The sequence below is a fragment of the Cryptomeria japonica genome, chromosome 11 (assembly GCF_030272615.1).
Source record: "Cryptomeria japonica chromosome 11, Sugi_1.0, whole genome shotgun sequence".
NCBI lineage: Eukaryota > Viridiplantae > Streptophyta > Pinopsida > Cupressales > Cupressaceae > Cryptomeria > Cryptomeria japonica.
This window is the reverse complement of record NC_081415.1, coordinates 327,176,475-327,320,653: the sequence shown is the minus strand read 5'-3', so window position 1 is coordinate 327,320,653 and position 144,179 is coordinate 327,176,475. Positions and strand designations below refer to the sequence as shown.

The 144,179-nt window shown below is 37.3% G+C and overlaps 1 protein-coding gene across 3 annotated transcripts; it reads left to right on the top strand.

The window, feature by feature from the left end:
- The first annotated feature begins 40,262 nt into the window (after positions 1-40,262).
- LOC131065057 (uncharacterized) lies at positions 40,263-113,455 on the top strand. Of its 3 annotated transcripts, none has more exons than XM_057999446.2 (2): positions 40,263-40,686; positions 113,339-113,455. In XM_057999446.2, exons 1-2 carry the CDS (start codon positions 40,377-40,379, stop codon positions 113,392-113,394), a joined length of 366 nt encoding a protein of 121 aa, XP_057855429.1. In that variant the 5' UTR covers positions 40,263-40,376; the 3' UTR covers positions 113,395-113,455. The 3 variants fall into 3 exon arrangements, with proteins under 3 accessions (XP_057855429.1, XP_057855428.1, XP_057855430.1); XM_057999445.2 differs by lacking the exon at positions 113,339-113,455 and adding an exon at positions 81,459-81,531; XM_057999447.2 differs by lacking the exon at positions 113,339-113,455 and adding an exon at positions 112,520-112,851 and having other exon boundaries at positions 40,268-40,686.
- The last annotated feature ends 30,724 nt before the right edge of the window (positions 113,456-144,179 follow it).

The window sequence follows — 144,179 nt, the reverse complement described above, 5'->3', positions numbered from 1 at the left end:
GGCTTTTTTGCTGGATTTTGCTAGTATCTATGCTGGTTTTTTAGCTGTTTGTTCCTTCTTGTTTCTTAATGCTCTTTTTTCTTAAGGATCTTTTGTAAAGGGTTTTGGGGCCCCTTCAAAACCTGCTTTTACCATAATAAAAAACAACCAACCTAATCAATGGTAAATTTACTAATTAATTGGTTTTTATTTATTTTATCTAATTTTATGTTTATCAACAAATAGATTACTTAAAATTTGTCTTAAATAAAATTGCCTTCACAAAATAAATACCCTCTTGAAATTAAATTTAAATATGAAGGAAAGAATTTCCTTTTTATTATAGTGAATACAGAAATTTAAACTAAACAAATTAAGTAAGCAATCTCAACCCTTAGATTACATTTAATCTTAGCCCTTAGATGTAAAGTTCTCCCACAACCCTAAAATCTTTATACTAATACTAAAATTTAGGGCTTTTCTTTCATTTCATTGTTGTGGATCTTGCAGGGAAGAATGGAAGAAGAAGAATGCATGCAGAAGAGTTTTATGAAATCTACCATGCCTCTCTATGAGTTTGCTACCCTTTGCATCAACCAGATTCCTATTTTGTATAAAACCCTCTTAATAGGATAATTTTTCCCAGTCTTGTTTGTTGGTTAATGTACGCAAATTTATGCAGATTTTGAAAACCCTTTTTGCAAGGATTGGATGATTGATTTAGTTGCAGTTTTTTTTTTCAAGTTTAGTTGTTCTTTTTTTTTTAAGATAAAACTTTAAATCGATTTTTTAATTTATTTCATTTTATTATATTTTCATATTAAACTATTTCTTTATGAACAAAATTATTTAATTTACTTACATAATAAAATAGACTATTTCTGGAACAATAGATTCAAAATTACATTCATGGCTATTAAGAGTTTTGACAAATTTAGTTGAGATTAAACTGTTCTGCACAATAGTATAGATCTATAATAGTTACTCATATCAATTCTAAATTTAAGTATTTATATTTAATTTAACTAAATCTAATTTCTCAATTACTTAATAATGAAGGTTTCTCTAACTGTGAAAGTGATTCATAGAAAAATATTTTTCATTGTTATAAGTAAATTAATTTGTCCATTCAAACTTTCATGCAAAAATCAAGCATGCCTGGGTCATAAGCTTCATTCTAAGCAACTAGTTAAAGGTCTTTAGAAGAATCAACAACTTACTCTAGATAAGTTACTGCATCATAATCAAATATTGAGACCGCTCGTGCTGGTGGAGAACTAGATTTAAGGGAAAAAAAGTTTAAACACCAAATTATAAAGATTCTAAAGAGTACATATTTTAAGGTAGTATTTCTAATTATATTTCCTTTTAAAAGAAAAATTGTTAGAGTTGCATAAAAAGAGTAAAACCATATTTAATTTGATTTTTATCTCATAGCTTTTCTCTCCTAGATTTACTTTCCATTTCCAATCAATAATTTATGAGTAATTATTTCTTAGATGAAACTAATTAATTCATTAACTAAGTTTCCTTTCTGAACCCACACATAAATATTAATTACCTATTTTCCCTTGTTTATAACTAATTAAATTATAAGTTTTAGTGAAAGTAATTGACTAAAAAGTCAGTTCAATTAATACAAATTATTTTGCATGTTCAATTTTAAACAATATGTTTTTGTAACTAAAGTCAATTGCAATAATAATATTTACTATGCCAAACTTCAAAATAGGATAACCTAACATTATTTCATTATTCTCATTTAGTATTAAATCTAGAAACTTATAATTTATTAATATTTAATTTAATAATAATGAATTGATATCTTCTCTTTTTATTTGTATTTGGAAAATATAATTTATCATTAAACTATGTTAAATTAGGTATTTCAAGATAGATATGCAGTGGATCTATTTCATATATTTTATCGTTAAATTTATTTAAAATTTTAATTCATAATGAAGATAAATGTTGTTTCCAATGAATTTAATCGAACTTTTACTGTTTCATGTTATGAATAAATTAAAACACCATTAGCTTTCTTTGAAATAAAATGAGATTGAAAACTCCAAATTTAAAATATTATTTGGAACCAATAGAAAATCTTAATAATAAATAAAAACTATATTTATTTCCTTTCTAAAAGACTAAAACAAATTTTTATTTTATTTCCTAAGATATTAAAAATAAAAATAAAAAACTTCATATATTTATTTTTTGAAATACAACTAAATAAATTTTATAGATCAAACTTCCTTAATCGTTTGGAGGAAAATCCACTTATCTGGTAATGCTCTCCTTTGTTGAAGATCTTCAATCCCTTTGATTTCTACTTGGCTTTTCCTCTTGCTCCTTTCTATCCTGCAACCTAGTATAGATCTCCTCCAAAACCCCTAAAAAATCCTATCTCCTACAATAAAATATGTCTACCAAAATCCTACTACTACTAACATGATTTGCAAGAATTCAAAACTACTTATCAAATAAAACAATGAACTCTCTCTTTTCGAAAACCTAGTGTTCAATATATAGAAAAGAGAGTCATTTTCCCACCACCATTTAAATTAATTGGTTTTGAGATTCTTTTCCTAAAATAATCCCATGCAAAAATGATTATTGTCATAGTGGGGGTTACATGCAAAAATTTGAATTTGAGATTCTCTTCTAGAACCTTCTCATTTCCTCCTATAACATGTGCTAAATAACATATTGAGAAAATAAGTAATTTTTAAATTAATTTCATGCAAAATGATTGTTGTCATAGTGGGAGTTACATGCATATTAAATTTGAATTTTGAAATTCTTTCATGCAAGGCATATTTCTTATAGCTTGTCATAGTGGTGGTTATATTTGACCATGCATTTAAAAATCTGAATTTGAATTTTCCTTCATTTTATCAAAATCCTTTGTCATAAAAAAGCCATGAATAGAATTATTCTTGTCATAGAATAATTTTGTAACTCCCATGTCATATATTTGCTAAATATAATATTTATTCCTTAATATTTTGAAATTGAATTTTTATTTCCTAGAATCTTCTTATTTCTCCTACACCATGTGCTCAATTAAAATATTGAGGAAATAAATAATTTTCAAGTAAATTATGACCTCACGTGCGAGTCACCACTTATTACTCCTTTTTTATTTAAAATTTTGACCTTATTTAATTTATCATTTCTAACTCATAGACGTAATATTAAGATTAATAGTAATAATAATATTATTATTAATAATAATATTAATAATAATAATAATAATAATAAGGATAACAAGGATAATAATAGTATTATTAGCAAGTTTTATCGAAGTCTGAAAAGAGGGTTATGACTGACACACACACACACACACACACACACACACACACACACACACACACACACACACACACACACACACACACACATATACATATATATAGATATATAGATATATATACGCATACACACATATATACACATACATATATATATGTATATATATATATATACATACATATATATACATATATATATGAGAAAAGAACAACAAAGAGAAACCAAAAAGGGGGAAAGAGGGAGCTAAACAGAAAATGGAAGAGGTCAAAACCCCCAGGAAAGGGAGGCAAGTAAATATATATATGTATATAAAACACCAAGAAGAAAAGAGTAAAAAGAAAATAAATATATAGATAGACCGACACACACACATATATACATATGTATGTATGTATATACATATACATGTGTGTGTGTGTGTGTGTGTGTGTGTGTGTGTGTGTGTGTGTGTGTGTGTGTGTGTGTGTGTGTGTGCATACATACATACATACATACATACATACATACATACATACATACATATATATGTGTGTGTGTGTGTAACACCAAGAAGAAAAGAGCAAAAAGAAAATAAATATATAAATAGCTTGACAATAGTATGTGAATATATATATATATATATATATAAGAGCATATACATAGAAGGGAGAACGATAACAAAGGAAAGGAAAGGAAAACAATAGTACTTAAGTTTCCTAAAAGTTAGACATACCGGCTCGTAAGACCTGGATAGTTACGACCTCACCCACGACCAACTCCTGCTAGCTATACCCCATTAGCTCCTAGGTTGGCCAGACTATATGCTTTAGTATTTCCTTCCCTATAGATATGGTGAGTAGTGAATGATTTGAAGAATTTGAGTATCTCTAGGGCTCTACTGACCAAGTTATTTAGCCTCCAATTCTGAGTGGAGCTTGATCTTAGAGTGTTAATGATCAAGGCAGAGTCACCCTTGATCTCCAGCTTCCTAATCCCTAGATCTTTACATAATAAAAGGCCTTCTATTAGGGCTTCTACTTCTGCAACATTGTTAGTAACTTCCCTTGCGGATCTTGCCAATATAGCAACCTCCACACCATCTAAAATATGAATGACACATCCTATACCTACCTTCCCTGGATTGCCTCTAGAGGCCCCATCGAAGTTAATTTTATACCAGCCTTTAACTAGGGGGAACCATCTGCACTCTTTCCTCTTGTCTATAGAGACTTGACCTCCTTCACCACTAAAAGGAAGAATAATGAGGCCCACCAATTTCTTCCTAACTTGCTCTTCTCTAAGTGAAAAAGGATCGAAATGTTGAGTCTTGCTCAATTTACTATTTGCCTCTTCTATAATAGATACATGTATCTTGTTCAAGAGATTGACCAATGTGAGTTGTATCAATTTAAAGATCCTTCTATTTCTTTCCTTCCATATTTCCCACAAAATAATGGAAGGGGAAATGATCTAGAGTAGACCATAAAGCTTGTTTCTGAAATGGACAGACCAAGCTTGTAGGAAACTTAGTAACTCATTGGCACAAGCTGCAAACCACTTGGGTTTATTTATCAGCCAAATCCAACACTGGCTAGTAAATTCACAATTTAGAAGCAGATGGTCCAGTGTTTCTTCATCTTTTTTGCAAAGTGGACATCGGTTTGGGCCTTCGTATCCAAAATTCCTAAACCAGTCCATGGTTAGAATCTTATTTTCCATTGCTGCCCACAAAAATAATCCTACCTTGGGCAGACAACCATTGTCCCAGCATAAAATGGTAGGCATATTTGTTCTTGGTAATTGCAAATTATTTCTAAGGTATTTATATCCCTCTCGCACATCATATTCTCCAGATTTAGTTGTATTCTATATAAGGTTGTCATCTCCTCGACTCATAGTTATGCTCCTTTTTTCTGTAAAATCTCCTTAAGCTAATTGATCTCATTGTCTGGAAGATTCCGTCTATTTAAAGGCTTCCACTCCCAACCTAAAGCCGGATTTCTATTGTTAAAAGCAACATAATCCTTCACATACCTACCTATATTGGTTTCCAAGGTCTCTTTCAAGGATCAATTATTGAAAAGGCTTTGGATAGGAGGGCAGCCCCCCCATGAATGACTTCAAAAGAGTGCTTTGCTACCATCCCCTATATTCCAGGACAATTGGTCAGTTATAATGCTTCTACAATTTAAGAGAAAGTTCTAGATTCTGGATCCTTTAGGAGGGTTTGTGATGCAGGAGCACCAAAGTAGTTCAAATCGGTTGGAGCAGTTAGCTGTGAAATTGCTTGGAGATCGTGGCATTTCTTCATGTTTGAGAATTTAGTATTGTGGATTTGGATTTATCACCTTGAGTTCGTTGTCTTTATCATATTTTTGTTTCATGGAATTTGGATTTGATTCCAATGAGATATCGATTCCGGTATTGGCCCAGTGTTGATGTGTTCTTACCGGTTAGTCTTGCAGTGTGTGCAGCGAAGCCAAATTAGGTTGTGGTTGATTTCTTGTGACTTGCAGATCTTTGAGTGATGTTGCTTTGAGTCTTGTCCAATATTCCTGGAGGACCATGTGATGTTTTATGCATTGGAAACTGTTCTTGGTGATTTGGATCGACGTTGTGATGTTCCCAATTTTAATAAAGTGACTAATTAAGTTAATTAATTAAGTGGTCCTAAATTTTAAATAATATCATAAGGACTTATTTAATTAATTAATTTAATTATTAAATAAAGGGCCCAAATTAATAAAATAATTGTCGGCCTGCTTGTAACCCTTCGGGACCCAGAGCCCATTTATAAGGTCGAGTTTGGCATAGTGGTAGGTATGATGGTGAATTTGATGTTTTATTTGTATTTGCAAATTCCACTTGGAGTTTGGCATCGTTGCAGTTTCGGAGGTGCAAGACCCTCCCTATTCTGTAATCATAGTTTCGGTGGTTAACAGCCACCCTAGTCTGTTGTTAGAGATATCATTTCTGATATGTCACTTTGTACTTCATTGTTGGATCTATCTCTAATGTGTGGAATATATTTACAAATATTTGGTTCTTGGCCATTCGATGTTGTTGGTGTATACTTTGTGTTGATAATTCCTTCCTACACCTGCAATAATCTTATTGACGAAGACCCTGTAGAGAGTGAAACCTGTTGAGTGACGTACGGAGTACGGTGCATACTATACGTGGTTAGGAATGGTAACCGTACGGTATTTAGTATGGAGGTTCTTGTATGACTTCCCGTACGAGTGAAGTATTAAGCCCACTCACCATACATTGAGTTCTTACCCACTGTGCGAGGTGAGAGTTGGGGTGTCGTACGACTGGGAGAGTCGTCGGGACATTACGTATGGCTGGGAGAGTCGTCGGTACATTACAGTGGTATCAGAGCTAAAATCCTGCCAGCCTATGGAATGCTTGGGATGACTACAGAAATGGAAGAAAGGGATAATGAAATTGCTGCCAATACAAACACCAAGTGGTATAATAAATATCAAAAGAGGAAGAATCTTCTGACATTTCAAGAATCTCTAGTTTTGACCGGAAAAAAGTATACCTGTGCATGAGGAGGTTATCAGAATCTTTGATAAAAACTCAAGTGAACCTAAGCAGATCAAGGCTACCGATTCCTTTGATAGGTACTATGTAAGGAAAATAAAAGAGGAGTTGGATCTAGAATTAGGAACTCAATCAGAATCAAAGAAAGATGAATACAAGTTCACATGTTCACCCCAGTGTCAGGAGGATATGGACAAGCCAGAGACAACAATTGTCCCTTCAAGTGGAGAACGCTTAAACTTTCATGACAACTGCAAGGATGAAGATGTTTGTATGAATTTTGTCAAGCGAATAGTGGTTGATGAACTTCGTGGAGATGTGAACTCTAGCAATGATCCCTTATAGGAGCAATCTCTACAATTGGTTGAATATGAAGTTTCCCTTTCAGTTGGGTATGAGGGCAATGCTTATATCACAGTGGAGAAGCGCAAGATGTGTTAGATACTAGGTTAGTCCCAAAGACACTGAGAGGGGGGGTGAATCAGTGTCTAACCGGTGGATGAAAGATTTAAACTTGTTTGCAACTTTATAACCCAAATTAATATACTGGTAAGCAAATAATAATGCAATAAAGAGAAACAAGAGAATAAGCATCAATGCACACCATAACACATATATTTTTGGCAAGGAAACCCGGTAAGGGAAAAACCTCGGTGGGATTTGTGGCCCATAATATTTACTCACTGGCCAATATGAATAAATATTACTTAGTACAGTAGGGGCCTACACATGCAAGAAGGCCAACTGCCTAGAGCTCACTGCTCAACACAAAAATGGAGTCTCACTGACTACAATTGGATGGTTAAATCCAATGACAATGTACTACTCAAAATAGAATTTGCAATGCTGGATTCAGTATCGATTTAAGCTCTATCTGATACCTCTGCCATAAACCTTGCTTCGCTCTGCTCTACTTCTTATTCACTCTCAAGATAAATACATCAAAGTGCATATACAATTATTCGCTCTCATATACCGCTTACATACATACCTAAAATTACCTTTCAAAATGACCTACAAGATACCATACATATATGAGTCTTTACAATACATCATGTCGGCTATACAAATATATTTACAATACAAAACAATATTATTTCCACACCAAGTCGGCTTGGACTGTCGGTATAATCTGTTGCCAGTGTAACTAGATGTCAATGTGCATAACCTTTGTTGTGACTGTCGGTGTCGGTAGGTGAAATCTATTGTCGGTATAGCCTGTGAACCATGTTACTAGTTGGTTTCCATCAATGACAACATCAACCATTCTCATCTGAGTGTATAATGCCAACAAGATGATTGGGTATTTGTAGGTGGTGCTTATAGTCATGGTGCGGCGTCAAGCATTTAGCGGATACGGCTACCAGCATCCGTGCATGGTCTGGGACCTCGGAGCTGGTTAGATGGTAGATAGTTGTGGATTGCTTGAGGGCAAGCAATCTTTGGGTCGAGAGGACTGTAAAGTCCCCAATTTTAATAAAGTGACTACTTAGGTTAATTAATTAAGTGGTCCTAAATTTTCAATAATAACATAAGGAATTATCTAATTAATTAATCTAATTATTAAATAAAGGGCCCAAATTAATAAAATAATTGTCGGCCTGCTTGTAACCCTTCGGGAAACTTCCCGAAGCCCATTTATAAGGCCGAGTTTGGCATAGTTGTAGGCATGATGGTGAATTTGATGTTTTCTTTATATTTGTGAATTCCAGTTGGAGTTTGGCATTGTTGCAGTTTCGGAGATGCAAGACTCTCCCTATTTTGTAATCGCAGTTTCAGTGGTTAACAGCCACCCCAGTCTGCTGTTGGAGATATCATTTCTCATATTTCACTTTGTACTTCATTGTGAGATCTATCTCTACCGTGTGGAATATAATTATAATCTGGTTCTTGGACATTCGATGTTGTTGGTGTATACTCTGTGTTGATTATTCATTACCGCACCTGCAATAATCTTATTGACGAAGATCCTACCGAGAGTGAAACCCGTCGAGTGACCGTATGAAGTACGGTGCATACTATATATGGTCGGGAGTGGTAATTGTAAGGTATTCAGTACGAAGGTGCCAGTACGACTTCACCGTACAGGTAAAGTATTGAGCCCACTCACCTTACATTGAGTTCTTAGCCATTGTGCGGGGTGAGATTTGGGGTGTCGTACGACTGGGAGAGTCGTTGGGACATTACGTACAGTTGGGAGAGTCATCGGTACATTACAGACGTGTTATAGTTTACACAGTTCATCATGAATTAGTTGGTCTTTGGCGGACTTGATCGAGTTGTTATTGCTTGCGGATGGTATAAAGGGAAGTTTTGTGAATCATTTTAGAGGACAGGGGCTAGAGAAGGAATAGATCAAGCAAAGATGTAGATTGCGGCGAGATTCTGGTCTGGTAGGACTGAAGCCGGGATGGCTGAGATCCGGATCAGTGCATAATAGGGGAAGTTGTTACCGGATGATGATTTGTTGAGAGGATGATCTGCGGATCATAGATCTAAGTTGTAAGAGTTGTTTTGTAATCCTAGGTTGCGGTCCAACATGTGGCATATGTAATTCATTAAACTATTATAAGAATTGTTCATACTGTTTATCGGTTATGTATTTTGTGGTGTTACCGGTTGCTCTTTCTGCCTTATCTAGTGTTGTGTTACCGGTTACCAGTATATCTTGCATGGTGTTTGTGTTTAGGCTGCAAGGTGGGGATTCCTTCATTGGATCTCCCTACCTTGACTGCATCAAATGGTTTCAGAGCAAGTTTGTGAACCTTTTGTTGGAGAGAGTGTTGATTGTGAACCGGTTGGTTGGAAAGGAAGTTGAGGTAGCTTGTGGACTTGTTCAAATTACTGAACGTGAGGCAGAGAAAGGATTGTAGGTAGACCGTTTAACCTAGAGCTTGAGTTTGAGGCAGTTAGTGGGTGGAGACTTGAACAGATCACCAAACCGAGGCGGGCTGCAAAGTGGACCGGTAGATCGTCGAGGAGAGGCAACCAGAATATGTAGTCAGATCGTCGAATCCCTAAGGCAGTTGTAAGTACCTACTGACCGATCATCGAACCAAATCAAGTGATGGGACTCACTTTTCAATTAACCCCGAGAGTCTGATGCAAGAGCACCAGAGTAGTTCAAACCGGTTGGAGCATTTACCTGTGAAATTGCTTGGAGATCATGGCATTTCTTCATGTTTGAGAATTTAGCATTGTGGATTTGGATTTATCACCTTGAGTTCATTGTCTTTATCATATTCAAGATTCATGGCATTTGGATTTGATTCTGGTGAGATATTGATTCTGGTATTGGCCCGGTGTTGATGTGTTCTTACCAGTTAGTCTTGCAGTGTGTGGAGCGAAGCTGAATTGGGTTGTGGTTGATTTCCCGTGACTTGCGCATCTTTGAGTGATGTTTCATTGAGTCTTGTCTAATATTCCCGAAGGACCGCGTGATGTTTTATGCATTGGAAGTTGTTCTTGGTGGTTTGGGCCGACGTGTTATTGTTTACACGTTTCATCATGAACCGGTTGGTCTTTGGGCGACTTGATCGAGTTGTTATTGCTTGTGGACGGTATAAAGGGAAGTTTTGTGAATCATTTCAGAGGACAGAGGTTGGAGAAGGAAGAGATCGAGCGAAGATGTAGATTATGGTGAGATTCTGGTCCGGTAGGACTGAAGCCGGGATGGCTGAGGTCTGGATCAGTGCAGAATAGGGGAAGTTGTTATCGGATGATGATTTGTTGAGAGGATAATTTGCGGATCATAGATCTAAGTTGTAAGAGTTGTTTTGTAATCCTAAGCTACAGTCTAGCATGTGGCATATGTAATTCATTGAACTATTATAAGAATTATTCATACTGTTTATCATTTATGTATTTTGTGGTGTTACTGGTTGCTCTTATTTGGTGTTGTGTTACTGGTTATTGGTATATCTTGCATGGTGTTTGTTTTTAGGCTGCAAGGCAGGGATGTCCTTAATTGGATCTCCCTACCTTGACTGCATCAGTTTGTCATTCTAAATATACTAATATGGTCATTAGAATTTAAATATTTGTGGTTGAGAACCTAACCCACTTCAAATGTGGTTCCTTATACATTCTCCAAACCACTTTTGCTCCTAATACCATATTTTGTTTATCTTGGTTTCTCAAACCAAGACCGCCTTGAAGGAACACAATGGGCCACTAAGAGGGGGGTGAATAAGTGGTGATCAATAAAAACTTTGACTCCTAAAATATCTAAGCTTCAATAACAATAATCATAAAGCAATGAGAAGAGGTATCAAACACATGAGCACACACGCATAAGAGGCAACCCATAAAACAAGTGCATACGAGGAAAACCCATGGTGGGGAAAAACCTCGGTGAGAAATGTTGTTGGATTCTATTGTTCCAATCCATCCTCATAGGTAAATCACTTAATACAATATTTAGGGCACCAACCCAAGGAGCACTAACCCCTGAAATTTATGGGCACCAACCCTTATAGTTTATGGGCACCAACCCAAAGGAGCAACAACCCTTACAGTTTATGGGCACCAACCCAAAGGAGCACCAACCCCTATAATTTATGAGCACCTACTCAAAGGAGCACCAACCCCTGGCTTTAGGGAACCAACCCAAGGAGCACCAACCCCTAGCTCTGAGCACCCACTCAGAGATTGCAATGAGTATAGATTACAAATACAAGTTATAGATGTTGTTGCAAATGAATTTTTGCAACACCTTACTGATCTTCTATCTTTTTGATCTCTTCTTCTCTGTTCTTTTCTCTTTGTCTTCTCCCTCTCTATTCTTAGATCTTTGCTCTCTTCTTTATGTTTATTTGTGCTCTATTATGGTTGCTTGCCTATGTTGCACTCTATCTCTCACTCACTGGTCTGCACATGCTTCTGCCCCTTGCTCTTTTCTCTACTTTGTTCTGCCCTCTACATTTTTACTCTCTGCAACCACACTCTCACAATTGTCTGTTGTTGTTCACTTCTCTTTAGCTCACACAGTCACACTTAACATGCACTCCTCTTTCCTAGTTGCATATCACTATTCTTCAATGTTCTCAATCCCTTAACATCCACACATCTACCTCTTACTACATGCTCAATTGCATGTTCACACCATTCTCTCACTGTGAGCCAACTACCCCAGTCAAATCACATTCACTACCCTTATCTACTCTTTACCATCGCATTCATCGTCAACACCTGCACAAGGTCGGTCTACTCTTAACTCATCACAAATCAGATAATATTTATTTGCCTCATTATCATGCATCTGATCTACACACATTCCTATGCAGCATACAGATCGTCCATTTAGTCGGTTTGCATTCTCCTAGTTGGCAATTCAAGTTCCAAGACCCGCCAATTTGTATTCTTCACAGACTTTGAACTTGAGACATTGATCTGATGGATTCAACTAGGAAGCCTTGATCTCAGCCATCATTGTGGTGGTTCCACGCACCACATCATCACATACCTCAGCCAGAATATTAGACCACTCTCTGTCAGTTATGTCACTTGTCCTCATAGCTCTGCCAACTCAGTTGCCTCATCTACTCCTATCGAATCACATCAAATTGCCTCTACCTTTGGTCATCTTTGTATCAATAAGATTTCATTCTCTGTCTTGAGTATGATCTCAGACTAGCCGCTCACATTAAATGTGTTTTATCTGTCTTCAGGTCATTTTGTACATAGATTACTAAACTTAGTAATCTCAATCTGCCTAACAAATCTAATCCAACCTTTGTTGATCACCTCGAGCCCATCAACCAACTACTACAAATCTACCATTAATGTCTTTTGCAACCTCTGCATTGATTGGATCGACCAACTACCTTATTCAGCATCCTAGCATATCTGCTTTATCACTTGGGGTACACATGTCTTCACACTTGTCATCCAGGTCACTCGGTCAAGACAGGTCAAATTCCATGTGGACAATTGGACTGCATCGTGGCATGTTCTGCAGACACATTGGGTTGACAATAAGCTATCATGTTGATCCACTCTGTTTCCATGTTGCATGTATTGGGTTGACTCATTCTGATACAATTCCTCAAAGCTCTATCGATATAGCTTTAACTATAGGGTTGACATATCGCATCTACTTCGCCTTCACAACTTATCCCGATGACCTTGTGATGCATTTGGTTTCACTTATCACCATAAGCTATCCCGAAACACAATCTCCATGTTGACACATTTCATCAGCATAAGTTACCCCGAACTAAAAGACTTCAAGCCAAACAACCACTCATCGGGATCACCATAACTATCGACATAGGAAAAACATGATAGAATGACAGAACAAGTCATTCCGATGACATACTGTCAACCTCCCCTTATCATCCTAGGTATCCTGAAACTCAATCTCCACGGTGACAAACTTCATCGGCATAGGTTACCCGAAATGCAAACTCATCGAAACAGCCAACACTATCGGATTAACATTTGGACACTAACCCATCAATAAAAACTTGTTTTGATGACCCAACTTGAACATGCATCAACATAGTTATTTCGAAATGACAACTCCAAATTTCTTCAACATATCGGCATATGTTATTCAGATGATCTTACCAAGGGGTCTTCTCTACATTTTCCTCTATCGGAATAGTTGTCCCGATCTTATATGTGATCATGTTGGTGTCGGTATCAGCATAAGGTATTCCGATAAGAAAATGTTGGGATAGTTTAGTCTATTGGCATAGTGGGAATTTGTCATTCCGCCCTCAGTAGCTATTCCAATATAATCCTCGGTCTCCTGGTCGACAGAGCTATTCCAATACAATGATGTTGGCGTAGTTTGTTCTATCGGTATTACATAATATTGTTACTATGCCTTTGTCAGCTATCCTGATAAGTCAAAACATGATATAAACTGCACACGACTCGACATCGGCCTGACTTACGTTGATAGAAATTTCCTCCACACAACTCGATATCAACCTAGTTATTCCAATCAAACCACCAAAGCAGATATCATCTGCACAACACTTGATCGGCTGAGTTATCTTGATATTGCTTGTGATGCTTTTCTATCAGACCATAATATGATCGGTATAACATAGTGGGGTCTTGTCGATATACATGATTTATTGTTTTCACAACCCCAGCTTCAGTACATCTAACAAGAACTTCATAGACTTCATAGGCATTGTGGGAGTCTGCAACAACAATGTCATCTTCATCAACCTGATCTTTTTGATCTCTGCAAGGCTCTCCAACCTGTGACATCAATCAACCTAATCTCAGCAACTCTTCTACTTAATCTACAGCCTAAAATTTGACCTGCCTGGTTGACATCAATGGCACCCTTCTGCAACGTCATCAGCCTTGCACACACACATGTTGACATCAATGACAACTTCAATGCCAACACGCCTTTTACCTTGGGTTTGCAAATTTTATCCCAAGCTATGAGAGCAAACTTCTTCTACTCATCTGACCCTTGCCAGTAGAAGGATCTAAGTTTCTGAATCAGCTTGTCTCTAACCCTTGTTGTTAATGGGAGACAAGACATCTGATATTGAGGTATAGCAGATAGGACAGGTTTTAACATTATAACTCTCCCCACAACCGACAACCATTTGCCTTTCCATGACTGAATTCTTTTATCTAGTTTGGATAATACATTGTCCCGGAGTTTTATGGATTTGATACCCTTATCCAGGGGAAGACCTAGATATTTACAAGGGAGAGCACCTTTAGTAAATACTAGAATGTTTTGGATTTCTTTTTCTCTAAAATTCTTTGTGTGGAAGAAGAAGATTTTTTATTTGTATTTATTTACTACTTGCTCGGATTCCCTAGAGTACCATTCTAAAATGAGTTTATTTATTTTTGCTTCCTGCTTACAACTACTCCCAAACAACAAAGTATCATCTGCAAACTGTTGGTGGTTATAGAGGGGAGATTGCTAGTAATTTTAATACCTATTATATTTCCCAATTCCTGTGATATAGAAACTGTCCTACCTAAGGCTTCTGCCATAATAATGAAGACAAAGGGAGAGACTGGGTCTCCTTGTCTCAACCCTCTCGAGATCTCAAAGAAGCCTACTGGGGTTCCATTAACTAGAATAGAAAATATTGGGCTAGATATGCATTCAAAAATTAAATTAATCCATTATTTGGCAAACCCAAAAGCCTCAAACCATTTACAAATAAATCTCCAATCCACCATGGCGTACGCATTTTTGATGTCTAGCTTTACTAACATACTGGGATTGGAGTTTTGTTGAATAGAATGTAATGCTTCTTGGGCGATAATTACCCCATCATAGATTGATCTACCTGGAACAAACCTTGTTCGTTCTTCTGCTATGATGGTAGGTAAAAGGCATTTTAATCTATTTGCTAGGGCCTTCATGAATATTTTATATACTGTATTGCACAAAGAAATAGGTCTGAATTCGTCTAAACTTTTTTATTTTTCTTTCTTACAAATAAGTGTAATAAAGGTATTCTTGATTTTTTTCAAAAATCTTCCTGAGTTCCTAGTATTCTCCAAAGCTTCTACCAACTCATCTCCTAAAAAGTGCTAGTAAGCTTGAAAGAAGCATGTCGAGAACCCGTTTGGGTCAGCAACCTTCTCTGGATGGAGTTGATTCAATGCAACTTCAATTTCACCTTTGGAGAATTTACTCATTAAAATTTTATTCTGATCTGCAGTAATAAGCTTGGGGATATTATTAAGAAAGCTTGACTGGGCCACAAGATCTAAGGCTCCATCATTGTTCAAGATTTCTTTTTTAAAATTTGTTGTTGCCTTAGCTATATCTTCTGGATCCTCTAAAATTCTCCCAACTTTAACTTTTAATCTAGTGATTCTATTCATAATGTTCCTAACCTTTGTGCTATTATGAAAGAACTTGGTATTTTTGTCTCCTTCCAATAGCCAGGTTTCTCTTGGCTTTTGTCTCTAGAAAATTTCCTCTTTGGACAAAATGTCCTCATATTTATGTAGCAACTCCTTTTCTCTAAGGTAGTTGTTTTGGTTCATTCCCTCCTTAATTATGAGGTTATTCAGATTCTCCAAATCATCCTATAATTGCTTTTTGTTAGAGAAAATGTTTCCAGATGGCTCCTTATTCCAATGTTACATTTTTCTCTTAATGGTTTTTAGCTTGGTATAGAAACAAAAGAGTTTTGATCCTAACACTTTTTCCTCCCTCCACCACATTTCTACCATCTCTACAAACTTGTCGCTTTTCATCCACATCTTTTCAAATTTAAAGGGGCATCTTTTAGGCCTATATTCCTCTAAGAGGGAAAGTTGGACTGGATAATGATTCAATCCCGAGATAGGAAGGATCATAACTTTAAGGACGTGACGAAAATCTGACAGATTACCTTTGAAGAAAAATTTGTCGAGTTTTTCTGCTATTTGACTAAAGCCAATTCTTCTATTTTTCCACGTAAAAATTCCATTATCCGTATTTATGTCTAATAGATTATATTGATTAGCCCATTCTCTAAAATCAATAAGAGATTGAGGTTCTTTACTTATACCCCCAACTTTCTCTGATAAACTCAAGATTGCATTAAAATCACCTCCTAAGATACAATTCCAGCTAGGATTTAGATTTAATAGAACCCCTATTTCATTCCAAACTTCTCTTTTCTTAGGATTAGGGGTACTATCGTTAAATATTGAATAATAAAAAGGATAACTTGTTGTTTAGACTTCTAACTAAAGAACACATCCAATTTTTATTTTGCTGATGACTTATATAGAAACTAGCCGAGGATTCCATGTTATACCTAGACCACCTGATGCTCCATCTGTTGGAACAGCTTCCCATTTCTAGCACCCAATCCTCTTCCTAAATTCATCTGGTTCATCCTTATTTAGTTTCGTTTCTTGGATCATTAGGATCTCTGCCTTTGTAGAAAAGATGCAACATTTTAGTATACGTTGCTTGTTAGGGGCATTCATGCCCTAACATTCCACATGATTACTATCATGGTGAGGTGAGAAGGAACTTCTGCTTCCCTACATTTAATAAAGATGTTATTTTGGTTTGATCTGTAGCTTCCCCATCTTTATATCTTAATTTCGAAAGGGATTTTATACCTCTTTTCCTAGGATTCTTGACACAATCTGGTCTCGACTTCCCAAGACTATTGAAGCAAAAACCTAACATGCTCACAGAGGCTACTGGATCTAATCCCATTTCATTATCTCTAGTTTTTGGCCCAGGGCTGACTTCCTCTACCTCCTCCTCGATTCCTACCAGGGCTTGGTTGAGTTGTTGAACTCCCAAATCCTCATCTCCTTCATCCTCCTGAAAGGAGAATTTTTGCCCCTACACATCTCCACCATCATCTAGAAGTTCCAACTATTCAATCACATCCACCTTAAAATCATCAACATCTCTTAAAAATTGTTGAAGAGTTTCTTTGCATGAAGAGACCGTATCAACCTCCATTACTCTATCGCTCTTGTTAACGATAATATTATTCCTTGATTTGGGATCGAAGATTGGCTCAGGGGTATAATTGATATCCTTTGATTCAATGATAAAGCCACCACCAGTCTTATTCAATATAATGGAGACTGGTAGATCTAGAATTTCCTTGACCCAACTAGGACTAGCAGGGAGATGTCTAGTTTTCAAAATAATATCAGTTTCATCTATAGCTCCATTGTAAAAGGATGGTTTAAGGGACTAGCTTCCTTTTTTTGACATGATTTTGATAGGCTCTAAAACTTTAACGTAGCACCTAAGTTGATTAGGATTTTAACCTCCTTTACTAGGTTTTTACCTTTGATTCCTACGCAACCTAGGAATGATCCTATCTTACTGGTTATCCTATCAATAATTTCAGGAAAGTGATATTTCATCGGCAACCACCCTAGATTGACCCATTTAGGTATTTTATCGGGTTTATATGTTTTAGGGTTGAAATTCGACATCCAATCGATGTAGTGAAAATTATAGCCTTTAAGAAATCTAATATTACCATGAAGAATATCTCTTTTAATTTCTTTGTTATTGCATACAATAATCATAAAATTGTTATCTAAGTAAGATATACTCACCTGACCTACAAATTTCTTTTCCCACCCTTCTGAAATTTCCTAGTGTCATGGTGTTGACCATTCTAGCAAGAAAACAACCCTCGCTCGGTATAGAAATCCCAATATGATTGCATAAATTCCGTTTTAAATTCCAAAGTACCACCTTTTTGCTTATCATTGATGTTCGGGTGAGACCTACAAGGGGGAGGTCCCTTATTTCTCATAGGAGCAAACCTAACTATTGGTCTTGGTTTAAAAGCCCTCGGCTACTGTCGACTGCCTCCTCTTTGATTAAAATGGTTGAAAACCTGAGCTCTATCAGATACTATCTTATTAAAATTATGCCCTTTTGGGAAAGTAGTATTCGGTTGATGGCCTCTATAGCCCTCTCTTTTCTTGGGATCTGCGGAGATTCTATTATTATTGGCCTATGGAATGTTATTAGCAGAGTAATTCCTTCTATTCCCAACTGGGTTAAAACTAGCTTGAAATGGTTTTGATAGGATTTCCTAGCCTAACGCCTGGCATTCCTACCCATAACCAACTGCCATTCTCCAACTTCATCGCTCGAAGAGGGGAAGGGCTTAGGAAAATGAAATTTAGTAATTCACATTAGGGATAATTTGCAAATTCAAAGCAGATCTTTTTTCTAAAGCAATCATAGATTTTTAAAATATCTCAATTTGGTTTATTATTAGGGTTAGGGTTTCAATCGGTTTATAATTTGGGTTCAATTTGGTTTAATGTTTAATTAGTTTTAGGGTTAAGGTTCAATTTGGTTTAGGGTTATGGTTATGATTTAATTTGGTTTAATATTTACTTAGGTTTAATTTATCAAGATCAATCATAATAAGAATGATTATAAAGATCCATCCAACATAGAGTATACTTCAAAAAGACAAATATTCTAAACCTTAGAGTAGATAAGCTTGATGACGATGGTTTTAATTTTTAGGGTTATAGTTCAGTTTAACATTCAATTAGGTTTAGGTTTATGGTTTAGTTTGTGTTAAGGTTATATAACCTTGTAAGAGTTCAATTTAGGTTTTGGTTTAGTGTTAGAGTTAGTGTTAGTGTTTAATTATGAATAAGCTTACAGTTAGGTTTATGGTTAGAGTTCAATTAGGGTTAGGATTCAATTATGATTAGGGTTGGCATTAGGGTTTAACTTAATTTTATGGTTTCATAAGAGTAAAATTTAGAGTTCAATTTGGGTTAGTTTCATGTTAGGGTTAGAGTTACATTGAGGGTTAGAGATAGGTTCAAGGTTTGGATTAGGGATAGGTTTCATTTTGATTTAAGTTATAGGTTAGGATTAGGGTTAGGGTTCAATTAGGTTATAATTTAGGGTCAAGTTTCTATTTGGTTTAGTGTAAGGCTTACAATTAGGTTTAGGGTTCAATTTATCGAGATAGACCACAATTATAGTGACACTAAAAATCCATTCAACATGGGAGTAGATTTTGGAAAGCCAAATACTCTAAACCTTAGGGTAGATAAGCTTGATGATGATGGATTTATGATTTAGGGTTACACTTCGATCTGATATTCAATTAGATTTATGGTTAGGGTTTAATTTGAGTTAAGGTTTTATAAGTGCAAGAGTGCAATTTAGGTTTGGTTTTAGTGTTAGGGATAAGGTTTAATTTGGTTTAAGTTTAGAGTTAGGGCTAAATTTTGTTTTATGTTGGGGTTAAGATTTAAATTGGTTCAAGACAAGGGTTTTTTCGGTTTAATATTAAGGTTAGAGTTCATTTTAGTTTTATTTTAAATAGACATAAAGATAAATAACAATTATAGTGAGTCTAAAAAATGATCCAATATGAGAGCAGATTTTAAAAGTGTGAATATCCTAAACCTTAGAGTGAATAAGCTTGATGATGATGGTTTAGATTCTATTATTTTAGACATATATAATGAGGACATATTAATTAGAAATGAGATCATTTGATAAGACACTAATTAAGATTGTCATTTAATAAAAAAAAAAAAAAAAGGGTTAGTATAAGGCTCCATTGAAGAATTAGGGTTAAGGTGAAATTTGGTTGAAGGTTAAGGTTAGGGTTTAATTTGGTTTAATGTGTAATTCAATTTAGGGTTAAGGTTTAATTTGTTTTATTGTTAGGGTTCAATTTTGTTTTGTGTTAGGGATAAGGTTTAAAATATTTTAGTATAAGGGTTTTTTTGGGGGTTTAGTAGATTTTGGAAAGACAAATATCCTAAATCGTATATTAAATAGGCTTGATGAATATGGAGCCACAAATGATGACTTTGTTTTAGATTGCATGGTTAAAAGCTCCAAATCTCACAAGAGAAAGAAAGGTTTGGATTTCATATAACAGTTGTGGTCTCTTTAATTGCACACTTCAATAATTTAAATAATTTGACAATTATGATCATTGTAGTGTTATCTTTGGCATATGTCTGGGAATTTACGTTGTTGAAATTAAATTTTTTATACTTATTGCAAGAATTTTATTATTATTTTTATTGTCACAATTTTTTTTTCCCTTTTAAGGCATTGTTTGGTGTAAAACATACACAATATGTTTTTATTGGGATTGTAGAAGTTCTTCAAGGGTGACTATGGAAAAGATGTTTTGACAAGATGTCTCTCAACAATTCAAACTTTCGTTATCTTCTTGATTTTCAAGCCCAAGAAAGCATGTATGGGTGTAATTTTTATTTTTTAACATTATATTCAAGCTAATTTGCATAGTGGGTGGTGCAATCACAATTACGAGGGATCTCAATGAGATCTATCTGGACCGTGCATCAAGAGTAAACACAATGAAAGCGAGACAAGATGATGGAGGCAATGCATAACTGAATGAATTAGATCATGAAAACTGATTGCAAATGGTCGGTAACATCCGAACTTCAAGATTTGGCTCACTGGCCTACTACACACATGCTCAATTACAGAATCAGTCAACTTCGGACCTCTAAATCTTAAGATATATCTTCTATATTCTCTAGACTGAATTTTGATGCTTAATTATATTGATATATATGCTCAAGAGAGATCTATGTTGTCTCAAGAGGAATCAAATGTCGAAGAACAAGATCAAACATACAAAACCACCAGGTCAGCCTCCGCCATTGAAAATCCTCCGGAAAATCCAAAGGAAGAAGTGTGGATCAGAGGGAAGGTCAACCACATTCCAAGTAACATTAGAATCAATGAACTAAAGCTCCTCAAGCTACAAAAAGGATCTGCAAGATTCACCAATAGCTTCGGTGTTCTAAGCCAAAAAACTGTCTTGGAATCCGGAAGCGATAACTTGCCAGAAAATGATCCAAACATCTCGCGGTTCAGGAATAAGGAAGATAATCATGTTTACAAGCAAAATCTAGCTCCGCAAGATTCAGTGAGAAAATGAAGAAAATGCAGAAAGAAATGTTGAAACTGTAAAGCGGAAAACAAACTGAAAAGAAATGTTTTTGGTTGGTGCAAAATTGCCAAGAACAGGGGATGCTCCTACATCAGACATCCAAGGTTGTTGAAAAATTCAGTCCCTCACTTTGTTGGGGTCAGAGGAAAACCAAGCTGGTCCACCTCTGCCTAAGAAATCCAACATGAATCTTCAACTGGTCCGTCCTTCCACTTCACAAGATACTCTCTGTACCGACTGCTCCGAGTACTACGCCCAATCCTATTGTCCAAAATATCTTCAATATGATATGGTTCCTTCCAGGGCAAATGCTTCTCCAAGTCTACAATACATTCTTCACTGAATTCCAATTCATGATACAAATGTAGATCTGCAATGTTGAATATAGGTGAAATACTCAAACTATCTGGTAGCTCCACTTCATATGCATTTCTGGAACTGAATTTCCTCTCAAGATCTTGCAAGGTCCAAACTTCCTCATCTGCAACTTGTTATAGGTTCCAACTGGAAATCTTTCTTTTCTCAGATACACCATCACTTCATTGCCAAATTCAAATTCCTTATGTCTTCTCTTCTCATCCGCTTTCTCCTTATACTTGTTGTTCATATCCTCCAATTATTGTTTAACCTAAATATGTAAGGCTTTCATGTGATCTACAAATTCTTCTGCTTCTGCACTCCTCTTGTCTTCATTGCTGATATCCTTCAATTTTGATATACCTCTAAGGTGTGCTCCGGTAACAATCCCAAAAGGTGTTTTTCTAGTACTTTGGTTCATTGAATTATTGTAGGCAAACTCTGCTTGTGCAAGAATCAAATCCTAACTTCTGGTCTTCTCTCCAACTAAGCATCTCAACAAATTTCCCAAGCTCTGGTTTACTACCTCTGTCTGTCCATCAGTCTATGGGTGAAAAGTAGAACTGAATTTCAAATCTGTCTTCATTTTCTTCCAAAGTGTCCTCCAAAAATAACCAACAAACTCAGTGTCTATGTCTAAAACTATGCTCTTAGGTAATCCATGTAATCTTAATACCTCCTTGAAAAATAGGTCAACTATATGCACTGCATCTAATGTCTTCTTACAAGGTATGAAATGAGCCATCTTCAAGAATCTATCCACCACCACAAATATAGAATCATTCCCTCTTTGTGTCTTAGGCAATCCAAGTATGAAATCCATGCTTAAGTCCTCCCAAGGTCTCTCTGGTACTGTCAAAGGTTTATACAATCCCATATTCTGACTACTACCTTTTTCAACTTGACAAACTCTACAACTCTGCACAAATTTCTTGGCATCTTTGTGAATCTAAGGCCAAAAGTGGTGTTCACTCACCAATGCTACTATTTTGTCAACAAAAACGTGTCCAACTAATCCTCCACTATGCTTCTCCCTCATAGAACTCTTAGATATACATAACTGAACTCCTTTGAATAGCATCCCATCCTGAATGAAATAATCCAACCACTTACTTTTATCTACCATAACCAGTGCTCTACATGCTTTCCAAGGTTCTACAAAATCCGGGTCATCTTCATACAAGGTCTTCAATTCCTCAAATCCTAATACTGTCACTCTCATCCCTGTCAACAAATTCCTCCTTCTACTCAATGTATCAACAACTTTATTTGACTTCCCACTTCTATGCTTCAACACAAAGGTGTAACTCTACAAAAACTCTACCCATCTCACATGTCTCTCATTCAACTTACTCTGATTGTTCAAATACCGTAAGGCTTGATGATCAGTATACAACACAAACTCCTTAGGAAATAGGTAATGTCTCCACTTCTTCAAGGCTTGAACTATAACATTAAATTCTTGATCATACATCAAATATCTCCTTCTTGCATCATTCAACTTTTCATTGAAATAAGCTACTGCTCTCCCTTCTTGACTTAACACGGTTCCAATTGCATTCCCACTTGCATCACAATCCACTTGAAATACTTTGTTGAAATCTAGTAAAGCTAACACAGGCTTCTTAGTGACCTTCTGCTTCAATAATTCAAAACTCTTATTTGCTACGGTTGTCCATTTGAATTATTTCCTATCTCCTCTCATTGTCTTCGTCATAGGGATACAAACTGAACTGAAATTTTTGATAAACTTCTAGTAGAAACTAGCCAATCCATGAAATGATCTTACCCCTCCAATGCTTTTTGGTGTAGGCCATTCAACAATTTCTCTTACCTTCTCAGGGTCCATCTTCAATCCACCCGCAGATATCACAAATCCCAAATAGACCAACTCTTTCTTCATGAAAGTACACTTATTAAGATTTATCAACAACTTCTCTTCTCTCAACCTCTGCAAAACTTGTCTTAAATGCAACAAATGGTCCTCTTTTGTCTTACTGGAAATCAGAATGTCATCCAAATATACAATAACAAACTTACCCAAGAATTTCTTCAATACCTCATTCATCAACCTCATCAAAGTTCTTGGTGCATTAGTAAACCCAAAAGGCATCACCAACAATTCATAAAATCCCTCATTTGTTTTGAATGTTGTCTTCCATTCATCTCCTTCTCTAATTCTGATTTGATGATATCCACTCTTCAAGTCTATCTTTGTGTAGTATTTGGCTTCACTCAAACAATCCATTATGTCATCCATCCTAGGCAAAGGAAATCGATACTTTACTGTGATCTTGTTTATTGCTCTGAAATCTAGACACATCCTCCATTCTCCATTCTTCTTAGGTGCTGACATTGTTGATACTGCACAAGAACTCAAACTTTCATTGATCAAACCTTTCTTTAACAGTTCCTTCACTTGTCTATTCAACTCTTTGTTCTTTGTCAGTATCATCCAGTGTGCAACTTTGTTAGGCAAACTAGCTCCGAGAATCAGGTCTGTGCAATGATTGATACTCCTCACAGGTGGTAATCCATCAAGAACATTATTTGAAATGATGTCTTCATACTCTGTTAGCAATTCTTTTATCTCCTCTAGTTATTCTTCATCATGCTCTGAATTCTCAGTCTTCTTAGGAACTAAGGAAAAACACACATTCTCATGTCTCATTACATCTAGGAATTTCCTTCCATCCACCAAACAGATTCTAGCATTCGTACAAACTTCACTCTTCAGGGGCTCCTCCAAGGGTAACAAAACTTGTTTCATCCCATTCGCTACAATGGTGTATATGTTCTTTCTCCCATCATGTATTGCCTGTCTATCAAACTGCCAAGGTCTATCCAACAAACGGTGACAAATATCCATAGGCATAATATCACACAAAACTTCATCATGATAATTTCCAATTTTCAATTTTACCAAGCATTTCTCACTTACTAACAACTTATGATCATCTTGAATCCAGGCTATCTGATAAGGCTTAGGGTGTTTCAATCTTTCCAACTTCAATTTATTCACCATTTCTTCTGAAACAAGATTATCCAAACTACCACTATCAATAACTACTTTACAACACTTATCAGATACCTTACATCTGGTCTTTAACTAATTTCTCCTCTACAAGTGCTCTTCATCCTCTCTGGCATGACACAAAGCTCTCCTCATCATCAATAGCTCTCCATCTTCCAGTTTGTTAGCTGATCCAGTGTGGCTTTCTTCTACCAATGTCGTTCTTTCAATGTTCTATGTCTTCTTACATTCAAAAGCATGATTTCTTTCTCCTCCACACTTAAAGAAAGTTCCTATAAACACTCTCTTATCTTGTCTTTTTTCATCTTTTCCAAAACCCTCATTCCAGTAACTATCAGGTTCTCTCCTCCGACAATTTTTTTTGTCATCCTTTCGGTATGAACTACCATCTTTGCTTGCTTACTTGTCTTTGTTCTGATCCATACAGGTTCCTCTTCTTTCAGAAAACCTTCCACCTCTACCTCTCTGTCTCTACTCATGTCTTTTGTTCAACTTCTCTTCTGCTTTCAAGGCATATTGGTAAGCTTCTTCAACACTCTGCAACTTGATCAAACTAAGTTCATCCTGTATAGACATCCACAATCCATTCAAATATCTCACAACTTGTTCAACCCCACCATCGACATGTCTAGATTGGATATTCAACTTGTAGAATGCTTCGATGTACTCCTTCACACTTGATTCCTTCTTCTTCAAGTTTTGCAACTTCCGGAATAGATTTACTTGGTAATCAGCAGGCATAAACTTCAATTTCAACTTGGAAACCATTTGCTCCCTTGATTTGATCTTCTCTTTACCTCTTCTTTGTCTATCAACCTACAAATGTTCCCACCAAAGAGATGCTGACCTTTCAACCGGGTACAGGCATATTTCACCTTCCTTTCTTCCGCGGTGTTCTCAAAATCAAAATACTTCTCCATCTCCGAGATCCAATCCATTAATTCATCTAAATCCAACTTACCATCATACTCCAGTGGGGTAAAATGTGGTTTGGTGTTCACCCTACTCAAAACCCTCAAGAACATCTCTTCGTCTGGATCGATTGCCGGTGGGTTTGCTACTTGTTATGTCGGTGCTTCTTCTTCATCTTCACTTATATCTTCAATATGTTGACCTCTTCTCTGGGTTGTTTCAACAACTTTAACCGGGCTGCAATTCCTCTCAACATTTCTATCACAACAAGGTCTGCATTCCCACGTGCTTCACCATTCCTATTTCCTCTTCGCACCATCTTCACGCTAGTCCTCTGTAGTTGTAGGTCGGATTTGTTGGACATTGCTGCTACTAGGATATGTTGTTGTCATTGATTTCAACATATTCCTGCTCTGATGATTGCAGATTAGTTTATTGGGATCATGGTTCAGTGTATGGAGTATAGTATCAGTATATTCTTTTGTATTGGTTTTGGTGATCCAGAAAGCTTAATTGATCATATCATATGATCCGGTTTGTAGTTTTGTTTTTCTAATCAGTGCTTTGTAGAGTTCAGTATTTCCTTTGGTATATTCTGGTGTGATCAGATCTTGAGCTGAGATTTTGGGAGATTGTTTGGGATGGTCTTGTGTATCTTCAATTCAGATGGTTCATGATTTGGTGCTCCACAAGTTATCTTTTCTTCGTGACAGTTGTTGTTGTTTGAGTATTCATGAACTTCGAATGTTGATTGATGAAGATTTGATAAGTGGTGTTGGTGTAGCTATTACTGATGATTCTAACATGCTTGCTGGTGTTTCCTAATTGTGTCCTATTTTTTTTATGATCTGTATTGATCGTTATGCATGTTCTTGGTGATTTTTCTCAACCGGTGATGTTCTTCGTGTTATGTGGTATTCCTAGTGGTGTCGTGTGTTGCGGTTGAACTTGGCATGATTACCGGCGGTGATGAGCGTTTGGATATTTGATTTAGGACCATGTTATATCATGTATATCATTATATTGGTCTAGTGGTCTATCTTTGTATCGTGTGATGTAATTTTGAGTTGAGGGTTTAGTCGACCTTGTTGTCAAGGTTGATGATTTATATAAATAGGTGATATAGTCATGTATTTTAGGCATCAAAGTTGTGTCTTCATTATAAGAGAGTGATGTATGTGAAAACAAAGGATTCATCTTTCGGTGTGGTATATTGAGTAGAGATTGGTGTTGCAGAGAAGACATATGAGCTTAACTGGAATTGTCATCAGGCATTAGAAGATGTTGTTATTGCATTTCATTTGATTCTGGATTTTTGTCCGATCATTTTGTAAGTCAATGTGACTTCCTTGTAAGGTAGTGAACCTTCCCTAAGGGTTGTAGCCTTCCAGTTTATTATATCTTGAGTTGTAAGCTCTAGGCAGTGTGCCTGAATGCTGGTGCATTCCCCATTGTAATATTTTCACATACTACTGTAGAGTATCATCTTATTATGTGTAGGTTCCCGTCGTGGTTTTTCCCTTAATCGAGTTTTCCACATCAAAATCTTGGTGTTGTCTGTTGTGTTGTTTATTTGCTTATCTTTTTTGTTGTTGCAGTTTATCAAATTTGTATTTGTGGTTGAGTTTGTAGATCCAGTAGAAAACTGATTCAACCCCCCCTTTTACTTTCCTCTCATTGTTGTTGCCAACAATTGGTATAAGAGCTAGATCCTCCAGAAGAAGCTTAATCGCTTGAGGAGATCGAGGATGGCAACTGAAGGTGTTATCTTTAAGAAGGAGAGTTTGAGATTTGATGGAAGTAACTATGCTATATGGAAGAACTGGATGGAGGTGCACTTGAGATGTCTTGGAGAAGATTATTGGAAGATTACTAAGAATTCCTATTTTGTTCCTCATAATGGACCAGTTACTCCTGATGAGATCAAGGAAGCTAAAAATAACATTAGAGTGAAGGAAGCATTTTTGAATATCCTGACTGATTCAGAGATGATTAATGTGATGGAACTTCAGACCGCACATGAGATCTGAGGGAAGCTTGATATCTTGTATGAAGGAGATAAACAAGTCAAAGTTGCTAGGTTGCAGAGTTTGAAAGGGAAGTATTAGATGTTGAGGATGGGAGAAGATGAGAACATAAATTCCTTTATGGCTAAGTTGAATGAACTTGTCCTAGGTATCAGATGTGTCGGTGGAACCCTTGAAGAAGATGAAATTGTTGCTAAGGTGAGACATGTTGGTTGGAAAGGTTGTTGCATTTGAACTGAGCGAGTTTGGTGAATCACATGGAAAGTCTGAGACAACATTTAGAGCATCTATATCCAGAAAGCAGAAGTATGATTATGAAGAATGCATAATATCCAAACATGAAAGAGAGAGAAGAGAGATGGAAGAGAAAGAAAGAGAATTGAAAGAGCTTGAAGCATTGATTGTCTGGAGATTGCCTAAGGGAGCTGGTAAGTATGATGAAAAATTGTCTTTGAAATGTTTCTCTTGCAATAAGATAGGACATTTTGCTTCTAGATGCCCGGAGAGAATGTCTAAATATGATAGGCATGATAAATTTGATAAGCATGATAAGAGTGATAGATATGAGAAGCATGAGAAGCATGATAAGCCTTACAAGCCTAACTAGAAGTATAAGCATCATAACAACTATTATTATGATGTTGATGAAGGTGTTACAGATAAAGAATTAGAAGGAGATGAACTTGTGTTTATTGCTATTAAAGAAGATGGACAAGTACCTATTGATTCCACAAGCTGCACTACTAAGGAGAAATCTCTAGTTGCTAAAGTTGAGGAGAAAGATGAATGGGTAATTGACAATGGTTGTTCACATTATATGACCGGTGATAAAATAAAATTTATGAATATGGAAAGATATGATGGTGGAATAGTAAGATTGGAGATGACAAAGCCCATGTGATTCATGATAGAGGTTCTATTTCCTTTGATGGTAAGCATAACACCGATGGTGTCTTGTATGTTGAAGGTTTGAAGCATAATCTTTTAAGTGTTGGACAAATGGTTGACAAAGACTATGATTTGCAATTCAAGAATGGTAAATGCAAGACCTTGAATGCCTCTGGTATAGAGATTGCATCTGGAACTAAGACTGAAGGTAATATCTTTCATTTGAATGCTGGTGAGAAAAATTGCTCGATTGCTCAGATTGATGGAAGTTGGTTGTGGCATAAGAAAACGTGTCATGTTAATTTTGATTCAATGATAAGATCATTTCTACTCAAGTTGTTAGAGATTTGCCTAAAATTGTTAAGCCTACTAATCTGGTATGTAAGGAATGTCAAATGGGAAAGCAAACAATAATTTATTTCAAGAGCAAGTAGTATACATCTGATGGATTGCTATATCTTGGGCATACTGACCTATGTGGACCTACAAGTGTTAGAAGTGTGCAGGGTGACATATATTTTATGTTACTAATTGATTATTATTCTAGAAAGATGTGGGTTGTCTTTTTGAAGGAGAAATCAGAAGCATTAGATAAATTCAAGGTATTTAAAGCAAAGGTTGAGATTGAGACAGGATTGAAGGTGAAATGTCTGAGATTTGACAGAGGAGGACAATTCTATTCCAGTGAGTTTGATTCATTATGTGAGAAGCATGGGATTAGAAGACAATTATCTGCTCCTAGAACTCCACAGTGGAATGGAGTTGTTGAAAGGAAGAACATGGCTATTTTGGATGCTGCAAGGACTATGTTGATTGAAGGGAATGTTCTGAAGGTATATTGGAGAGAAGTTGTTAGCACTGTTGTTTACACATTCAACCAAGTTTATATAAAACGTGATACTGGTAAGACTCCTTATGAGCTATGGTTTGGTCATGTTTCTACTGTGAGATATTTCAGAATTTTTGGTAGCAAGTGTTATAGCAAGAGAGATGAAGATATAGGAAAATTTGATGCAAGAAGTGATGAAGGAATTTTCTTGGGATATTCAACAAAGAGCAAAGCCTACTAGTGTTATAATAAAAGACTGAGAAAGATAGTGGAAAGTGCAAATGTGAAGGTTGATGAGAACTTTGGAAAAAAAATCAGAGCATGTGGATATGATGATGGTCAACATATTGTTCTAACACCTATTTAGACTGAAGAATTGAAGCAGAATGATTCCGTAGAGACTATTAATCTAGATATTCCTGTTGTCGGTGGAGAGGTGCAGGAACCTGAAAATCAGAATAATCAGAAGACCCTGAAGTATGTAAGATTGAATCATTTTGAAAATCAGATTATTGGTGATAAGAATAAAGGTGTGATAATGATGCAGGAGCATCCCTGGTCTCTGAGCAATCTTACATCAACCAAAAATATTTCCTTTCAGTTTAGTTCTTGTTCAGTTCAGTGTGCAGTTTTCTGTGTTCTTACCGATAGACATCGATAGTTGCTTTATTTTCTTTGCAGATCCTATTTTTCGGTTTCCAAGCTAGTTCATGTGCTTAATTCTAGATTTTCAGTCCATTTGGATTCTTTTCCGACTAGTTATCGCTCTCGATTGACTATTTCTAGGTTTTGAGACAGTTCTTGTGCTTATCGGTTAACTTTCCTCCATTACCGGAGCGGTTCTTAGCGTGTGGATCTATTTTGGGTCTTGTTCGATGTTCTTTGGCATGTGGCCAACCTTCCTGCTAAACCACACTTCTTGGGTGTTATTTTTCCTGAAGGGTTTCTTTCATTCTTAGGGCCGACCTAGTTACACGTTTCATTTTCCTACATTGGTAAATGTAATCTTTGTGGCCGACCCGAATATGTTTTAGAGGGTATATATAGGGTATTATGTAATCATTTGTAAAGGCAGAGAAAGTAGAGATCAGAATAAGGATTTAGATTCGCATTTAGTGATCCGGTTGATTCTTAGAGTCCTGGTTGGATTGTATCTGGCTTGAAGCACGCATGTAACCGGTTAACTATCGGATGTTCTATGATGATTGTATGATGATAATCGGTTGGTTGACGGAAGTTCTAATGCAATAATATGACTTGTTTTAATAATCTTGCCATGTTTTCTTATTGCTTTCGTTGTATTACTCTTGTTGCATAAGCCAGTCAATTATGTTTTGAGGGTTTCACCGGTTATGGCTGTATCAAGTGGTATCAGAGCTGGTTATGAACCGGTTAGTGGAAGATTTGTTTGCAAACATTGAGGCATTCCTTTGGGTGGATAGATCATCGATTGGAGGCAGGTTTTGTGTGTATTCAATAGACCACCGAGGGGAGATAATTGAAATTGATAATCAGATTGTCGAGCTGAGGCAGTTCACCAGAGCGAAAGAGGAGATGCCACCTAGAAGGACAAACCCCCAGAGGGTAGAGAAGATGATGGAAGACTTCAAGAATGAAGTGAGGAACGAAATTCAAAATGCTTTGGCTGGTTTGCAGAGAAACCTTGAATCTGAGGATGAGTATGAAGAAGTCGGTGAAGCGCTTGAAGTGGAAGAGGATGAAGGATCAGAAGACGAAAGAGAGGAAAGATTCCTGAGAGCAGTGGCACAAGCGAGTAAAGTTCATAAAGTGGAAGTTTCAAACTTTTCCGGAACGCTGAACCCGGAGGATTTGATTGATTGGATCGAAGAGTTGGAGGATTACTTTGAGTTTAAGGATGTCAAGGACCCACAGAGAGTCCAGTTGGAACAGACTAAGTTGAAAGGGCATGCTTCCTTATGGTGGAAGGAATTGCAGAAATACAGAGTGGAGAATGGTGAAATGAAGATCACCCGGTGGAGATAGACGGTTGCAAGATTGAAGGCCAAGTTCATACCAGGAGACTATGAGTTGGAATTGTTCAAGAAGTTGTAGAACCTAAAACAGAGAAACATGACTGTGAAAAAGTACATTGAGGAATTCTACAAGGTGATGATTAGATCTGGACATAGAGAGATGGATAGAGAAAAGGTGGCGAGGTACATAAATGGACTTGCATTTAAAATTCAAGATGAGATGAGTATGTTGAGGGTTTCCATAGTTGAAGAAGCTTACTAGTATGCTTTGAAGGCTAAGGAAAAGATGAGAAGAAGACAAACACATAACCCTAGAGGGAAGGAGAGATTCAAGGGATAGATGAGTACAGAGAAGTAGAATATTGAGGAAGAATCAAAACCTAAGTGGACTAAGGAACCAGAATAAAAGACATAGAGGAAAGGCACTGGCAGTACCAGTAGAGAATTTACTGGCAAATGTTTCAAGTGTGGAGAAACAGGACATAGATTTTATGAATGTAAGCAGGTAATGAAAAGAAGTTGTGTGGCTAATGAGGAACCAGAAGGTGAAGTTACTAGACCTGACTGTATATCAGAGCAAGGAGAATCCCTTATGTTCAGAAGAGTCATGATGGAGCAGAGCAGTGAGGATACCAGATCTACTCAGAGAAAGTGTCTTTTCCGAATTGTGTGCAAATCAGGTGGTAAGTGTTGTAAGGTTATTGTGGATAGTGGAAGTACTGATAATTTGGTATCTGAAGAGATGGTAGTGAAGCTTGTTTTGAAGAGGCTTGAGCATCCTTGTCCTTACAAGGTAAGTTGGTTACAAGATGATCAAAATATAGAAATAAAGGAACAATGTTTGGTGAATTTCAATACTGGGCCTTTTAGGGATGAGGTTTTGTGTGATGTTGTATCTATGAGTGCTTGTCATGTCTTGTTGGGAAGACCTTGACAGTTTGACAGAGGAGCTATTTATGACTGTAGAAGGAACCTAGTCACTATTGAGAAAGATGGGCAGAAGTTCACATTGACTTCTTTGAAGGAGAAAGAGAAGGAGGTGAAGAATCTGAGTCCTGAGAAAAGTTGCAGTACTAAGAAACTGGTTGTAGAGGTAATGTTAGAAGATGGCATGAGTTTGCAGAAAGATCTGATAAATAAGCCTGATGGAAAGATAGAACCAGATGACAGAGAGTTTATGGTAACAAACCAGATGAAGTCTTGTGGCAGAAACAAATTAGAGTTGCAGAAGAAAGAGAGCAGTAAATAGAGACAATGTGCAAATATGAAGCAAAGGAAGAGAAACAAAGAGAGTCAGGGGTTAGAGAAGTCGGTTGAGGTCCCAGAGGAGCTAAAGAAGAGATTAGCGGATAAGGAAGATGTTTGGATCAGAAATGAGCATGAATCCTTTTAGATGTTCATGAGTTGCCTCTCAAGGAACATCTTTTTTTGCCTAAGGTGTCTAATATAGGAGCATCCCCTGTCTCTGAGCAATCTTGCATCAACAAAAAATATTTCTTCAATTTAGTTCTTGTTTAGTTAAGTGTGCAGTTTTATGTGTTCTTACCGATAGTTGCTTTAGTTTCTTTGCAGATCCTATTTTTAGTTTCCATGTTGGTTCATGTGCTTAATTTGAGATTTTTCAGTCCATTTGGATTCTTTTCCAGCTAGTTATCACTCCCAGTTGATTGTTTCTGGGTTCCGGGACAGTTCTTGTGCTTACCGGTTAACTTTCCTTCATTACCGGAGCGGTTCTTGGCATGCGGATCTATTTTTGGTCTTGTCCAATGTTCTTTGGAGTGTGGCTGACCTTCCTGGTACACCACACTTCTTGGGTGTTATTTTTCCTGAAGGATTTTTTTCATTCTTAGGGCCGACCTAGTTACACGTTTCATTTTCCTGCAATGGTAAATGTAATCTTTGTGGCCGACCCAGATATGTTCCAGAGGGTATATATAGGGTATTATGTAATCATTTGTAAAGGCAGAAAAAGTAGAGATCAAAATAAGGATTTAGATTTTCATTTAGTGACCCAGTTGATTCTTAGAGTCCCGGTTGGATTGTATCTAGCTTAAAGCCTGCATGTAACCGGTTAACTACCGGATGTTCTATGATGATTGTATGATGATAACCGGTTGGTTGACAGAATTTCTAAGGCAATAATATGACCTGTTTATGTGATCTTGCTATATTTTTTTGTTGCTTTCATTGTGTTACTCTTGCTGCATAAGCCGATCAATTCTCTTTTGAGGGTTTCACTGGTTATGGTTGCATCAAATGACTAGAAGAAGGCTAGTTGCTGAAGAGGTATGTTTGATTTCCAAAATTGAACCTAAAGATGTTGCTGAAGCTTGCAAATATGAAAATTGGATTAGAGCTATGGAAAAAGAATTAGATTAGATTGAAAAGAACAACACATGGGAGCTTGTGCCTAGACCTAAATATAAGAATGTGATTGGTACTAAATGGGTATTCAGGAGAAAATTGAATGAAGTTGGTGAAGTTGTCAGAAATAAAGCAAGACTGGTATGCAAAGGATATTCACCGAAAGAAGGAATTGATTATGAGGAGACTTTTTCTCTGGTAGCTAGACTTGAAGTTGTAAGACTGTTGCTTGCATATGCTGCCTATAAAGATTTAAAGGTATATCAAATGGATGTCAAGTCAACTTTTATGAATGGTGATCTTGAGGAAGAAGTCTACATTGAGCAACCTGATGGATTTTCATTATTAGATGATGGAGACATGGTATGCAAACTGAAGAAAGCTCTTTATGGATTCAAACAAGCTCTTAGAGCCTGGTATGCTAGATTGGATAAGTATTTACTGAAATTGAAATTTAATAAAGGTAATGTTGATAGTAATTTGTATTTTGAGATTGAGAATGATAGCATCTTGATTGTTGAAGTCTTTGTTGATGATATTATCTTTGGAGGAGATGATAACTTGAGTGTGAAGTTTGTCGGTGATACACGAAAATAATTTGAGATGACTATGATAGGAGAGACGAAATTTTTCTTAGGATTGCATATTTCACAGATTAGAAAAGGTATTTTTATATCTCAAACTAAGTATGTGAGGGAATTGCTGAAGAAATTTGGGTTAAATGACTCCAAACTAGTTGGAACTCCTATGGTGACTGGCTGCAAATTGTCTAAAAATGATGAATCTCTGAAATCTAATCAGGCTTTGTACAGATCTATGGTCGGTGGACTGTTATATCTTACTTAGACTGGACCGGATATTATGCATGTTGTGTGCATGACTGCTAGATATCAAGTTGATCCGAAAGAGAGTCATGTCACTGCTGTAAAGAGGATATTCAGATACTTGAAAGAGATTGTGGATTATGGTTTGTGGTATCCGAGGAATGATGATTTCATGTTGTGTACTTACACTGATGGTGATTGGGCTGGTAATGTTGATGACCGAAAGAGTACCTCTAGTGGTGCTTTCTTTTTGGGTAAAAAATTGGTTTCTTGGGCAAGAAACAAGATTAAGTATCCTTATCTACTGTTGAAGTTGAGTACATTGTTGCTGCTAGTAATTGCAATCGGGTAGTCTGGATGAAGCAAATGTTGAAGGATATCAAAGTTATCTATGATGAGCCTACTATCATATATTGTGATAATTCTAGTGCTATTAATATGTAAAATAATCTAATGCAACATTCAAAGACTAAACATGTGTGAATCAAGTATCATTTCTTGAGAGAAAAAGTCAGTGAAGAGGAAGTAAAGTTGGAGTATGTATCTACAAAGGAACAAATTGCTAATATTTTCACTAAGCCTTTGCCTGCAGACACATTTGTCTATTTGAGAGACAAGTTAGGGGTATCTACCCCTCCTGATGAGAACTAGATGCATGGAGTTGCATCAATCCAGTGGACTTCACAGTCTTATCCTTTTATCCAGATTGATGAGTTGGTGCTGCTCCTCTGGTGGAGTAGTCTGTTGGGAGAGTTTGGTTTTCTGTTTTGCGATCTTTGGCATTGTTGTCAAAGGGGGAGAGAAGATGTGAAAAACTATTTTATCTACTTGATCTTAGGGGGAGTTTGTTGGAAATATTTTTCTTCTTCTTCTTTGCATTGATTGTTTTTCACATTCATATGTTACCATCAATGCCAAAGGGGGAGATTGTTGGACATTGTTGCTGCTAGGATATGTTGTTGTCATTGATGTCAACATATTCCTGCTCCGGTGATTGTAGATTGCTTTATTGGGATCATGGTTCAGTGTATGGAGTATTTCTAGTATCATTATATTCTTTTGTATTGGTTTTGGTGATCCAGAAAGCTTAATTAATCATATCATATGATTCGGTTTGCAATTTTGTTTTTCTGTTCAGTGCTTTGCAAAGTTCAGTATTTCCTCTGGTATATTCCGGTGTGATCAAATCTTGAGATGAGATTTTGGGAGTTTGTTTGGGATGGTCTTGTGTATTTTCATTTTAGATGGTTTGTGATTTGGTGCTCCACAAGTTATCTTTTCTTCGTGACAGTTGTTGTTGTTTGAGTATTCTTGAGGTTCAGATGTTGATCGATGAAGATTTCATAAGTGGTGTTGGTGCAACTATTAATGATGATTCTAATGTGCTTGCTGGTGTTTCCTAATTGTGTCCTATTTGTTTTAATGATCCACATTGATCGTTGTGCATGTTCTTGGTGATTTTGTTGAACCGATGATGTTCTTCATGTTATGTGGTACTCCTGGTGGTGTAGCGTGTTGCAGTTGATCTTGGCGTGATTACCTGTGGTGATGAGCATTTGGATATTTGATTTAGGACCATGTTATATCATGTATATTGTTATATTGGTCTGGTGGTCAATCTTTGTATCGTGTGATGTAATTTTGTAATTTTGAGTTGAGGGTTTAATCGACCTTGTTGTTAAGGTTGATGATTTGTACAAATAGGTGATATAGTCATGTATTTTAGACATCAAAGTTGTGTTTGCATTATCAGAGAGTGATGTATATGCAAACAAAGGATTCATCTTTCGATGTGGTATATTGAGTAGAGATTGGTGTTGCAGAGCAGACAAATGAGTTTAACCGGAACTGTCATTAGGCATTAGCAAATGCTGTTATTGCAGTTCATTTGATTCCAAATTATTGTCCAGTCATTTTGTAAGTCAGTGTGACTTCCTTGTAAGGTAGTGGACCTTCCCTGAGGGTTGTAGCCTTCCGGGTTATTATATCTTGAGTTGTAAGCTCTAAGCAGTGTGCTTGAATGCTGGTGCATTCCCCATTGTAATATTTTCACATACTACTGTAGAGTATCATCTTATTGTGGGTAAGTTCCCACCGTGGTTTTTCCCTTAACTAGGTTTTCCACGTCAAAATCTTGGTGTTGTGTGTTGTGTTGTTTATCTGCCTATCTTTGTTGTTGCTGCAGTTTATCAAATTTGTATTTGTGGTTGAGTTTGTAGATCCGGTAGAAAATTGATTCACCCCCCCCTCTCCGTTTTCTCTCATTGTTGTTGCTAGCAGGATCCACAATCCGCCAGCCCACAACAAAATTTCAGGACAACACAATCTTCTGAATGCAATCTCGCTCTAATACCACTTGGTGCAGTCACGGTTAGGAGGGACCTCAATGAGATCTATTTGGACCGTGCATCAAGAGTAAACACAATGAAATCAAGACAAGATGATGGAGGCAATGCAAAACTGAATAAATTAGATCATGAAAACTGATTACAAATGACCGGTAACATTCAAACTTCAAGATTTGGCTCATTGGCCTGCTACACACATGCTCAATTACAAAATCAGTCAACTTCAGACCTCTAAATCTTAAAATATATCTTCTATATTCTCTAGAATGAACTATGATGCCTAATTACATTGATATATATGCTCAAGAGAGATTCATGTTGGGCCAAGAGGGATCAAATGTTGAAGAACAAGATCAAACGTGCAAAACCACTAGGTCGGCCTCCGCTAATGAAAATCCTTCGAAAAATCCAAAGGAAGAAGTGCAGATCAGAGGGAAGGTTGGCCACACACTAAGGAAAATTGGAATCAACGAACTGAAGCTCCGCAAGCTATGAAAAAGATCTGTAAGATTCACTAATAGCAAATAGGTCCAAGCGGTTCCGGTGTTCTAAGCCAAAAAACTGTCTTGGAATCTGGAAGCGATAACTTGCCGGAAAATGATCTAAACATCCCGTGGTTTAGGAATAAGGAAAATAATCATGTTTATAAGCAAAATCCAGCTCTGCAAGATTCGGTGAGCAAATGCAAGAAAATGCAGAAATAAATGTTGAAACGACAAAACATAAAACAAATTGAAAAAAAATGTTTTTGGTTGATGCAAGATTGCCAAGAACCGAGGATGCTTCTGCATCAGTGGGTGCAGAGGCATAGAGGGGAGAGTGAGGGAAAAATTGATTTTTACACCCCTATTCAATCATTTTAATGATCATTTCAACTTGAATAATATATATATATATATATATATATATATATATATATATATATATATATATATATATATATATATATATATATATATATATATATATATATATATATAATGAATACTACATATATCATAAATGTCTTGCAAATGCTTTAAAATGATCATCATGCATCTATCCAAAATGGCATAACTGAAGCGCTTGGTTTGCACTTCCATGGTTTTGCATAGTGGTTTACATATCTGACAAAATCCTTATAGTTACACTTGCATGGAGTAGAATTTCTTTTTTCATCAAAAAAAATATAGAGTTTCCATCTTGATTTGTTAAATATTTTTTCCATAATACTCATATAAATCAGACAACCAATATTTGCAACAAATACTATATTTTAAATTAAATGGGTCATATTCTCTTCTTTAATGCATGGTGGGTAACAATTTTTGTTTTAGCTTTAGTGATGTATCATTTGAAATTTTAAACTATAATTATTTTAATTTAAAATAACTTAACTCTACGGGATTTTTTTTGATTGATTTTGATTAGACATGTTGGCATGGATTACTAAGTTTGACATGCACTATCCTTATTAAAAAAATTAAACAGTTTTTACTTAGTTTCTATTCTTTCTTATTTGAGCTTTTTTTTTGGGTTTAGGGACATAATAATGTGAACAAAAACTAGAAATATAGATGATGTATAGACTTGAGATCCATGTGTGAAAGGATGATATTGTAAGTTAGGACAACATAACAATTTTTTTTTCTTTCAATTATTAAACCATAATAAACAAAAAAACAACATGCTTAATTAGAATGATGATAATGACAAGTTCAATAATTCCCTATTAACTGTTTATTTTCCTATTTTAAAAAATTTCTTACACACTTACTTTTTGATAAACCTTATTTTTACTTTATTTATATTTTTCTTAATTGTTTTTAATATTAAATTTGATAATTTATTAATATTAAATATTTTCAAATTTGATATATCTTGACCTATTTTTCTTAGATTTTTTTAAATATAAGTAAACCAGTAAATAAATTACTGATATAATCAATATTATTAAACCTTTTAACTACTATTAAGTATGCTTTTAATTATTCTATAATAACACAGACTAGTATTAAACCTTTTAACTACTTTTAAGTATGAATGAATGAATGAATGCTTTTAATAACATCTACGAGGCCAAATAGTCTGTGGGACCCACGGGTAGCCAACAAAAGAAGAGTATGCAAAGACCAAAGAACAATTTGCTAAACCTCCTTTTCCATTTTCTTCTGCATCTTGGATCTTAAACTATGCAACTTGATCAATAAATATGCGACTCTTGTTATCTTATCTTCTTCAAATAAACTACTCAAGGTGTTTACATTCAGCATGTCAATGTAGTGAATTCGGATACCATTGTCCATGATATAGTGTCATTATGTCTCCACAACCCCTTGGGTGCAATATTTACATTTTCTATCTGTCCACTCCTCTTTAGGTATCATCCATCTCTTGGTTTCACACCTAATTCTTTTGTGTATGGTCACGTGTAGGATTGAAATGTCTGATATAATATTCTTTTTTTCTCCCAAGTTGTCATGTCCACATGTTTTCTCTAAACTTTCCTTGCACATACTTTTTAATTTCCTTTTTGTTATTTGGGCAATCACTTATGCTAGTACTCCATTTATTCAACCAGTTAACGTTTTGCTTCATCCATTTTTTCTTTTTTCTTTCTAGCTTCTCTTCCGCTGCTATTTTTGGCCAACGATGTGTCTCCATGTTTTCTACTCTTTTTAAATAACTTAGTAACTAGACCATAGCTGCAACGTCAATAGAGAAAGCCCCCACTTTCCTAGAACAATCTTGTATGGAATAGATGATTTAATCTTGAGGCTATTTGTTAAGAAGAAGAAGAAAGAATTTTAACGTCCACGAGGCTAAAAATAGCCTATGGGACAATCTGATCAAGCTGAATCAGTTTTTTAAGGTCTGATCTCTGCTTATTCAGGCTAATGATGAGAGCACCCATCTTCACGATATGCTCCTCGCTGGACAGGTTATACCATGTGCTGGCAGTTAGGAAATTGACAAACTTCTCCCGGCTGACTTTAAGTGTTTCACACTCCAAGATAAAATGTTTTTCAGTTTCCACGCTCCCGCTGACGCAAAACGGGCAAACTCTTTCTTCCCAAATCTCTTTTGGCCTTTTCCACCGCCCGGTTTCACACCGAAGTTGGTGAGAGTTGGTTCTAAGCTGTGCGATTAGAATTTTAGCCTTCCATGATATATTAGCCCCTATATAGACTTTTTGAAGATGATCATAATTGAGGTTGAACTCATTAATATAGTATTGTTTCTTCCTTCCTAACCCATACCTCACAACCATATAAGACCACTGGAACCATATAGTGATTAAGTGTTTTTGTAATCTCTTTATTTGCCTCTATTTTACTTTCTGAAGTGTTGCTGTCCCATACCTCACAACCATATAAGACCATTGGAACCACAAAAAGACCAAAAAGAGTATTTTTAGTTTTCCAATCCCACAGCCCAGCTCTTCTACATCTATTTTACAATTAATATAAGACTTTCCATCCTCCTTGCTGAATTTATTGTGCAAATCAAGGCCAAGGAATATTTTTGGAAATGTGTTAATACAGCCAGCTTTTGAACAGAGTGCATTGTCCGGAGCGAAAGAGATGGAGATTTCCCCTTCCCCGCCGAAGAAGACAGAGAGGACAAACTTATTCTTAAGACATGCAATGCGACGGAAGCACAGTTTCGTTCACTTGGTTTTCATGGGAGGCATTTTCCTGCTGAGCATGAAGACCACCGGCCAAAATTATCGAATTAGCGAGCTCCTCGAAGAAAAGGCGGCATTGCAGGAGGAGCAGCTTGCTCTTCTCAACAAGTTTGGAAATCTCAAACAGAAGTTGCTGAATGAGGCCGAGACTCAGGCCCAATCCTCTTTTTCCTCGTCCCTTCACGCTCTTCTTGCTGAATTGCCAGGTACTTTTTGTTTATTTTATACAACCCTTTCTTAACTGCAATTTTAGATGTCTGCAATCCTGGATTCCAATACGAATTCCTAGCTTTCATGCGGATGTATAGCAGTCTAGGATGCATGATAACTCCAAAACATGATACAAAGCCAACTACACAAGTATGGCACAAAAAAACAGAAGTTGGAGAGAAGCTTACGGAACGAAAATGCATCAAATAATTTTTGAGTTTGAGATCGGTTAGATTACTGCATTGGCCTTTGGAGATGCCCACTGAGTTGCCACGGCAGTTCACAATCACTTGTGGGTAGTTATGCAAGATCTTGCCGTCCCGGGGAGCCCTCCAAGTCATAGAAGGAATCGCTTTAGCCCTACAAAGTTAAAAGCCCATAGTCTCAGCTATGCGCACCTGGCAAAAGGGTTTGCCCTATCCGAATGGACGTTCGCCTGAACTCATGCCTAGGAACCTGAACTCGTAGACGTTTTCCTCACAGTTGCTTGAGGGGAACTTAACTGAAAATTCGTATCTTGGAATGTGGAAAGCTGAATTGTGGTCGATTTAGACTTTAAATGAGACTTTAAAACTATCACAACTGCTCCCACCAATATAGCGAACCTCCAGACAACCTCACCCATAAGACATGCTAACGTAATCTTAGGGGACACTCTTAACAGCTGATTGTCAGAGAAATAGATGAACTGATACTTAATAAACAAGCTAGTCAATGTTCAAGAAATATCGACCATTAAGTTGAGGGCCTTAAATTTATCTTCAGGAGTTTGTTCCATGCTAAGTTTGGTATCGCTAAAAATTGCAGACATATTGAGTGTACATAATCAAGATTTAAATGGAAATTCTGTATCCCATATTGTGCATTCCTGTATGTATTCGGAGATGCTCTTTTCTGTTTTGTGCATCCTGCATGTATTTCTGTCAGAAAACATGCAAGTCCTCAGCGTACACATTCAAGATTTTTCCACAGAGAGAGCTGATTGGGAATCATATTTTCTTCTTGTAGTGCAGATCTTTTGCAATATATGTGTTCAATGTCATTCCCTCTTTCTTTATCAAAGCTCTTTGTAGAAGATGAGTTGGGATACAGGATTCTGCTGTTCTGAGGGGAAAGGCTTTGTTTACCTTGAAAAACTTGCTAAGGTGCCAGGATGAATGGTGTGATTACCATTTTTTGTCACTCTTATATGCTAGCCAAATTCCAGCTGCAACACTTCATTTATAAGTGAGAACTTGCACAAATTATTCTTTAGGAAGGAGAAAATATGAGATTTTCCTTCCAGCCCTTATATGTCTATACAAATTCGAAATGAATTCATCAACAAGGATAGAAGCATATTAGGATTGCATTGGCACATAAACTTACACTATGTTCTGTTTCAGGAGAAGCTTCCTGTAATGCTGGCACAAACTCCTGGCAAGTAATTGAAGGTCCTTTGCTCAAAACCCATGATCACTGGATAGTGGATATCATTCTTTTTGCCCTAGCTCTTGGGATGTTGTAACCAGTTTCCCCAAGGCGAGTTTCAAAAGAGTCCTGCTTATTCAAATGCAAAACTTTGCACCTGGCAGCAGCACCCACTAATGATAAGACAATTAATTGTTATGCTCTTATGAGAGCTCAGAGGAGAAGTTTTGTTGAACAGATTTGAATTCTTTTTCCATACTATCCCTGTCAAGTTCCCTTAGAGTAATTGAAGAGTGAATCTTCAAAAACTTCAATTTTCACTCTCCTTCCAAATTTTTGATGCCTAAGCATAGTTATTATTGAGTCAATTCCCTGCCGGTCATGCCCTTTTAGAATGACTGCCAGTTCAAGTGCGGGATCTCAAGGACAAATTGTGCCAATTCACCGTATGATTTTGATTTGGTATAGATTTTACATCTGTGCAAAATATTCTGGTTACATGCCAAATTTTATACCAAACTGAATATCTTCATCAACAACATGCAGCTGTCTGCTAGAAATATTGATAATGATAAATACCTGTCCAGTTGGGTTCTATTGATTTAGGAGGTACCTTATTAGAATTATTGGCCATATTCTGCAAAAGAGTGCAAATTTTCCTTGAATGTTCCAATGAATGTTGATATGTTGAGGTTGTGGCCCTTTGGGTGTTGGCATTCATGCCCAATTTGGATGCAGCCAAATTTATGCTGCATTGACAATACCCAGTACCTGAGTATGGGGTCATATGTGTGCATGCGCAGTGGGTTTCTTGATTTTGAGGGGGTGGGGATTTGGCAATGTGTGCATGTGTATACGGGCAAAGTGGGATTGTAAATCTATGTGATTGAAAATTGCAATTTTTTAGAGAATGGATGATAAACTCATGGTTCATTGAATTTGTTCAATAAGTCACAATATTAAATCCACTAAAGTAAGAATAATAAAAATGTAGTTCTTGTCAAAGTATAGAAAATTACAAAATTTGAATTGTGGAAAGCTCCAAAGTTTTAACAGTCATCACAGTCTTCAGCCTCAAAATAATTCAATAGAAGATTTTTGTAAATGGGTTGAAGCAAATGATAAAAAGTTACTATCAGAAGCATGCTCTAAATCAGAACTGAATGCAGAAAAGGAAGCAGCCTCCTCTTGTAAGTGCTTCGTCATCCTCCATAAAAACCTCTTTATTTGATAAGGTTTTAGTGGCTTGCTAATCATCACTGACACAGAAAAGCCATTATCTCCTTCCATATTCAAATTGAGGCACCTTTGTGTTGCTTCATTAGCATGATAGGGAAGGTGAAAATCCAAACAAATTTATACAAGGTCTCATGCCGGAAAATCCAAACAAATTTATACAAGGTCTTATGCCTTTTCTTATCCTAACTAATTTCACTTCCCAGAACAAATGAATCCACATGAACTCTGATTTCTTTATGTGACTCAAACATTGATGACCTTGAAAACATTTTGACCGTGATGTTTTGCAATTTGAGACCACGAGGCTGATTGTTGGGACATCCAAAGGTTATGTTACTATTTGACTGATAAAATATGCCAATGCTTATGCTCACAAAATGCATGAAATAGATTAGGGAAGGCTAGTTTTGTGTTAATCGGGCTAGAGTAGGATTTAAGAGGTGTCAACTGCAATGACTGGAATTTTTTTAACCACATTTTTTTTACCATAATATATCCTCTAACATTTGACCATACACTCTGGGTAATCATAGTTTAAATGTTAAAAGCGCGAAGAACTATCTCAACTCTTAAGGTTTAAACTTTATTTCACTTGTCATGAATGATCAATGTTAGGTTTATATCCCTCAAGTTTGTTAGTTTCATAAGCATACAATGTCTTATGCATAAAATGTCTCTAGATGACTTAGTTTTGTTTTTTGATGGATTAAGTATGGGTTCTATTGGGGCCCGTGCCTTTGAATTTGCTTAAAACAGCCTTAAGTTCAACTACAACAGTTTTAAAATTTCATACCATTCACATAACATAACATACTATAATTCATTCATAAAAATGGAGCAGCATATGCCTCAATGTCACTGGCTGACACAGTCATCCCTGGAGCCAATGATGGTTTCAATTGTGTCCTTACCACCCATCCTTTGAGAGATTGGGAATAGTAAAGTCACTTGCTAGCCCAATCTGGTCATCCCTTCACATGATCTTAAAATTATCAAAAGGCAAAGTAAAATCTTTGCAAATAAACTTCCAAATTTTGTACTTAATCCATCACACACCTAAACTCACCTTATCTGATACCCAATCACTGAGATAATGCAACTCCTGTCTGCAAGATCACCTCCCATCTCCTATTGCTTCCAGAGATATCCGTTGGTGCATATGGAGCAATAGTGTGCAGAACCCATTTCTTTGCAGCCCCAACAACTACTTTTTGCCTCAGATTTCATTCAGACGCTTTCAACACATGGCCCATTTTGTCATCTCCTTCTGACTTTAATCTTATTGACCTATCACTTTCTTCACAGAAACAAAAGATTGTTTGTCTTCATACAGAAGAAAGAAAGTAAATCTTCCTCTGTGTTGACCTGCCCCTCATTGTACAACACTTTGCTACAGCTCCATTCCTCTTCCACTGTTGCAACTTAAATGGAATATATTCATCCCCTTTAAACCCTGTTGGGAAAAAAACTACATGGACCATCACGCCATAATTTATAATATCCTTTGCTTGTCCATTATTTCCCTCGCTTCACAACAATGATATTGGCGCCTTGTAACTTTTTGCACACTTATTTAATCCTTTTGCACAGGTGACCTCAGCTCTCTCACTTATTAGTTGGTGAATGAAAATGAGGAGTTGTCGTTTCAGGGCAAAATAGTTTTTCACTTAAAATCAAGCCCTCTATAGGCTAATCCTTCATGTACTTTAGATGCAAATGAGTTCTACACAACTCCACAATTTGCTAAAACATCTTCAATTTTGTTCCATTCTCTCAAACTGTGCTTGAATACCACTTTTTCAAATCTTGCTACAACTATTTTGATCTCATCTATTGTAATCAGAAGAATATAATCCTTTATCAATCCATGAAGGAAGCCATTGAAAATTACCTAAGAATCATCTTCAACCTTTAACTTAGCACACTTTAATGAACTCACCATCTTCTACCCTTCCGATAAAGATTTTGCCTCCATGTTGTTCATTGTGTTTCAAAGGAACAATGACCTCTTTTATAAAACCACCATCATTTGATCTTATTGCTGTTTCTGCTCCCGCAGTACTTGAATTTCCTTTAGCTGCAGCACCAAAGTTTAACTTAATATAGTCCTTACATGGGCACTTCGTGTTAGACATTTTGTCATCGATGTCAAGAAGTTTCTTTCAAGCTTGCTTGTGCCATTCAAACTTGAGGATTACTCAAAATAATATTGGACTGAGTTTGAAGTGCTTTTTGAGCTACTGTTTATTCATTAGATTTCTTCTATTTTGCTTGAGGTGCTTGAGCTGTTTGAGGTGCCTGGTTGGTTGCTTGAGGTGTCTGGATGTCAGCTTCAACTAGTTGTGAGCCTGCTTGTTATTTTGTCAGCCTCCACGTCAGTCTTCTTGCCCTGTCAGATTTACATGCCTTGTCATAGTTCGATATTTTTTTAAAAATGGTTCAATCTTTTAATGAGGTGGCTAGTTGGTGTTGATATTCTTTATTGAAAAAGGATGCATTTTCTTTAATGATCTGTGGCGGCTTTTTCTTCACTAAAAGGGATATTTTTGTAACATCTCTGGCATTCGTTTTCTTTTTGGCTTGTTTCTTAGAAGTAAGGCACTGTATGGTGGGCATTAATTTCTGCGTAGAGATTGTGGTTGGTTGATTTTTTTTTTAAATATGTTCCATATTTTCTATGCTGCCAGGAGATATGTTTTGGGTGTGCTTTATTCTAGGAAGAGCACGATTAAGAATTATACCTGACAGGGAAAGCTTAGCATTGAAAGGGAGCTTTATTTTCTTTTACGGGAAGTTCGTGGAGAGTAATACGTCTTTGACTTGTATTGCTTCGATGGAGGACTTTGTGGGTGCCTTCGTGGAATTCATGTTTTAGTTTTGCCAGAGCATGATGGTGGGAATCAATTATTCGAATCTTTATGAAGGGAGTGCATGTCTTTGTATGTGTTGTATACGTTTTTTTTTAAGAAGCCACATACACAGTGAAGCGTTTTTAGAAAAATATACAAAAAGTCGTGCCAGGTTAAAGAAAAATGTGTATCGACCTAATTTCATTTTGGGGGTCCACGGGATGGAGTGCGAGCGTGTTTTACTGGTTTGAGCTAGGGCATCTGAGCCCTAGCCCGTGGAGGTCTATGTTGGGCGGTGTGTAGAAGGGGGTCTATCTTTGGCTTGCGGGGGACGTGGTGGCTTTTGCAGAAGAGATCGGTGGTGGTGGTGGGGAGGACTGCGGGGTGGTGTTGTGTTGGGAGCTGGAGTAGGGGGTGTAGGGTGTCCGGTGTTTGGCGGCAGTGGTGGGTGCAGCTCGTGGGGTAAAGAGGGTTGTAACCGCTTTCTATTTGGTGGTAGTGGTGGGTGCAGCTCGTGGGGTGTGGAGGGCTGTGGCCGCTCTCTCCCTGTAACAAAGGTTGGGTGGAGTGTGCGGTTTGGGAGGTGTGTTCGGTGGGTTGGGTTTTGGGGTGTGGGTTATTTTTTTGTCTTTCCCTTCTCCTTAGGGATGGCGGCTGCTGGGGGTGAGGCCTCGAGAGACTCTCCCGATTTGGATTTTCGAGGTGCGTTGGGCGCGAAATCCTCCTCCCAAGGTACCAAGACCTTCGCTAATGATCTCTTTGTTCTAGATTCAGGGTTTTCTAGGGCAGGTTTGTCCAATGGCACTCGGATTTCGAAAATTAATGGTTGCCTTGAGAGATACAAAGAGCGGCCGAAATTGGTAATTCCGCCTGAGATGATTGCTGAAGATGTTGAATATTTCTCAAAGCACTCGTTATACTGCAAATTTTTGGGGATGAGGGTTTCTTGACAGTTTTTGGAGAATTGGGCTCAGAGGACTTGGGTGCTGGAAGGGGAAATGGATGTTATGTTGTTGGCAAACAATTACTTCATAGTCACTTTTAATTGCATGGATGATCACAATCGGGTCTTTGAGGGAGGCCCTTATTTTTATAACCAGGTGGGATTGTTCATCAAACCTTGGCATGTGGGATTTTGTAATGTCCCTACTAGTTAGAGATCACTGTCCTGCAAAACAGACTGTTAGAATGCAACAAAATATATATATTACTAATCTAATTTGCAATTAAACTTTAATTACTTAATTAAAACTAACCTCAATTTTTATTTAATAAAAAGGATACGAATGCAGTATTGGGATATGTCCTTCGGCGGTTGTAATGCCCGCCTTCTTGGAACCCATCATGGTTCCAAGCCTTACTAGGGAAATCGATGGATAAGTCGATCCCCGTCTTGGATGTAGCATCTTACAACCAAGCCTACCAAGGAAGATCGTCATATATGATCAATTCCTTGCCAAGTCTACCAGAGAGGACCGACAAGATCAGTCTCTTCTTGGGTGAGCTTTTGACACCCAAGCCTTTAACATATATGCATATGAATACTCAGTATATACTGCCTACCAGGGATTATCATAATCCCTAAATTAGGCTAAGGGAATTTCCTCCCAATAGCCTCCATCACATAGCCAAATTATTGTTATTCATATAACATTTTATATTTCATTATCATCTATATTTTATGCCTGCATCTACATATTCCTTAATTACTATTATTGATCCTATATACATACAAATATCCTGCATACATACATATATCTACTGCTACATATACATGAGACAATATTAGTATAAAACTATAACTCTGTCAAAGAGATTGGTATACTATCACATACGACAGAACCATCATAAATATATATGTTTGTGTGTGGCACACACGTCCACACAGACATATATCCCTGTGGCGTGTAAATCAACCGCTTACCTGTTTCGCAGTCTGCAGCCTCTCTTCCACCCGTTTGCTCCTCCTCCGTGTCTACCCCTTTGCTTTGCGGTTGCCTTCCTTTATACCCCGTGGAGGGGAAGGGTCCCGTCCCACCACTTCCCGGGGGGGGGGGGGGGTAATCAACATGGCGTTAACTCCTTTAAAATGAACTTAGGATATATTAATACTATTTAATAATTAACATAAATCATTTAATAATTTATTTCTTCATCGTTTAATTTTTTAAATGTATTAACATTATTTAATAGTTTATTTCTTATATTAACCTTATTTAATATATTAACATTATTAATAATTTATTCCCTCATTTAATATATTAACATTATTTAATATATTTATTTTAATAATTTTTTTCTTTATTTTATATGTTTCTAATGAACTCATTAATATATGCTATTATTATTATTGGTGCATTCTTTCACCCTTTGCATAAATTTATTTAATTATTATTAATAACTTCATACATTTATTGCAGGTAATAATCCTAGTAGGGTGTACGAATGTAAAAGAAATAAAGAGTAGATATAGAGGTAAGATTTACATCATGTGATATGGTAGAGGGTTATGACAGTCCCTCCGTCTCAACTTTGCTTGTCCTCAAGCATTTTTAGATCTTCTTCTTTTTCCCAAGTAGCATCCTCATTTGGAAGATTCCTCCATTTTATCAGGTATTCGGGAATGGTTCGGTTCCTAAGCTCCCTTTTCCGTGTATCCAGAATGATCTAAGGGTACAAGGTGAGTTTCCCTTCATCATCTAGGGGAGGTAGTTCACTGCATGGAGCCAAGTGTTGTCCCAGAACCTTCTTAAGTCGGGAGACATGGAACACATTATGTATTTTACTGTCTTTGGGGAGTTCTGCTTCATAAGCTACTTCCCCAATCCTTCAAATTACCTTGTAGGGTCCATAGAACCGGGGTTTCAATTTTTCAGCCCCATTCTTCTTGATGGAAGATTGTTTATATGGTTGTAACCTTAAAAACACCAGATCTCCGGCCTCGAACGTCCTTTTCCGTACGCTTCCTGTCTGCATAGATCTTCTGTTGATTTTGGGCTTGTTGTAAATTCTCTTTCAAGGTCTTCATGATGTCCCTACTCTGTTGAACAAAATCTTGTGCCCTTGGTACTTTGCTTTCTTGGGTTATTAATTCCCCAAAAGTTGTGGCTTCATAGCCGTACAAGGCTCGGAAGGGACTCATCCCTATTGACATGTGGTGTGTCGTGTTGTAACAATGTTCTCCTAGGTGTAGCCACTTAACCCAAGCAGTCTGTTGCCCTGTAACATAATTTCTTAGGTAGCCCTCTATCCATTTGTTCACTATTTCAGTTTGCCCATCAGTTTGAGGATGGTAACTGGTACTAGGGGTCAAGACTGTTCCTGCCATTCGGAAGAGTTCTTGCCAGAATTGGCTAATAAACTTGCTATCTCTGTCACTGACAATATTCTGAGGGAGTCTATGGAGTTTGCAAATTTCCCTAAAGAATAGATTGGCTATTTGGTAGGCTTTGTATTTTGTGGAGACCGCAAGGAAATGGCCATACTTCGTGAGTTTGTCTACCACCACAAAAATGCTATCCTTTCCTTGTGCCCTTGGCAACCCTGTTATGAAATCCATAGAAATGCTCTCCCACTTTTGATTGGGAATAGGTAATGGTTGAAGCAACCCAGCTGGGTGGATGAGTTCGGTTTTGTTGCGTTGACATGTTAGGCACTCCTGTACATATTTCTGGACATCTCTTTTTTGGTCTTTCCATGCATACTTCTCCCTAATGTGTTTATAAGTTTTATAGTACCCTCGATGTCCTGCCAGGGGTTATCATGAAATTCCTTTAGGATTTTGCTTTTGAATTTGGTCTGAGGGGTCAAGTATACCCTTCCCTTGTATAAGATGAGATCTCCCCTAACTTTAAAATCTTCATTGGGAGGGTTTCCCTTCAAAATTTCCTTTGTTTGTGGATCTTGGTCATATTCATTAAGGATTTCTTCCTTCTAGTCCTTAGAAATGCTGGTAAGGGTATTGAGGTGGGCTCTTCGGGATAATGCATCTGCTGCCCCGTTATTCACCCCTTTTACATATTCTATATCAAAGTCGTAGGCTTGTATTTTGCTCACCCATTTTTGTTGCCTATCATTAAGATCCTTTTGGCTCAAGAAGAAGCGTAGGCTGTTATGATCGGTTTTCACACTAAACTTCCCACAGACAAGGTATTGGCGAAATTTGGCAAAGGCGTGCATTATTGCTAGCATTTCTTTGTCATAAATAGAGTAGTGTCTTTCTGCTTCGGTAAGTTTATGGCTCTCAAAGGCTAGGGGGTGTTTCTTTTGCATGAGGACTGCCCCAATTCCCTCCCCGGACGCATCACATTGTAGTTCAAAAGGTATAGAGAATTCGGGAATGGTCAATACTGGACATGAGCTCATGGTTAGTTTAAGTTGTTCAAAACCCTGTTGGGCTTGGTCATTCCATGTGAAAGCCCCTTTCTTAGTTAGATCAGTAAGGGGTGCTGCAATCTTGGAGAACCCTTTTACAAAACGTCTATAGTAGCTGCATAGTCCCACAAATCCCCTTAATTGTGTTAAGGTTCTAGGGGTGGGCCATTCCTTGATGGCCTTGATCTTTTCTTCATCAACACTCACTCCGGCCTCACTAATTTTGTGTCCTAGGTAGATGATTTCTTTCATCCCAAATTCGCACTTGGAGACTTTGGCATATAATGATTCAGACTCAAGAATATTTAATACCTCCTCAATGTGCCGGAATGTTCTTCCCATGTCTTGCTGTAAATAAGCATATCTTCAAAGAATATTAGAAGAAATTTCCTCAATTGTTGCCTAAACGTATGATTCATGCATGACTGGAAGGTGGTCGGGGCGTTAGTGGGACCAAATGGTAGGACCAAAAACTCGAAATGCCCATAATGACATCTGAATGCTGTTTTGGGAATATCCTCTTCCCTCATTCTAATCTGATGGTATCCTGACCTTAGATCAATTTTAGAGAAATATCTTGCTCCGTGTAGTTCATCCATTAATTCGTCAATTCTTGGAATAAGTTATCTGTTTTTTATAGTCTTTTTATTCAGGGCCCTGTAATCTATGCACATTCTCATCGTCCCGTCTTTCTTCTTGACCGATACCACTGATGAAGCAAAGGGGCTATTGCTTGGTTGGATATGCCCCATTTCTAATAACTCTTTTATGGTTTTTTCAATCTCCTCTTTGAATTTGTGGGGGTGGCGGTAAGGAGTTGTAATGACGGGTTTTGCTCCTTCTTCTAACTCAATGGAGTGTTCAAATCCCCTTTTTGGGGGTAAGCCCTAGGGAATGTCTTTGAAGACTTTTTTGTGTCTCTTAAGGATGGGTTGAATATCTCTATGAACGGCTTGATCTTCGGTCGGAGATTTATCCAAGACCATACATTGGGCGACCCACTCTCCTTGATCGTGCCTAAGGATTTTTTCCATTTTATTACATGATACTATCTTTGGAGAGTCATCGGGGATTCCTTTTAAGGTTATTTCTCTCCCTTCATGTTGGAAGCATATCTCCCGATTTGGACTGTCCATGGTGAACCGGCCCAATGAGTTTATCCATGGCATCCCCAAAATGATGTCGTTCTCTAAATTCACCACAAAGAAGTTCCTCTTAATTGTATGTCCCCCCAAGGTGACTTCCAATTGAGGTATAATTTTAGTGCACCTGTCTATGACTCCGTTGCCCATGATCACTTCAAACCTTCCAAACCCTTGAGTTTTTAACCTTCTCTTTGCCGCTAAGTGTTTGCTAATGAAATCATGTGAGGCTCCTGTGTCTACCAAGGCAATTACTTTTTGTCCTTTGATTATCCCTTTGAGTTTGAAGCATCTATTCTCACTTCCTTGAGTGATGACTGCCAAGGTACCCGGCTCGTTGCCTTCAAACCTGGCCCTTTTATAGGGTCTTTCCTCATCTCGTATTTCTTCTGTGTTATTTAACTGTCGTCTTTTACATTCGTGGCCCTTCCCCCATGGGGCCTTGCATTTGAAACATAACCCCTTCTCCATGAGTTCCTCTCTCTCCTTACATCGGTGATTCATACTCCAAGGTTTTTTGCAAAAGCGGCAGGGCCTCTCCCGGTGGTCCCTCTGGGGTCCCTCATTCTTATGCGGTGTTTTGGCTGGGATGTTCTTGGGGGCATTATATTCGACCATCCTAGTTTTCTTAATGGCATCTACTAAATTTTGTGGTTCCAAGGGTTTTACAAATTTTTTAATAGTCTTTCAAGCCTTCTAAAAACATGTAAGTAAGCCTTCTCTGGGATAGGTCGGGGACCATTACTGATAGGTTTTGGAATTGGTCGATATAGTCTTCAATGGTTCCTGATTGCTTAAGGTGGGTTAACTCTTGGAAGTACCATTCTGAGTCCTTTTGATCAAACCGGCTGATGAGTTTTTGAGTAAACTCAGTATAGGTGGAGATATTTTTTTGGCCTAGGGTAATGAGACCATTATGCCACCAATTATGGGCTGCTCCGGTTAAATGGAGTATGGCAAACTTTATAGCATCTCCTTCAGTCATGGGGCTGTATGAAAGGTATGTATCTAGTTTTTGGACCCAAGCTTGGGCGATATCCTTCCCTGACCCATCAAAGCATGGTAGGGACATTTTGTTAACTTTATCTTTGAGGTCTTTACCCATATGCTTCCTCCTTCTACCTTCATTAGTCTTGGACTCACAGAAGTCCCTGAAGGAAACCACCCTCTGAACTTCTGGCTCTAATCTAGCACAAATTTGGGCGATTTCTTCCACCCCAAATGTGGCTTGCTCCTCTTCATCTCCCATATGTTCTTCTCCTTGAAGAAATTCGGGAATTGTTTGTCTAGAACTTTGAGGAGATCATTCGTTATCGGCGTGATTAGAGTGTGTCTCTCTTCTAGGGTTTGGAATATCTCTATTGTTTCTGTTTGTACTTTGGAGGATTAATTGGCTCATTCTTTCGAATTTCTCATTGGTTTGTTCCATGAAAGTCTGAAGTTGTTTGGCTAATTGATCGGCCATTGCTTTCGTGCCTTTCTTCCTCTAATATGTGATCATAAACTAAGTCTCCCTTCCACAGGTTGGCAGGATTATGCTCTGATACCACTGTAATGTCCCTACTAGTTAGAGATCACTGTCCTGCAAAACAAACTGTTAGAATGCAACAAAATATATATATATATATTTTACTAATCTAATTTGCAATTAAACTTCAATTATTTAATTAAAACTAACCTCAATTCTTATTTAATAAAAAGGATACGAATGCAGTATTGGGATGTCCTTCGGCGGTTGTAATGCCTACCTTCTTGGAACCCATCATGGTTCCAAGCCTTACCAGGGAAATCGATGGATAAGTCGATCCCAGTCTTGGATGTAGCATCTTACAACCAAGCCTACCAAGGAAGATCATCATATATGATCAATTCCTTGCCTTGGATGATACATTTTATCATCCAAGTCTACTAGAGAGGACCGGCAAGATCCGTCTCTTCTTGGGTGAGCTTTTGACACCCAAGCTTTTAACATATATGCATATAAATACTCAGTATATACTGCCTACCAGGGATTATCATAATCCCTGAATTAGGCTAAGGGAATTTCCTCCCAATAGCCTCCATCACATAGCCAAATTATTGTTATTCATATAACATTTTATATTTCATTATCATCTATATTTTATGCTTGCATCTACATATTCCTTAATTACTATTATTGATCCTATATACATACAAATATCCTGCATACATACATATATCTATTGCTACATATACATGAGACAATATTAGTATAAAACTATAACTCTGTCAAAGAGATTGGTATACTATTACATATGACAGAACCATCATAAATATATATGTGTGTGTGTGGCACACACGTCCACACATATATATCCTTGTGGCGTGTTGCTTACCTGTTTCGTAGTCTGTAGCCTCTCTTCCTCCCGTTTGCTCCTCCTCCGTGTCTACCCCTTTGCTTTGCGGTTGTCTTCCTTTATACCCCGTGGAGGGGAAGGGTTGCGTCCCACCACGGGGTCCCTTCCGCAGGAAGGGGTGTGCCAGTGGTCGCAGCCTAGGGCTGTGACTCTCGTCCCACCACTTCCTGGGGGGGGGGGTGTTAATCAACATGGCGTTAACTCCATTAAAATGAACTTAGGATATATTAATACTATTTAATAATTAACATGAATCATTTAATAATTTATTTCTTCATCGTTTAATATATTAAATGTATTAACATTATTTAATAGTTTATTTCTTATATTAACCTTATTTAATATATTAACATTATTAATAATTTATTCCCTCATTTAATATATTAACATTATTTAATATATTTATTTTATATGTTTCTAATGAACTCATTAATATATGCTATTATTATTATTGGTGCATTTTTTCACCCTTTACATAAATTAATTTAATTATTATTAATAACTTCATACATTTATTGCGGGTAATAATCCTAGTAGGGTGTACGAATGTAAAAGAAATAAAGAGTAGATATCAAGCTAAGATTTACATCATGTGATACAATAGAGGGTTATCACAGATTTAACCCTTCGGAGGAGCTCCCGAATCGGGTCCCAGTGTGGGTTCGATTACCTCGTTTTCCAGTAGAATGTTGTCAGGAGGATGTGTTGCGAATGCTAGCTTCCCTGCTTGGGAAGCCTATTGGATCTTCAATGCAAACCTTGCGGAGAAAGGTAACGACTTTTGCTCGCATTTGTGTTGAAATTGATCTTAGTAAGCCTTTGCCAGATGCTATAGATATGTGTGCGGGCTCTTACTTTTGGGTCCAATAGCTTGATTATGAGACTTTACCTTTCCGGTGTCGTCTATGTCATGAGTATGGTCATTTGCAGTGCAAGTGCCCTAGGTCTAAATCGGCTGAGCATCAGCCTCAACAGTCGTCCCCTAACTTGGATGGGGCTGCTAAAGGAAAAAATTCCATGTCTGGTGTGGCTGTGGGTGCTGATGGTTTTGTCCCAGTTAAGACAAAGAATAGGAATCGAGGTCAAAAAAGGTCTTTGCAGGAGAGTCAGGAGGAGGATACCTTTAACAGATTTGAAGCCTTGGATGACCTTAGCCAGCAAGAGGTGAATCTGGAGATGATTCCTTTGGATCTTAGTGCAGTAGGGTTGATGCCTGATAGTGTGAACTTGGATCCTACGCAGGGTCTGCAGGAGGTTGGAAGTCAACAGATGGAGATGGATCAACAGGTATTAGCTCTGAAGGGACCCATCTCTAGCGCTGAAGTGAAGATGGCTGGTGGGGATGTTTCTCATGCAACACACAAATTGGACTCTGCTGGGGTTAAAAGTAATAAGATCTCTTTACATCTGGGTCTTCTTCAAAAAGACATTAAGAAAGGAGCAACGGAGAAGAGTTCGAAGGTTGGCAGAAAGAAGGACTTGGATAAGATCAAATTGATGGGGGAGAACTTAGTTGAGTCAGGGTCAGTAAAGACTTTGGATTCTCATTTTTGTAATCCCCCGAAATGATTGTGCTTTCATGGAATGTGAGGGGCTTGAACAGTGGCTCTAGACAAAAAGCTGTTCGGGAATGATTAGGAGTCATTCTCTTGATGTCCTTTTCTTGTAGGAAACTAAATTATCTGTGGAAAGTATGTTGGGTCTGGTGCCTAAGCTATGGGGGAGAGGCGAATGTCAGTGTATTGGGGCATTTGGCTCCTCTGGAGGTGTGGCTTGTCTTTGGAACCCCTTGAGGATTCATCCTATATGGCTGGTTTCTTCCAAATCTTCTTTATCCGGGGTTGCCTCTAGTCTTGAGACTGGGGAATATATCTTACTTACTAACATTTATGCCCCCACTAATCTTCAGGGGAAGCAAAATTTGTGGTCTCATATTACTTTTTATGCTTGGGTTTTTTCCTTTTCATCTGTGGATTATGGTGGGTGATTTCAATGCCATCTTAGAGTTGAGTGAGAAGAAGGGTGGTGTTATGCGGTTGGAGCCTTCTTCCTTCCTTCTTCGGGATAGTATATCAACCTTGAATTTTGTTGACATCAAGCCCTGTAATGGTCTGTTTACTTGGAACAACAGGAGACTAGGGGAGTATTGGATTGCGGAGAGGCTGGATCGCTTTCTGGTTTCTAGTTTTTGGGTTGGTGGGGGATGGTCCACATGCTCCGAGATTTTAGATTGGAAAGGTTTGGACCACTGGCCCATCAAATTGGTGTCCTCTTCTACTCGGGTCACTCGCATTCTTTCATTCAAATTCCAGCTTATGTGGTTGCGAGATTCTTCTTTGCAGGTTCATGTTGCAGAGTGGTGGAAGAAAGGGAGGCCAGCCTTTGGCATTGCCATGTACACTTTTGCCAAGCAACTGCAATTTGTTAAGTTTCATCTTAAACAGTGGAATCGTCAGTGTTTTGGTAATATTTTTTATGCTAAGACAGTTGCATAATTAGAGTTGAATGGCATTACTAGAGAGATTAGAGAGCATGGATTATCAGAAGCCTTGCTTAGGGAGGAAGTCAGGGTAGTCAAGGATTTAGAGGAGTGGGAGCTTAGGGAGGAAATCTACTGGAAACAGAGAGCTCGTATTGATTGGCTTCAAGCGGGGGATAAAAATACTGCGTTCTTTTTCAATTCAGTGAAAGCAAGAAGACATGGCAATTCCTTCCATGTTCTGGTTAATGATAGAGGTGAGCAATGTTTATCCTTGTAGGAGATTTCTAGGGAGTCTATGCAGTATTTCCAATCCCTTTTTAGTGAGGATTCTCAGGGGGAATCGGAAGAGGAAAATCAGGTTCTTGCTTGTATTCCTTCTCTAGTTACTAGGGAGATGAATGAGCAGCTTATGGGACCTATTTTGTTGGACGAACTTGAGAGGATTGTTTTTCACATGAAGAAGGGGAAGGCTCCTAGATCGGATGGGTTTCCGATTGAGTTCTATCAAGAATTTTGGGATATTATCAAATTGGACTTATTGGAGGTGGTCCAAGAGTCCCAGAGGAGTAAGCAGATGCTTCGGGCTTTGAATGCGACTTTCATTGCGCTCATCCCCAAGTGTGATGGGGCTGATCGGTTAGGCTAGTTCTGTCCTATTTCTCTTTGTAATGTGATTTATAAGATTATTTCTAAGCTAATAGCGGAAAGGTTGAAGAATTGGCTTGGGGGGGTCATTTCTGAAGAGCAGAGTGGGTTTGTGCAGGGCCGTCAAATCTTGGATGGAGTGGTCATCGCTACTGAGACCATTCATTCTATGGCAACTTCCAAGGAAAAAGCTATGTTTATCAAGCTGGACATGGCAAAGGCTTATGATAGAGTCCGATGGTCCTTTATCCAGAAGATTCTTAGGGCCTTTGGTTTTGCTGATGAATGGATCCAATGGGTTATGAGTTGTGTTTCATCTACCTAATTCTCTGTGCTAATTAATGGAGATCATACTGAGTTGTTTGGTGCGTCCAGGGGTCTTCGTCAGGGGGACCCTCTTTCCCTGTACTTATTCATTCTTCTGGCTGAGGGTCTGGGGAGATTGATTAAGTATAATGTGGGGTTGGGTATTATTCTTGGTTGGAGTTGGGGTAATGACATACCTCCTCAGTCCCATTTGCAGTTTGTGGATGATACGACCTTGATGGGACTGGCTAGGATCAAAGAAGTTATAAATTTGCTTAAAATCTTGGATGTCTATCTTGTTGCTTCTGGCTAGTTGATCAATGAGGATAAATCTTCCATTATCTTCTTCAACACACCTAGAACTATTCAGTTGAGGATTGCTCATATCTTGAGATTCCAGGCCGGTTCTCTTCCCTTGATTTACCTGGGTATTCCTATCTCTGTTGGTAATCCTCCCAGGGACTCTTGGCAGGGTATTCTGGACAAATTTTGCATGAAGGTTGAACATTGGACTCATAGATGGTTATCCTTTGCTGGGCGGGTTCAACTGATCCTGTCGGTGGTCCATGCTCTTCCGATTTATAGGTGTATGCTCCAAGTGGCCCCAAAGTGGTTTGTGAAGGAATTGGATTCTTTGGCAAGGCAATTCTTATGGGTAGGCAACCCGTCCTCCTATAAATGGAGTCTTGTCAAATGGGACTTGGTGTGCAGCCCGAAGCAGTTGGGTGGGCTTGGCTTAAGGCAATCTTTTTTATTTGGGGAGGCTTTGGCTGCTAAATTGTACTGGAGGTGGTGTGTTGAACAGGATCGAGGTTGCGCTAGGATTTTGTCTTTCAAGTATATGCAGAGGATCCCGAAGGAGGAAATCCCAAGATATCCGCTTGCGGGAAAAGGCTCTACGATTTGGAGTACTCTCAAGAAAGGGGCTACACTAATAAAAGATCTTTTTTGGATCTGTAAGAGGGGGGAAGAGGTGCTTTTTTGGTTCGATTCTTGGGACGGCTTTCCCCCCATTATTGACCACTTTCCTAATTTAGTGAAACTTTGCCAGAGGTTCCTGGAGGCAGGATGGTTTAGAGTGAGCGACTTTAAGTCTGTTTATAGGTGTGGGCAACTGGAGATGGTGCGGTGGAAGGTTCCTAATGAATGGCCGGTTGTTGATATGGAGGAAGACTGTGTTGAGCTTCATGGCATTCTGGCTAGTAGACACTGTAGTTCCCTTAAGGATAGGGATAGACTTGCTTTGTCCCCGAATCCTATGGGTGTTTTTACTATTGCCAATGGGTACCAAGAGCTATTGTTCCGTCGCTTGGAGGGGAGGGAGGTGCACTGGTGGAAATATGTTTGGAACAATTTCTCTTGGCCGAAGTGTAACTGTTTTGCTTGGACTTTGGCTTCGAATAGATGTCTAACCTGGGACAATATTTGCAAGCATGGTTCCACGGGCCTTCCATCTGTGTTTTGTGTGGTAATGGGGAGGAGGATTCCTCTCACTTGTTCTTCAGATGCCCTTTCTCGTTGCTGCTCTGACATTACTGGTGGGGGGTGTGGAAGCACCCCTGTGTTCACATGGATTCTTTGGTGGAGTTTTGGAGCAGTTTGGGCAGGCCTCCTATTTTGTCCTCCTTTCTCTAGACTGTCTGACACATTGGGCCCATCTTCATACTTTGGCAGATCTGGCTAGAGAGGAATAGGAGGATCTTTAGGGAAGTCATATTGTTAGTTCAACAAGTGTGGAATAGAATCATTGGCATGATCCAGGAGATGGTGGAAGCTAAATGTGAGGTGAATTTTCCTCTGGATAGAGGAGAGGCTGATATTGTGAGTAGGTTGGGTTTGCAGGAGATGTCTCCTGTTTTAGCTTGTGTCAGGAGAGGTAGACGTGCTAAGCAGAAGGTTCAAAGGGTGGGAAGATGGTTGCCCCCTCAGAATGATTCCATTAAGATTAACACTGATGGCTTCTCTCGGGGTAATCCAGGTCTTGTTGGGATTGGGGGTGTTGGTAGGGATTGTAAGGGGGATGTGGTTTTCTTCTTTTTAGTTCGTAAAGGGCAGCAGTCTAATAATTTTATGGAGGGACTAGCAATTTTCTATGCCCTGGAGCGTGCATATGAGCTAGGGTGGCGTAAGGTTATCTGTGAATCGGATTCACAGATTATTGTAATCTGTTGATTGAGCAGAAGGTGAGTGGGATTAATTGGCAACTGGCAGGGATTGTGCAGTAGATTTTGCAAATTAGTGCTATGATGGAGAGGGTGTCTTTCATCCACATTCCTCGTGAATGGAATAGAGCTGCGAATTGTTTGGCTAAGTGGGCTTCGAAACATGGTGATGTTTGGAAAGTTGAGGGTTGGGAGCATCTTTCCCCTGATTACTGTCAGGACTTGCATAAGATCTTTGCTGAGGAAATGGATAGTTATGAAGCTGGTTGATTTCTGGTTGGGTTTGTTGTTCTCTTCTGGAGCCTTGTGGCTTTGGCTTTCTTGTGTAATGCTGGTTTCTGATTATTAATAAAGTTTTTACCCCTTTATTCAAAAAAGAAAAGAAAAAGGTGTATCGATTGTTTATGGGTATTTATTTTTGGTTGAGGAAATTACGGGGGTGTAGAAAGAGTTACGTGAAGTCTTTAGAAAGAAAGAAAGAATTTTAACGTTCACGATGCTAAGAATAGCCTATGGGACAGCCTGTCCAATCTGAGCCGACTTTTGAAGATCCAATCTTTGCTTATGTAGGTTGATGATGAGTGCTCCCAACTTCTCAATATACTCCTCGCTGAACAGATTATACCATGTGCTAGCAGTTAAGAAATTGACAAACTTTTCCCTGCTGTCTTTAAGTGCTTCACACTCCAAGATAAAATGTTTTTCAGTTTCAACATTCCCGGTGGTGCAAAACGGGCAAACTCTTTCATCCCAAATCTTTTTTGGCCTTTTCCACCGCTCGGTCTCACAATCGAAGTTGGTGCGAGTTGGTTCTAAGCTGAGCAATTAGAATTTTAGCTCTCCATGATATATTAGCCCCTATATAGACTTTTTGAAGATGATCATAATTGGGGTTGAACTCATTGATATAGTATTTTTCTTCCTTCCTAACCCAAAACCCCAAATTTTCTTGTAGAACTTATCCATAACGAAGACCTTTATCTCCTTGCTATTTGTGGGGCATGAATTCAAATAAATGTTCCATTTCTTCAACCATTTGATGTTTTGTTGCATCCACGTCTTCTTCCTTTTGCACAATATGTCATTGACAACAACCTTAGGCCATCTACCTTCTCCCATTTGCTTGGTTCTTTTTAAATAACTAATGAGTCGCACCATAGCAGTTGCTTCAATAGGGGCAGCACCTATTTCACTTAACATGATATCATATGGGACTGTACTTTTAATTTTGAACTTGCTTGTGATTAAACGTTTTTGAATTCTCTCAATTTGCTTCCATTGAGAAACCGAGGTACTGCTGGCCCAAACTTCACAGCCATATAAAATAACCGACAACACCAAAAGCCTAAAAAGAGTCTGGATGGTTTTCCAATCCCAAAGTTCTGCCTCCCTGCATCTATTTTGAAGAGCATAAAATCCCTTCCAACTTCCAAGAGTTCTCTTCTTCCCTCAACCTTCCCAACTAAGACTTTTGTTGAAATCAATTCCAAGGTATTTGTAATCTCTAACTTCTTCAAGAATGTTGCCTTCAAAGTAAAAGTTATGCTGCTCTTGTTTCCTTCTACTTGAGAAAACCATGATTTTCGTCTTGCTGATATTAACCTGCATTCCCACTATATTGCAAAAGCGCTCAAAGGGCAAATAAATGCTCTTGCAAACCAAGGGCAGATTTAGCAATCAAAATGAGGTCATCCGCATAAAGGAGCAGCCTTATCACAAATTCACCCAATTGAATACCCTTGCCATTCTGCATGTTTAACCATTCTTCAAGCTTGTCAATGTATAAGCCAAACAAGGTAGGAGAAAGAAATGTTTATGGAATGGCTGGACGTTTTTATTCTTTTTGGGGTCTTTGTGTGAAAAAAAAGAATTCCATTCCGTGCTGGAATTCATAAATGTAGAGATCGTGGAAATAAAAATTAAGTTGTATGTATGCATGCTGTATTTTGATTCTAATATGTGCTTCTCTGTTCAATGGAAAGATTGGGCGGCTGCAACAATAAGAATTGACTAGGCGTTAAATGTTTTTGCTCCATGTTATTAGATTTTTTTTTAAGCTCATCTGAAATTTATTAGAGAGGGTTCTGTGTGTTGAAAGAACCAACCGAGAGAAAACAATGATATGAGATTTGTGTATGGAGCAGGTGTGACTGCAACTTTTCAGTTGGAAGCATGTTGGTAGACGTCTGGGCAGAGTTCATGCCTAATAAAAGTACAGTAGTAATTGATTGCTGGATATAAGCTTCGAACTCTCTTGTGAAGTGTAATACAGATTTTGTGTGCCGGAAAGTTTGTATAAGAATTTTAAAATCGAGTGTAGGTGAGGAGTAGAAAAGGTGGATGTGTTACTTTTTGAGGATTGTATATGATGATTATTTTTATCAGACCGTGTTCTTGAAAGAAAAAATTTATTCTTTTTGGTGAGGGGTTATGTTGTTCATATACAAAAAGGGGAATACTTTTGAAGTCAGAGATAGTTTTCAGGAGTACTGTGTATCTTTGTTGATTGTGGTATATGTTCTAAAGAAGTCTGAAGTTCTGATTCTTTCTTGTAAATTTGAGTTCATCTTTGGGGAGTTGGTGCCCATTGTGTGTTGGAGCACACTTCTTGTATCTTGAAGTTTGTGAAGTTAATGAAGGAAATTTTTGCCGTGGTTTTTTACCGAAAGGGTTTTCCACGAGAAAAATCTGAGTTTTTGCCTTGAGTTATGCTTGCATTTTCACATCTATAAGTTGATTGGTTTCTTGTGTTTGCTGAAGTTTTTGAAAAGTTTGAATCACTGATTCATCCCCCTCCCCCCCCCCTCTAGGTTTTTCATGTGGGTTTCTCACTTCGTGTTAAGTAAGGTGCTCTTAACCTTTCAATCCCATGTACCAACATTTTTATTTCAACATCTTGGAATGGTACTTGGATGCCCATGTAGGTTTTTGAGAGATATTATTTTTAATCATTATATTCTCCGGTTGACTTGGAATGTTGGTTGTAATTGCATTAAGGAGGAGGTTACTGTTGACAGTGGCAGTTACAGAGTGGTTTGAATGCATTTAGACCACTCTCTAATTTATAGGTGTTAGGTGAGAGAGTGGAGCATCTTTTTCATGATTGGTGGGGTCCAAATGTTGTAGTTTCTTGATACAAATATGGTATCAGATATGGATATAACCATTTTTCAAGACCTCTCATATGGATGCGATAGATATGACATTCATGAAAAACAAATAAACATATATAGAACTAAGTTATTGAAGAAAAAATTCATTACTTTAGAAGCAATATAGACACATAATTGCCACATATTAAAAAATCTTATCTTTAAAAAAATAGTTTTATTAGTGAAACAAAATTCAAATACATCAATAGTTTGGTAGAATCACATGTAATCAAATATATCATCATTGCTCTCTTGAAATTAGAGTTCTAGATCATCAAGATTCTTTGAAGAGGTAGGATAGTTGGATTGAGTGCGACTACCAATTAGACTCTAAAAATCAAATGAAGATTCACCAAAGGTTCCTTCTACTATGACAAAATTCTCAACAATGGGATTCAGATGTGTCAATGCATTTATGAATCCATCAACATAACTCGTCTTAGGCTCCACATCCCAAAGTCTACAAGGTCATCTACTTTACTAGCTGCCAACCTATTTCGTTTCACATAATGGGTGAAGCCATATGTGCTCCAGTTCCTCTTAGATGCAGAATAATTTGAAACATGTAGAAAAGTCGATATTATAAGTTACAAAAACACAAGCAATCAAATAAAAATTAAAATAAGACATAATTTAAATTAGAATATAATTCATATAAAGTTAAACTTGTGATAGAAGTTTGATAGCCAACTTTTGCAAATGTTTAGTCGTGGCACCATGGAAGTTCCACCATTTTATATGGTCCATTTCTTTTTTAGCTGCCATTGCATCAACATTTGCATAAGTTCCATTAGCGAATGCAAGAGTCCTAAACTTATCTCGAATCTTCGCAACAACTCTAGTATCTATAAACCATTTTTTTGAAAGTTTTTTTATATCCGTCAACAACTTCAACATCCATATTTGTTGCTGTCCTATTTGGTAGTGCTAACATATCAACATGGTAGTAATTGGGGTTCAAAACATATGCCAAAAGTTGCAAAACAGTTGTCATTTTAACCCATCTTTTTTTGATTACCTCATATATTTGCTTATAAAAAAATTAAAAGTGGTCTTGCTCTTTCTATAATAATATCTCTAACTTTCTCCACCATTGTATCTATGCAATCATAGATGTCACCCAATATTGGCTTATCAATATCACAATGACTAATGAGGGTGTATATTGGTTCAATGAAAGAGAGAAGTAGTTTATTTGAATCCACCAATCATCTCTTCAAAATTAATGTTTTGATATAATTTGCTCTCATGGTTTGAGATTGCCTCCAAACTACCCAAATATCACCAATTACCATACTTTTCAAGGCTTGTTTGACATCCACAAGCCTTTTAAGAACAATGTAGTGCATGACAAAGTGTGTCTCAACCACCTTCAATTAAATAAGATAATAAAATAAAAACATAAAAATCTTACATATATTTTAAATAAAACATTTAATAAAAATGATATCTATTTGAATTTTTCTAATACAAAAGAAACTTACCTTTAACAACTCTAGCTCAACGAATTGTTTGTAAATGGCTTGTGACATGTGATGATTACAAATAAACATTTCAATTTATTTGGCTTCTTCATAAACCTTTTGTATCCATTGAATTTTGCCAACTTTTTGTAGCATTAAGTTCAAAGAATGAACACAAGGGGTCCACCAAATGTTTGAATATCTTGCTTCGACGACCAACCCTGTTACTTTGCAAATTTTTGCATTACTTGTGATCACCTGATTACGAATAAAAATTCGAATGCCCTTTTGTATAGTTTGTGGAGGAATGCTATAGGAGACAAAGAGTGGAATAAACATATACAAGGTCCTTTGCTTTATTAGCTAGCAACCTATTTTGTGTCACAGAATGGATGAAGCTATATGTGCTCCAATTCCTTTCAGATGTAGAAGAACTTGAAACTAGTAAAAAAATCGATATTATAAGTTACAAAGACACAAACAATCAAATAAAAATCAAAATAAGACATAATTTAAATTAGAATAATTCATATAAAGTTAAATCCATGACAAAAGTTTGATAGCCAGCTTTTGCAAATGTTTAGTTGCCACACTATAGAAATTCCACCACTTTATAAGGTTCATTTTTTTTTAATTTGCCATCGCGTCAACATCTGCATAAGTTCCATCAGAGGATGCAATTGTCCCAAACTCATCTCGAATCTCTGCAGCAACTATAGGATTTGTAAACATTTTTTTAAAAGCTTTTTTATATCCGTCAACAGCTTCAACATCCATATTTGGTGCTGTCCTATATGGTAGTGCTAACATATCAACATGGTAGTACTTGGGGTTCAAAGCATATGCCAAAAGTTGCAAAGGAGTTGTCATTTTATCCCAGCCTTTCTTGATTACCTCATATTTGCTTATAAAAAAATTCAGAGATGTCTTGCTCTTTTTTCGTATAATAATATTTTTGACGTATTATCGGCTAATGTGTTTAGCGGTGGAAGACATCTCAAAGATATTAATACGTTATGTATTATATTTTCTATGTGGGCCGATCATCATCCAAGTTGTATTTATTATGGGGCCAACATAACTAAGGACATATCTCTTCGCCTCGGATAGTTGCCACCTTATGAAGAGTCGTCCCTCTTGTGAAGAGGGCCGACTCATGAGAAAGGACAATCGGGTATATAATGAGGTCGAAGTCCTCATCTTTGGCATCGATTCTTTCATCAATACATTCGCCTTCTACTTCATGCATTCATAATTTCATATAGCAGATCGATATCTACTTCAAGGAGAATGACACATCCATTATATTGATGTTATTATTATTGTGCATATTCAAGGAAATCACACTATCCTAAGTGCAGATCTTTTTTTTTTATTTCGCCCTTGAGAAGGGCCTGATTGTAAGCAGATTTTCTGCTCTTATTCATACTAGATATAAGAGATTTATTTGCTGAGTTTTTCTCCCTCGAGTAGGAGGGTTTTCTCAGGGTAAAATACTGAGTTCATTGTTCATTGTGTTGCATTTTCTAATTGTTTACATTTCTGATCCTAAAACTAACAAATATCTCTAACTTGCTCCACTATTGTATCTATGCAATCATAGATGTCACCCAATATTGGCTTATCAATAGCACAATGACAAATGAGGGTGTATATCGATTCAGTGAAAGAGAGTAAGTAGTCTATTTGAACCCACCAATCATCATTAAAAATTAATATTCTAATATTATTTGCTCTATTTGTTTGACATTACCTCCAAACTACCCAATTATCACTAATCACCATACTTTGCAAGATTTGTTTGACATCCATAAGCCTTTTAAGAACAATGTGGTGTGTGGCAAAGCGTGTCTCAACTACCTTCAATAAAAAAATAAAAACATATAAATCTTACATATATTTCAAAGAAACATTTAATAAAAATGATATACATTTGAATTTTTCTAACACAAAAGAAAAGTTAAGTTTAACAACTCTAGCTTAGCGAATTGTTTGTAAATAGCTTGTGACATGTGATGATTACAAATAAACATTTGAATTTCTTTGGCTTCTTCATAAATCTTTTTTTTGATACATAAGAAGTGATTTTTATTGATAAGAAGCAGTACAAATGACAAGTTCTGCCAGTGAGGCAGTCAAGCCCAACCCATCTACTGCCCACAAAAGCAAGCCATGTAGGGCCAAAGGATTGCACACACAACAAATAGGGGTACAATATAATGTACTCTACCCAACCCTCCTGCCCCTAAATAAGGGGCTACATTCTCCAAATCAGCCCATATGGTTGTACTTTATGTTTCTACATTATTCGTCTTCTTGGAGGACCTCAATAGCATTTGATGTTGTGGGTTATGCTTCCTCTCTTCACTTCTTATCCTTGATCTTTTGGATGGCTGATCTCTCCTTCTACACTAACCTCGCCACCTCTCACCATAGATGCCTTGTAGAGCTCAGAAGTATGCTCCTGATATGTGCTCTTCAAGATAGGTGTCTCCTGCACAATTGGGGGATCCGCCATATTGCTCTCTGAGCGGACTCCAACAGGCAATGGTTGAGCATCAAGAGAAGCTGGAATGCCAGCCATTTTATCCACCATAGAAGCTTGAAGTTGTTCAGTATCCATGAGTGTATTGGGTGGAATGACATAGTGTTGAGGCTTAGCCCCAATTCACCATGATGGTTTGCCTGAAGCTTGAGCCCCAGATCTTGCTGTTTCTGACATTGGGATGTAGAATGTTCTGTGGAGAAAATTTTTCTACATCGGAAAGCAATTTTTTCATAATCAACAAGTTGCCTCCTGTATCTATTCCCCGCCTTTAGCAATATATCTGTAGGAAGGCCGTTGGATAAATCTATTTCTACACATATCCGAGCTCAATTTGAATTCTGATAGTTGATAGTTTCCTTGGAGGTGTAATGATACTTCCCTAAACCATTCCCAGTGGCCCACAAGCAATCTAGTTCCTAGAACTGAATGGGAAGGTATGACAACCGCACCCACAAATATGTAGCTGTGAAGATTTCTGTGCGTGGATCATGTAATGTCCACCCCTGATTTTTTTGTGTTTTGTGATAAAAAGAGAAGGAATCGCAGAAGTGTTTTGTAGTTCATGTTTCATTCATCATGATATTGCATACAATGAAAATAACATTACATAGAAAGAGTTTAAACATATACTTTCTTTAAAATCAACTCGGAAAACCAATTCAAATCAGAATGCAACAACAGTAATCAGAAATCAGACTTATTGAAACAAATTGCAGACCTGGTACTCATGCCAAGAAGTGTATTTTTTTTCAGTTCTTCATGAAATCAGAAACCTCTCCAAAACTTCTTCAAATATCATGAAAATAATTAGTGGTCATATGCAAATTTTAAACTAAGAAATACCACTGTAATCTCCAACAGGCAGATTACAACATTCACCAAAACCCATGTGATATTCAAGGATAGGCACTCAATACATAGGGGCGATTTTTCCTTATTAAATCAGTGCTCCCTCAAATGATGCAAATAACCCATCACAATGAGTTGCCCAGGTCAATTAAAATGTTTGAAACAATACACATAAGACAAAAAGTCTTCGTCTGTGAAATATGATCAAAACTATGATATCCAGTAATTCTGAAATAGCACACCAGCACTCAAAAATGTTGATTTTGTAACTAGGTTAGGAAAATAAATAGGATTCGGATTGCCTTAAGGCATCATCAGAATCCTTATAGGGCAGGGCCCTATCTATTGTAATTATGTGTAAAACAAATAGGGCTGGGCCCTATTCCAATGTTGTCCGAATCCTTATAGGGCTGGGCCCTGCTTCATTAAGGAAGCGTGTAACTAGGGCTGGGTCCTATCTCTATGCGCATAGGGCTGGCCCCTTTATCTCCTACACGCCAAACATAAAAGAAACGTTATAGGGCCGACCCTATATTGGAATGTACAAAGTTAACAGCATTATACACTCCAAACGTGTGGACCTATCCACATCATTGTAATATGTAAAATGGTTTTAGCGCCCAAGGTTAAATGGGCCGACTTAGAGATAAGTAAAAAGATGAACCCCATATATATACCAGCCACTTGCAAGGCTTAAACATATATTCGCATTCATGCGATCATCTTCTGCTATATGCGAATTCTGATCTGCACTTCAGAAGTCAATGAATTCACCCTAGAAGACAGCGAATTCTTCCTAGAGGACAGCGAATTCTTCCTAGAGGACAGCAAAGTCATTATCATGCATGGCGAACCTGATTTCATGTGACATATTGGGTTTCTAGGCAAGCAAATCACCCTCAAGCCTAGCGAATCTCTCCTCATGCTGGGCAAACATGTTTGAGTAGAAGATATTTGCCTAAATCTGCTCCTGCAAACTGTGAACATGAACTAGGGGTCTGCTCTTTATCATTCTGGAAATTCATTAAGTTCAGATCAGAACTTAAGTCTCAGATAGGTCTGGTCCAATTGTGCCCTAGCTGGGTTGTTATTGTACTTACAATTCAATATAACATGATCAGATCTGAGGATCTGTTGTTGCTGGGTTTTTCCTCCTAGAGGGAGGTTTTCCCAGGGTAGTCTTGTGTTGTGTGATTCTCTATTTGTATGCTTTACTGTGCAACTTTAAGTTTCTGTTTATTGTGGATAATCTGATCATGAAAACTAACAAAAAAAAGTTCCCAAACTCTACCAAACTCGAACAGTACTTTGAAAAGGCTCACCATTGACCAAAATCACAAAACCCACATCAAAATACATCATATATGAGAGCTCAAAACATGAATATATATAGTGAAAAGGAAATCAGGTTAACCATCCTTCAATTTGAAACGCTTTCCCTCCAAAATTGAAATAGAAAGCAACTTAAAATCCTCATAGAAGTTCGAACCTTTTTGAGTTCTCAAATAAAACATTTAAAATTTATTTGATGTTTTATTATTCCTTGGCATACCCTTTGGAGGCATAATATAAGCTCAATAAAATAAATATTTCTCCTTTTCCTTAGGCATCCATTTTGGATGTCAAATGACCCTTCTTTTAAAAACTTCATGTTACTAGGCCAAGGGGGGATATTTTTATAAAGCACTTTCTAAAGACTTAGTGAATAAAATAAAATAAATCTCCATTGAAAGCAATATGACTCACAAGTCCAATTGAAACCCATTGTATTGAACAGAGAGAGGGATTGAGACCATGACCAAGTGCTAAAAATAACACTTGCTAAAAATAGCAAGGACTGTCCAAACCCTGAAATTGAAGATGTTGCACACTGAAGCTATGAGCACATGCCAAAAATAGTGGTTACTATAAATAGGTACTGCTAAAATTAGTAAGTTAGCCAAAACTCCCAAGTGACCAATCGGTGTCCAAACTGATACTTACTAAAAATAGTAAGTCTTAGACAAGTTGTCTGAAATTACTCTAGAAAGTGTTCATCCCCATTAATTTGTTTGAACATATTGGCGACATCAAAATACCCCCTTGATCCTGCTGACACCAGCCCAGGAAGCCAATACCATATGCACTACAAGAGAACCAAAAAATGGGAACATGACAGATCTAAATTTGGAAACCAAGGTTTCATACATAAAAGATCTCCTTGGAAAATCCATGGACCATTTTCTATCACCAACTCCTTTTCTTCCTGAGAATTAAATTCAAGGATGAAAATCCCCTTTGCACAGGGGTAAATGCTTATTTCCCCCTCCATGTATTCTTTCCATTTCTTTGTAACCCATGAATACAAATCACATAATTTTGGCCAGGTCTTTGTGAATTGGTAGATCAGGGCATGATCCAGCAAATTTTTTTCCTAGTCCATAGCAAGTTCATCTAGACTAACCTTAGGAGTTGTTGAGGAAGGGCAAACGAGAAATGAGACCCCTACTAAGCAGCCACACCGCTTTCAGGGAGACTCCATGAATTGGAGATGCCCTCACGGCCCCCATAGACCGTTTTACACCCTAGCTACAGAGCCTCCTTGAAATTTTTTTGCTTGCAACTCAAAGAATCTGCCAAAAATGAGCTAAGGTTCGGTGATTTAGGTCGTTGAGATTTGCGGTGTGTCCACAATGGCAAGCCCTTCCCTGGAAAAGCCTCGACCTCCAGTCTTGGCCTCACCCCCGCAAACTCCTTCCCATGCTGCGGTCGCAAATCATTATTCTATAAGCACTGAGCATCTTAGACGGGACAAAAAGTATAGCCAAAAGAGGAAGATCAAGCTGCTTGAGTGAAGTGAGCCATATCATTCATAATCAGGCTTTTCATTTTGCTTCTTCATAAATCTTTTGTATCCATTGAATTTTGCCATTTTTTGTAGCATTACATTCAAAGCATGAACAACACAAGGGGTCCACCAAATGCTTGGATATCTTGCTTCCATGATCGACCTTGCTACTCTGCATACTTTTGCATTATCTAGTGATCACTTGAACAACATTTTTCGGTCTCATTGACTCAATTGCTTCAATTAGAATGCGGACAATAAATTCGGTATCTTTTTCGTCAACCTTGCTTTCCATTGCTTTCAGAAACATTGCTTCTTTCGGGCTCATTGCAATCACATTGATTAATGGCTTATTTCTAGCATCCTTCCGTCTATCACAAATGATAGAAACCCTTGAGGTTTTTCATGAAGCTTGAATTGCTTACAATTGTCTATCAGTAATATTTTTTCTATTTAGCCAAAAGGGTGGTACGAACCTTTTTGTACCCTGAGCATTTGCATTCTTTTGGTGCTTCATTAATTGACTTGATCGTCTGTTGCCAATTTGGAGAGTGAACCACATTAAATGAAATTCTATTTGCATATAGACAACATGCAATATAAAGATCTGTATCCTCTTGACTTTGCAAATTAAATGCTTTTTCAAGAGGTCCTAAATTGCTTCTCTTGTGACCTATAGATGTTCTTGAAGCTAGTCTTAGATGCAAAAGGGGTCTATTTAGACTTAGGGATGACATTTGATTTGATGTTTGAACATGATTATTAACTTTTGTCTTGTTCTTTTTGACATTTTGGAATCTTTTCAATTGACAATCCCTTCCCTGGATGATCACCAACATTTGGACTAGGGCATACTTCACATCCTATACCTGTTATGTGGCAAAGGTGCCTACGAACCCTAGTGTAGGAACCTTTATAATCTTTTAAACACTCATGACACCTCCATTTATAGCCTCTACCTGTTAGGGATTCCACAGATACTGAGAGAGGTGGGTGAATTAGTATCTAACCGTTAATTAGAATTTCTTAACTTAAAACATGCAGAACATAATGTAACAGTGTACCGGTATGCAAGAAATAATGCAATAAACAAAATCAAGAACATCCACATGAAAAGCACACCATAACACAGGATTTTAACGAGGAAACCCGGTGTGGGAAAAACCTCGGTGGGATTTGTGACCCACAATATTCACTCACTGGCCAATAAGAGAATATTACTTACAATAGGGGCCTGCACATGCAGGAAGGCCAACTGCCTAGAGCTCACTGCTCAATGGGAAGTCACACTGACTTACAATAAGGATTATACAAATCCAATATCTTGTATTGCATTACAATAGCATCTTCAATGTCAGATTCAGTACCGGTTCTTGCTCTGTTCTTTACATATACCTCATAACCTATATTTCGCACATTAGGTCTGCCTAATATTTTCCTTAATACTTCTTCTTCACTACTTCAAATGTCTACAATGATCTCTTTTATATATAAGAGTCATTTTACAAATTGCCAAGTCGGCTTACACATTTTTACAATAATAAACAAAATATAATATACCAAAATCCTGTCGGCCTCTGTGCCGGTATGCTTCCTTTCTTCTGTGCCGGTGCCGGTGTCCTGAGTGCCGGTGTAGAGTGTGATCTGCTGATGCCGGTGCACTAACTTGTCGATGTAATGCTTTGCCGGTATAATGCCTTGCCAGTGCCATAGGATTGCAAGGTTGCCATCAATGACAAAACCTTCAATCACATACAATGTCTCATTGGAGTGTGCATATGCCAACAATCTCCCCCTTTGGCATTGATGGCAACACCCATGAGAAATTTCAAAAAGTATCCAAAAATGTGTAGTCCAAAAATATTACCCAAAATGTGAGAGCTCCCCCTGAGCATATGATTCCTGTCCTGTGATTTGAATTTTCTCATCCCACTACTCCCCCTTTGGCATCAATGACAAAGGTTGTCAAGATGTCAGTAGAGTTTGTGGTTTCAACCTTGTAGCTGGGTAGTTATAATCTGAAAAAGATCTCCCAAAATCAAGTTTATGCTGTCCATAAACTTCTTGCTATCCTTTATTGCTGTCTCTGTTCTCTTCACTGTACCGGTGAGATGCTGCAAGTGCTCTGCCGGTGTTTTGCTTCCCTGTATCAGTGCCTCAGAAATTTCCTTCCGCAGAGATGCTAGATAGTCCAATCTTGGACTTAGTTTATATCTCAGATTTTTTGCCTTATTTATTATCCTTTCTTTCTCTCTATCCAATTTAAGTAGTTCTTCCTCAAAATTTGTTATCTTCTCCTCTAAAACTGATAGTGTATCAGGTGAGTTGACAAAACTATCTGCAAGTTTATTTATCTCATCCTGTACCTTGCTCATTTTCTTGTCAATATCTACAGTCAAAAAGTTTGTTTTATAGGTATCCTTATACAGATTTTTGTACTCTTTCAACAAATTACATATTTCCGGTAGAAGTGTGTCAAAATCTTTATTACACTTCTTTATTTCCTCATCAAAGAATTTCTATTTTTCAACTTCTACTTTATCCTTCACTGAATCTTCCTTTATTTTCTTAATGTTTTCTGAGATATATTTACGTAATGTATCCAATTGTCCTAAAGAATCTTTGTTATTTATTACAGTTGGGAGCTATTACCTTCAAAATTGGTAAGGAATCATCAATTGCTTTGTAAGCCTGTGAGCTGCAGTCGGTTATTTTCTTGATAGAATCTAATAACACCTCAGTCACATTTGTTGATTTGTATCCTGATGATGATCCATCAATCTGAGTACCGGTGGAAGTAACCAAGCTTGTTTTGACCTCTGGTAGGTCTGTTTGTGTTTGCATTTCTTTAAGCATTGGTTTTCCTTCTTCACTAGTTGCCGGTGGCACTGTTTCCTTATGTACCTGTTCCTGTTGCTGTTCCGGAGCCTTTAGCTCTGTTTGTTTCTCTGTATGTTTCATTGCCTCAGTCTTTGCCTTTTTTTCTTTATCTTCTGTCGGTTTCTCCTGTGAGTTATCAGTTTCCTCAGCTACCGGAGGCTCATTAGCCATATCTGTCTTATCTGTTGTATCTTTATCTACCACTATGTTGATCTTCTGAGTATCAACATCCACAGTATATAGGATTTCAGGATTATGATTATTATCCTCTACATCCATATTCTCAGCTGCCGGTTGATCTTCAGTTGTTGTTGATTTTACCGGTGGAGTATTTAAAGAAGGTGGGGGTAAGTTGTCTCTAACCTTGATACTTGGTGGTCCACCAACTTTTCCTTTCCCCTTGTCTCTATCTTTCTGATATACTTTTATAGGTTTGGGGTTCCTGAACTCTTCTTGTTTTTCTTTCTCAACCAAGAATATATCCCATCCATCTTCTGTTTCTTCTGTCACTTCATTAACTCTTCTTGCCATTAGTGAAATATGCTAGTGTGCAGTAGAGAATACTGACCGGTTGGCCTGAGCAATTAGGTCATCAATTTCTTGTGGAGAGTTTACCGGATATACAACAAGTAGCTTCTCGATTTTTATTTTCTTATCCAATTCTATCACTGCCTGTCTTCTTGCCTCTAGTCTTTGGAATAATTCATCTGGTATTTCATTGACTACTTCCATCAAAAACTTCTTGTACATATCCATATGTAATATAACACTATTTTCAACTTGTTCTTTCTCATTAGCTGTTAGAGTGTCATATATTTTCTCTATGTTCTTCAATTTACCTTCCTCTGTGATTTCATTCAGCAGTATATCAAGAGGGGCCAAGTCTTTGTTTGTCCTTTTCTTCTTCTTGGGTGTCAGTTTCTTCTTAGGTGTGGCCTTTCTTACCGGAGATCTCACTGCTTGTTGCTTTTGCCTTGTCCTCCTGGGAGAGGGTGTGGTTGCCAGTGAGGGATCTCTTTTTCTTACAACTCTTTTGAAAGTTGCTGGCATGTCACCTTTCGAAGAAGTACCTACCGGTGATAGGTGAGTTTCAGGTTGTGGAGCTGCCAACTCATCCTCTGTTATACCGGTTTTCTTCAATACATCTTCTTTGATAGCTTTTGCTTGTCTGGAACCTTTTCTTACAAATGCCTCAACCTTCTTTACTCTTTTCTTTGATTGTATTTGGCTTTCTATAGTCTCAGCCATAGATGAAAAACTCGGCGAGCAATTCAAAAACTCGCGAGTAATCGCGATCCATAATCCCGCGCGAGTTAATCGCGGAAATACTCGGGGCGATTTTTTTATATACTCGCCGCGATTTTTTTGGCAAATAATCGCTGTTAATGGCCAAAACCCGCCCGAAACGCGGCACAAAATGCGAGAAAAACGCGACTTAAGTCGCAGGCAAAAAAAAAACCGAAGTCTTTATTCCATTTTGCGGCTCGCGCGACTCCGGAAGGCAAAAAACGCCACGCGATTTGCATAGGGTTTGCATTTGCACGCACGACTAGGTATCTTTTTGTATTGTTTCATTTCGAATACACAGTCATTTTGACTGTGTAATACACAGTCATTTGAAATGACTGTGTATTACACAGTCAAAATGACTGTATTGTTTGCATTTGCACGCACGACCAGGTATCTTTTTGTATTGTTTTATTTCGAATACACAGTCATTTTGACTGTGTAATACACAGTCATTTGAAATGACTGTGTATTACACAGTCAAAATGACTGTATTGTTTGCATTTGCACGCACGACCAGGGATCTTTTTGTATTGTTTTATTTCGAATACACAGTCATTTTGACTGTGTAATACACAGTCATTTGAAATGATTGTGTATTACACAGTCAAAATGACTGTATTGTTTGCATTTGCACGCACGACCAGGTATCTTTTTGTATTGTTTTATTTCGAATGACTAAGACTGTGTAATACACAGTCATTTGAAAATGACTGTGTATTACACAGTCTTAGTCATTTCAAATGACTGTGTATTACACAGTCACAGTCATTTCAAATGACTGTGTAATACACAATCATTAGTAATTAGTAATTACAATTTACAGTCATTTCAAATGACTGTGTATTACACAGTCATCAGTCATTTGAAATGACTGTGTAATACACAGTCATTTGAAAATGACTGTGTATTACACAGTCACAGTCATTTCAAATGACTGTGTAATACACAGTCATTTCAAATTTTCAAATGACTGTGTATTACACAGTCATCATTACACAATCACAGTCATTTCAATTTTCAAATGACTGTGTAATACACAGTCATTTCAAATTTTCAAATGACTGTGTATTACACAGTCATCATTACACAGTCACAGTCATTTCAAATGACTGTGTATTACACAGTCACAGTCATTTCAATTTTCAAATGACTGTGTAATACACAGTCATTTCAAATTTTCAAATGACTGTGTATTACAGAGTCATCATTACACAGTCACAGTCATTTCAAATGACTGTGTATTACACAGTCATCATTACACAGTCACAGTCATTTCAAATGACTGTGTAATACACATTCATTTTCAAATGACTGTGTATTACACAGTCATCAGTCATTTGAAATGACTGTGTATTACACAGTCATCAGTCATTTCAAATGACTGTGTAATACACAGTCATTACAGTCATTTCAAAATTTCAAATGACTGATGACTGTGTAATACACAGTCATTTTCAAATGACTGATGACTGTGTAATACACGGTCATTTGAAATTTTGAAATGACTGTGTAATACATAGTCATTTTCAAATGACTGATGACTGTGTAATACATTAATCATTAATGTACATTGTAATTAATGACTGTGTATTACACAGTCAATTGTGAAATACTCATAGTCATTTGAAAATTTGAAATGACTGTCAACTGTGTAATGTCAATGTGTATTAAAGTATTTCATTTAAATTTAAATTTGAAGTTAAAAACTTAAAAAAATACACAACCAATTAAAAATTTTAATTTTAGAGAGTCATCTATTTTGACTGTAAATAAAATACAGTTATACAGTCATTGTAATTTTTGGATGTTTGTGATTTTTTTTGGTAACAATGTTATTTATCTCTAAATGTTGCCTCTCTTTTGCTAGGTTCTTTTCCACATCTTTTTGAAAGAAAATGGATTCAGCTTCTACAGTTAAAGTTGGTGGCAAAAAGAGAGACCCTTGTTGGAAACATGGGAGACCAGGTCCAAAACGAGGAGATGTATTTTGCAACCATTGCAAAAAAATTGTAAAAGGTGGCATTAATAGGTTCAAATATCACCTTGCAAAAATTCAATGCCGAGATACCACAAGCTGTACGGAATGTACTGAAGAGGCTACGAGAGATGCAATAGCAACGCTTGAAGCATATGATCAAAGGAAGGCAACAAAAAAGAGAACAGCAGAGGCAATGGCAGCCCCAAGGGCAGATTTGAGTTCCATGGGGTCACATACAGATGTGGGGACATCTGGTTCTTCCCTTGGGCCACGGATACGAGCAAAGGGAACTTTGGACAGCAACATGGAAAACTTCTTTATTCCACGTAACACTCCTGGTGCACAACCTGGATTGCTTGGCACTGCATGGAATAAAGAGGCTCACCAACAAGCCAAGGTGGCGTGTGCTAGATTTTTTATCTACAACGATGTTCCGTTCAATGCTATTTCTAGTCCATCTTGGGACCAATTGGTCACCGCGTTGACTGTGGCAGGTAAGGGGTTCAAATCCCCAAGCCGTTACGAGGTAAGTGGACCGTTATTGCAGGATGAGGTCCAAAACACTCATGCATTAGTGGAAGAGCAAAGGACTATTTGGGAAAAGAATGACTGCACCATTCTTTCTGATGGATGGACAGATGGTAGGAACAGGACACTCATCAACTTTCTAGTTGCTTCAGGAGGACAGTTAGTATTTTTAAAATCAATTGATGCCTCCAATGAAGTGAAGAATGCGGAGACCTTGTGCAACATGTTGGATGAAGTGGTGATGGATGTGGGAGTGCAGAATGTCATCCAAGTTGTGACTGATAATGCAGCTGCATATGTGGCAGCCGGCAAACTTCTAATGGCTAGACATCCGACATTATTTTGGAGCCCTTGTGCTGCCCATTGTCTTGACTTGCTCCTTGAGGACATAGGGAAACTAAGTTGGGTAAAGAAAGTGGTTGAAGATGGAAGGAATATCACCAAATACATCTACAATCACACATGGGTCCTGAATCTTATGAGAGAACACACTGAAGGTAAGGATCTTGTGCGGTCAGGGGTCACACGCTTTGCTACCAATTTCCTCACCTTGCAGAGCATACTTGCTACATTGCCCAACCTGAAGCGGATGTTCGTGAGTGAAAGATGGTTGGGGAGTCCTTATGCTACAAAGCCTGAAGCAGAGAAGGTTGTGATTGCCATTTTTGATACTAATTTTGCCAAGATGGTGGAGGAGATCATCAATGTAAGTTTTGAAACTTTAATTGATGATTTATTATTTAATTTTCTAATATTTCAATCTGCTGATTTTGTTAGATTTTTTATATCTAGGTGTCGGAACCGTTGGTGAGGGTGCTACGAATGGTGGATGGGGATCATAACTCCATGGGGTATCTATATGAGGCCATGGATAAGGCCAAAGAGGCGATTCAACACTTGTATGGGTCAAACAAGACCAAGTATGAACCCATATGGCGCATAATTGATCGGAGGTGGAACCATCAACTCCACCAACATATTCATGCTGCTGCCTACTTCTTGAATCCCAAGTTTTTTTACTCTCCGAGTTTCAAAGCAGATGCAGAGGTTAGAATTGGCCTTGACACATGCATTCGGAGATTAGTTGATGATGAGATCCTTCGAGACCTGATACTTGATGAGTTGCAGAGTTATAAGAAGGCCTTAGGGGAATTGTTTTCTTCACCTGATTGCAAACGTAGGAGAGCCACCTTACGACCAGGTAAAAAAAAACATATGTTTAATTTTTACCATTTATTTCTCTCTTTAAGATTATTGAAATCTTTACAAGTTATAAATCACATTTTGTATCCTTGCAGATTTGTGGTGGGAAGATTATGGTGCCACAACGCCTAATCTTCAAAAGCTTGCCATCCGCATATTATCACAGCCTTGTAGTGCTTCTGGTTGTGAGCGCAACTGGAGTGTTTTTGAGAACATCCACACAAAAAAGCGCAATAGGTTGACTCAACAACGCTTGAATGATCTTGTCTATGTGCGGTACAACATTCGATTACATGAGAAGAAGGTGCTAGGGCAAGATTCACATGAAGCACTTGACTTGGATGACATTGATCCATATGCAGCAGAATGGGTTGCTTCTCCTGATGATGTTGATAATGATTTGGATCCATTCCTTACTAATGAGCAGCTGAGTGAGTTGGAGAGGGCAGGAGAGGAATGGGATGCGGAAGTGGCAGCACGTGAGGAGGAGCAGGAGGTTGATCATGCAGAAGAGGCACCTGTTAGTGTTGAGGATGTTGCCACTACTTCAGCACCACCCACCCAGCGGCCACAATCTATTTTGAGCTTTAGTCGTAGACGCAATTTATGATTTCTTATTTTCATAATTTCATTGATACCAAACTTTGAACTTGATATGTAATCAGAATTTCAGAGGTTCTTGTTTTGTGGTCTATGACTCTATAACTCTATAAGACTGTCACTATGGTACGTTGATATGTATTGAACTCTTATACATATGTTGCACTTGGTTTTTGGTTTATGCTATGATACTTGCATTTGTTGCTATGTATTACCAAAAAAATTTGATTTATATATCATGGAAATCATATATGTTATACAAATTTGGTGTAAATGTGTGTTTTTGAATTATATATAAAAAAAAAATGTATTTTCAAATGTTCGATAAAGTTGCCGAGTTTTGCCGAGTTTTTTGCCGAGTTTTGGCGAGTCCCGAGTTTTAAAATTTTTTTGGCCTTGCCGAGTTATTGCAAAATCCGAGTTTTTCATCTATGGTCTCAACACTACCAAATACTTCTTCCTTAGGTTCACTGGGGGCTTCCAGAAGTGCTTTAGCATATGTTTCAACTATGCGATCATCTGTCTCATAGCCCATCTCGGTTACCCAAATTGTCCTTGGGATGACTGCTTCCATCCAGATTTCATCTTTCTTAATGACAAAGCATATATCATCTTTGTATTTGTCTACAATTTTCTGAGATAACCTTATTCTTTTCTTTATTTTGGTCTTTAATGGTTGGAAAAAGTCATGAATATTGTTTTCCTTGTTCTCACCCATGTTATTGAATAGTTCAGTCAATTGTTTTCCTACCGGTATGTCATATCCAAGTTCTTTGTAACCTATACCGGGAACCTGTTTTGTTATGTGTAGCATCAGACATACTAACAGATTTCCAAATCTGAAAGTTCCTTTCTTGTCCTTCTTGATCTTTCCAAGGTTGTCAATTAGTTCATCTTTTAACCACTCACATATGTCAATTTTTGCATTATCTGTGACCATGTCATAAGCACTCTTAATGCATAAACTTGAAACTGAATTAAGTCTATTAGCATGAGTAGCTTTATAACCTAATATCATACTGATGAATCTTACATTGATATCTTTTACATCATTAACCCTTAGAGACCTCTTGTCGAATGTTGCACCAGTTAGGTCTATAACTAGGTCATTGGAAACCTTCTTGTTTTTGTCTGGTCTTTTACCGGTGGTTAGTAATCCTGTGACAGCTTTTACAGCTTCCTTGGTGATCTTATGGATTGCATCTAACCAGAAAAATTCTCCATGTACCCTGCTTAAGACTATCCTAATCACATCCTTGGGAAATTCAGGAATGCTAAGGATCTCTGTAAATCCTAGGGTTTCAATGATCTTGTGTTCATCTTTTACATTGCCGGTTTTATCACATATCACAGTTTTATACATGGTTTTAATTTCTTCGTCTCCTAACTCTTCAATGTTGCAGTGGATGTACATTCTGAGGTCTTCAGCATAAACAACTCCCTTAGGGATTTGAGAAAAAGCACCTAAGGTATCATCCTTCTTTGCTATCTCGGGAACTAACTGAAATACGGGCCTAGGTCTTTTTATTACTTCAACAACAGTAGGGTTTGCTATGTATTCAATTGTAGAGGAGGATGCCATGATTAAATACCTTTTACTGCCTTTAGGATGGATGATATTGCTTGGAGTGTTCTTGCTTCTTGCTCGAAATGCCTTAGCTCGGAGTCTTCGCGCTCTTCGTAAATTTGAAATCTCGGTGAAGTGAAATGGAGCCAAAACCTTACTTTTATAATGTCTTTTCGCCATCTACCACATTAATTGCATGCCGGTTAAGTATTCACTTAACATTGTTTGCCGGTAATAAGTAATTTCCAACTTCTTATCTCTAACCGAGGGAATAATAACACATGTATCAATAGATTGCCAAACACTCAAGGAAATTTTCTATAATTAAATGAAGAACTCCCTGCCGGTGGAGCACTGCTCTGTCCTTCCGGTGAAGCATCATTCTATCTTGCCGGTGAAGCATTGACTGGCTCTACCGGTGGAGGAGTATTCCCAATATTTAGATCAGCTTTTATAAATTTATTGTTTTGAGAATTCTTGCTTAACCTCTTCAACCTTTTCTTTACCTTTCAAGCTAGAACTTTTGTTGTCTACCGGTGTTCCTTTACTTCTACAGAATTTAGCAATATGCCCAATTTTGTTACATGCATAACAAGTTACATTATTTTTCTGAATAGCTTTCCCATAACCTATGCCGGTTTGTGTTCTGCATTGATTAGATAGATGTCCAAATCTTCCACAAACATAACATCTCACATTCATTCTGCAGTTTTCAGAGTTGTGACCTACTTTGTTGCATTTAGAACATTGACCGGTGGGTGTGTTGATATTTTGATAATTTCTAGATCTACATTCATTTGCTCTATGACCATACTTATTACAGTTAAAGCATTTTCTATTGAATTTATAAGCATTAGGTTGTCTTACCGGTTTGCTGTGATCCTGAGTGTTTGCAGTATCGGAGCTTTCACCAACTTCAAAGACAATTCTAGAAGCGTCACCTTTAGGTTTTTGATTCTTCAGCAAGGTGCCAAGTTCCTTTGAGCTTTTCTTGAATTTTTCTTTATGTTGATTTGCAGTTTCTAGTTCTCTTTCTAGGACTTCTTTTTGTCTCATCAGTTCATTTGAGTCATTCTGAGTATGCATCAGATCTGTCTTCAACATGTCATTTTCATAGCTAAGTCTTGTGTTCTCATTTGCTGCATCACTTAGTCTTCTGGTCAATTCTTCTTCATTCTTCTTCCTATCTTCAATCTCTTTGCAAAATCTCATAGTCATATCCTGCATTTCATTTTTTGTTGTCATATTCTCTTGTTTCAGCTTGCTTATCTGATCATTAAGTGATTCCTTTTCATCATTCTCATTTTGCAATTTTTCACAAAGTTCTCTTCTCTTATTTCTTGCAACAGTAAGATTTTCTTGAAGTGCCTGAATGATATCCTGAGCTGCTCTTAAATCATCTTCTAATTTGATATTTTTCAACTTTTCTGCATCATAGTCTGTAAGAGCTCCTTCTAGTTGCTTCATCAGATTTTCCATCTTTACCGGTGTCAAGATCTTCCTCAAGCTGTTAGGCTTTTGAAAATAAAGGACCAAGCTCTGATACCAATTGTTAGGGATTCCATAGATACTGAGAGGGGGGGGGGGTGAATCAGTATCTAACCGGTAATTAGAATTTCTTAACTTAAAACATGCAGAACATAATGTAACAGTGTACCGGTATGCAAGAAATAATGCAATAAACAGAATCAAGAACATCCACATGAAAAACACACCATAACACAGGATTTTAACGAGGAAACCCGGTGTGGGAAAAACCTCGGTGGGATTTGTGACCCACAATATTCACTCACTGGCCAATAAGAGAATATTACTTACAATAGGGGCCTGCACATGTAGGAAGGCCAACTGCCTAGAGCTCACTGCTCAATGGGAAGTCACATTGACTTACAATAAGGATTATACAAATCCAATATCTTGTACTGCATTACAATAGCATCTTCAATGCCAGATTTAGTACCGGTTCCTGCTCTGTTCTTTACATATACCTCATAACCTATATTTCGCACATTAGGTCTGGCTAATATTTTCCTTAATACTTCTTCTTCACTACTTCAAATGTCTACAATGATCTCTTTTATATATGAGTCATTTTACAAATTGCCAAGTCGGCTTACACATTTTTACAATAATAAACAAAATATAATATACCAAAATCCTGTCGGCCTTTGTGCCGGTATACTTCCTTTCTTCTGTGCCGGTGCCGGTGTCCTGAGTGCCGGTGTAGAGTGTGATCTGCTGATGCCGGCTCACTAACTTGTTGGTGTAATGCTTTTCCTGTATAATGCCTTGCCGGTGCCATAGGATTGCAAGGTTGCCATCAATGACAAAACTTTCAATCACATAGAATGTCTCATTGGAGTGTGCATATGCCAACGCTACCACCTTTAATTTTGTCAAGGATGATGACATATCTCCATAATGGAGATTTAGGGTTTGGTTAGATCCACTTGTGGTTTGATATAGAGGTACATATAATATCTAATTTGGGGCTGCCTATAGGCACCTATTGTTACTCTTCACTAAAAGGGTGGGAAAATGTTAACTAATTTTCAAAATTGAATCATACCAAACCCTGAATCCCCATTGTAGAAATATGTCACCATTCTTGACAAAATTCAAGGTGGTGGATGTTATAAATAGAGGTGTTATGAGTGTTTAAAAGATTATAAAGGTTCCTATGTTAGGGTTTGTGGGCATCTTTGCCACATAATAGGTACAAGATGTGAAGTATGCCCTAGTCCAAATGTTGGTGATTGTTTAGAGAAAAGATTGTTAGCTGAAAACATTAAAATGTCAAAAAGAACAAGATGAGGTTGATAACTGTGTTTAAACATCAAATCAAATGTCAACTCTAAGTCGAAATAGACCCCTTTTGCATTTAGGATTAGCTTCAGGAACATCTATAGGTCATAAGAGGAGCAATTTAGGACCTCTTGAGAAAGCATTGAATTTGCAAAGTGGAGAGGATTTAGATCAAAATATTGCTCGTTGTTTGTGTGCAAATGAAATTTCATTTATTGTGGTTCACTCTCCACATCGGCAAGAGATGGTTAGGTCAATTAATGAAGCACCAAAATGATACAAAACTCTAGGCTATGAGAAGATTCATACCACCCTTTTGGCTAAAGAAAAAGATATTATTGATAGACAATTGCAAGTGATTAGAGCTTCATGGAAACCTCAAGGGTTTCTATCATTTGTGATGGATGGAAGGATGTTAGAAATAGACCACTAATCAATGCGATTGCAATGAGCTTGAAGGGGGCAATGATTTTGAAAGGAGTGGAATGCAAGACTATTGAAAAGTATACCCAATTTATTGCCAACATTCTAATTGAAGCAATTGAGTCATAGGGGCGAAAAAATGTTGTTCAGGTGATCACAAATAATGCTAAAGTATGGAAAGCAGTAGGGTTGGTTGTGAAACAAGATATCTAAATATTCGGTGGACCTCTTGTTTTGTTCATTTTTTGAACTTAATGCTACAAAAAATTGGCAAAATTCAATGGATACAAAAGATTTACGAAGAAGCTAAAGAATTTTTTTTATATGTTTATTTGTAATCATCACATGTCACAAGCCATTTACAAACAATTCGCTAAGCTAGAGGTGTTAAAGGTAAGTTTTCTTTTGTATTAGAATAATTCAAATATATATTTTTTATTAAATGTTTTCTTTCAAATATATGTAAAATACATATATATATATATATATATATATATATATATTTTTAAATTGAAGGTGGTTAAGACACTTTTCTACATGCTACATTATTCTTAAAAGGCTTGTGGATGTCAAACAAGCCTTGATAAGTATGATGATTAGTGATATATGGGTAGTTTGGAGGTAATCTCAAATAGATAGAGCAAATAACATTAGAACATTAATTCTTGATGATGATTGGTGGATTCAAAATAAAACTTACTCTTTTCGATTGAATCGTATACTCCTTCATTTGTCGTCGTGATACAAATAAGTCAATAGTGGGTGATATCTATGATTGCATGGATACAATGATGGAACAAGTTAGAGATATTATTATAGAAAAAGAGCAAGACCTCTTTGAATTTTTTTATAAGAAATTATATGACGTAATCAAGTTAAGATGGGATAAAATGACAACTCCTTTGCAACTTTTGGCATATGCTTTGAACCCCAAGTACTACCATGCTGATATTTTAGCACTACCAAATATGGATGTTGAGGTTGTTGACGGATATAAAAAAACTTTCAAATAAATATTTACAAATCCTAGAGTTGCTGCAAAGATCTGAGACGAGTTTGGGACTTTTGCATCCCTTGATGGAATTTATGTAGACGTTGATGCAATGGCAGATAAAAAAGAAATGGACCTAATAAAGTGGTAAAACTTCCATGGTTCCACGACTAAATTTTTTTAGAAGTTTGCTATCAAACTTCTATCATAGGTTTAATTTATATGAATTATATTCTAATTAAAATTGTGTCTTATTTTAATTTTTATTTGATTGTTTGTGTCTTTGTAACTTATTTTATCAATATTTTTATAGGTTTCAAGTTTTTTTTGCATCTGAGAGGAATTGGAGCACATATGGCTTCATCCATTATATGAAACGAAATAGGCTAGCAAATAGTTAAGCAGAGTACCTTGTATATGTTCATTCCAATCTTTGTCTCTTGTCACATTTCTCCTCATACTACATGAAAAGGACCTAGTAGACTTTGGGATGTGCAGCTTGAGATGAGTGACATTGATGTATCCATAAATGTATTGACACATTTCAATTTCATTGTTGAGAATTCTTACATAGTAGGAAAATCCTTTGGTGAATCTTCATTTGATTATGAGAGTCTAGTTGGTGGTCACACTCAATCCAACCATCCTACCTTTTCAAGGAATCTTGATGATCTAGAAATCCAATTTCAAGAGAGTAGTGATGATATTTTTGATAGCATGTGATTCTACCAAACTATTAATGTATTTGAATTTTGTTTTAATAATAAAGCTATATTTAAATATAATATAACATTTTTGAATATGTAGCAATTATGTGTCTATATTGCTTCTAAAGTAATAAAAATCTTCTTAATAACTTAGGAAATTATGTTCTATATATGTCTATTTGTTTTTTATGAATGCCGTATCCATATGAGATGTCTTGAAAAATGACTGTATCGGAATCCGATACTGCATCCGTAGCCATGCACTTTGTAAAAAACTTCACTCTAGATCACTGATTTTAAAATATTATGGTCGTAAAGGTTTGTAAACCATAACCATATCCATTATATAAAATAAGATCTTTCAAAATGGAAGAGCTTAAACAACTGATATGTTGTAGTTGTTTAGGTAAGAAGAGTGCCCCATGTAGTAAATAATTTGTTGGCTGTTTACTTTCAGCATCTCAAACAATACATAGCTAATCACTCTCATCACTTTTATAACATTTTTCGATTCCCCATTCTTGTGAGCTTCTGATTAGAAAATAGTCTTTAAATTATTTGCTCTTTACCTTTTGATTATATACTTTCTATCTGAATCTTATTCCTTAAAGTCTTACTGATTGTAATTTAAAATGAGCTCATATGAATAAGTGGACTGATAATGCCTATGCAGTTGGGAGGTTATATTATTTCTCTTTCCTTATACCTTTCCCTTAAGGAAATGTATGGAAGCTTTTACTGATGTACTGATAAACTAAAACTCACTGATCATCCTTACTTATATAGGTCCATTCCTACCAAAACCTATTGTAAGGGTAAGTGTCTTATGTTAACATTGTTCACATCGTTCCCCATGAGGTGAAATTATTTATATATTTAAATAATAGAAGATCCTGTAGGAGAAAGGCATGCTCTATAACTATAGGGAAAATAAATGCATAAATGAAAAAGGTGGATAGGAGATCACTTAGCTATTTCACATGTCTTGATTGACTTATGTGTAATGATTATAAAATATAAGATTGTTAAGGTGTACAATTTGCTGTGATATGCTATGTTTTGGACAGAATTTGGTCTGTGATTCCAACTGATTGCTTTGATTGTGTCCTTCTAGTGTGATCTTGTCCTTTGTACCTACAAAATTTGAGAAATTGGTTCACCTTTTCTCTATATTTGGATACACATTGGTGTGTTAACAAACAACTTTAGGAGTTTACTATGCAACGATAGTAGTTCTAGACTTGTGCCTTAGTTAGACCCCTTATTATTTTTGGCAAACCAAAAGGACACAAGACAAAGATGCAAGATACCTAGAATAAGTTGTCATAGTATCTCTTCATGCAGTGCTAATGCAAGCAAGCAATAACAATTCCTTTCTCTTTTGGTGCTCAAGTTGATGACAAAGTATCGGATTCCTAAGTCATTGGCTTTGGGAATGATAAAATTTAAATTGTGAAAAGTGGTATGAGATTGCATGTGCGATTGGGTTTAGATGACACTATCACACTTTGAAGTTATATAATTTAAGTGATATGTTGTGATACCATTCTAATTTCTTGAGCCTAATATTAATGGTAATATTCCTTAAATCCTTCAACAAATACACTTTGTCTTTGACAAATACATTTCGGGCTAAACATTTAATTAAAACCTTATAAAACCCTAGATTAGATTAATGTTTACACAAAACCAAATTTGATCTCATATTATGCTATATATAGACTTCACTACCTTACCTTGAAATGGCAAACCCTATCGATTTCCAATTTACTCTAGCCAACCAAAAAAAATCCCTTACATTCATACAAATAATATTAAAACTTAATATTGCAGATTGGATTCACCATTAAAGAAAAATTGCAGCTTTAAATATATTTACCAAACTTAGCAAACTAGATTTAATCACAATTTGACAATAACAAAGATACCCAAATTTACAAATTAGGTTCCTAGACAAGATAAATGTGTAGAATCCTCCATATACATTGTGTGGGAGTGAAATCCATTACAAAATGCGGCTAGGGCAGCAACTACAATAGGGAATACAATAGTATGCCCTTATAATTAAACTATTGTCTGTGTAGACATAGTACAAATTGAAAATACAATGGATTACTCCCCAAACAACTTGCAAATTGGACAGCATGATAACATTGAAGATCTACCACCAATAAAGCTCGAACATGGCCTTTGTGTGAGACTACTCCTTCACCCAATAGGGTTTTCATTCTTTGGCCCAAGATCTATGGATTTTTGTACGATAACCTCCACAGGTTGTCTAGTTTTTATCCTAAGATCTAGACACTTGAATGACAAGTGCTCATGGTGATTTATGGTTAGGGTTTGTGTAGTTTTCATTATTACCTTCATTGTTTTTCCTTTCGGCTGCTTATACACCCAATGATGTGGGTATGTAATAGGGATTGCCCATATTGATCAAGCATTCTTTTCCCCTTATTCATGCCTAGAATTTGTGCTGATGTGCATGAAAACGTGCTTCTAGACACATGGAGGAATCTCCTTGCAAACTGCAATTGTCCTTGATGGCAATGGTCCCTTATGGGGGTTGAAACCCTAACTACCTCATTAATGGTAGTTGAAGATCACGTCTTCTCTTGAAGTGCTGGAGGTACATGTGGACCTAGGTGCCCATTATAAAATGATTCTTTTATGCTTGTGGGAAACCTTCTAGAAGATATGTCATCCATTTGAGCATTAATTGTTGATGACAGTGCAACTAGGTTGGAGCTTTAGAGTTCAAGGGTCAGAGGTACCTTGTGACACATACCATTGGTCAGGGATTGGAGTTTGGACAAGAGGCATGCTCGTATGGTCAAGTTTGAAACTCCAATAAGGAAAAGGAAACTAGTGGGGGATGAACAAATTGTATTCTTAGATGAAGAAGTTTGATACGTTGACAAGGATAAAAGAGAAAACATGCTTGGGAGGAAAGTCATGTTGGGAAGGGAGACTCCGCAACACTAATGACATACACAGACTTAGAAGATTGGCCATGCCATTATACTTTAAAAATTTGGTTACCTTAGGTAGACATATCGGGGATGAAGAGGAAGAACTTTTACACAAGTTTGGATTAGGGGAGATAGGGTTAGGAAATGGGTGCTTTGGACTACACCATAGACTATGGAGAAAGAGGACATGACAAAGAAAGTCCTTGGAGATCAGTCCAACCCAATTCTAAGGATAAGATATTGGTAGCATAGGAGTAAACATTGGGGTCATAGCCAACTCGCACTCAAAACAAGACAAATTGAGCACTAAGACAATGTATTCAAGGCAAGGCCAAAATGAAGATAGAAAAAGAGGGAAAAAAGTGTGAAGTATGTGCTTTTCTCCTCTACATTTTTGTCCTCATTTTGGCATGCATGTATGCCTGGTAAAGTAAATAAGATTGTAAATTAAATGGCAGACAGATTCAAAAGGATATTATTGGAAACTTGGATGATGCCTTGTGCTTCTTCTCCATGTTCGTGCCACACCTCCAAACCTACAAACATGTCCACAATAAAAAGTTATCAGCACTTGCACTAATCATGAGCATAGCAATCATAAACAATTTGCATTATATCAATGTGTTTGTGCCAAATTTTGTTTTAGTGAAAAAACAATAGAAAGGGAGTGAATACGAAATCATGGGAATGTTATGGAGTTGGCTCCTATGAAACTGTAATGTCCCCTTTTGGGATGATCCTAAATCTTGCCCTAAAATCACAAGTTCAAGACAGACTCACTAGTTAACAATATCCTTTTCAGCATAAACTATGGTGTAAACCCTACAATAATGTTAGTCAATATTTGAAATGTAATTCATAAGACCAGTTAGGGATATAATAGCATACCAATGTTCACATATAATCAATTGTACTAATAATCATTTGCAATATTCCTTAAATTAAATAAGAAATTAAAGTCACATATGTAAATGTATAATTCATTTCTAAAATTCAACCATAATAGGGCTGAATGAGGGGAGCACGAATGGTGCCCAAAACATCCCTTCTATGAAGCCCAAGGGCAGGATACACCATCCCTTGCCCCACAAGTGGTAGGAATGTCAGCCACCCAACCTTTGGTGGTCTACTTAGTGGAGGAATCCATTTCTGCCCTCCTTATTTGTGTTACCTTATCATCCCACCTATGATTGTATCTATTCTTAAATTGTTTCCAACAATTAACCATTGTAGATGTTGGAGAGGAAACTGCAATAGGGTGCCCGGAGCATCCCTTTTATCTAAGCCCAAGGATGGAATACAACCCCCTTGGCCCACAAGTCGCAGGCACTTCAACCATCCAAAATGGGATGGTCTAACCCTGACATGATTGTTTGTAGGAGAATTAGTAAATTTAATATATAAATTAAGAATCTATTTCACATTGTTAACTATGCCAAAATATGTTAGAATCATATGTTAACAACATCATCATAATGCATACCACAATAGTTGCTAGAACACAAGACTGCCGTATCTTGAAATGCAGACTGCTTATTCTTGATTTTGTTTGATGTAGTTGAAGGACCTGTTAAAGATTAAGGAGAGATTATTATAGTATGTGATCGCTGTAGCATATTGGTTCCAATATTAGAGAAAATTGTGAGGTCTTATGAATAAGACAATTTTCTTATGATAGTGAATATTTATCTCTGCTTTAAACTTCTTCTGATTTCCAAATATATACTCAGACCATTCGATCAGAAGTGCCTTATGTTTTATTTAGATCAGGACTTCTTCCTTAACAATCTGATCTTCCTCCATGATTTTCCTTCTATATCTCCCTCTTATATCTCCTTGCCTCCATGAAGAGAGGCATCCCTTTGTAAAGATGATGCCCTTCCAAATAGACATGATTCTTCTTAAATAATTGCTTCTGCCTTGTCAAATTAGATTGCTGCCTCCTTATATTTTTCTCTGCTCTTTCTAATGATTTTCCTTATTTTAAATCTGAATGCTTTTCCCTCCTTCCTCTTCCTTATCTTATCTTCCTTTTATATCCCATCATACCTCTTCTTGAAGGGAGGCAATCTTTCACCAGAAGTCGGCCTTCATAAAATCATCAGTTTTAAAAATTAACTTGGGCACTATTAAGAAAGTTGTCCAAGAGTAGAATAGATTAATTTTGTTTTCATTTTGAGGATCATGGCTGAAGGAGAGAGGTTAGCCCTTGTTTTTATTTTATTATTATTATTATTTTTCCTTTATTTGGGTCGTGTTGGTGTACGTTTTATCATATACCGAACATTAGAATAAAGTACCCAGAGATAAATTACCCTCTCTTGAAAAATCACTGCGTATGCTAAGATTGCGATTCCAAGGTTTCTTTTGTTAGGTCTTGACGTGTGGATAAGCTCAATGGGCGTTGTGATATGCTGGTAATACACGAAGGGACTTATGCTTGAATTGTTCACCACTTTGGGATTTAGACAGGTTTATTGATTGATGCTCTTCTCTTTTTTGGATTTTCGGGTTAAGTCTTTCAAAAAAGGATAAAAAGGATGAGGGTTTAGAAGTCTATTCTACCCCTATGAACTCAAGAGACAGTATTGATTCAGTGAACTCAATAAACCACACTTTGCTTCGCCTCACTTAAGACAACTACACAAAGTGGATGCAATCTTCAAGGGATGTGTTTTGATCGGAAGTTTAAGCATGCACAAAATAGAAAGCTCAGACTAACTTTGCAAAGTGAATGAAAATCATCCATTCACCAAAAGTATGAGCGGAGATACACCATAAACCAATACTTATCAGATCTTTCATTCATCTAACAACATAAAATAAATTCTAACTAATGTGTTGAAGAAATTGAAAACCTTGCTTAATCACTCAAACAATAGGGATTACAAAGCCTTAAGAGAAAGCACACATGTAATATATTATCTGAAAAATGACCTTCATGTAACAATATTTCAAAAACCTCACACTTACCAAATGAGAGGAGGCAACCTTATATAGGCACACAAAAGTTTGAATGGCCGAGATCGAATAGTGATCAAGGGCCCAGATTGAAAGATAAAACCCTAATTAGGGTTTCTTAAAACTAACTACCCCTCTACCAATGAGAAAATTACATTTGGGGACACTTGTCCTTCTTGCTAAATATGAACCAATAATAAAAATAGAAGGTTGTTGCATTGTGAAGTGTGCCCTCTAGAAGCTTCTGTGGATAAGTCAGGTTCATTGAACTTGGACATGTTTTGTTTCTTTGTTGAGTGTAGTCTCTTAAGAAAGTTTCTATTTTGAGATTGAGTTCATGAATTGAACTCCATCTTTCTTTCTTCCAAATTTTGAAACTTTCTAAAACTTTCTTCTTTCCCTTAGTTCGAACTTAGGCAGATTTTCTTTCCTTCACCATTGTGGAGTTGGTAAAATATTTTCCTTGCTTGCTGACCAAATTTTCGAAGGCAGGGAAGACTTCATAGATTGTATTCCATATGTGGGCGGGCTTGACAAAAGTTGTGCACCTCTTACTTTTTACCTCTTCAACTTTTAGGAGGACTTCATGGAATGTATTCCACTCAAGGGCGGACTTCATGTGAGCTGTTCACTTCCTCTAGGCGGACTTAGTCATGTCTTTGTTCTTACCACATGGTGGACTTGCTCATGTCTTTGCACCTTTCTACATGGGCGAACTTTGCTTGATTTATGCACCATCTTCATATCCTTGGGCGGACTTTGCTTGACTTAGGCACCATCTTCATATCCTTGGGCGGACTTTGTGATTATTAGGAACCAAGGATAAGTGGGCTTCAAGAATCTTGTGCACCAAGGTTACCCACACCTAGGCGGACTTTGTTCTTTATGTGACCAAGGAGGGAGGACTTCCTTGTGTTTGTGCACTCAACCTCTTGATAGGGCGGACTTTGTCACATTCATGATCTTAGGAGGGCGGACTTCCTTTACTTCATGCCACATTGCTTCATACCCTAAGGCGGACTTCATGATGTTTAGGAACCTTTCTCATGCTACCTTCATACCATTGGGCAAACTTTATCACTTCCTTGCACCATGGTGAGGGCGGAGTTGGATCATCTTAGGCACCTTTCACTTAGACAAGGACGGACTTTCTCAACTTCATAACCCATTGCTATCACCTCCAAGGCGGACCTCATGGATTTCAAGAACCAAGGAGGGCGGTTTTCAAGAAATCCACGCACCATGAGATCAAAACTTCAAATCTTCATAACTTGAACAATACTCCTCGGATTGCCTTGAAATTTGAAAATCATACTTCAATCATCTCTTGAATTCCTCATGATCCCTAAAATTTAGGAATTTAGCTTTTTCGAACAAAACTTGGATTTTGAGTGGAATTCTTGAGCATTATCAGTGTAATTTAGAGTTGACAGTGCAAACCCTAGATCCTTTTTCCAAAAATAGAAAAAGCAAGGTTCCCTAAAAAATAGGAAAAACTTTCTAAAAATAGCCATTCTGGGGATCGTGCTCAAAATGCTTAAAAGGAAACTTCCTAAAAAATAGCAAAAAGCAAAAAGCAAAACTTTCCAAAAATAGAAAGTTGTCCAAATTGACCCAAATCAATTGCAATCTTCGTCCTTCGGACTTTCTAGACACATTGAAGACGTCTAGACTCTGTTCTAACCATGGCTTGCAAAAACTGACTCATGACTTTCAAAATTAAGACCATTCAAAACTAACAAACTTTGGCAAAATGGGTGCCAGGAAGGTCACAAGGCTCTAACAAGAACCCTAGAAGGCAGGAAAAAGGGAGGGTCCCCATTCTCAATGGGGTGATGTGTGAAAAAGGTCACAACAGGTTGGCCTTAAAGAAGACAATCACTCAAGCTTTATTTATATGAATACAGTTTCTGATTTAATCTTTAGTTTGGGGGGCATGACAGAAACAATGTGACAAGGGTGTAAAGGAGCAAGGCATCATGTTGTATGGTGTTGTTGAGGAGTTGGAATTGGTGTGGCCCCCTCAACATATACAACATGAGCTGAAAAAAGACATGATGCTGTGTAGGGTTGTTGAGGAGTTGGAACTGATGTGGCTCCTTAGGTCTACACAACATGAAGCCATGTAAGAGCTGAAAAACCCCATGCATAGGGTTGTAGAAGATTTGGAATCGTTGTGTCCCCCTCAATCCATGTAAGGATGAAATATTCATAATTTTATAGCATGGTAGCATGTAATATGCACCCCCTTTCATCCCAAATTGAATGCAGGCATTGTTATGTATTCAATTTGAGGAAATGAGAGTGTGAAATGGCCACATATAAAGATGTGTCAACCCTAAATATGTATCAAAAGATGTTTTTGTTAAAGCTCATATGGTGGGGGGATGGAGGAGATGGAGGGCAGATGGTGGTGGCAGGGTTGGGGTAGGGTTTGGGGTGGAATAATTCAACGTTGCCCCTAAATGAGGAGGACAAGTTACATAAGCAATCATGTGAGTGCAATAGTAACTTTAGTTGTCCTAGTCATTTTATAATATAATTTTATAAAAGGATGGTTTAAAAGTTATTTTTAAGAGAGGGTCAATAGAGTGTTACTAGGATAGAGGGCTAAAAGTAATGTTTTATTAAAAGGGCTTTTTAGACACTTCCAAAATAGAGTTTTGGGGGGAAAAGGGAAAAGTAATATAATTTATAATTATTTTCCCTCAATGTGTCTATTAAAGGAGGAGCTGCACATAGAAGAGGAATAATCCATTGCCTTGCTATCAAAAATCCTTTTCTTGAAGATCAAACACTTGTGTCCATCTTTTGGTTAGAGGATGAAAACCCTCTTGGTATTAAATTTGGAGGACTAAAACCTGCTTGGTTTTAGGATTGAATTTTGGGATGAAAACCCTCATCTTCATCAGCAACAATTCCATTCAGAGGTTGCAATTGAGCTGGAAGTTTGAAGGAGTTCCAGTTTAATGAGTATTATTAAATTTTTTTAGATTGTGAAGATTGTACAGTAATTTGTACTGCTACTATGGTAATTCGTACTGCTACAGTGCTACATTTCCAGACGTTTATTCAAAGATTTTGAAGGTTCTAGTTTGGTAAAGATTTCCATATTTATTTGTGAAAGATTTCAATGTTATTTCTGCTAAGAAGAATGTGATATTATTCCTGAACTATTTGAAGGGTTTCAATATTTCTTTCATTGTTGTGAAGGGATTCCATATGATTACATTCATTTCCTATGAAATGTAGGTTTGCTGTGATGGTTCATCATCATCATATTGCTGCAATAACGACAAAAATTCTGTTGTATTGGTGAACATCACCCAGCTGTACTGTTGTTAAAGAAGCTATGGCTAGTCTAAGAGTAGCTATAGATATTAGAAGAATATTATATGATTCTCCGAAGCGGTTATACAAATATTATTGCTGTTGTGACCAAATTAGAGGCTGCCACAGCATGTAGTAGGAGGTTTACAGTTTTTAAAACATCTGTTGTACATCATAGAAGTGTTCAAATTTATGTTTAGGAGCTTCTGTACAATTTCGGATGTCATACAAATATTCTACGACTGCTGTACAGCATAGTGTAGTTGAGAAGTAGCTATACCAAGTGATAGCATATGAGCCACAGCCCTTTGGTGACTGCTGTAAATTGTATTATATTATTTCAAAAATTGCAATGGATCACATATCGTTATTTATGACGAGGCTTTTACACTTTTATTTTCAATAAATCCTATCCGGATTCTATTTCATCAGATTCTTTGTCTTCTGATTTAATTTTAACATTTTTGGGAGCAGGATGTACTTGTAGGTACTCTTGCATAACCTTTTGAATTCTGAATAGGTTGCACAATTAAATTCAGGAAATACAAAAAGTACTTCAATCGTGAGAACATTCAACAGATATATCATCGTTCACTCTTACAGCAAAAGAAAGCATCAATAACCATGCATCTGATTATCGAATTAAAATACTTTAAAAGTTCCATCTACTTTTGTATAGCCAAAACAGGCAATAACATCCTTCTCTGCTAGGAAAAAGTCATTCTCCTGATGGCTTAGTTCAATTTAATATAAAAGTTTGTTTTTAAAAGTATCATATAACATATTTTTTAATGCAAATAAATGAAGAAATGCTCTATAGAATTCTTTATAGTCCTCCCAGGTGGCATTGTCCTCAGATATTGGTCCCATTGAACCTTGCATTGAGTTACTTCTTTGTTATACAAGTGGAGCTTGTGATCCTCAAGTATTTTGAGAGGGTGGGTCCAGACCCTGTAAAGAATTCTAGTGAAGGACATGAGCAAAATCAGATACCTTTTCAAATAAGAAACATGAAATCATTATGCAATCGAACAAGAGCAGGTGGTAAGGCAAGTCTATATTCGACTGGGTTGATGACTTTTTACACTTCAAGAGGTCCTGCATATCTAGGAGCTAATTTTGCTGATTTACCAAACTTTATTGAACTTTTATGTGGTTTATGTTGGAGTTGATGGTTGAATCCCACAACTCCCATAAATCATTCGCAATTAAAACACCTATCACATTGAGAGAATAAAATAACTGATTTGTTTGCAACCTTGAGAACTGTATTGATCCAAATAAACATCTAAATGGTTATTGAAGAGAGCACATGAATATACTGAGAGTAACTGAATCAGTATATTAACAATCTTTTACTTCTTCAACTTCAATCATAAGCGTATAACTTATCTCATAAACATATTCATTTGTATATTATCATTCACATGAGATCTAACTACCAAGCATCACAAATAAAACACAAGATATATGTGTGTTGACATGTAGCTAGGTCGGATCCCTAGCGAGGGCCGACCTAGTCTTGGAATTGCTAATTGGCCTTTCGGCCTTAGCAATTCTCCATAAAATGCGCAGCTTATATGTTTAATATAAAGGTATTGGTCTGGCCCTAAATAAGTAACTTGTAATTAAATAGGACTGACCCTATTCTTGGCGTCAAATTAGTAAGGCCGACTTGAGGTCTTTTAGGTAGCCTTACCTCATATATATTCAATTGTCTTGTAGTCTTTCATATACAACGAACACATGCAATTCGCAGTAAGCGAACTTGTGCTTGGGGGTGACGATAAGACCTTATCGTCTATGGTTGGGAAGGCAACAATTTGATGTTTGCCTGCGGTGAACAAGCACAGCCCGGAAAGTCAACATGGTATCAGAGCTACGGCTTTCCTAAATTGTAGATTTAGTCGGATGCGGCTTGAGCGAGTTGCAGTCGCAGTGTGACAATCTCAATGTTCGCTTGGCAATCACCGTATAGTCAAGGGTAGTCGCTGTGATCGCAAGGAGCATTTGCATCGAGGGGCGTATGGAGACTCATCTCGATACATGGAGATCACAGAAGGTGGTGATCGCAGGTTACTCACGGTGGGTGGTCTCATTCGCATTGCATTGTGTCCTCGGGTGTTGGCATGTTGTTGGCTTAATCGTATCATCTTCACAATTGTTTGGTCATGCTGTGGCATGTTGTTGGCTTAATCGTATCATCTTCACAATTGTTTGGTCATGCTGTGGCATGAGGTGTTCTTATTCGCATTACCCATGACCATCAAAGAGAGCATTTGCGGGTGATCTCATTGATCGTAGGGTGTATCCGTGTATGATCACAGGGGTATGTCAGCAGTATTTGCCTCGTCATAATCATTTAGAATTGGAAGGATGGTCGCTGCCGCAGTGCTTGTCGAGAGCCATATTCATGGTGTTTGTATGCGTAATAGCCCCGAAAGGAGTTCGTTGTATTCACACTTGAATGGGTCGCAATATAAGAAATTGGCAATCGCAGAATATGATCACAGTGCGTGGTCGACATTCTTGATCGTTTGTCAATTCAGTGAAAGCGTTTGGTGGCTTGGCATGTTGACGCCACCAAGATGGAGATAGACGATGAGCAATGGCGAGGGCCGAAGGCCACGCAGCCATCTTCGCTAGATACTTCAGTATGGCTGGAAGCTCCGATACTGAGCCAGAACGTTGGTAGAAGACCAACCTAGAAAGAGATAAGTATTCATATGGTTGAATAAATTTTGTTGTCATTAAATCATGTATGATTTCAGTATTGACATTTCAGCTTTGGTTGAGAGGGAGTATCAACCCCAGTGATACATTTAGTTGTATCTATTAATGCATGGTAGCTACGGTAAGATAAATGATTGACTGAGAGATAAATGAAGTCTCTCATTCAATCATTTATCCTATCGATTAAACCATTAAGAAAAACTTCAAGCTATTTTAATTGATGATTATTCCTCGTGTATATCAATATCGATAATCATATCATGGCATATTGGTAATCAAGGATAGTTATCTAATTAACCATCTATCCCGATCTATATCGGATGTGTTCTCAACAAGAGATTATTATATTGCTATCGGGTGGCATAGTAATGCACTGGTTAATGAATATAGCCCTCAGTTAGTGTTCATTGTCGGTTAACATAGACACTGATTCACTTCGGTTAATTTGCAATGCCAAACGCCATCATTAATACCGATTGGCATATCGGTTAATATGTTAATATGTTACGTGAGTCCCGATTAATATCGGGTTGGTAGATATGTTATATGTTACGTGAACTCCGATTAATATCGGGCTGACAAATATGTTTAACACCGGTTGATATTATATACCAAAGGGTGCGATCAAGTAGTGTCTTGATCGGTCATGTCCATAAGACATGACTGGTCAAGGCACTGCTTGATCCTCCCCTCTCATATATATATATCATTTGGCATTTGAGAAAGAGGATATCGAAATCAATAAATACTCCTCTTACCTGCCAAACAAAGAAGATAGTCAGAATTATAATTAAGATAAAATACATAGATATTTAAAGAATAAAATTAGAATACATCTTGCATATTGAATTGTAAATTGAACAAACATTTACAGTATCTTCCACCCTCTGCGGGCAATGCAAGGTGGTGTTGTATTCTTCTCTAAAGAGAAGATTGAGGTGAAAATCCTCTTCCACCCTCTGTGGGCAATGCAAGGTGGAGCCATCCTCTGCGGGCAATGCAAGATGGTAGTTATCCTTCTCAGGGAGAAGCTTGAAAGATCTCTTCCACCCTCTGCGGGCAATGCAAGGTGGATCCATCCTCTGCGGGCAATGCAAGATGGATATCATGGAAGAAGTCCATGATGTGTATTTATATATTTGTATGCATACTCACTTTTTTTTGCAAGTGTGCATAGTAAGATTTTGGATCCATCCTCTGCGGGCAATGCAAGATGGATAGCATGAAAGAAGTCCATGATGTATTTTTCTGATTCAGGTATGCTTGATGAATATCATAGATGTGGATTACACGATGCATATCATTTCATGATGTAGAACGTCAATTGGTTTTCATGGGAGCAGCCATGATGTGACTTGCTTATTTGGAAGTATCCTCCCTAGCTAAGAGGGAGTGTTGACATGTAGCTAGGTCGGATCCCTAGCGAGGGCCGACCTAGTCTTGGAATTGCTAATTGGCCTTTCGGCCTTAGCAATTCTCCATAAAATGCACAACTTATATGTTTAATATAAAGGTATTGGTCTGCCCCTAAATAAGTAACTTGTAATTAAATAGGACTGACCCTATTCTTGGCGTCAAATCAGTAAGGCCGACTTGAGGTCTTTTAGGTAGCCTTACCTCATATATATTCAATTGTCTTGTAGTCTTTCATATACAATGAACACATGCAATTCGCAATAAGCGAACTTGTGCTTGGGGGTGACGATAAGACCTTATCGTCTATGGTTGGGAAGGCAACAATCTGATGTTTGCCTACGGTGAACAAGCACAACCCAGAAAGTCAACAACGTGGACACCCTAATGGGAAAAACCACGACAAATTAATGCTTTTATATTTCTTCTTTTACAATGTTTGTAGGCACCAACCTACTAGAGACACCAACCCCTAAGTTAGTGTGTGAGCACCAACCCATTGGAAGCACCAACTCCCACTTCTGAATTTGTAGGCACCAACTCCCACAACTGAGCACCAATCTCTTATTTGATGGGCACCAACCTAGTAATTCTTCAATGACTGATATGATTTACTCCTTCACCCAAATCTGATCACACACCATATAATGTCCTTGATCAAAGTTCAAACAATAAACTTTTCTCATAAATCTGATCACAACTTTCTTTCACAACTCTGCTCCAAAAAAAAATCTGATCCACAATCAAATATCAATCATCCTTCCAATTCTGATCACTATCATGCACACTTCTCTTTCATAAATCTGATCCAATCCTTGTCAACATCTTCCTTCAATTTTATCACTAAGTATATCAATATTTTTCCTCACAAATCTGCTCATATACTTTTCATACATTACACATACTTCTTTCTAGAATAAATGAGAATTACACTTCATGTTTCTCTTTCTTAATATCTGCTCAAAAAATGCTTCATAGCTCTGTCTATTACAAAGCTTTTGTAGATCTGTACATTCCTCCTTTCAAATCTGATATGATGGTCTCATTGACAGCCTTCTTAAAATCAAGTATATATATGCTGTTTGTCTTCAAAGCACACACACCACGCACATTCCTTACATCCTTCAAACATGAATATAATCTCCCTTTTATATCTTTGATATAACCTTTCATAAAAGGGTTGTGACTTTTCAACAACCAATGGTTGTCTTTAATAGATCAGATTGCTTTTATTAACTTTTAGTCAAATTGTTTCTCTTTAAACATGATCTCACCTTTTCAAGAATAGACAACAAATTCTTTTCTTAATGTTATGAAGGAAATTACAGCTTTTGGTAATTACAATAAAATCTCATCTCTACATCTTAAGGTTTGAATTGCACCTTTTTGTTATCTCATAACAACTTTTGTCTTATTCAAACTGTATCTCTTCATATGCTGATCGCACCATTTCATTGCCTTTTGGATAAGACAAATTTTTGTCATTCAATAAAACACTTTTGTCTTTATTCATAAGACAAAGTGATTGTAGCCTTCTATTTTTACTTAATCGCACATTTTTCAATTTGCCTTATTTCCAATATTGTCTCATGTGCCTTATTTTGTCTTATTCTCTGTTTGTTTTATTCATTTTTTGTCTTTTATATTTGCAGCCTTTTTAGGATAACAAATCGCTGCTTTTTGTAATATAAATTTCTGCCTTAATATTAATAATGGTTTCTGTTCATAGCATCAAATCAAAACATAATTACTGCCATTATATTCCCTCTTTTTATCATTAATTTCTGATATTAATATATAGCTACTAAAAGTGAATTTCTTTTGTATGATTGATCATATATTGGTCATGTAAGCACTGCCATAGCTGTATGAGAGTCGGCCAAAACTAATATGTGTCAATATAATTGCTTAAGACGATCACAGCTCTCTTTGTTATATATCAACAGTCTCTAATTAATATCTAATTGGAAATCACTGCACATTGTCTTTGGTTGACATTAATGACAATTTAACCTTCAACTCATCCTGATATCAATGACAATAATGTCCTCTCACCTTTGACAACAAATGCAAAGCATTACCTTCATGAGTCTGTCTTATCATATAGCTGTGTGCTTATCACACTATTGTAATATACATGGGCAATTTCATTGATATAAATATATATCATTGTCTTTAGTTTGCTACTCTCATCGGTCTTAATGTCATTTGTCTTAATGACATTCCTCTCTTCTACAACAAACCGCTGCATTATAGACCATAGCCATTAGAATGTAGAACTTTGCCATCATAATCTTTATCGTCTACATATAGCCTTGATTTCTGTCTTCATAATGGAAACCCCATGCATTGATCATCACTTATTACTTCAGACTATTATAGTCATCGCTGCTCCTTAATGTGTATATCTATCTGTGATCTATGTCCTTCATTGCCGATATGCTCTCCATACATTTATGATGATATCTTTGTCAACAATCTCATCTATATTCATTTGCTACAAATGATAACTTCCACATATATATTGTTGACATCAATGACAACATGTCTATGACATTGTCTTCTTACCTTCTTGACATCAATGACAACATTTCCAACAATCTCTCCCTCTGTCATTGATGGCAACATATTCTTTCTCATCTCTTTTAACACTCCCCCATTCTATATTTCTCTCCCTTTGACATCAATGACAAAGGGATGTAACCAACTTCTTTCCTTCATGGTGTGATTCTTCCTTTGATGCTCCCCCTGTTAAGGCTCCCCCTTGCTTGAATACTCCTTTCTCTTCATTTCTTGATCTTTTGTATTTTGATATGCTTGAGTGACAAACTTCTCTCTTGATATCAATGCCATCATTTTTTTGTTTGAATCTTTCCTTACGTAGACACAATCTGCAATCTTCATGCATTCACTGGGTGAAGACTTCCACCGTTAGATGTTTCCAAGCTGAAGCCCTTGAGAATACCAATAAGATGATCCAATGTACAAACTTTTAGAACGGCACCGATGTAATCTTTATAAAGATTGAAAGTAATCTGCTCATCCTTTTCTGGTCACATTCCATTGACTGGAGATTCTGATCACATTCTTTTCTAACTTTCACAAGGCTGTAGTTACACTATCTCCACACACAGGAAAGTCATCAGAATTAAAATTATTACCAGCATGAAATCCAAATGCGCATTGACTGCAATTGTGAGTGAACCGAGAATCATAGATCTCCAACCTTATCTTTTCTTCCTCTAATATTTTTTTAGTTTCATCCATTGAGTTGTCTTCTCCATGGGGGTGAAAAGGTAGTGCAATGATCAGCCCCCCCGACTTCATACTTCTTATGATCATAGTGATACCTCTTGTGCATGAAGCACAAGCATAGATTTCTCCTCTTTTTATTTTTCTGGATCTTTCTGTCTTTTCCAGAATTTTGTTGGTTCTTTCTTTTGTTTAGGAAGAGCATCGACTTTCTTACTCTTTCTAGGCGGTTTTACAAAACCATTTCTACAAAACTGGGCAATATGACCAAGGTTGTTGCATTTATAACATATGACATCATAATCCACTAAAGGAGCACATGAATTGTAATTCCTACTTGGGAACCCATAAGAAATTCTAATCCAACCAAACTTTCTTGCACGCTTCCTACAATCTCTTGCTTTATGGCCAAAATTATTGCATAAAAGACAATAGCCATTAAAGGAATGATGAAACCTAGTCATATATGGCCATCTTTGATGAAGGGGCCTTTTGAAATTATCCTTGTTTTCCTTTGGAGGTGGATTGGTCTTTTGTGGGATTGTATTCTTCTTGTTCTTGATCTCCTCCTTTTTGTTGTCCTTGGTTGAATTCATGAGAGCCTTGATGTAGTTTCTTGACTTTTCTTCATCTACCTTTTGTGGTGGATCCGCAAGCTTAGAATGTGTAGCCTCTTTTGATTGATCTTCAACAAAACCAATACCAGTTTTGATAAATGGAGATCTTTGCGAGTTGATAAATTCCTCTAATTTTTTGGTTCTTGTATCAAAACTTTAAGCATTGATTCAATTATTCCATTGATTTCTCCAATTCCTTCCTTAAGGAGACAATTTCAAGCTCTAGTTTATCACAATCCGATTCCTTTGCCTTGAACTAGTCTCTCATGACTTCCTCAATTCATTTGGCCTCTTCTAGTTTAGGTCTTCAGTAATTTTTGTTTGACTTTTCTAGGGCTTCAAAAAATTCTTGAATTTGCATCTTGTGTTTTGTGATCCTCTTTTTTAGTTTCTCATTTTGTTTGTATGCATATTGAAGTTCTTCCTCAAGATCTACTTCCTCTTCTTCACCGCATGCCTCATATAGTTCTTCTCCTTCTTCATATGTGTCGGATCCTTCTTCGAGCTTTCCATCAAAATGGGCTCCTTTGCATCCGTTTCACTGTTCAAGCTATTGCTTGGATTATCTTTTTAAACTTCATTTCAAGATTCTCTTCCCCTTTTATCTTTTCCTTTCTTTTACTCACAAGGTCATCTCTATTTGTCACGGCATCATTTTCTATTGCCTTGTGTATTCCAAGTGCCACCTCTTCACATTTGCTAGCTCCTATGTTATTACTTGCATTTGGTGCACTTCCATCAATACTCTGCTTGGTATTACCTTTTCCCTTATTTCCTTTTCTTTTTCCCATATGTGCTCACACAATCTACCGTCAAGCGGTTAGGCTTAATAGAAGGAACCTGCTCTGATACCAATTGCAAACCACACGAATATACTGAGAGGGGGGGTGAATTAGTATATTAATAGTCTTTTGCTTTTTCAACTTTAATTAGAAGCGTATAACTTATCTCATAAACATATTCATTGTATATTATCATTCACATGAGATCTAACTACCAAACATCACGAATAAAATGTAAGGAAAGCAGAGTGCGGAAAACGCCTTCCTAATGTCAATTTCTTAGAGAAGTAAAGTAGATGAGTGTTTCAATTCGAATTACAACAACTAAGATACACAATACAAGATAAACAGAGCAACATGAAAAACACAAACACAGAGATGTACGCCAGCTTTCACGTGGGAAAACCCTTACGAGAGAAAAACCCACACACCAAAGTAATCCCTTGTATTACAGTAAAACAATTACATACAAGTTCCAGACCTTTGATCTGATCTCTGTTCAGGGAGCAGTCTAGAAGATTACAATCTTAATCGGCTTTTCAATTCAGTTTTTTCAGAATTACCAATCGATTGCTACAATCCTCTTTTTGCACAATGATAGAAATCATCACCACACGATCCAACCACTTGCAACTGTTTTCCAGACGTTTTTATATGTCTCTGTTGAAAAATAGTTCGTTTCGGTTACTCCATCTTCCAATTGTCGAACTTCTCAGAATGCCAATAACACGCATGTTGTCGCCATCGCTTCCTCTGAGTCGTTCTAGTTTCCACCAATCGTTAGCAGACAACTCGACAAGTCAAAACGAGTCCATCGTGGTCCCCACCAAGACCATCTCAAAGCATATCGGCATATCGCCACCCGATGGAAGTGTAACTCACTAGTTCTCATTGTCACCATGCTTTGTTCCATCCGATCTCTGATCCTCGATAGTGGGCCCCTTACAAGTCTCTTATCGTCTGATCGCATTTTGTCAGAAAGGTGACTTTGGCTATCGAAAACTTGAGTTCGATCGATAACACTTTTGCGCGATACTGAACAAATCAAAACTGCAACGAAACCAAAATACCGATATAGTCTTTATCGCTGCAAAGTGAGACTTTCGTTACCTCCTTCAGACAATTTTACCGAAACCCCAAGCTACACCGAAATCTTTGTCTTCGCCAAAGCTATATCGAACTCGGGCTTGTCGGTGTAGCAGCATAACTTCGGTTGACTGGTGTGGGAGACATACCGAAACTACAAGTTATACCGATATACCACTTCATGTCGTCAAGACACATCAACTGTCTCTCCGACATCGATAAGAGGAGTGACTTCTCCAAACTACCTGGTAGAGTCTTACCGAACCCAGATGCTATACCGAAATCATTGCTTCTCTAGGCGAGTGCATAACATGGAGGTTATCAACTACTGTATCAATAACACGAAGGTTATTCAGTTCTCTTTGAAGATGATCAATAACACACAAGTTATCCGCACTGAACTGCTCATTTCAGAGACCAAGTGCCATTTGTTTGAGATTTCAACCAATAAGTTTGAGACACCCTTTCTCAATATAAAACACAAGATATACGTGGAAACCGTAATGGGAAAAATGATGACAAATTAATACTTTTATATTTCTTCTTTTAGAATGTTTGTAGGCACCAACCTACTAGAGGCACGAACCCCTAAGTTATTTTGTGAGCACCAACTCACACTTCTGGATTTGTAGGCAACAACCTACTGGAAGCACCAACTCCCTCTTCTGAATTTGTAGGCACCAACCCACTGGAAGCACCAACTCCCACAACTGAGCACCAACTTAGCAAGAGGCACCAATCTCTTATTTGATGGGAACCAACCTACAAATTCTTCAATGACTGATATGATTTACTCCTTCACCCAAATCTGATCAGACACCATATAATGTCCTTGATCAAAGTTCACACAATAAACTTCTCTCATAAATCTGATCACAACTTTCTTTCACAACTCTGCTCCAAAAAAAAATCTGATCCACAATCAAATATCAATCTTCCATCCAATTCTGATCACTATCATGCACACTTCTCTTTCATAAATCTGATCCAATCCTTGTCAACATCTTCCTTCAATTTTATCACTAAGTATATCAATATTTTTCCTCACAAATCTGCTCATATGCTTTTCATACATTACACATACTGCTTTCTAGAATAAATGAGAATTACACTTCATGTTTCTCTTTCTTTTTATCTGCTCAAAAAATGTTTCATAGCTTTGTCTATTACAAAGCTTTTATAGATCTATACATTCCTCCCTTCAAATTTGATATGATAGTCTTATTGACAACCTTCTTAAAGTCAAGTGTATATATATTGATTGTCTTCAAAGCACACACACCACACACATTCCTTACACCCTTCAAATATTTTTATTCTCATATTTTCTCTTGGACACCACATATTTTCAGTTACGGAGAGCATGGCTTGCTATTTGTAACCAAAGTTTTAATGCATTTATGCATGACTTATGTATTCGCGTCCCCCCCCCCCTCTCAGGCCCGTGTCGTTGAGACGGGGAGACGGGGATGTGGTGTCCCCCGCCGTCCCACCACCACCACCGGTGCGCCGCTGGAGACGTGGAGATGTCTCGACGTTTGTAAGGAGTCTTGGAGAAGACTCCTTGGGAGACGTCCAGGTGTCTCTCGAGGAGTGGGGAGATGTATAAGAGTTCCCTGTCCGAACACGTCAAAAAGCGTTTAAAATTTGTATTTTTTTTATTTTGAGCGATTTTTGGGGGTAACCCTAATTTGATGTGGGCCCCACCCCTCCCCCAATGCAATACAAAACCCCTGAAACTATTGATTTCATTCACATTTCTAGTTCTGATTTTTTTTTACCAGCTAGTTGAATAGGAGAAAAAACTTAGAAAAGAGTGAGTGCAAGTGTAAGAGGAGCGAGAAGGAGCATGAAGAAGAGGAGGAAGAGGATTCTACAACATTTTGGAGAGATTTTTCAAGCACAAGGTAGGTTATTTCTTGTTTTTTGTTTGTTTTATTTTCTGATTTTCAATTTTTTTGTTCTTTAAACTTGTTTTTTTTTTATTCATTTCAAAATCAAATTTGATGTTGAATCTTGAGGGCAAAATGATGAATGAGTCATTCATCATTTTGCCCTCAAGATTCAACATCAAATTTTCAATTTTCAATTTTGTTTTCAAAATTGAAATTTCAAATTTATTATTTGTTAAACTAGGCTGAAATTACATGCTTATTGAATTTATTTTTATTTTTATTTTGTGAAATGCAGTGTCACTATCACAATGAGCTCTCATGACATGAGTGAGGATGAGCTGGAAATCCATTCACATAGTTGAAATGATTCAGATTATGAACCTAAGGCTGAGAGAGGTGACCATGGGGCTGATTCTGGAGCTCAATCTAGTTCCATGGCAAGTGCACCAGCTAGTACAGGTTGCTCTTTACAATTATTGGCATAGTATGCTAGGGGTCTTTACGATCCTAAATCTCCTCTAAAAAATTTTGTTTAAAAAATACAAGGCACATCAGGGACAAGTGGGGGAACAAGGAAGTTGCAATGCAACATTTGTGGTCTTACATAGTTTGGTAGCATCACTCTAGTGAATGCACACTTCCTTTTTTGGAGAGGAAAAGGTGTGGATCTATGTCGCTTTTTTGAAGAACCTAAAAACATACAATACAAAATTATGATCAACAAATTTTGGGGCATTCCAGATGACATTGCAGTTGTAGTCCCTACTACTTTGTTTGCTAGGGCTGCCCTTCAGCAGAGCCAGCAAGTGCAACATACTTCTTCTCATACATTGCAGACAAGAGGAATGATATCTAGACCTTCATCCACTTCCACTTCCAGTGCCATGGCCCAATCACAAGAGGGTAAGGGGACAGAGAAACACAAGATACAAAGTAACCCCATAGCTGATTTGTTCAATGTGCAGCTGAAGGATGATATAGATGATTCCATTGGCAGGTTCTTTGCCAATGGCATCCCATTTCATGTAGCTCGGTCTCCTTATTATAGGGAGATGATGTCGATGGTGGCAAAGGGAGGACCATCATATGTGCCACCGGGTGAGACCAAATTGAGGACGTTGATCCTGGAGAAGAGCTATTCCAAGATCAATGTTTTGATGGAGAAGATAAAGGCATGTTGGGTAGCCTCTGGATGCAACATAGTTATGGATGGGTGGACGGAGATTAGCCATTGTTCACTCATCGACATCATGTTCACATGTGCAAAGGGCCCATACTTTCTCTGAGTAGTTGATTGTATAGGGCATTGCAAAGATGCTGATTTTCAATTTGAGGTCCTCAGGGAGGCTATTGAGGAGGTTGGGCCACAAAATGTGGTCCAAGTAGTGACAAATGTAGCCCATGTGTGTAGAGCAGCAGGGAAACTTATTGAGGCAGCCTATAGACATATTTGGTGGACTCCTTGTTGTGTGCATGCCATGAACAATGCACTCAAGGACATGGGGAAGATTGACTAGATTAGAGGTGTGGTCAATGATGCGAGAGATGTGGAGATGTTTATATGCAACCACCACACTTCACATGCACTCTTTAGGACCTTCTCGAAGGAGTTCTTGAAACCAGTTGAGGTCAGATATGCATCTTATTTCACTCTCTTGGAGAGAATGATTGAGTTGCAAGAGGCATTGCAACTCATGGTTATGATAGTAGAGTGGAATAGGTGGGCCGACGCCAAGACAGAGCAGGGGAGAAGGGTGTGAAGGAGATAGTGAAGAGTGATGTGTTTTGGACTGATGCAAAATACATTGTCTCCATCATTGCTCCAGTTTTCTAGGTCATCAGATATGGGGATGGGGATGCACCTAACCTTGGAGAGGTGTATGAGTGCATCGATTCTATGCTTGACCAGATGAGGGCTGTTGAGCGAGTGAAAGACCCTACTTTAACATTCTACAATGAGCACTTTCAGCCAATCATTTAGCACAGATGGGACAAGCTCAACACTCCCTTGCATATGGCTGCCTATGCCTTGAATCCTAAGTGGTACAAGGCTAGGATGGGTAGAGTTACACCGATTCAAGATGGTGAGGTGAAGACAGGGTTCTTTAAGTGCATAGAGAAGATGTATGATTCTAGAGATGCCAACATAATTTGCACTAAGTGGACAAAATTTGCCACTGTTCGGGGTTATTCAGATGCGACAGAGATGGATATAAAAACTATGGCATAGGATGACCCACTTTTGTGGTGGAATTGTCATGGTCAGAAATCTTTGACTACCACTCTAGCTATCTGTATGCTATTCCAGGTTTCTAGCTTTTCAGTTGCTGAGAGGAACTAGTCTACGTATAGCTTCATCCACTTTCTTAAGAGGAACGGATTTACCTCAAAGAGAGTAGAGAAGCTTGTGGCTGTACATAGTGCTTTGCGTCTCATTGACTGCAAAATACTTGTGTACAAAGAGATTCTAGCGGCATGATGGGATGTAGAGCCAGAGGAGCCATCACAGGTTGATGAGGATGATCCTACCACTACAGATGTAGGGCTGGTTGATGTTAGCTTGAGGGATCTTGATTGTGAGGAGTCCAGTAGATCCAGTGATGAGGAGTTTGTAGATGATTAGAAGGCTTCCTTCACTACATTTTGAGTTTTGACATTTTGGCATTTTGTCTTTTGTATTGCTATTGCTATTTGCTACTCATTGTAATGATGTATCATGTAATCATCTTTATAGACTTTGTGATATCAGATATTCATATTTTCGATATAATAGAAATCTCCAGTTTGACAATTTCATTTGTCAAATTTTACTTAGTAATTAACATTCAAGAAATCTTCGTATTTAGATTTAGTATTTCAAATTTTGCTATTTTATAATTTTACTAATTTGCTGTAGTTTCATTTGAAATGTAATTCTTATACTGTTATACATCTTTTTACAACTAGTTTTTCAAGTACTATAAGTTTATGTATAACTTCAGCACCACCACCCCGCCACCCTCCCCTCACTGTCCCCAAACTTAGGCCCTTTGTCCCCCCGTCCTCGTTTCCCCTCGTCCCCCTATCCCCAACGGCCATGGAACACTGATATATAACTTTGGTTATAGATAGCAAGGTATGCTCTCTATAACTGAATTCAGATGTCAAAGCACACACAATATGAATTGTGCAAAAGTTGTTACCATAATTGGTGATGGCACCCAAGATATAACAGATATATAGAAGCTTACATTGGTCTCTTAACAGTGCTACATTAACTCAATCTCACCATTTATGAGCAAGAGCTCATTGATGAAAGGTTTGTTGAAGCTACCAAAAGTCTGTTGTAGAATCCTTTCTTTGCGTCAACAGGGTGATTGGATTAACATTGATAAGAGAAAAAGTAAAATTACAGTTTTTTGTAGCTTGATTTTTTTCCCACTTTGAGTGACCTAAAGTTGTTTGCCCATGAGAGTCATTAGGACATCCCTGGGACATCACAGAAATGTTACCTCTTAGGGAACATTCTTAGGAGACTTTCCCCTTTGGTGAGGGGGCATCCTTGGGATGCCTTAAAAATCTGCAGAAAAAAGGGGAAGTGTGGACATTTCGTCCTTGTTCCCTCATCCCAAAATGTCCTACGTACTTGGAATGAATACATAATGAGAATAATTAATATCAGATTGAGTCACTTCAAGAGGGCAACCTCCAAAATTCTTACAATAAGATGAGAAAACCACCAGCTCCTATATATAGCATAATTTGGCTATGGTGTGTGCATAATCCCAATTAGGCTGATTACAACCAAGTCCAAGTCCAATTTAAAGTTTGCCAGAAGTCAACTAGTTCATAATTGATACATTCCATAGGGAAGGGTGTAGTTACTATTTGCAAAATTAAAGTAGGAGAATCTTGCCCTCTCTCTATAGCTGGCATTTCATGTAGTTTTCTGTTTTCTTTTGCTTCTTATATCACACAGGAATGAGTTTCACTCATTTGAAATAAAATAGGCTGGACTTAGAGGATAATCTTGTCTTAATCCTCTCGTGGACTAAAATGGCTTTCATTTTTCTCCATTGATGGTGAGAATGAACATGGGGTCCTTATACAACTATAGATTCATTAGCCGACCTGTTAGTTGAAGCCAAATTTTTGTATCTGTCAAAGGTTTTGGAGATGTCCGAGTTGATCAGAACTGTGTGCCATTTTTGATTTTTAGGGATGCAGAATTTCTTGAACTGAGGTGATTTTGTCTGTAGTTTTCCTTGCTAGGACATTGGTTAATTACACTTGATATTAGGTTGTAAATATACACATGCATATACATAGACATACGTAGACGTGTATACACATATACACATATACACACAGAGGTTGAGTATGAGAGTTTTCAGGCATTAAGCAATAATTTTCAAGATTATCTTACATAGCATTTTGTTGTACAATTGGTTTGTGCATTTCCATCATGTGGGCTTGAGTCTTTATAGGAATTAGAATTATAGTGTTGTTGATCTGTTTGTGTCATGTCCCTCTTTCAAAATTATATACACACACATGAATATGTACACATATGTATATAATGTGGGCCCAATTACCTCATTTTTGAATTTTTGAAAAGGTCATTTGAATATTATTTAAAAAATGCTCTCAACACTTTATTTAAATTAAAAATTAAAAATGGGTTCTTGGATATAATTTCAAAGTATTTTTAAAATACTCGGAGGGAAAAAAATCAAAATAAATAAAGGGCCCAAGGCAAAGTGTCTATAAAAGAGAAGTCAAAGTTCATTATTCTTTTTTTAAAGTGCCTGGTAAACTTTTTAACGTGATTGGTGACGTTGGCACGGCACACCCTCCAGTTTCACATGAATCACTTTTGACCTGGAGCTATGAACCGGTGAGGTCTCAAACGGGGGATCTCATCCCTAATTAATAAAGCTGAGGCTCAAACCTGCGATCACAACAGATTAGCAAAGGCACAAGCCTGCGATCACAACAGATTAGCAAAGGCACAAGCCTGCGATCACAAGGCCCAGCGGGGGTTTGAACCTTGGTGGTTACAACACCACCACCACTTAACCAACACACCATGGGAAGAATCCCAGTCAAGGTTTTCATTATTGATTATCATTGTTCATCTTCATTATTTTCAATTTTCAGATTTCAAATTTGCATTAAAGGATGGACATCCTTGGTTTGCAATTTTTGGAGGATGAAAACCCTTTGGAGAATCTTTAGGATTTAAGGATTAAAACCTTCATGTCCAAATTGGGCAATTCTACACAAGGATTGCAATTGTGCATCAGCCAGAGATTAATTAGTTTTGCAAGCAAATGTCTATATCAGTGACATTATTGAGAGTTTGAATTTCATACTTGACAAATTATATTCATAAATTGCTATATCAATTGTTATAGATTTAATATTGTTTTGTTGATATACTATTATCTTTCAATGCTTAGCTTTGAATAAATTATTTCCTGTTTTCAATTATTAATACTAAATAACAGCAGAAAGGACTGCCGTACAGGTCTTATTATTGCAGGTTAAAGCAATATTACTATTGCAATCTTATCTGATCCATAGGAATTAATTGCTACAGTTAAAGGACTTTTCAAAATAAAACAATAAAAGAAAATTTAATAGTTGCATTTAATGTTCATTTTATATATATTGCTGGTTATTGGTATAAATTAAAGATACTTAGGATCTGAACACTTTATTAATATTTGGATCATGGTTTATATATTTAAATCATAATTAATTTGGGAAGTAATTTCTGATTGTTATTTTTTCTGGTAAAATATTAATTGCAGAAGGGTCTATTTACAGTCATACTTCAGTTCTTTATTATAAAAAGATAAACAAAAAAACTAATAATAAATAACATAAAATCGTTTTCTTTGGGTTTAACTTAGGAAGGGACACTACAGTTTAAGCATTTGTTTGTTTTTGCATGATCCTTTGACTATTGGTAGTAGTTAACCTTTGATTGTGTCCCAAAATTGCAGGTAAGAAAGAGCAGTGAACCCATCAAGCCCTTGGGCTTTGTTTAGGTTGAAGGAGAAAACTATGCTCTTCACTTCCTCTTTTGCAATGAGTTGCATAAGGTTTAATTTTCTGCTTTGGAAATCTATGTTGGAGTGTGCTGAAGAATTGTATATCTAACCATTTGTTGATGAGCTGAGTTTGGTAGCTCAGAGAGAGTTCCTTGAAAGAGTTCCATGACAAATTTCAGAAGCTCCTCATGAAAATAATATAATCCCTAGAAGTATTTTGCAAACTGTGTTGTATTAAAATACCTTTTGTTTGGAGTTAAAGTGTGAAAGTATTTGATATTGAATCCCTAGTCTGATCCATTGTTCTCTTTCTCTTTAATGCCATTGCATATCTTCCTTTTGTTGCTGGGTGGATAACTGAAGATTACTTGTTGCTCTTGTCTTTCTATGTATCTTGTGAATTCATTATCTCTTATGTGGATTTGGATGTCTAGGAGTTTGGCCTTGATTCACATAATTTTTTTGAAGACAGACAATTTGTGCAATGCTAGAGCTTGATCTGAGCTTTGACGTGTTTTAATTTTTCTGTGATTTTCATTATTTGAAAGGCCAGGAGTTGTGGTGTAGTTTGGCATTATTTTTAGACATGAGAAGCAAAATCTTTGCGTGAGACACATTTTCTCGAATTTGAAGGATTTTTTGTTTGCTTATGTTGTACATTTGACACTTAGAATTATCACCCAATGATCACCGGTGTCATTGTGGATGTATGCTGCTACATTCTTTTTTGGTTGCATTCACGTCTGACAGAAATGTTGTTTATCTTTTCAGCTATCTACCAGTTGCCTTTTATCCTCTTATACCAGCTGTGGGATCCTTGGTTATGATTGATTTCAACCGAATCAATTTTTGTCTCCAGATAGTTCAGAAATTCAGTTTTTTGATTGAACAGGAGGCTTCCTTTCCTTTTTGAGGTGGTTTTGATGGAATTGAAGTCTCCCATTACTATGAGGTTGGTGTGGGATTGTTTTGCATCCTACGATTGAGATTGATGATTTATGTTGATGTGGCGATTTATTAGGGGTGGAATGTATATGCAAGCCCCAAGGAAATCTACTGCAGAAACTGGGGTCATACCTATTGGTATTCTAGTGAATAAGCGTTCTTGGAGTCATTATGGCATGCTTACTGGCCCAAATGCCTCTTCATTTGGGGGCTTGTGTTGCTAATATTGCTGACCAATATTGTTTGCAGGCCTAAAATCAGGAATATCCCAAAAAGGGACATTACACTAATTTATCACTAAAAGCTGATATTAGTAATCTTAAGTAACAAAACTATAATAATATTCAAATATGTACATCAAAGCATCATAATATTTAGATCAATAAATCATAGCATCATTAATATTTGAATCTACACATCATAGGATATTCCTTATAGCAAATTACATCATGAATTTCTTGGAAATGCTTGCAAACCAGCAATTCCCAGGGCTGGCCATCTTTGACTTGCTGAGAGCATGGAAGGTTGGTTGCCCTTATATCCCTCAATTCACCTTGGAGGCTGGCTGTCCTCCTTGATCAAGTCCAAGAGCATGAAAGGCTGGCCGTCCTTCCATCTCCTATTTCAAAAGCATGGGAGGCTGGCCGTCCGTCCCACCTTTTGTCCAACTTGATACGAGCATGATAGGCTGGTCATCCTTCATCTCTGGTGAACTCAGAAGGCTGGCTATCCTTCCTATTTTCAAGACACTTAACAAATTCAAGACCTGATTTTTCAAGGAATTTGCTAGATTAAATAAATTCAATACCTCTATGATGAAATAATAAGCTCATTCTTAAATGGCTGCCACCAATTGTTTTTCTGTATATTATTATTTTCTGCAATCAATCTCTATTCCATATTGATGTCTTATATTCCAGTTCTCACTTGATGCCTTGGATGATGAAATGTCTCCCTTTTTATATCTTCCACTTGAGGGAACACCCCTTCAATATTGCTGCCCCTTTGCAAAAGTTAAACCTTCTCCTAACTAATCACTGCTTCAGCTTTTAATTAATTTCATTTGTATGTCCTTTGGAAATTGCTGTCCCTAAAGGCTTCTTAGCTGACTCCTTATTGAATCGCTGCCCCCTTTATTTTCAAATTCCCTTTGCCTTGGTTGGCTCCTTATAGAATCACCTAGGTTTTATTTAGTTTGTTTTTAAATTCCCTTTGCCTTGGTTGGCTCCTCATAGAATCGCCTAGGTTTTATTTCTTTATGCTACATTGATCTCATAGACTGGCGGGGTTATGGCATCCAACTATTGAGCCTAGTGAAGAAATTACAGCTATGAAGGTAGAGGTTTTGAGTCCAAGCACAAGTAATGCAAAATGGACCCAAGAAACTTTTAACAAGAAAACAAGAGTGGTAGTTGCATTGACACTTAACACTTGAGTGAAGTGTCTAGCATTATCACAAAAGAAAAGACAAACAAGATTAAAGAAGAATGAGGAAGGGCACATTATTTCTGAAATCACTATTCCTTCTATTGATACAAACACTCAAAATGTATAGGTTGTTAATTTTCAGTTTTAGGAGGACAACCTAGGATCAATAAGTAGGAAGGAGAATATTGACTTGTTGCACTTTGCTATTGAATTTGCCAAAGAAATATTAAAAAAGGATGGCGAAGTGAAAACAAAGCTGAAGGCAAAAATAGGGAATTGAGAGCATATAATGCTCATTTTCTGAATCTAGTGTCAAAGCCATGAACAAGTTCACCACCAAGATTGGATGAGGGACCGCATAAGCACCAACTTGCAGATGATATTGCACAGGTTTGGGAATACATCAACAAGTTGCTTGTGGCATGTGCTTGCTTACATGGAGGGCAAGGGGTGGTTGAAAATAGGGGATAGGTTTTTAATGATTGGGTTTGGGTTTGGGTTTAAGTGTAAAAGTGTGGTGTGAAGGGTGGTTAGAAACTTTGATTTGGATCAAGGGAAAAAATAATGATAATAAGGACAATGATAAGTATTATGGTAAGGGCTTGGAATTGGATTTTTTGACAATATCAAGTAATGTCAAGGAAGATTAACTGATTGAGTTTGATGAGATCGATCCAAATTCGGAATGGATCACAAATGATGAGGTGAATCCTCAATTTGATGATGAAGATCTTAATATCATGGGTGAAGTTGTGATTGATCTTAAGGAGATTAATTAAATTAGGAGATGCTCTATCCCTAGCACTTCATAATTAGGACTCGTGACGCTTAGTGTAGAGCACATGGAGCAGCAAGTCATTGGTTCACTCTATTTTTTATTGCTTTGTACTTCGAAGGTTAGATAATAATACATTTTGAGGTTTGGACATGTACTCGTAGTGTGTTACTAAGTAGTAATGTATTATGCAATGTGCAATTTAATGTAACAATGCCAAAATTATGACAATAACTTTTTTCTTCACATATACAATTATTACATCATTGTGCAAAACTATGCAAGTAATATAAGAACAGAACAATGAATAATATCTGCCATACATATAGTACAATCATAAAATACGATATTGAGTACCATCAAGTACTTCATAGGCATCTATACAATGGGTCAAGAACTACAACCCCTTTTAAAGTACTATAGAAGAATACATTAGGCCAAAGGTCAATTTGCCACATACACAAGTGGTCTTACAAATAGTAATATAAATAGCATGTAATACGTCTTTTCATTCAAATCTTCAGGACCCCTTCATGCTATTGTCGCCAATTGGGGAAGGCATTGAATCCACTATGAGGATGTCCCTTTCCTTCTCAACTATTAGTCAAGACAAAGAAGTATCCATTCATAATCAGAAGTGTAGTACATTATGACACTAGTGAATATCTTATTTGGTTCATTCCTTTGTTAATACATATGCATACATATGACACCATAGATCATAAGCACACAAACACATGTAAACAAGGTTCACAGTACACATTCACAACAACTACATATGCCAAAGAAAAATTTACAAGACAATTAAGAATTGCACAACAAATTGTAACACACCACCGCTACCATAAAACACACATAAGCATAGAACATACCAAAGAGGAAAAAACATGACCAACAAGACAAAAGCACATGAACACAACCACAAAGAACATGTCGAGGCATTTGCCTTAAAGTCCCATACCACATCCAGGTATTTATTTCCTAATGGTAAGGTATATCTGTACACAACTGTGGATAACCAAAGCTTGACCGATAGAAAAACATAGAGCACGCCACCATCGGGTGATATGGTTAACCAAGTCAGGCCTTAGGTCTTCAACATATATCTCTTACTTCTAGTGATTTGATGGGGAACATAGTTTGTGTATCCTCACAATCTATGAAGCCCTTGCCCAATATAGAGCACTAGAACATGTGATGCGAGTTTATGGTGAAAAGAGCAACTCCAAATCTCTTGCAGTTTTAGCTTAAGAGGAGATTGTCTTCTAATGTGCTAGACAATGGTGTGGAGAAAGTGAGTTTAGTTGGAATCACCTGTAAGATGCCCATATCCTCTCAATCTAAACTAATTCTAGTACCTACACGGTTACCAAGGTACTTGCAGCCTTAAGAAGATTCTGGGTGAAGAGAACCATCAAATACACTTTCATTTACACTTACATAACACCACATAACATAAGAAGTTTAACACAACCAAGTTAGTACAATACCACCCCACGCTATATTCACATGCACCCAATATAGGACAACCATCTTAATCTTCTTATACAAGAAATTCACACAGAAGTATCTACTAGTTTCTGCCCTTCCTTACCTTTAAAACACATATTGGCAGATATCCCAGAATAGAGTGCAACTTTTAGAAATAAAGTAAAACTATTATGCACTTTCAGGAATATAATGCACTTTTGGGCACCTATCGATTTCCAAACACCTTTCAAGTTTCAGGACACCTGCAACTCTCAGAACTACAGTGCACTTGAGAACGCTAGTGCTCCTGCACTGTAGTCCACCAAGAACATCCTGTCATGGCATTGGATTTGACAGAGCTTTTAACCTAGATAAAAAATTCAACCATTATAAGGTTTTGGAAACAATAAATTGATTTTTTTGACAAGGTATAAACAAAGATATAATTAGACTAATTTTCTTATGAGTTCAACAACATAAATCCCTACTTGTTTATAATCTTAGAATACATGCAAGAATTCAATACAATTTCTAGAAAACATTGTATCAGTAAAACATCCGTTTAACATTACATCAAAAAGGTCTATTATTACCCATGTTTTCAATCCAAGCTCACTTCAAACATGAAGATTATTAATCCATTACTTATAAATCAGATTTACACCAATAGTACAGTCATAGACGACCTATAGAGTTTTTTAACGAAGACCATAAGATCTAAGTTATTTTTCCAATAAGAATCTCTAACTAGGTCTTCCTTTTCCTTCACTTGCAATCCAAAATCAAATACTCACACATCAAAAAATATATCATAAAATCAGAGTTTGAACCTCCTATTCATATTTCAATCTAAATTGAGAACTCGTAAATCTCATGATCTTCATAAGTTGCACTAAGTTCCTTCTTCTACAAGGAACCTTAGTTTTCCTTGATTTACAACTAATTTTAGATAAATTGATCTCGTTGAATACTAATCCAATTGTTTTATTCGTTTTGCTTATTGTTTATCCCAATACATCTTTCACAAGCATCAATCTACATTTGTTGATTAACTAAAACAATGTGTTTTTAAAGCCTTAATGAACAATAAATCTACCTTGAATCCTTTTGCAAATTTGATAAGATTGAAAAAAGGCTTACACAAATCTTGAATCCAAATCTACAAAGCAATAACCCACTTCACTCTTCTCTTGCTTGTGATACTTTTCCTAATTTTCCTTCTCTTAAAGCAAATTGAAAATTGAATAATGAATGCCTTTTTCTTTTCAAAGCACAATATAATAATAGTTTTATTTTTTTTCTTTATTTTCCTTTTCTCATCCCTAAATCATGTATCCTCTAAACATATGAGTAAACCTTATAAAGTAAACATCTATTCCAATTTGATAATAAGCCTCATATTTAAATAATCTTTTCCATTGTGTTCACATATCTAATTAATAAAATACTAGAAAATCAAATATTAAGATTTTTTAAATTTTAATATTGAAATTTCAGAAATTCTAAAGATAACAAATTTATTTTCTTTTATTTTCTTTTTTCAAAAAGATTCCATAAGAATAAGTATAATTAATTATCTCCCAAATTCCATCTATGAATTTGCACATAGAAAATGATATTATTAAAATTACTAATACATTATTATTCTTTTCTAAAAGATATTCAAAATACCAAGAATATATAAATAAATTCATTCCCAAGCATAAATTAAATAATGCAACACCAAATACTATGTTAGTGGGTTCCTTAAAAATCCTAGGGTACTTGTGTGGGTGCAGTTTGGGTTTAGGTCCGGTTTGGGTTCCCCACTGGATTTGCTCAGTGTCTCTCTTGGGCACCTTGGGTTCTCTATGGGTCCTTTAGGGTACCTCGGGTTCCACAGGGAGCCTAGGAGGTAACTTGGGAGAACCCAAGAAGAACCTAAGCGCTGTCCGAACAGAAAAAAAGTTCTTTTTGAAACATTTTTATAAACAAAAGAAGTCTTTGTACATAATTTTGTCCTTGAGTGATAAAATTGTGAAATGGCATGTGTCATGAAGGTTTGTGTCATTTCAAAGGCTTTTAAGAAACTTGATTATAATGAGGAGGTGATGAGGAATTGGGATCTAACTCTTGAGTGTGTTGACTTGGACTTTATTATTGCACAATTTGCCAGAAGATATCCTAGATGAGGTAGCTTGTACAGTACATGGCTAGTGGAAATGGTGTTGTAATTCATTCTGGTTCAAGTGAAATTGAACCAAATGTTAGACTTTGATGAATTGATTGTGATTTTAATTGTGTATTGACATTTGACAAATCATTGAATTATGTATTTTCATTTTTGTAAATTATGAGTTACTAAATGTATTTATTATTGGCAATTATACAGACACACACACACATGCACGCACACACACACAGACACACATGCAATGACACACACACACGGACATGTGCGTGCACACACACTCCCGTACCCAAAGAACACATTTTTTGCTGTATTGCCATACTGCCATACTGGGTTCTGAAGTCACTTAGCTAAAATATTAATTATTATTAATTAACTTATTATCTTAATTTAATTTATTATTTGATTATTGCCCACTCAATTGGATCATACCAAGACATTTCAGTACTAGCACCTGGTTCACCTTTCTTGGTATGTATATCTATCATACAAACATAATCTTACCACAAAATACTTTGTAGCATTGGTAGGTAAGCTCATAGCATTGAGCTTTTTCCTTGTGCTAAAGGCGTTTTCATTGCTTCCTTTGCTTCTTCTTCTGATTGTGACTTGGTATTGGGAAAGTTGTGGGCTTGGGGAGTTCACTCTCTCTCTCTCTCTGTTAAGCCTTAGACAACTTCTTTTAACCCTCTTACTAAACCACTTAATGTGCGTTCGGTATGGGTTCGCCTTTCGAATCTTCCCCTTTATTTCTAGGAGCATTCTTGCTACGAGGTCATTGGTAACTCTATTGGCAGTTTCTTGAAGGTTGATGATGCCATGTCTTCCATGGGTCACTCCAGCTTTGCCAACATCTTAATCGATATTGACGTCTCTTCGCCTCTCCCTGGGGATGTCATTCTCATGGTTGGGGATAGGCCTTGGATTCAACTGTTGGATTTTGAGGGCCTCCCCTTTCATTGCCGGAAATGCTTTTCAAAGGGTCATTTAGGTTCGGATTGCTCTCTTCCGCATCACAAAGGTGCTGCTACTTGGCGGAAGGATGCTACAACTGATCACTTGACTGCCAATGCTTCTGATTCCGATTTTGTTGGCTCCTCTCAGGGGGATGAGATCTCCTCCAGGGATGAGGTTGTCCCTCTTACTGTCGCTGAAGCTGCCGTCGACCCTCTTGCTGCTACTATTGTGGCTTCTTTTGTCCTTGAGGATCCAACTCTTATTGCTCTTGTTTTGTAGCCCCGATCTACTCCTATCGAATTTTCTCCTGATGTTGTTCTTCTACAGTAGCCTACTGATATTTTGTGGCAACACTCTATTGGCATTGTTGATTGTAACCCTGCGGGGTCCTCCCCTCTTGATCTTTCTTTTGATGGTCCTAGTGACAGTATTAACTGGACTGTGGTTTGTCATAGGCGGAAGGGGAAGTCTTCTCCCCTCTCCCAAACCCCTCCTTGTCAAGGCTTGGGTGTCTCTCCCCTTTCTTGATTTGGGTTTTGGGTGGTTGTTGGTTTGACAGGTTTTTTCTTTTAGCCTATCCGATCTTGTTTTGTTCGAGGTTCGCTCCCTTGTTTTGTTGTCTCTCTTGCCGCCTATGGGCTATTGTATTAAGGGTCAACACCCTTGTTTTGCTACTTTCTTAATAAAAAACAATAATAACGATAATAGTATAATCACAACATGTTTTGTTTTGACCCTTTGCAATCCGCCCTAAGGCCGTCTGCGACTGCTGCTGCTGCTGCCGCTGCCCTAAGGATGTCGGTTGGTGATGTCGTCCAGTCCCCCGTTTCCCCTGGTGCTGTGCATGGGAGCTCTGCGGGGTTTTTGGATGGTAATACGGTGCTTCCTGCGCCCTTTGTTGCTGATCGGGGTATCCGTGGCTTAGGGCCTGTGGCAGTTTCTGTTTGCAAACCTCTGGTTTTCAAGATGTCTGCTGATACTGACATGGAGATCATCCACACTTCCTCTGTGTTTGAAGCTCATGGTCTTATCTGCAGGTTCCGGGGTTTTTGGCCAAGCCTTCCTCATCTGCACACTTGGATCTCCCAAAGCTGGGAACCGGTCATAAAAGGTTCAATTAACATTTTTACCTCAGCCAAGGGTTTTTTCATTGCTAAATTTGAATTTGCAGAGGACAGATCGAAAATCTTAGGGATTAATCCTTTCAGCTGGGAGGACAAATATGTTTTGATGGTTAAACCCTGGTTCTCAAGCTTTAATCCATCTAATGATTCATTTAATGAGATTCCTATTTGGGTTAGGCTCCCCAACCTTCCCCTTCATCTTTGGATGGATTCTCTGCTAGAGGAAGTGGGGGAGGCTTTAGGTGAATTCCTAATGATTGATAAGGAATCTAACCAAATTTATCATTCTACTTATGCTTGTATTTTGGTTAACATTGATGTCTCTAAAGGGCTTCCAGCTGAGTTAGATTGAATCTTCCTTGGGATCTTGGGTCCAACCACTCGACTTTGAAGGTATCCCCTTTAGATGTCGAAAGTGCTTCTAGACTGGACATGTTGCTGCAGGGTGTGAAACAGATAAAAAGAAAAAAAGATCTGCTTCTTGGTAGAAAGGTGCATCCTCTGAACACTATTTTGTTAAAAAGAAAAGCTTCTCCCAGGTGGTGGCACATGTTCCTCAGACTGAGGGTACGCCTCTTGTTTCTGGTGTTGCCGTGCCTTAGGAATGTGTGAATGCCTGCGGTGGCATCCCGAGTGATCGTTTGACAAATGATGGATCTTCTTCTTCGATGGATGACCCTCCCACATCTCAGATTGCTGTTGGATCTTCTGCTGTCTCTGCCTCTATGGATGCTGGCTTTGTTCCTCCTGATGATGGGAGGTCCTCTATTCTGGACCCATCCTCTTGGCAAAAGGCTGCTGCTAGGGTTGAGGAGGGATGGATTACTGTTAAAAGTAAAAAATCTAAATTGTCCCAGTCCTCTTTTGATATGACCCTTCGATCCCATAAGGGTAGGCCAAATTCTTGATCTTTCCTGGTTGGGGTAGGGTTGCTAGTTTTTTGCAACTTGTTGGTTTTTGGTGGGGGTTAATACTGTTCCCCTTCTTTTGATTGGTTGGGCCAAATCTCTTTTGTGTTCTGTTTCTTTGAGTGGTCTTTCAAGTTTATCTTTCAGTTCGGGTTGCAGGTCCTTCTAAAACCTGTCTTGTATAGGGTTTCTGGTCCCTTTAAAACTTGTTTTTACTTAATCAAAAACATGAACAACTAATTATGATAATTTACCCATAGTATTGAAAACACACATCGTAAACAAATGGATTAAATTCGTGTCCAATCACCATGGAATAAAATCACATATAATCTCAAATAATATCACAAAAATGGTCAAAAGTGAGGAATGTTAATGTAATTAGCAATTTGAAAATTAATGAAAAAAACTATGTTTGAAATTCATGGTATAAACTCTTTTTCCCTTGACTCCCCTCCCTATTCTTATGCAAGCGAATTGCTGTTAAATAGAAAAATGGTAGTTTTCTGTTTTCTATTCATTCCCTCGACCAGTCACTCCCCCCCACTCTTCTGCTTTTTTTGGATTCCTAATTTTTTTTCCCAATCAAATCTGGAATTTTTGAAAAAATCTTATCTTTGGTTCACCAAGTTATTCCCAAGAAATATTTTTGCTATCATGATGCATAGTCGTCTCTGTGAAGAGTTTCGATTCTAGAATGTATAATATAGGAACATAATCTGATTAATTTATATGGATATTTGTATCATGTTATATAGATCAAGAAACTGGTATAAATTAGGAGTTTAACATTTTAACTTATTTTATGTGATAATTTTTTTAGTTGGGAAGATAAATTTGTATTGATGATTAAATCGCGGCATGCTGATTTTGAATCCATCTTTGGAAACGTTTAATAATATTCCAATCTGGGTGCGACTCCCTAAACTCCCCCTTCACTTTTGGGTGGATCCTCTGTTTGAGGAGGTGGGTGATGCGCTTGGGGATTTTTTGATGGTTGATAATGATTCTAATGAGATCTATCATTCCACTTTTGCCCATATCTTGGTTGAGATAGATACTTCTAAAGGGTTGCCTACTGAGATTTCACTCAATACTTCTAAGGGTTGTTGGGTTCAACCCTTAGACTATGAGGGGATCCCCTTCAGATGCAAGATATACTTCAAAACTGGTCATGCGGCTTCTCACTGTGGTTCTGAGAAGAAATCTTTGGCAACGTCGTGGTGGAAAGGGGCATCAGTTCAACACTACACTGTTCATAAAAAATATGAGCATCATTTGGTTTCTCAGGAGGCTGCATTGGATTCCCAGCGTGACTCTCCGGTTGTGCAGGATTCCCAGCATGATTCTCCGGTTGTGCAGGAGCTTTATGCTGGGGCTGCTGGTGCTAATGGGCTTTGCGGGCTTCAAATGGAGACTCTGTCTGAGTCCCCTATCGATCGGGGGAATGGGCCCCAGGCGTCCACTCCCTGCGTCAATGTCTTGGGTGATATTGGCTTGTCTGCTGGGAGAGATTTTGTCAATGTGTTGGTGGGTGTTTCTCCTGCTGGTTTTTCCTCTCAGGTGGGGGGTGGTTTGTTGGCATTCTGATACTGTTTTGTATGACCGGTAAATGGTATGGTTGTCATTGTTGGCAACATCATCTTCTTAGTCTTCATAGTCTATCGATAGTGAGTAGACCGACAAGCAGTGAGTAGACTGACAAACAATAAGAAGATCGGGTAGCGGTGAATAGATCGGCACATAAGAGGTTCACCGACTAAGCAAAGAACAAACCGGTATACAAGAGGAAATCGACTAGGAAGGTATTGATCGGTACACCAGAAGAGTCGGTAACCGACAGACTGGTAACGTCCAGTTACATCCAGCTAAATCGAGAGTCTTCTCTAGTCAACCAACAGACTTATCGACATGTTTGACTATATTGATAGAGATTCCTGTATGATTTGAGAGGCGTAATTTAAGGCCTGGCAACAAAATTTTGAAAGGTATGTTTTGGAGGGAAAATTGGTGATAGACTAAAAGGTCTATAAATACACATATCTCATTTAGGAGATGGTTGTTGTCAAGTTGAATGAAGATAAGGTGAAATTGGACATAGGGGGAGTTTAAGAGACTGCAGAGCTGAATGATGGAAGACCGATAGAGTGGAGTTTCACAGAGTGGTGACTCTAGTGACAGAGGACCGGTAGTGTGATATTCAAGGATCAACAAATCGGCAGAAGGTAGAGTTGATAGTGCATTCGAGAAATCAGAGTTGTGTAGAACATACACAACCAATGTAGATCTAGTGTGATTCTTCAGTGTGATCTGATCAGGCTAATGAGTAGCAGTTTTAGCAGATCATCCATCTGTTGCTTTCTAACAACTGCAACATAAATCCCTTAATTGGGTGGACTTTAACAGGTCCCATTGTAAAAATCCTTTAACCGGGTGACATCTTGATTGATGTTCTAAGTCCTTTAACTAGGCTACCTTTAACAGGGTAAAGGCACTAATCAACCTTGTTCAAAATCCTTTAACCGGGTGGCACCTAACATTGTCTTTGTAATCTCCTAACAGGGATGACTCTTAATCGAGCGTACTCCAGAAGAGTACAAGTTTTGTGAGTTCCTACTCACACCGTGGTTTTATCCCTATTCGGTTTCCACGAGATAAATCTGTGTGTCATTGTGTATCTTTTCATGCATGCCTAATCTTCTGCAGTAAATGTTTACATTGGTGAATGGTTATTTAGTTCATACCTAAAGTAAAAGTTTCAATTAGTTAAAATCGATAATGTACTGATTCACCCCTCCCCTCTCAGTACCGGTTGGGACTAACATGGTTCTGTTGATTGGTATAGTAAGGCCGCACAAGTGGAGGAGGGTTGGGTCACTGTTCAAGGAAATAAAGCTAAGCGTTCTTCGCCCTCTTTTAATATGACTCTTCGTTCCCACAAGAGAAAAGTTAAAGGTAATTCTTGATGGATTGGCTTTCGGCTGGTTGTTGGTTCTTGTTTTTGGCTATGGGAGCCTCTTGTCTTTTGGTTGTCTATTTATCTAATGCTTCATCTTTAAGACAACTTCTGTTTTGAGTTTTGCTGATTCTAATTCTTTTAGAATCTCCTTTGTCAAGGGTTTTTGGGTCCCCTTCAAAACCCGTTTTTTCCTTTAATCAAAAACATTTTAATTTATTTATATTTGTTATGACTCTATGAGAATAAAATATGTAATTGATCATAGCATAAAAGAGGTGTTAAATCCTAATGCTAGCTAAAGTCTGACATCAAGTAACCTTTGTGTTGAAAGTTTAGTTTAGTTTAAATTAGGCCATTGATGTTTAGGAGGCTGGATTATCATTGCCTTTGACACCATGCTTGGATCTTGGCACATAGGGGGACTTTGAAACTATTTAGATTGATGTGGATTCAAGTTTTCAACATTAATGTTGGGTTTCGTTTGAAAGTTGATATTGACGTTGGAGCTAGCATCAAAGGGTAATTTTAGCATTGAAGATGTACTTTGGGAAAAAGATGAATTTTGCATTTGAGACCAAGATTCATAATCATCTAGTGAAACTTTCATACAAGTTTAAAGATGGATACAATCGAGTCAATGTTGGTGTTGACAACACAAATTGGTTGCAAAGTTTATCAAATGGATGCCAAGAGTTTGTTGTTGATGGATGTTTGGATACCATAAAGTTTTGAGCAACCATGCAAATAATTCCTAGTGTCAAATTTAAGGAGACACTTTATGATTTGGAGCAAGCACCTTGAGCATGAATTACTCAAATACCCGACTTAGTTGCCTTTAAACATGTTATTATATTGAGTATTTAATGCACTAAATGAGTCTTCTGAATGCTTTGTTGCAATTATGTTTGGTTTTAATCTTCACCTTAAAAATGAATGAGGATTATGATAATGACATTAAAGGACTCTCTGCAGGAATAGACACCAATTGACTCATGACCTCGTAGCATCTCTAGTTCACATGTGAGGGAAGCTAATCAACTCCCTCATTTTTAGCTTGTTGAGATTGTTTCCTATTTTCCTAGTTTATTAACTTAAACATTCCATTTTTGTTGAAAAAGGGCATTCTTCAATTGTAATTCTTCTAGTAAAAGTGGTATGTAGTTCATAATATCAACAACTTGGGACACAATATATTTTAGCCTCAAAGACATAACAAATTAGACATTATATGTTTTGGTTTATAACAATGGCAAATAAGTTAATGATTTGAAAAAGACCTGCAGACAAAATATAGATGGATAACTTTGGAGTGGCATTCGCTAAAACATGTGCCTTGATCACCACATTCCTTTAGTAGTGATGAAAATAGGGTAGACAACTAAGGGGGGCGGGCGAATCAGTTGTCACAAAAACTCACACTACTTAAACTTATTCCCAGATCTAATAATTAACCATGAAAGCATGAATCCACAATACATCATAAACACACATAACACCAAGATTTTTCATGTGGAAAACCTGGTCAAGGGAAAAACCATGGTGGGAACACACCCACAATATGAGTATACTCTATTATAAGTATAGAAGTATTACAATGGGGAATGCACATGCATTCAGGCACACTGCTCAAAAATAAAAAAGGCTACAACCCAGGGAAGGCTCACTGCCTTACAAATAGATTCGGATCACATCCGAAAGTAATGAACTGGAAAATTGCATCACCTTAATGCCTGGTTACAGTTACGGTTAAGCACATAACAACTTTCATTTCCTCCTTCACACTTCTTCTCTGCTTCTGAAAGATCAATACATTATTCGCACACTTACTCTCTCATCCACAACGCACCCAACATACTCAAATAGAAGGATATTACAATTATTTATACATGTCATCAACCTTGGAAAGATCAACAAGGTCGACTCAACACACATAAAACAATTACAATGATATAGTTGTTGATTAGATACAAATTATCACATGTGGACCAAAACAATGTCGTCCAAGACATAGCATGGTCCCAAATCATCACCTCGAACACGCTACACCTCCAAAAATTATGCATCGAACATCCACAACATGCTACAAGCATCCGGTTGGCCAAAAACATGAAGAACACTAACGCACCAGAGAAAATCATCAATTACAAGCTCGACGATCATTGTGGACCACCAACATAAAAGACACATGATCCAGAAACATCCACAAGCATCATGAACTACCACCGCAACATCCACATCAACACAAATTACTAGAATCATAGCATCATCACACCGAACCTCAAGAACACTAACTACAATGACTGTCAACCTTGAAAAATAACTTGCAAAGCTCCAAACCATGAATCACTTGAATTGAGGATACACATCAATGTCCTAAACATTCCTCTGAATCCGTAGATCAAAATATTACAATGCGGAGAAATGTAGATTAAAATACTGATACTTTGTCACCACTGAACAACTAAAAAACCAACCACAACACATATACCCATAACTCAGTCAAATCTTCATGCAGACCTCTGAAAATTGCACTGAATCAACTATAGACAATCCTCTACAAACCCTTTAATCCACAAACTTTGATCATCAACATGCTGACTACGCTAAACAAATTAACTCACTGAACTTCATTGCATCAATGTCATAGACAGAGAAATATGTTGACATCAATGACAACACATCTCTCAAATATCTCTCAAGCACATATTTGCAACATACTTCCAACAATCTCCAACAAGTAGAATAATTGTTCCAGTTCCGAACTTTCAAATTGTATGAAAACATCATAACCATTTGGAAATGATATAATTAGGGTTGATATTTGACATACTATTTATCAATGAAAAATGTCTACTAGTTTAATTCTATGTTACACTGTTTGTGGGACCAAGACAACAAGGGACAAGGGAACATGTTTCAAGGACATTATTTTTGGAGGCTATTTTAGGGGATGGTAGGGGTGATAATAGAAAAGGGAAAATTGTAAAAATTTAGGGAAATTTCCAGATAACATGGATAAGGTATTTATCATATACTATAAATCCTTAATACATAAAATTAAAGTTGAATTTAGAGTTCACATGAGAGTTGGACAATTAACAAAATTTAATTGCTTTCATTGTAGATGATATACATTATGTAAAATTACAAGAACACAACAAAATGTTCAAACGCTTCAAGTTGCAATTATCAAATGACAAAAACATAGGAAATATGTTGCTGCCCCTAATCCTACATCAAAAGCAGAGTTTTGATTGAGCCACTTTCACTATGAGGGGCTCACTTATTCAATTGAAACCAAACCAATCCCTCATATAATGCTACTTTTCTTCAAGTGTAAAATTGGATAGATTGACAAATTTGAGTTAATACTATATGGCCATGAATTTATTAACGTCATAATTGAAGTTTAAATACCATAAAGGATATTTATAATTTAGATGTAAATACACAAAAATGTGTATTTATCAATGTTAACTAGCTTAAGATTTCAACACATTAAGAACACCATTAATAATATATACACTGGCATCCAACAATATAAATATGATAAGAGAAAAACAAATAATATCTTTCAAGAATTTAATTATATCAACTCCATCTCATTTATAACTAAAAATATCTTTGAATAATAAGTAGTTTAGTACTAAATCCAGACACGATTAATTAATTGTTGCAATGAATTCTCTACCACCATTTCCCACTCAACAGATTTTGAACGCTGCAACTATTCTCACTCAGGCTCCAAAATTCATTCTTGCTGCACCTTCTATTGTTGCCACATCGGTGGGTTCTGTAGGAGTTTCTCATGAGGATGGAGCCCAACCTTGTGTGCATGCCCCTTCCCTTATGGGTGTTGGTGCGGGTTCCCATGTTGGCACGTGTTCTCTTACCCCTTTGTCTATTGGTGGGTTTGGTGCTGCTGCTGATGGTGGTTTGGCCATGGCTTTTGCTAGTGTGGGAGCCCCCCCACCAGGTACTATTGGTGGAAGGATCTTTTCTCATGTGGTCAAATCTGCTAGTGCTCTTCCCCCCAAGGGGAATCTCGTCCTCTTCCTTATGCCAAACCCCCTCTATTGTGGTTTGTGGCAAGGACGTGGTTGATAATATTGGCTTCTACCAACATTGTGGGTTGGTATGCAAATTTGCTGGGTTCTGGCCTTCCCTTCCAAATCTACATCATTGGGTGAGTGATTCTTGGAAGCCTTTGATTGTTGGTACCATTGAGATTTACCCTTGTTCTAGGGTTTTTTGCATTGCTTCCTTTCCTTCCTTTGAGGATTGTGACTTGGTGCTAAGCAAGCTGTGGGCTTGGGGAGTTATCTCTCTTTCGGTCAAACCCTAGACAATTTATTTTAACACTCTAACTGAACCACTCAATGCACATCTAGTGTGGGTTTGTCTTCCTAATCTTCCTCTTCATTTTTAGAAGCATACTTTGTTATGAGGTCATTGGAAATTCTATTGGATGCTTCTTGAAGGTGGATGAGACCGTGTCCTTCATGGGTCATTCTACTTTTGTTCGCATTCTTATCTACTTTGACATCTCTATGCCTCTTCTTGGGGATGTGGTTCTCATAGTTGGGGATAGGCCATGGATTCAATCACTAGATTATGAGGGCCTCCCCTTTCGTTGCTTTAGATGCTTCTCAACTGGTCACTTAGCTATAGATTATTCTTTCTCACATTGTAAAGGTACTACTACTTGGTGGAAGGATGTGAATGTTGATCATTTGATTGTCGATGCTTTTGATTCTAAGGGCTCTTCTTAGGCTGATGATGAATCCTAGGATGAGGTTGTGCCTCTTACTGTTGGATTAGCCTCCAATGTCCCCCTCGACCCCTCTCCTACTATTGTGGCCTCCTCTAGACTTGAGGTTCTTACTCCAGTTGCTCCTGTTTTGCCGCACCTATTTGTCCCTGATTTGCAACAAGAGTCTGCTCCAAGTGCTGACAGTCTTTCGAAGGGGATTTCCCCCCTGATCCCATTGGTAATGATATCCCTAATAGTAGTATTGCCTTGACTGTTGTTTGTCATAGGTGAAAAGGTAATTCTTACTCCCCCAAAACTCTTTCGGGTTGAGTTGTGGGTGTTTCTCCCCACTCTTAAGTTGGGTTCCTATCTTTCTACTAGTGTGTTGTTGAAGGTTTGTTTGGCGTTTGTTTTAACTATGGTCTTCCCACTTGCTGTTAATGGCCTATTCAACCTGAGTTTGTATAGGGTCAACACCCTTGGTTTGTTGCCTATGTGCAGTTTGTATAAAGGGTCAACACCCTTGTTTTGTTGCTTATCAATATAAAAAGCAAGTTTAGTATTTATTACAACAATTGAAAATACCACTATTACTCTAGGAAGATATTAGTGTTATTGATCCAAATAGATATGGCACACTTTGGATAGTGTAAAAACATAATATGTGCCTACTTGCATAAAAATTTACCTATTTAATCATCATTAGAATTATCTTTTCCCTATAGTCCATTAGGTGAATAAGCATAAAATATGATTAATCACTTGCATGTTATTGACTTTAAGGTCTACATGCCATTGGCATAAACCATCCAACCCTCAAGCATACATTGGACATCTATTGCTTGTAAGTTGTTGTCACTAAGGCTCACATGCCATTAGCATAATCTGTCCAAGCCTCTAGAGTAACATGAAGCATCCATCACTTGCATGTTGTTGGCATTAAGGTTTGGATGTCACTAACGAAATCCATCTTGCTATGTATGGGGTACAACTAACATTCTATAGGCAAACAAACTTTGAGTGTTGTCAAGTTGGAACATTGATAAGCTTATCTAGTGCAAGTCATAGGATTTATCCATTAGTGCTCACCTTGGAAGGAAAGAAACAATCTACATCTTAGGGGTGTACACCCTCTATTTATGCCCTTGTAGAGTCCTTATCCATTCATCTTGTGTTGCCTTAGAAGTTATCCCCTGTATCGAGCTTAGCACTATAATCAAAAAAGAGATTCTTAATTAGTAATAAGTAGTTCCCATGTCTAGCCTACACTATGACTCAAATACCCATTTTTGACATTGTTATGATGATGAGGATTTGATAGTTTATTCATTCCCAAGGTTTTTTCAACTAAGGCTCAACTAATAGGAAGTTGTACCCCATAGATAACACACCACTAATAGGAGAAAAAAGGCTAGTAAAGTAGATAACACACTACTTAGGAAAAAGGTTGGTAGGTGCTGACAAACACTTTGAATGTTAGTTTTAGGGTAGATAACACATTACTTAGAAAAAAGGCTAGTAGGGTAGATGTAGATTGTTTGTTTTCTTCCAAGGTGAGCACTTAACAAACTGCTCTTCACTTGGCCTAATAAATAACACATTTGTTCAAAGTTCATTATAGTGTTGGTTGACATCGAGAATGTGTTTGAAGACACTTACCCCCAATGATCCCTGGTTGAAAGTAGAGTTACTAAATCTCCTATTATTAGTTTTGTTTGATAATCCCTTTCCACCCCTTACCTTATAATATTCACATAATGAATTTACATGTATACTAGATTTAACCATTTAATTACAAAAATAACCATTTTAACAAAATATAGTTGTCTTAGCGGCCAGTACACACATACATTAGTATATAGTTTCACAATAGGGAACTTCAACTCATTATTCCTTAATCTTCCTAACAATATTCTTCTTCGTTTATGAAAATGTATGATTTTAGATTAATGTTTATATCATACTCATCTACCGTAATATCTTAGCCCCGTTCCAACCTTGGGGGAATTCCAATTTGGTAATGGAATGAAGGAGGTATAGGGTGGGCGACCTACTATGCAAAGTCCCATTTTATTCCTTTTTAACCAACAACAATAAATGCAATATTATTAATTGCTTCCTCTTTCTTTCTTTTTCTTGAACTATGAGCATTATAGACTTAAGCATTTTCATAGACAAGAATCATCTCCCAAAAGGGCGAGCTAGGGGTTTGTAGCATGAAAGGGAGGCATTTAACATACAAAACTTGATTTTCAAACTTGAAAACACTTGTAACAACATGGAAAATTTACTTAAGGGTGATGACAAACTTGAGATAGAGGCATTTCTCTATTTTTCTTATGCATAAAGAAGAAGTCTGGCCACTCTACTATCACATCATAAGCTTTGCTCAAAATTTTCTCTTAATATCATCCCAACATTGAATGCCTCAATCACTCTTTTTCTTCTCTTGTTTTTCCATCTCAAACTGAGCCTCAAAATAAACTTTAGTGGAGCTTGAGGGTCGTGTTCCCATGGTGTGTTATTTTTATTATTAAAAGCAGTAAAACAAGGGTGTTGACCCTATATACAAACAATCTATAGGCAACATAAAATAAATGTGACAAAATGAGGGTGTTGACCCTATACAAGCTTAGTTTGAACAAACGATTAACAATAGGTCAGAAGACCCCGTTAAAAGGCCTACCAAACCATCAACGACACAATAGAAGAAAGCTAGGATTTCAACTCAAGAGTGGGAAGAATCACCCACAACTCAACATGAAAGAGTTTTGGTGGGTGGGGGGGGGGGGGAGAATTACCTTTTTGCCTACGACAAACAACAGTCCAGACAATACTCTTATTAGGAACATCATTGCAAGTGGGATCAAGCAGGGAAATCCCCTCCTAGTGTTACAAGTCAGCCCCTAGAGCAGACTATTGCTGCAAAATAGCAGCTGGACCAGACTCACCAAGAGTAGACTATTGTTACAGAATAGGAGCAATAAGAGTAAAAAACTCAAGGCTTGAGGAGGCCACACCAGTAGGATCCCAGGGGGCAACAAAGGCCACAATTGTAGTTTTTGGTCAAGACTTGCAAGTCTTTCTCAAATTTGGGGGTCACCATGCCTCTTAATGGCATGATGACCCCTTCCCACCATGTTCACGCCTTTCCCATGAACTCCTAGTTGTGGGTTGATAAGATTGTGCAACAATGGCGATTGCGTTTTTAATTTCTTAGCAGGTCTTGCACACCTTCATTGGCTATATTTTGTTTTGGTATTTCTCTTCCATAACATTGATGGGCATAAGGACAAAGTCTAATTATTCTAGGATCAAATTCCAATAGAGATTTCTACAAGTGCATGGTTCCTAAGATGTATTTGAAAATATTTAAGCAATTTAAATTAATAGGTGCTTGGCTTCCTAGGGCTAGGTATAAAGACTAATATGAGTCCTCACAAGCACTATTAACTACTTAGAGATTTGTTGAATATCACAATGTTTATTCCAACCAAGGTATATGTATCTAGGTTTGGAAAATGTTAGTGAAAGGTTTTGACACATGGGACGACATGACAATATACTCATATCTTATCTCATGAAACCATATAAATGATACGATATTAACCTTGCGATTCTAAGTCATTTTCATGTGTTTCAACGATGTTTCAGAGGTGTACTTGGATGCTTAGGGACATGAGGGATTAAAATGTTTACTATTTATATACCTATGAAAATTTGTAATTGCATTCACAAAGGTGGATCCAATCATTGTTACAAAGCATATTGGTAGAACATTCCTTTTGGTGTCTACTATGGTAGTGAGGACCATTTGGATTTGCATGTCTATGAATGTTGCATACGTATTTTGCACGTTATCCTGAGTGGGACATCAAGGTTTGCATGTTGTGCATGTTAGCCGTTGGATCCATAAGTGAGTAATGGAGAACTTGGTATTGACAAACTTTGATTAGTTGTGGTTTGGGCGCTCATGTGAAGATCATGTGATCATTAATTATTTTCTATTAAGTTTATAGGATTTATAGGAGGTGGTGTATGGTTTTTGTAGGTGGATTTTACCCTTGATTTTGAGATACCACATTGGCATTCTCATCTTAGCTTTTTCTTTATAATTTATAATTCGGAGACTTGTGTTAATTGAAGATAAGTTGTTTTGCGAGTTGTTGAAGTAACAAAGTGCTATTGGAATTTTGACAGAGAAGTTGTATTGTTGTAAACTCATTTGAAGTTTAATACCAGCTTTGGATTTCTTTTGGTGTCGAGTTTTTTCTTGAAAGGGTTTCTCCATGTAAATTTTGTGTCACTTGTGTTTGTTATTGTACTTTTTATTTCTGATTCGTTCAATCACTTTAGTGTCATATTGGGTAATCTTTCATAAGCAAACATACTTTAGATCTGCATCACTTTGTGAAAATTAATATTGTAGTAGTTTAACCTTGATTTCCAACAATCACCCGCCTCACCTTACACCCTAAGTACCTGCAACCAAACCAAATTCCCCGTACAATTCCGCCTTGCCCATCATTAGTTTGGGTTAGTAAAAAATATAATTAGTAAATTAAATTAATTACATAACATAACCAATTTACTCATTTCATTAAGAATAATCATCAAGTGTTCAAACGCCATGCATACACACACTCAAAAATGCCCAATTAACATTGTATGATCACAAATTCCTTCCCAAGTCCAAATTACAATGGGGCTAGGGGATCTTGTCAGAAAATAATAGGGTTCCATCAAAATAAATTGAACAATTTTTTTTCACTTATTATTCCTCAAAACATTAATCTTCTTACTAATCTGATAATCTACAAGAGCCTTAAACTCTATAAAATGATTGAAGAGTTTAGATTTACTTATAAGGATACATACACATGTCATACTAGAATCATCAATGAAAAAGTATTATATACATATTTTAAAATGAAAGGAACATTAATAGGACCAAATCATTTGAATGGACTCAATCCAAAACCCCAAAAGATTTATATTACATATTGCAAAATAGAACATCATTTTGTACTCCATATTCACAATGTTCGTAGAAATCAAATTCAAGATTATAATCATTTAACCTCAATAAGGTTTTTATTTTTTAGGTTTCCTAAACCCTTGTCATCTATGTGATCTAGCCTTTGGTACTATAACATTTTTCCTCTACTAGTAGCTTAGTCTCCAAATCATGAGCATCCTTAAGTACCTAGAAAACATGACCATCAAAAGTAGAGACAATGTGACTCTTTGTTGTTGGTTCTACTGGTAAAGGTGGATATTCTAAAATTCATTTTCATTGTAGGAATTGAAGAACTAGTACATTGAACCATGCATGCTTCTAGTTGAAACAAAGTGGCAACCTAAACATCAATTGCAAGAACTATAGCTTCTTTGATCATCTCATACCCTCCACTCAAGGAAACAACTTGGACACCAACATCATTTAGTTTAATTTTAAAAGGTAGGTTTCATGCCAAAGCAAGGATATGTAGTACACCATTGATCCCTTTCACTCATCCATTAGGAACACAAATTAGGAGTCTACCATGGCCAAGCATCTTCAAATGAGAATTATCTCCAAGGTACGCCTAACCATCATTCTAAAATCCAATCTATCCTTTTTGGATTCTCATTTTTGGTTTGGTATATGGATTTTTTTAAGGTGTTTAAAATTGCTTGTTTCCAATAGTCTCATTTGGAAGGTCAAGAATGGAAAGCACACTTCATTTTGGGGCTCATTCTAGCTTATAGAGAAATCCAATTTGTGGAAGGACTTTTCCTCGCTACATAATCATTTTAAGAGAGAAGTTGAGGGTATTCACATCATTTTCTTTGTTTTCTTCCTTCTCCTCATTGGTACCGACCTTGGTGCGCTCAACAACACCCTCATTGGTGTGCTTCACTCTTATTTTCTTTATAATTTCCATCCTTTTATGGTGTCTTTCCTCTCTTTCAATCATTTGTCTTTGTCTTCTTTTCTCACCATTTGGGTTGGCCATTGTCCTTTCCTTGCTAATTTGATTTGCTCCTTAATTTCTCTAATATTCCTTTTGTCTCTTGTTTCCATGGGTGCTTCGGGATTATATTATCCCTTTATTATTTCCCATGGTCGTTATTTAGAAACTCTTCTATTGGTCACATCTTTTTAAGGATCTCTGTAGGACCTCTTCCCCCTTTCAATTCCCCATCCCTTTGGCACCTAACCCCCTCTCCAATGACAAATTTAAGAAACCCCCCCTTGGGTAAAGGTGTAAAATCCTGGCGAATCTTTCAATATTTTGGGGGAAAATATTAATTTTTTTGGCGTTTTTTTTAATAGGGGAAAAATATTAAAATCGGTTGGCGATTTTTTCTCAATTGCGTAAGAATTGTATGAAAATTAAGGAGAATTTTTCATTATTTTTGGGAAAAAAATAATTTTATTGGCGAATCTTTTTCTTTTGCGTGATTTTTTTTGAAAAATTAAGGCAAATATTTCACCTTTTTTGGGGAAAAATGATAATTACATTGGCGATTTTGTTCATATTGCATGAAAAATATGGAAAAATTAAGGCGAATCATTCATTATTTTTGGGGGAAAATAATAATTAAGGCTAATCTTCCATTACTAATTGGAAAACAAAATATTATAGCAAACACATCACATCTTAGCTGTAAGTGTGCTGCATATCCATATGAAATCTTTTAGAAAGCCTCTTTTTGGCACATATGAAATCTTGATTGAGGATTCTCTACTATCCTTTTGCATAGAAAACTCAAAACACTGCGTGTGTCAGAGGAAGAAAATTACGAGGGATAACACCTATTTAATATTCAATGAGAAGCTACTAGTATTAATATGTGTTGAGGTCTGTGAGTCATGTATAGGTGTCAGGACTATTGGAATGAAGGCTTTCTTGTGAAATGAGAGAAAAGTACACCTCACACAGATTAATACAGTATGTAGAATAATCCAAAGTATAGACTTGACAGTCAATTGCCGCCACTTCGCAAATGGAGAAATAGGGTCATTATTCGCATGCTGCATTTCATAATGTAGAAGATAAAAGCTATATCATTCACATGATGCATTTCAGAATGTAGAAGATAGATATTTTCTAGAGATAAGTTTTTAGGAAGTGTTGTTGCCTTTCTTGTAGAGGTTTTAAAATGAAGTGCATAGAAGGTGCAACTGAATTCTGGCATAAGGAGACATGGCTAAAGGTTTGTAGATGCCATGAAGTAAAGCAAATTGATGACTTACCTTGTATCCAGAGGGTTATTAAAATAGCCAAAGATAACTAGAGGGTTATTAAAAGGCTCGAGTGCAATTGAAGGCTTCGGCTGCAATTGGAAATAATTCTGATCTCGCTGACAACTGTCATGTCCCCCTTATAATGGTAGAATGCAGAGAGAAAGCTGGGTGAAGACATTGGAGATGCGGTTTTGGAGTCAAGCATTCCTGCTTGATCAAAACTCTCAAAGTTATCCCCTACCAGGAAATGCAATGAGAATATTGTATCCTTGTATTCTCTGCATCAATAACCACAAATGTGTGATAGTGGCATGGCTCATAAGGTAGTTCACATTCATGGAAGATTTCTGTGTCTCTAAACCAAAGCTTTCATGAATACTGGCCTGGAGGTTTTATGAGATTGCATTGTTGCAATACATGTTACACATTCTTGTAAAAGGTTGGCAACTTGTTGCATTCCTTATGATTATAAAAGGAATATCAAGGCCGTAAAGAAAGATTCTGTATTTTTCTCATCTCTGGGGAGAGTAGAACTAGAAAAGGGGCTTTGTCTTGTCTAGTGTGTAGGATGGTTTCATGGTGAAAGAATGTACACTTTCTTTCAGTATTTTTCAATTAGTTCATGAATAGACTACTATATTTATTATTGTTGCTAACATTGTCTTCATTCGTACTTTGAGATATTACATGAATGGTGAATCATAATATTAAGGATATTTTGATTTGTCTTGGAAATTTCATTGTCAATGTTTGACTGTGTAGTGTGAATGTAGATTTCCTTCAAGGAAGGAATTACATTCTATTTGCAAGTTATTGTAAGTCTGGAGTAATGTAATGGATCTATAATAATAATTTGTGCAACTACACATGAATTTGTGTTAACGCTAGGCATTAATGCTCAAGTGACTCACTATTATGAAATTATCTGCTGCTTGGGTTTGCATTCTTGATCTCATATTCGACTCTGATATCTATTTCAGAAATACATCAAAATTAAAGTGCAATTTCCTTTGTTTCAGAAATACTTCAAAATCAAAGTCCAATTAAACGTAGAATAATTAAGGTGCATCTTTCATGTTTTTTTTTGGAAAATAACCCATATAGAAAGTGTACTGTATATCCATTGGAATTAGAAACATACTTTTTAGCACGTATGAAATATTCAACTCAGATTCTAAGAGATCTTTTCACATAGAAAACACTCCTCCCATCAGAGGAATTTATGCTTGTCATTTTGATGAAGAGTTGCATGGGTACGGATCTTAGCTTGTTCTTGAAGAAAATATTGAATTGGCGGTTAAATAATTATAGCAGACTGATGAGTTTTGATCCTTTCATTAGCTGGCATGAATAGTTGCATGCCAGCATGAAGAGTTTTGATTCTTTGGAAAGGCAAAAATGTGAAAACGAATTTTTAAAACTTCTAAATTTAGAGCTTCGAGGGTTTTCATAAATCGGTAGCAGTTGAATTGATCAAGGAGCATTATAAATATTTCCCTCTACATTTGTTCAAGAACAATATTAGAAATGGAATGCTCATATGTAGATGTTTCTTGTATGTTCATAAGATATAGGTTTAATGACACCATGTGGAGAATATTTTAGGAAGGCTATGTTTATAGCAACACAACATATTGCTTTGTAGCTAAAGGGACTTTCAAATTGGAGGACGTAGCTAAAGGGATTTTCAAAGGCCATTTGCTGCAGATGGCCTTTCCCTGGCTGCCTACATTTGGCCCCTCATCTCTTGAAGCCTAAGAGTGAGAGGGAGTGGGGAGGAGAACAATGAGGATAGGGAAGAGTCGGCTCTAGCAAAGAGCCTGTTTAGTTAAAATTTATAACTAAAGCCGGACCCCTGTTTTGATTACAATACCCATCTCTGGAGCTCATCCACTAGTTTTTGTGGAGCTCATCCAATAATTTTTATAGCTAGAATCTTGCATCCATAAAACTCCTCTAGTTTTTATAGTTAGAATCTTGCATCCATAAAGTTATCAGCAATGCGATGATGGCCCAACTCAAGAAGTTGAATTTCAACAGTATTTTATTCTTCACCATGGTCCATGCAAGGCTATAATTAAGAGAGTTTTATGGAGGGAATCTTGATCTCTTTGGAAAAGGGTATAGTAGTAGTGTCTAAGTTAGAATGTGGAGTCTTCCACAGTGAAGAATGTATATACTCCTTCAACAATATTAATTAGTTTATGATCCGTCAAGACAATTACTACATATATAGTCTCTAGAATGTACTTCTGGATCTCAGATGAATAATAATATCAATGGTTTTGTTATTTGTCTTTGCAAATCTCTTATGAAAGTGAAATTTTGTTTGTGGGTTTATGTACTTGTATCAAAAATTAGAAAAATAAAAATAGAAGATATATATACTATTAATATATATCACGCAAGGCAACTTATGGTAAGTGTGCATTTAATGAGACATTTATGTTGAAGCTGATTGAATGCCTTTAAATTGGGCATTGGGGTATTACCGTATTTTCACATTACATGTTCGAGCTGGAAACACTGAGGTGGGAGTGATGGACACACCAATTATGCTTAGGGCAACGAAACCACAAGCATCGTTTGTAGGTGAAGTCACAAATAAATGGTTCGGGGGGTCTTGGTGAATGACCACCCGTACATAATGCATGCAGTCAAGACTGATGGGATTAAGGTGTCTCAACCTTTGCAAATCTTAACATTGGCTAATGCATTTACTTATTAATTAATTATTTTATTTATTGCCTACAAATGTTTAGTCATCTAGTGGGATCCACAGGCCTTGTGGCATCCTACTTGATGATGACTATATGACACATATGGAGGTAGGCATCCCACATGAGGATCATGACAAGTGTCATCCTATGACAGATTCTATGATATAATGGACAAGTGGCAGGATATACCTTTTGCATGGAGAGGGTTATGATGAGTTGTAATAGAATAAGCTAAAATTAGTCATTTATGATGAATTCTCTTACAACTGTAAGCATTGTAAGTTATGACAGCTGTAAGATGCGTAAGAGCATCTGTCATACCTCCAAATAGTAAATTTTGAGTGCCCAACTTAGGAGGTATGAATAGGGAGTCATTTGGAGACGTACTTGTGTCATTTGCATTCTTTTTGGTGGCTGAAAATAGGGCCAAATGTTATGCACGACCCCATCTTGATGCTTCATCTAGAAGCTTCCTCTTGAGTTGTATTTCTCTATAAAAGGCAGTCTTAAGGAGTGTTAGATATGTAATGTTTGCAGGTGAAGTGTTATGCTGCTGGAATTAATCCAGGTTGTGGGTTGTAGTTGTAGACTCCTATTGAAGAAGCTAAGTGTTGGCATTGCATTGTAATATTTTGATTACTGGAATACAAAATACCGTGGTTTTGGAGTGTGGGGTTTTTTACCCGAAAGGGTTTTCCCTAGGATATATCTTGTGTTCACTGTTTATCTTTATGCATGTTTATTATCTCTCTATGAATGTGTTTCTATTTTTGTAATAGAAGATTTGTAAGAAAATTTTCACTATCTCCCCCACTATATTAGTGTTAGGAAGCGTTTTCTGCACCTTAAGCTTCCTTTCAGTTGGTATAAGAGCCTGGCCAGTTTTGGTTCTGTTGTTGGGTAGCAGGTTTTTTGTACTGATCTTAGTTTGAGTGGGAGCTTTTGCAAAGTATTTTCAAAATCTTGTTGTAGGAAGAAGATGGCAAGCACATCCACAAAATTTGATATGGAGAAGTTTAATGGTGGTACAGTCAAGGTAGGGAGATCCAATGAAGGACATCCCCTCCTTGCAGCTCATAACACAAAAATCCATGAAAGATACTGACTTAACACAAAACACAATGCAAGATACCGACAATTGGTAACAGAACACAAGGTCTAACCGGTAAGCAATCTTAACCGGTAGAAGCAACACACAATATAACCGGTAATAGATAAATCTATCATTACATTCAGTGAAAGAATTATATAAGCCTTCAACGGCTACACATGCTGGACTGCAACCCAGGGTTACAAAATATTCTATCAACATACAAATCTAAGATCTGCAGATCTTCTACTCGACAAATAGGTCTCCGATAACAATCTACACTGTTTTACACTAATCCGGACTTCAGCCCTTTGGACTTCAGTCCCCCTAGACCAAAATCTCTCCAGAGACTACATCTTCGCACGATCTCTCCTTTCTTCGATCTCTTTCCTTTGTATTTCGTCCTAAAATGAATCTCTAAACTTTCCCTTTATACCATCTGCAAGCATTAACAACTCGATCAAGTCGGCCAAAGACCAACCGGTTCATGATGAAATGTATAAACAATAACATGTCGGCCTAAGTCACCAAGAACAATTTCAAATCACGTGGTCCTTCTAGGAACATTAGACAAGGCTCAAAGAAATATCACTCAACGATCCACAAGTCATGGGAATCACCCGCAATCCGATTCCATACACAACAAAACCAACCAGTAAGAGCACACCAATATCAGGCCAATACCGGGAACAATGTCTCACCGAGATCAAATCAAGGGTGCCGGTTTGAACTACTCCAATGCTCCTGCATCAGACTCTCGGGGTTAATTGAAAATTGAGTCCCATCACTTGATCTGGTTCGATGATCTGTTAGTAGGTACTTGCAACTACCTCCGGGTTTCGACGGTTTGCCTACAGTTTCAAGTTGCCTCTCCACGTCGATCTACTGGTCCACTCTGTAGCCTGCCTTGATTCGACGAACTGTTCAAGTCTCCATCCACTAACGACCTCAAGTTCAATCTCTAGGTTCGATGGTCTACTTGCAGGCCTTATACTGCCTCACGTTCAACGATCTGAACAAGTCCACAAGCTGCGTCAACTTTCCTTCCAAACAACCGGTACATAACCGGGTCTTCTTCGATCAACATGTGTACAAACCAGCTCTGATACTACTTGGTGCAGTCAAGGTAGGGAGATCCAATGAAGGAAATCCCCGCCTTGCAGCTCATAACACAAAACTACATGAAAGATACCGACAACACAAAACACAATGCAAGATACCGACAATCGGTAATAGAACACAAGGTCTAACCGATAAGCAACCTTAACCGATAGAAGCAACACACAATATAATCGGTAACAAATAAATCTATCATTACAATTAGTGAAAGAATTACATAAGCCTTCAACGGTTACACATGCTGGACCGCAGCCCAGGGTTACAAAATATTCTATCAACATACAAATATAAGATCCACAGATCTTCTGCTCGACAAATAGGTCTCCGATAACAGTCTGCACTATTTTGCACTAATCTGAACTTCAGCCCCTCTGGACTTCAGTCCCCCTAGACTAGATTCTCTCCAGAAACTACATCTTCACACAATCTCTCCTTTCTTCGATCTCTGTCCTCTTTCTTCCATCCTAAAATGAATCTCTAAACTTTCCCTTTATACCATCCACAAGCATTAACAACTCGATCAAGTTGGCCAAAGACCAACCGGTTCATGATGAAACATATAAACAATAACACGTTGGCCCAAGTCACCAAGAATAACTTCCAATCATGCGGTCCTTTTGGGAACATCAGACAAGGCTCAAAGCAATATCACTAAATGATCCGCAAGTCACGGGGATCAACCACAACCCGATTCCATACACAACAAAACCAACTGTTAAGAGCACACCAATACCAGGAATGATGTCTCACCGAGATCAAATCAAGGGTGTCGGTTTGAACTAATCCGGTGCTCCTGCATCAAATGGCATCAAATTTGAATTGTAGAAGTTGAAAATGGAGGATATGCTCGTGGATCGAGATCTATGGTGACAATATCTAAAACAAAACCTTAGAATATAGCGCAAGATGTTTGGGAAACAATGGATTGAAAAGATAAGTGCCTTATAAGGCTATGTTTGGCAGACTCTGTATATTTAAATGTCCATGAAGAGAAGACTGTGAAAGATCTTTGGAAGCATCTTGGAGATGTTTATCAAGCTAAATTTTTGGTAAACAAGCTTTTTCTAAGAAAGAAAATATATTCTCTAAGGATGGAAGATGAAGGATCTGTTGCTGATCATCTCAATACATTCAACATGATTATTGCTCAATTAATTTCTGTTAGTGACAAGATTGAGGAGGTGGATCGTTGCATGCTTATGTTATGTTCTTTGCCTGATTATTGGGACCACCTTGTTATGGCTATTGGGAGTACAACCACCACGTTCAAGATGGATGAAGTGGCATCATCATTGATTTTTGAAGAGATGCGAAGGAAGACTTCTGAGACAACTAAGGAGGCCCTTGCAGTTCATGGTAGATCAAAAGAGAAAGGCAAGAAGAAGGACAAGAAAGATGAAAAAGGCAAATCCAAATCCCGTGGGAGATTTAAGTCCCCTAGAAAGTCCAAGGCAAAGTGTTGGAATTGCGAAAAAACCGATAATTTCTGTAAATAATGTAAGGAGGAGAAAAAGAAGAATAAGAAACCCTTCGATTCAGATTCAAACAAATCCTCTCAGGATGATGGTGAAACATTTGTCGCAGCCTTGGAAATGCATGCATTAGAAGATGTGTGGCTAATTGATTTAGGTGCATATTTTCACATGACCTCACATCGGGGTTGGTTTTCGAAGTATGAAGAATACGACGATGGAAAGGTGTATCTCAGTGATGTCTCTCATCTGAAGGTTGTTGGCCGCGGAAGAGTCAATATTAGATTCCCCGATGGAAGAGTGAAGGGGATCGATGGTGTAAAGCACATCATGGGTTTGGCATGAAATCTACTCTCTGTAAGTAAGTTGAGTGATGTGGGTGTGCAGGTTCTTTTCTTGCAAGGTGGATGTAAGATGACTAGAGGTTCTATGGTGATATATAAGGGTGTTCGGATAGGCACCTTGTATAAGCTGGATGCATGCACTGT

Bases quoted from the DNA above. Each gene is read 5' to 3' on its own strand.
- LOC131065057 (XM_057999445.2), top strand. From the start codon at position 40,377: ATGGAGATTTCCCCTTCCCCGCCGAAGAAGACAGAGAGGACAAACTTA. The intron at 40,687-81,458 runs GTACTTTTTGTT...GAGTGTTTGCAG, and splicing joins TCTTCTTGCTGAATTGCCAG to TATCGGAGCTTTCACCAACT.